At 40.1% G+C, this 118,547-nt stretch overlaps 2 protein-coding genes across 2 annotated transcripts; both read right to left on the reverse strand.

Moving 5' to 3' along the window:
- Window positions 1–1,027: 1,027 nt before the first annotated feature.
- Window positions 1,028–30,600, reverse strand: PUM3 (pumilio RNA binding family member 3; the record flags this gene model as incomplete). Its single annotated transcript, XM_082013287.1, has 17 exons — window positions 1,028–1,720; window positions 6,354–6,444; window positions 8,371–8,458; window positions 9,520–9,742; window positions 10,525–10,667; window positions 15,395–15,475; window positions 17,297–17,350; window positions 18,486–18,584; window positions 21,462–21,540; window positions 22,032–22,135; window positions 23,865–24,039; window positions 24,595–24,661; window positions 24,880–24,973; window positions 25,770–25,845; window positions 26,580–26,715; window positions 28,559–28,690; window positions 30,510–30,600. 17 exons carry the CDS (start codon window positions 30,598–30,600, stop codon window positions 1,591–1,593), a joined length of 1,863 nt encoding a protein of 620 aa, XP_081869413.1. The 3' UTR covers window positions 1,028–1,590.
- A 13,252-nt stretch (window positions 30,601–43,852) lies between these two features.
- On the reverse strand, window positions 43,853–114,914 carry LOC309416055 (histone-arginine methyltransferase CARM1-like; the record flags this gene model as incomplete). Its single annotated transcript, XM_082013792.1, has 12 exons — window positions 114,710–114,914; window positions 93,069–93,194; window positions 79,481–79,584; window positions 78,576–78,680; window positions 69,851–69,961; window positions 57,534–57,711; window positions 55,058–55,148; window positions 50,648–50,729; window positions 48,815–48,900; window positions 47,334–47,423; window positions 45,668–45,805; window positions 43,853–43,946 (listed from the first exon to the last, which is right to left on the reverse strand). The coding sequence occupies exons 1-12, from the start codon at window positions 114,876–114,878 to the stop codon at window positions 43,853–43,855; spliced, it is 1,374 nt and encodes a 457-aa protein (XP_081869918.1). The 5' UTR covers window positions 114,879–114,914.
- Between the last annotated feature and the right edge of the window lie 3,633 nt (window positions 114,915–118,547).

Genomic DNA, 118,547 nt, shown 5'->3' on the forward strand with positions numbered 1-118,547 from the left:
TGTATCAGCATGAACACTTAATGCCAGTGCCAGTCAGGTCTAATTGGGATTAACCTTTCTGTATTTACTACTACTCATAAACCTAGATGGAATTAGAGGGAAGTGCAGTCAGCAAAGTATCAGTAAATCAACAAACAGAAATAATGTTAGAAACACTTCTCCTAACTATAACATTCATGTAATGCTTAAATTAACCTAAGTAAACTATGAATTACAATTGGGTTTGTGATTTTTTTTTTTTTTAATTGCCTATTCAGGTATCTTGTCATTTTTTTGTACTAAAAAATGTTCCCCCTAGACAGGACCACTGAGAAGCAAGAGACTATTTATGAAGATGAAACAATGCAATTCACCACTTTGGATAAACTATGCTCAAATATACACAACTAGAGAATCCACCTAACAATTCCAGCACCTGTAGGTGCTCCCTAGAAAACCAGAGCATTTTACCTCATGCTAAGCATGCAAGTCTGAGTCTCAAACTGGGTAACCTGATTTTCACAAGTGCTAAGCACTGCAGTTCCCAACAGACTGTAGTAGTAGTTGTGGATCATCATGACCTCTCACAATACAGTCAGTTAATTCAGGAGACTGATTTGAAGTACATAAAGTATGGAAACTTAAGCAAGTTTACTTAACCACTGGAAACTTCCAATTAGTTGCATTGTACTTTATGTTGAGGAAGCTGTATCTTAGTAGAAATAATGGCTATTAGAAATGTAGCCTGATAGGATGTGTCTCAGCAACAGTAAAGAGTGACTCCCACAGTTGGAGATTTAATTAATTTGGTCCTGTTTGGATCAGCTGTATGAGTGCTTTACTGAGGAAGTTTGGTGTCTTTTTTTTCTTTGCTTGAAATTAGAAAAAAAATAGGGTACAGTAGAAATCAATAAGATACTCATTTGATATCATGCAGAAATAAATTCACCCCTCCCTGATTACAAGGAAGTCAGAAAAAAATCCAAACCCCTCTGGTTTATTTGGGCTTAAAAGTCTGTACTTTTCAGAAGACTTAAGGAAAATGAAACGAAGCTGTGGCCCATTGAAATAGTCATGGTTTCCTTCAGGACCTTCTTTGAAAAAAAGTCAGACACACTATTTTCATTCTATTCTTTTTAGTTCCTAAAGAATGAGATCCTCCATAATTCCTTTACAGGGTAAGAATGGGGCTCCAGTTGTTTTTGTCCTTTTTTTTTTTTTTTGAAAGTCAGGAGGGAAGGGGATTAAGAACAAGTATATTTGCCCAGTACACAAAATATCTCCAGAACAGATGCATCTGTTTCTATGGTAACTATGACAACATACACCCAAATTTTAAGAACACTCAAAACATTTTTGTGCAAGTTATCAGAAAGATTTAACTTCTTTATTACATGTTCAGAAATTTCCACTAGCTCTTAAGTCATCTTGAGATTTCAGCCTCTGAGAACAACCATTATACTGCACACAACAGAAAGAGTACAACAGACAGGTTGTTTAGAAATTAATTTACAAATGCATGCCCTGCTGCTTAGAACAACCATGGCGCAAAACCTTACCAACTCTCAGTTGGCTGCACTGATATGAGTTGACTTTTTGACTTCATTTACACTATGAAGTCAATTTCTCCAGTAATGCTTCTATTCCTTTTACATTTTTATTCAGCTTCAACTTTGGGACAAGCTTTTGCAGTCCTTTTTTGACTGTATTTGCCACTTCTTGATCAGTGCTCCGGAGAAGGCTACAAGAAACAGGAAAAAAACACAAGGATGTCAAAGGTCAGCATGTAGGTCATGGGAAAAGAAGCTGTCCATGTAAGGAAACAATAACTATTTAGGAATAATACAGTTCAGGGCAGATTTTACTACCTGCTATTAGAAACAGATGTAAAAGTTTCCAGAAAGCATGAAACCCCAGGTGAGAACAAAACCAACACAGAGTAAATCAGACTGGAAGGAACTGCAGACTCCTACTCAAAGCAGGTTCAAACATTGGATCAGACCGGGCTGCTCAGGGCTTGAAACATCCCAATGCAAGAGACAGCCCAACCTCCCGGGACCTCAGCCCCACCGTTCGGTTGTCCTCACAAGGAGAAGCATTTTCCTTGTCTCCAGCCTGAGCCTCTCCTGTTTCAGCTTGTGCCGCTGCCTCTTGCCCTCCTGCCATGCATGCACTGCTGTGAAGAGCTCAGCTCTCTTCCAGCCCCTCCAGTGCTGGGGATGCTGTTAGGTGCCCCCAAAGCCACCCCTCCCTCAGCCTCTCCTCCCAGGCCAAGGGATCCAGCCCACAACTATGTGGGTCACACTCCATTAAAATCAGTCCAGTTGTTATCTACCTTTCTTGTAAAGGGAGTCCTAAAACTGGATGCAGTGAAGTACATCTAATACACATCAAGTACTTCCACTATCATAATTCCATGCTTCGTTTAGTGCAGGACTACAGTGCGTTACCTGTTCTATGCTTTTTCAGACATTACTTTTGGAAAACAAATCAGCTTTCGCAGATAATTTTTCTCCCCCAGGAACAAGGATGTTCATTGTAAACTGTAAAATACTATTAGGAAAGAAAAAGCTTCTGCACTATCCAGATTAACCTAGGCTGTGATTGTCCTTCTCCACCTCCTTTGGGTAACAGAGAGATATTCTTGGATTAAAAAAAACCCCAACAGTAGAGGTAATGGCACACCTAATTTGCTGCTTCAATATGAGTGAACACCACCTAAAAAACTTCGTGTCTTCTATAGCCAATGTGTGCAATCCAGAACAGAATTACAGGTTGCACTGGCATACAAATAAACTAAGATCAGAAACAAACTGTAACATCATGTACTGGTACCAAGCAGGCTGCTGCATGATACTACAAGTCTTTCCAATCCCTAGGATTCTTCCAAACAGTTCCCAAATTTGCAGCTACCTAAAAGCTTGTTTCTTGTCTGCTTTTTAAACAAGGATTAGACATGGCAAGATGAATTGAGTAAGACAGAAAAAGAACTGATGTAGCTTAAGGTGAGATTTAAATTTTGCCTCCTTAGGACTCCAAATCCTGTGCAGGATGGCAACACTACAGGTAGTAAAGCATGGAATGCCCATCTGAAACAACCACTATTTTCAGCTACGTTATTGCTAGATTTCTATGATTAGCAACTTCTAGCAGCAACTTCTGTTACACTTTTAGCTATGACAATACTACTTAATCAAGAGGCCTTCTTTAAAACTGAATTCAACACAGATGAGGGTGACACTTTTTCAGCTTTTCTGTGAGTCATGTACCCCTGACAACAGCAAGAAATTCAACATTACTGACAAAGGATGCGGTGAACATATTGGTACTTAACACGGAGAGATTCACATGGTCCACCACCAGAGACAAAGAACATACAAAGCAGCAAGACACCCTGAACTGCATTTTATATATTTCTAAAAACACATTTCATCTGCCAACAGCAATACATGTAAAGCTGCTTTCAAACTCTTGGTATCCATAGATATTTCAATATACCATATGTTTAATGTAGAACTTCTACAAGTCTGATAATACAGCCAGAAGACCAACATAGTTTTGTGTGTTTTGTTTTTGTTTTTTTTTTTTTTTAATTATTATTCTGAAAGTTCTTCTAAGATCTGGTAAGCAGGCACCTATAAATTTTGTGAATATAAAAATACAACTTCTACGGGTTACAAAAGTGACATGAAAATCAGTAAGTTATTTGGCGATGTATTTTTTTATCAATTTTCTACCCCGGTGTAACACTTAATTGACAAATTCAAAAATACTGAGGAGAGGTCAGATGTATAAACATAAATAGACCAGCATCCATGACATTCAAGTACTTACAACACTTGATTTACATTAAGCTGGATTGTAGTATCTGCAAAGAGCCCTCATTACCTTAGGACTCTTCATGCTTGTACTAGGTCAGAATCAGGCCCCAGATCTTTTAATAAAAATCAAGTTAAAAGCAGGTAGGCCAATGAAAGGAGAAGATCCGGAGGATACCACGCAACTAAGCAATCCAGCACATACAATGAACTGCTTATAACTGGTGAATAAGCTTATATGACTAGAAAGACAAAAATCTTCAAATGGACTGACTAGGTAATTCTTAGTTTCAGATCTGCACATAAGAGACAGATGGCTTCTGAAAGCCAACAACAAAACAAAAATCAATAATAGCTTCAGGAAGAACTGGTAGCATCTAAAAATTACCTCTAAGGGATCTGAGCTCCTTTATGACAAAATAAGTACCTCAATATTTGTTTTTAAATGAAAAGTTTTAAAAAAACTCAACAATTATTTTATGTAAAAAAATTTTCAGCTATTATCTATATACTAGACTAGACTAACTTACCATTGCTGTATTATTTAGGTAACATCTCCAGTGTATGCAGTTAAACAGAGATTAACTACTATGTGTTAGTGAGGTAAGCAGGCGTCACATGAAATGGAACAAAAGCAGCTGGTCATGTTTGTGTGTTCTCAGCTGCCCAAACAAAAGGGCATCATGCCTAAAGAGTCATCAAGAGAAGTTAAATCTGCATCCTTTGTAGTTTGAATTAAAAAAAAAAACAAACTAAACACAAAATTCCAGCAAACACTCCTCTCCCATACTTTTATGTCTCTTTCCAGTTAGGTGAGTATCAGTATTGGTGAAAAATGTTCAAATGACAATCTTGGAGATAAGCTCCCCTCTTTAGTAACAAAGCACACTTGTCAACTTATCAAAGCCTCACTCAGTAGTGCCACAAGTAATAGCAGAGACAGGGAAAGATTGACATTCCTCACAGACTTTCCCATAAAATACACTGCTCCGGTACTGTATTTTGCTAATAAGCAATTACTAGTTTCCTGTTTTTTCTGTAAGACTTCAAAAGGTATAAAGATACTGTTGTCATGGTGACAGCCAAACAGTTATTAAAGTGTTATACATGGAAAAAATTCCACTAATGTACTTTGCAACTTTATTTGGACAATCAAAATAGCTCAGTACATAAACCAGCAATGCCACAAGTTAAATGAATCTCCTCAGCCTTAAGTTAGGGGAAAAAAAGTCCAAGCATTAATGCACTGTCACTGAACAAGCCTTCATAACAAATCTCTACTGAACATCTGTGCACAGCATCAGATAACTTAAAGGCATTAGGTGCATTTATTGAATTCTAGAGGAGGCAAAGAAGTGTTATCATTTTAGCAGCTGAACAATCTTAGCAGCCAGATCCATATGACTATTATGAAGTTGCATAAACTGGTTTTCTATCTGGATTGCAACTACTCTTCTACTACCAATTCCTCCCACTAGTGCTGTGAATGATAGTGACTAAACAAAGAATTGAACTCAAATTAACTAACAGAAGTCCTGTTGGTGAAAACAGCTTTTGATTCGCCTTGAAAAGGAGCATGAATGTCAAAGTAGCCTCACTCTAAAGTCATAAAGAGCACAGATGGAAAGCAAACAGCAAAAGGAGTCTAAAGTAACTTTAGGAGAGCAAGAAGTGGGCTGGAAAAAGGAGAAGAGGTTTTTATTTCTCAAAATTATGTTGTCCGAGTTGTTCGCTGATTTTGGCTCAGTTCAAGCCTTTACGAGGAGTCAGCAGCACAATGGTGACCCAGCAGTTCCAGAACACAGACCACACACTTCGGGCTAAAGACAAAACCTTGGGTTTCTATGACCTGACACTGACAGGTGGTTACAAAGTGAAAACAGTGATGATTAACGCTATTTGCATCTGATAAAACAAAATGTTAACATTAGTCAGATTCCTGTTGGGTCTCTTGATCCCACTAGTTGCACAGTTCATAGCTTTGAAGTTGTGAGCCAGTTAGCTCATCATAAGGCTTCACATGATCTATTATTTTGTACCATCTACTCCAAACACTTCTACTTTGGTATGAAGCATGCTTAGATTCCATAATTAAGGCATCAACACAAAGCAGTAAGTTACAAAAAAAATATTCGGGATTCTTGTATGCTGCCACCAGTCACAAGTACTTCAGAGTTAATTATTTTAATGTAGCTATTTGTGGAGTGCTTTTTTGAGAATTTGGTGCTTGTAAAACACGACAAGACATGGTATGGTAGGCACAATTCTAAAAATAAATTTGATTTTTAATCTTAAGATTTTCCAACGCTGAGCTACTTCCTAGTACTGCGAAAGCCTGAGCTCAATGAACAACCTATGGAAACTCTGGTTTGAATTTTTCCAGCACCCTGTTCCATTGCAGACTTACTAGTGGCATGAAAGACAGTACACATTGAAGGGGAAAAAAAAAAAAAAAAAAGAAGGCATTTTGCTGGTAGAATTTCAACTAATGTTCTCTTAGCTGTTCAAGTAATTAACACTGGAACCTAATCAGAAATAGCCATGTGCATTACATACCAACAAAGAATAATGGCACCTCGATTTACTTCTGCCCAGGTCTTCATATTCTCAATACCAACACGCTCCACCAATGTTCTTCCAAAGCAAACTGTAAAACGTGGGAAAGGGGTAGGGAGAAGAAAAAAGTTAGACAGTATCTTTATCCAAAGAAGCCTGTTAAAAGTTCTCTGCAGATGTGACTTAATCAAATAGTTTTTAGCCACCAAGTATTCACAAAGTTTTGTTGTTACAAAATAATTGATTATTCTAAGCAATTAATACCTTTATAGATGTTTGACTACTTCCAAGCATTGCTTAAAATTAGTTAGACAATAGCAGCACTGTATGACAATTTACTAGTAGGCAATTTGAGTATTAATTGTCATACTAGTATAACAATTTACTAGCAGGTAAACTTGCTGTTTCTTTTTTAAAAGGGTGTCAAAGACTATTCATGACTTGAAGGCATTCACTCCCAAGAAAAACTTGGTAAGAACACCACCAAACACAAGAAATAACTATATGCAATACACTTATACATACACACCTCTACTGAGAAATGCTAGGTTTTAAAATACCTGACTCTACAACTGAAGAAACAGAATTTGCACAAAGTTAATTAAAACTTCAGAGCCAATCATTTATTAATGCACGAAAACCATTAGGAACCTTGTTTCTTTCAGCTGTACTGATGCTACAGGGCTCTGTTTCTTCAGTAGCTTTGAAAGCCTAAGGTGACTTGCAGATTCATTACACTAATGGCATAAGCAAAATAAAGCACCTAGGCTGACCTCAAGTTCGCAGCTGATTTTGAAGAACTGAACTTTAGGAAAACTGCTCTTACAACTTGTATGCTGAACAAACTTCAGTAAGCAACCCCAAAAAACCCCAACAAACACCAACCTCCAACCAAAGACTGAAGCTATTTTTCACTGTCCCTTTAGATCGTTATTCCATCTGAAGAACAGGTCAGTTTTTATTCAACTTGTTCCCTATGTGATAACAATTTACTTGTTTTTTAATGCCAATTCCATAAACTCAGAGTAACAGTTCTGAATGGTGCACTCTTTGGAGGAAAACAAAGAAATCAAAGGGAACAGCTTGCATTTAAAATGGGAATTGCACAGGGTTAGCAGAGATAACTATCATCATCTCAGTTAGGCTAGTCGCTGAAAGACAATCATACAAAACTTTCCCTTTGCACGCTTTTAATCATCCACTCAAGAGGCAGAAAAACAGCCTCCTTTCAGAAACATGAAACTCTTATTTTTAAAGGAAACAGTAGATACCTGAATGTAGTAAGAAGGAAAAAAAATTCAACAAGGTCTGATAACTCTAATTTCTAAAAGAAACAAGCTCCCTACACAGAGAAATTCCTTCCAGATTATACTATGTCATCCCCACCTGCTTTCATTTTTTGAGGTTTTTTTTGTATGAGAAAAAGCAATCTCTGTTAGGATATGGTGATTCACACAAGATTTTACAGTTATGTAATAAAGTAAGTTTAAAAGCTAAATTAAAATGAGAACATCTGCACCAAATCTCTGCCTTCTGGGATTTAAAATAGCAAAGACGTCCTATTTTTGTATATGAATTATTGTCATAACAGTTATAAAGCATTAAGCCAGCACCACTAACGAAAACAATAAAGACGACAGTTAGGCTCACAAGCACTAATAAAAAAGTTTTCCTGTTAAGAATTTACTTTTTCTATTATCCTTTAAATTGCTGTGTAATTTAGCAAAACTATCAAGACATTTTAAGCACAGAAATGAACCCTGTCCCAAATACACGATAAACCCGAGGAAAAAAACAGGCCAGTACTTGCTCTACAGAAAAAGCAAATATATCCTTGGCATTCTGTTCATATAACAGTTCACAACAGCAAAGAGACAGCAGCAATAGTATTAGAGAAGATGTTAAATCTTCCATATATTATATTCAAAGAAATAAATGCAGCAAACTTATTTTAGGTCAGATAACCGATTACTCTGAAGTAATGATTTGATCAAATAAAGCTGAATTCCCAACATACCTGCTTTTCCACTCTCTCTCATCTTTTCGTCTTGCTCTATTAACCACTTCAAAACTAGATGGCCTGCTGGATGTTCTGCAATGTGAAGCTTTAAGGGGAAAAAACAAACCCAAACCAAACCAAATTATTTAATGATGATGTTTCAAAATGCAGTTACATGTCTGTCCACGAATATTCCTCCTTGATTTATACACTCTGCCCTGGAACACCACATCACACTGCTCCATTTAGTCATCATCTATGCAAATACCAACAAGCTTGATGCAAGTATCTGAATACTTACTTAAACTGACCAGTTTATTTTTTACCACATTCCCTGTAACACCTGACTTCCAGTAATATAAACCATTATCAACCAATGTTTCACCCACCCTGAAAAGAATTTCATGCTTACTGAGCAGAATCTCTTGGTCTGGCTGCCTCTATAAGAACTTCCAGTTTCCACATTTGCACTGAAAATTCACTACAGTATGGTTCACATAAAATCACAGAACATGTAAGTAGTTCATGTGAAATTCTGCAAAATGCCTATCTTAAAGAAGGGGAAAGACAGAGCAAATTCAGCACAACTACAAAAATCTGGAGGGCATCCATCTTAGAAGTAATGTGCACAGCATTTTTCATTTTCTAGCCTACGGACACATAGCTGACAGAGCTAAACTCAAGGAAATAGGGGAGTGGCACACTTTGAAGGGAAGGTCATACTGTAAAGACAAACAGCTATTATCCAAGATCTTTCCTTGCATAGAGATATGCATACCTGAAAGCTAGAAGACCCTATCATTCTCAGTGTAAACAATAAAATGAAGTATAAAAATTTACTAGCTGCTTGATGGCATAGTGATGACATTAAAAGACAGCCTGGGTAACATGATTGTCAGCTACCTTCCCACAAAGTGTTTAAAGCAGTTCTGAAGATTCAAGGACTACAACTCAGATGAAATACATCTGGAGTGATGAAGGCTTGAGCATGCAATAATAATAAAAAAAACTATGACAGGAAAATGTCAGAAAACAGAGACCATGTCTAATGTATCAGGGCAGTACGCTGATGTCTTACGTGAAGGGAAGTCAGCAGACTTCATTTTAGTAACACAAAATAAGCAAAGACTCTGCAAGATCTCAGCATCTTCCTCTCAGTTACACTACCTGCCCATCAAGGCCACCTGGAACCAGCTCTTCTGCTGCTAAATTAGCAATTGCATCTAGTGCAGGCTGGATGTCACCAAAAGCTGTTCTTAAGATGTCAGCAACCAAGACAAAGGTAGCTTTGTCTGTCACTACTTCTTGGGTATGTTCTTGCAAATATTCAAGTAAAGGTGAAGAAATGGCTTCTAGGAGCTCATGGCGGCGGAGTTCAGTATTCTTCTTACTGATGAAAGACACAGCACATTACTGTAGAAGACTTGCTCCATATGCACATCAAGCAACAAGAAATTCAGAACATATATGCTATTTGAGACAGCTATAAATTATTGGAGGATCAAAATAAAGCATTATTCTTCTCTCTATTTCACATACACTTAAACACACATTGCACACACATTTTAAGAACACATGGAGCGAGAAAGCATATAGTGTGTAAAGCTGACTGCCAGTAAGCCTCAGAGTTTATTGTTAACAATAACTTAAGCTCTTATTTATTCCCTATTCATTCTGTTATCTCAACTACTGAGATTATTTAACAGCTCACTAATCATCTAAAATTGCTCCTTCATCAAATGCAGATAAGCAATCTCAATACCAGAGACTGAATTCAAATTAACAATTTCCATTTTTATCACTAGATTTTGAGATACACTTTTATGCAACTCAAAACACCAATAATGCGTATTAAAAATTTTCTGCTATGTCGAATTTGATATATGATTTTAAACAAAGAACACATCACAATTTTTGCCTTTTACAGAGGGGGTAAACCACTGATCACCAATACATTGCTAGTCACCAATCATATATAAACTTTAAAACAAAAACGTAAAACCAAGGACTACAGATTAACGTATCTAGTAATACTTCTGTATCATTTTTATATATTTACATTACTTAAGAGTCCAGAAGAGTTCATGCAACTTTCTGTCATGATCGGTTTGATTTCAGCTTTTCTTCATAATGTATCTACAGAAAACAACTTAACCTTCATATTTAAGTTACCTATAGGCATTTCCATCTCCCTGTTGCAGCAGTGTGATGATTTCTGGAACAAAATGTGCAGGGTCTCTAGGACTTAGCAAATACAACAAGACCTTCTTTCCGTATTTGTTGTTTATTATATTGGGCAAAGAAGCATTTATTTCCTGTAAAAGTAAACAAACAGCAACAAAACACTAATGAAATAATAGTTTTGAGCCATCAGTAATTATTGATAGCCTTTCAAACGCAAAGCTTAGGAAAGGAAAACTGCAGACTATTAATAAGATTCATATCTGCTTGTAAAATTAAATAAAAACACTCTAATCAGAATGAAAGTTTGGAGAAGCGAAAGAAATAAAAAAATATTACAGATGCATCAATGGCACTGATTAGAAAACACTACAAAAGGACAGGATTTGTTTTCAATGATACATGCAAATACAAAGAACACCACATATTCTGGTATGTCATATGTTATACAAATACAACCTCAGTAAAAGTCATAACCTCAGCAGATCAGACAAAGAATCACCTACCACATCACCTAAGAGTCATCACTGACAGCATGCTGACTTTCAAGAGTGTGTATGTAAATACCTAGACAGCAGTGACAGTCCATGGAAAGGAAAAGTCCATCTTAAACTGATGACAGAATGTTCACCAAGAAAAATTAAGTTTTGATAATAGAATAAAGCTGACTTCTGCTGGGCATATTATTTGCTGTTTTATTTGAGCTTTAATAGAGAACACCAGGCATTCCCCAGATGTCAGTTGTTGGCTACGAGTAACCACTTTGTAAACTACAGAGTGGACAGCTCATACACTTGTGCACTAATATGGCTGAGGAAGAAACGCCTTAATATGCAGAGGAGCTTTCTCACTTACAGAAGCATGCTGCTATATTCAGATGAAAGCATCTGTATTAGCCCATTTGTTTGTACTCAAATCTTTGTCAGCCTCTCAACAAATGCCCTTTCATACAGCAACATGCATTTTATGCAACTTCCAAGTTAACACTGGAGAATCCTGAACACGATCCAGGTCCTCACCAAGGCAGCAGACAGCAGTCTGTTGTTGCGGTCTTCACTACAATTGCCTTAATACAAAGTCCAGATCCGATTACAGCTAATATACCCAAGAAACAAAAGCCATCTCCACACTGGGATGCTTTCATTTCTTCCACACCCAAAGATGCACAGACTTGGGGCCATGTCTTGATGCTAGGGTACAAACACTATACAAAGTTGCTCATACTTTTTAAAGCAAACCTCATCATAACCACTTTCTTGTCATATTCCTCCTCCACATGCAAAGTGTTTGCCTCATCTTTACCTCCCTGCCACTGTCTCTCAACCTGTCAAACCTAAAAGCTATAGCATGAGTACAACTATAAGTACACTACAACATACACATCAATGTTAATTATCCTCTTTGCATGAAAACTAATTGTGCACTATGAAATTTTTCATCAGTGTGAAAATACAACTTCATGGTAATTTACAGATTAAAACATCTTAGAGAGCATAAAATTTGTATGTAAACATAATCTTAAGTATTTAATAGGGTTTCATAAAGTGTTTATAATTTTTGGAAGGAAGGTGCAGATGCATTCCAAAAGGAAGCAGATGGAGACTAGATCATACTATCACACACACACACACACACAGAATCACTAGGTTGGAAAGGACCTTTAAGATCATCAAGTCCAACCATTAATCCAGAACCACCATGTCCCCTAAACCATGTCCTGAAGCGCCACATCCACACGTTTTTTGAACACTTCCAGGGATGGCGACTCCACCACCTCCCTGGGCAGCCTGTTCCAATGCCTGACCACCCTCTCAGTGAAGAAATTTTTCCTAATATCCAATCTAAACCTCCCCTGGCGCAACTTGAGGCCATTTCCTCTTGTCCTATCACTAGTTACTTGGGAGAAGAGACCAACACCCTCATCGCCACAACCCCCTTTCAGGTAGTTGTAGAGAGCGATAAGGTCTCCCCTCAGCCTCCTCTTCTCCAGACTAAACAACCCCAGTTCCCTCAGCCGCTCCTCATAAGACATGTGCTCCAGACCCCTCACCAGCTTCGTTGCCCTTCTCTGGACACGCTCCAGCACCTCAACATCCTTCTTGTAGTGAGGGGCCCAAAACTGAACACAGTATTCAAGCTGCGGCCTCACCAGTGCCGAGTACAGGGGCACAATCACTTCCCTACTCCTGCTGGCCACACTATTCCTGATACAGGCCAGGACGCTGTTGGCCTTCTTGGCCACCTGGGCACACTGCCGGCTCATATTCAGCCGGCTGTCAACCAGCACCCCCAGGTCCCTTTCCGCCGGGCTGCTCTCCAGCCACTCCTCCCCAAGCCTGTAGCATTGCATGGGGTTGTTGTGGCCAAAGTGCAGGACCCTGCACTTGGCCTTATTAAACCTCATACAGTTGACCTCTGCCCATTGATCCAGCCTGTCCAGATCCCTCTGCAGAGCCCTCCTACCCTCCAGCAGATCAACACTCCCACTCAGCTTGGTGTCATCTGCAAACTTACTGAGGGAGCACTCGATTCCCTCATCCAGATCATCTATAAAGATATTGAATAAGACCGGTCCCAGAACCGAGCCCTGGGGCACACCACTCGTGACCGGCCGCCAGCCGGATTTAACGCCATTCACCACAACTCTCTGGGCTCGGCCATCCAGCCAGTTCCTCACCCAGCGAAGAGTAAACCCGTCTAAGCCACGAGCCGCCAGTTTCTCCAAGAGAATGCTGTGGGAGACACTGTCAAAGGCTTTACTAAAGTCCAGGTAGACAATGTCCACTGCCTTTCCCTCATCCACTAGGCGGGTCACCTGGTCATAGAAGGAGATCAGGTTGGTCAAGCAGGACCTGCCTTTCATGAACCCATGCTGGCTGGGCCTGATCCTTTGGCTGTTCTGCAGATGCCCTGTGAGCACTCTCAAAACCAACCGCTCCATAATCTTCCCTGGAACAGAGGTCAGGCTGACAGGCCTGTAGTTCCCAGGATCCTCCTTCCGGCCTTTCTTGTAGACGGGCGTCACATTGGCAAGCCTCCAGTCTTCTGGGACCTCCCCTGTTAACCAGGACTGCTGATAAACGATGGAGAGTGGCTTGGCAAGCTCCTCCGCCAGCTCTCTCAGTACTCTTGGGTGGATCCCATCAGGCCCCATAGACTTGTGGGTGTCCAGGTGGCTTAGCATGTCCTTGACTGCTTCCTCCTGGATTATGAGGAGTACATTGTGCTCTCCATCCCCGTCTTCCAGCTCAGGGGGCTGAATATCCTGTGGATACCTGGAGTGGCTATTAAAGACTGAGGCGAAGAAGGCATTAAGTACCTCAGCCTTGTCCTCGTCCTTGGAGACAATGTTCCCCGCCATATCCAGTAGGGGATGGAGATTCTCCTTGCCTCTCTTTTTGTTGTTAATATATTTGTAAAAACATTTTTTATTATCTTTCACAACTGTGGCCAGACTGAGCTCTATCTGGGCTTTTGCCTTTCTAATTTTGTCCCTGCTTGACCTAACGAGATCCTTGTACTCTTCATGAGTTGCCTTCCCCTTCTTCCAGAGGTGATAAACTCTCCTCTTTTCCCTGAGTCCCAGCAAAATCTCCCTGTTCAGCCAGGCCGGTCGCCTTCCCCACCAACTCGTCTTACGACACATGGGGACCGCCTGCTCCTGCGCCTTTAAGATTTCCTTCTTGAAGACTGTCCAGCCTTCCTGGACCCCTTTGTCCTTCAGGACTGTCTCCCAAGGGACTCTCTCAACCAGTGACCTGAAGAGGCCAAAGTCTGCCCTCCGGAAGTCCATGATAGCAGTTTTGCTGACCCCTCTCCTTACTTCGCTCACAACTGAGAATTCTATCATGTTGTGGTCGCTAAGCCCAAGACGGCCTCCGACCACCACATCTCTCACCAGTCCTTCTCTGTTTGTAAACAGCAGGACCAGCAAGGCACCTCCCCTGGTGGGCTCACTCACCAGCTGCATCAGGAAGTTATCCTCCACACACTCCAGGAACCTCCTAGACTGTTTCCTTACTGTCCATTCTACAATTCCATGTAGGTGAAGACAGACAGCTAGAGTGTTCTCACGTTTCAGTCATCTATCTGTACCCATTTTTGAACAAAGATAAAATTATTACATGGATTTGATCCAGAATGTTGGCTGTCATTTAATTATCAAAATATTGAGTGAAAATGATGAGTTTTGAGAATTAATGCACTTTAATGGTTTCAGCATGCAACCAAAAGTCTCCAAGTACTTTTTCTTGTTTGAAGTCATGGTGTAATACATTCAGGCCTGTTGCCATATTCCTGAAAGTTTACCTTGAAGTATCACTTTGAGATGCGACTTCTGCATAAGAAAGGAGCTAAATGTGCTAAACCATCTTTTTAGAATAAAAAAAATTTGCAAAATAAGGACATTCTAGGCACAGATATTCTTGACATTTTAGGTTTGGCTGCCAAATGTGTAAGGTGACATCCTCGTTCTGAAGTTTTCCACCAATTTAATCTCTTGAAATAGTAGCAGAGATCAAACTTCTATGACAAAAGACATTGACTTTAAAGAGATTCCAGTCATCCATTAGCCAGAATGCATATGTACATAAAAGGTAATTTTCAGCAAGCACCGAATCTAGCTAAAAACCCAGTTCAAATAAATAACTAAAGAGAACATATGAACGTGCCGAGGTCTTCTATGAGAAAAGAAAAATAATGATACACAAATATAATGGAACAGAAAAGGTGGAAAGGAATTAAATGGTTTGGAAAAAAGCTGAGGGATTCCTACTCTCATCCTCCTATCCACTGACAAACACACTGACACTCACACTAAAACTATTTAGGACACTATTTTAGGAAAAATTCAATTACTTACAGATATAATTAACTGTTTCACAAGTTTAGTGTCATCGATGCAATCAAATGCTGCCAGCAAGACCAGATGAGAAAATTCACCCTGCAAAAAGGAAACATCAGAAACGACACACAGTCAAGTTCTATGAACATACTAATTGACTTAGAATTTGCTTGTGGTTCATACTGTGTTCTGGTTGAGACACTCTCAGAAATGTTGATTCTATTTTCATAGAATGAGAGAAGCCCAAGATTTAGTCCTTCTCTGAAAGCAAGGCTTGTTAAAAGCAGCATGTTGCTAAAACAAAGGTAGATTAAGTTGATCTGCCATTATAAATTGATACACTGCTTTATCACATCCAAGCTATTAACCTAATCCTATTGTTTAATCACCATTTGAAATCATAGGATTTGCCTCGCAGGAATATTTACATACAGATTTTATTTCTATAGTGGATTTGCTTAAAACGGAGATAAATCAGATACCACACTTTTGGAGATCATGTCTCTGCAGTGAGCCATACTGTCTCTACTACATTGTTGGAGAGCAACAATGGATGTTGGAGAGCATACTCAAAAGGGCACAGCCCAATTCACTGATATGTCAGTGAAACTATGTCAAAGGAAGACAGACCTTCAGTGCTCCAGTGCTGTTTTAGCTATTATTTACCCACTCTCTCATATTTCTATGTAATATATATTTTATAAAATAGAACAACTAATTTATTCTGGTACTAGAAAATTATGGAAACATTACTTAGACCAGTGACCTCCAAAGTGAGATGCACAAGACAATCCATTGTGGTGCCATTAATAAATATATAAAAATAACCACTAGTTATCTTTATCTTATCCTTATAAAACATACACAGAAATATAAATTTTTAAATGTATACTAGTACATGTATATAATTTATACATATATTGGGGATGCATGCTCAGGGTTCTGTCATCAAAAAAGTTTGGAGACCACCTATTAGTAAACAGAACAATAGAGCAACCAGGAAGGGAAGAAGTTTAGAAAGTTGGGAGTGTTGAACTGCTGGAGGGCAGGAGGGCTCTGCAGAGGGATCTGGACAGGCTGGATCAATGGACCAAGATCAACTGTATGAGGTTTAATAAGGCCAAGTGCTGGGTCCTGCACTTCGGTCACAACAACCCCATGCAACACTACAGGCTTGGGGAGGAGTGGCTGGAGAGATGCCTGGTGGAAAGGGACCTGGGGGTGCTAGTTGACAGCCGGCTGAATATGAGCCGGCAGTGTGCCCAGGTGGCCAAGAAGGTCAATAGCATCCTGGCCTGTATCAGAAATACCGTGGCCAGCAGGAGTAGGGAAGTGATTGTGCCCCTGTACTCGGCACTGGTGAGGCTGCACCTCGGATACTGTGTTCAGTTTTGGGCCCTTCACTACAAGAAGGACATTGAGGTGCTTGAGGGTGTCCAAAGGGCAACAAGCTGGTGAGGTGTCTGGAGCACAAGTCCTATGAGGAGCAACTGAGGGAACTCAGGTTATTCAGTCTGGAGAAGAGAAGGTTGAGGACAACCTTATCGCTCTCTACAACTACCTGAAAGGGGGCTGTGGTGAGGTGGGTGTTGGTCTCTTCTCCCAACTAACTAGTGATAGGACAAGAGGAAATGGCCTCAAGTTGCGCCATTGGAGGTTTAGATTGGATATTAGGAAAAATTTCTTCACCGAGAGAGTGGTCAAGCATTGGAACAGGCTGCCCAGGGAGGTGGTGGAGTCACCATCTCTGGAAATATTAGAAAAACGTGTGGATGTGGCGCTTCAGGACATGGTTTAGGGGGCATGGTGGTGTTGCATTGATGGTTGGACGTGATGACCTTGAAGGTCCTTTCCAACCTTAATGATTCTGTGAAATCACTTGTTTCAGACACTACAAAATAATGGTTGATGAACACTTACCGTTGCTATTTTTTCAATGTATGTCTTCATAGTTTTCACAATAACTTTTCTGTCCTATCCAAAAGGAAACAGAAAACATGAATAAGCCAATAATGCTAGTGATTCTGAATAACTAAATTTTTATTTGCACCTTCAAAAGGATAACCTTCAATTTGCTTACTAAAGGAAAGGCTATCTACCGAAGTCTCACATTTGTAAACACTTAGAAACAATATAAAGAGTTAAACCTGAACTGTGAAAAAGATTCAATCCCAGGGAGGGTCTGTGATATGTTTACAAGCCCAGCCCACCAATGGGAGATGTCAAAAAAGGTAACTTGGGAAAACAACAAAAAAACCCAAACAACAACAACAAACACCACAAAACCACCACATATGTTCACCTATATCTTGTTCATTACTTACAGAAGAATGCACTTCAACTCCTCATTTGGAAAGAAAATTACTCAAAAGGACCTGAAACTTTAAAATAGCAAGGACTCTAGCCTGTTGCAAAACCCCTTTACTAGGCAAGATTTTTTTGGCAGAAAGTTTGCCCAGTGCTTGTACTTTTGGCTCTTACAATCAGTGCTCAGTCTTTAGACCCACTACTACCCCTAGATCCAAGCAACTTCATATTTTTCTACACTTCCACAAGCAGACAATTTTTAAGTTGTTATTTTGTTTAACAGAAAAAGCTTTGAGGCATTAGAGGATTTCCAAGAGATGATGGCATAAGCTATACCTGAAGTATTTCAGCGTACTGTATCAGCAGAAAAAACTAAAATACAGTTCCTATAATATTTTCTAAGTCTTGGCATTCCAAAGCCAAACACCATCCCACATTGAGTTCCTTACTGTCTTCTCCCTAGTGCCAGTTTCACCTGCATTAAGAAATCTGTGGGCTGAATGAATGGCCAATAATCTTAAAATGGAAAAGCTTTGTGTCACCTCCAAGAACTCTAAAAGAACCGCTAAAAATAAAGGGAGATACTTTCACTATAGAAGTGCTAATGACAGCATTTGATTTGTGAAAAAATACTGCTTATGTTTGCCAATAGGTAAAGCAGGGCCACTTTTTAACCTTGCTCTCAAATGCTTAACTGCATCAAAATGTGCACTGGCAGAAGGACCCATGTGAGCAATCATACTTACAGGCTCAGACTAGACTATTATTAAAAAGGACTGGGTAGACAGAAAGCACACAATACCTTGGGAGTACCATGCCATAAGCAGTGCATCGCTACTCGGGCTCCATCATGAGTGTGTGCCAGGTAGATGACAGCCTCTCTGATAGCTTCTATCATTTCCTGGGGAAGAAATGGTGATAAAGCAAACAGGTGAAAGAAGAGGCCTGAGAAATCTCAAGGTGAGTGGGGGAGGACATGGAAAGATTTTTCTTCTACTCACGACACTACAGAAAGCATCACTGGTTCTACAGAACCACTCTCATTGCCTTGATCCATGAAAAAAAGCCTCAAAAGGAGTCCAGACAACTGTAAATGACATATGCTTTCTCCCCTCAAAACTACACTGTTCACCATATTCATCCTACAAAATTGGATGAACTGTATTGAAGCTTGTTAGTTGTCCTATTACAGACAATTCAAGGAAGGGTGCTCAGAACTGAGACTAAAGTTAGGAGACAGAGACAACCGTTCATTTAGGAAGAAAATCTTTGAAAGTGGTGCAATTGATTTATACATGCAGGGTATTAGCCAGAAAGCAAGAAGAGCTAAGAGGTCATTTAAGCACAAGGTGATGTTATAAATCAGATATGAAAAGATTCAGACAAAAGTTAGTCACATGAAAGGAATGAGGCTTGGAACCACCTGACAACACCATCAGCCAAAAAAGAAAAAACAAATTAAAAACCCTCCAAGATTACTAGATACTACTTCTGTTACTATCTGACAGATTTCTTTGTTATGGATCTCCCATCTATCTCCCTTTCTCTCCCTAGTTTCTTCTCACTCCCTAGTCACAGCTTCCAAGCATTTACCATTTATTTAGGAACTGCTCAGTCACAACATGATAGGTGTCACTAGCTATAAGCACAGGCAGGAACAGATCTACAAACAGGGTTTCCAAACCCCAAAGAGGATATCCATGTGTATTGGGTTAGCATGGGAAGGCTGGGTGGGGGCCAGGCAGGCTTGAGGGGTGGCTTCTGTGACAAGCTGCTAGAAGTTTTCCCTGTGTATGGTATAGTCAATGCCAGCCAGCTCCAGGACAAACCCACTGCTGGCCAAGGCTGAGCCCATCAGGAACGGTGGTAGTACCTCTGAGATGACATAGTCAAGAAGGGGAGAAAAAAAAAAAAAATGGCACACAGCAATCACAGCCAGGGGAGGAGTAAGAATACGTGAAACAACTCTGCAGATACCAAGGTCAGTGAAGAAGGAGGAAGAGGAGGTGCTATAGGTGCTGGAGCAGAGATTCCCCTACAGCCCAAGGTAAAGGCCATGGTGAGGCAGGCTGTCCCCCTGCAGCCCGTGGAGGTCCATGGTGGAGCAGATACCTGCATGCAGCCCCTGGAAAACCCCATGCTGGAGCAGGTGGATGCCTGAAGGAGGCTGTGACTCCATGGGAAGTCTGCACCAGAGAAAGCTCCTGGCAGGACCCGTGGCCCCATGGAGAGAGGGGCTCATGTTGGAGCAGGTTTCCTGGACGGACTTGCAACCCCATGGGGGACCCACACTGGAGCAAGGCTGCTCCTGAAGGATTGCACGCCATGGAAGGGACCCAGGCTGGAGCAGTTCATGAAGAACTGCAGCCTGGGGGAAGGACTCATGTTGGAGAAGTTTGTGGAGGATTGTCTCCCGTGAGAGGGACCCCATGCTGGAGCAGGGGAAGAGTGTGAGGAGTCCTCCCCCTGAGGAGGAAGGAGCTGCAGAGACAATGTGTGATGAACTGACTGCAATGCCCATTCCCTGTCCCCCATACTGCTCAGGGGAAGGCGGCAGAGAAATCAGGAGTGAAGCTGAGCCTGGGAAGAAGGCAGTAGCTGGGGGGAAGGGGTTTTAAGATTTTGTTTTAATTCTCCTTACCCTACTCTGATTTGATTGGCAATATATTAATTTTCTCAAGTAGAGTCTGTTTTGCCCATGACAACAATTGCTGAATGATCTCTCCTTGTCCTTATCTCGACCCACAAGCTTTTTGTTACATTTCCTCTCCCCTGTCCAGCTGAGAAGGGGAGTGATTACAGCAGCTTTGGTGAGCACCTGGCGTCTAGCCAGGGTCAACTCACCACAACATCCTACCATTTCTACACAAAAAGCCAAGCAAGGAGGAAGAGAGATGCTCTTACTCTCCAGATTCACACAAGACTGTGGATCCAGAAGCATTCTCTGGCAAAGCATTACATGGAAGCATGCACAGGAACCTTTAATTAGGTAAGATCTGAACTCAGAATAGTCCACGAAGAGCCCACCCCACTACACTTAGCTCTGGGTTTGTTTACATTAAAATAAAGAGTTCAGGAGTCCAGTCCAGCAAGAGTAGGTAAGAAACAGCAAGTCTAGAAGGCTCCACCTGGCCTGGAGTGAGATGGTCCTGAACTGCAAAACCAGGGCAAGGCTAAAGGGCACAGCTTGAGACAGGTGAAGTCAAGCAGAATACCAGCTTACACAATGTCATATCACACAGATGGATTTAGGCCTTGTTTTTGCAAGAATGGCTGAAAACTGGAATTAAATACAGACATATGATACAGGCATATGGCTTGGTTCAGGAGGAGGCAGAAAACAAAGTTTTCACTGCTTACAGAAGGGCTCAATCTGACTGTATGTTGGTCGAGAATTTTTTGGACAATGTCTAGAAGTGGTTAAGAAACTATACACTGGAAAGCTAAACTACTGGAAGCAATGTCCCTGGCTTTAATTATTCTCCAGCTATCCAGAAGGACCATTTAGCATGGGGAGAGAAAAAAAAGTAATTCCATTAGATTTTTTTAAAATTTAAATTCAAATATCACAAGCACTATTGCTTTAGTGTGAAAGTTCACTGACTGTGAACCTCCATGCAACACTACCCCCCCACCATCTAACTGGAATTAGCATTTACAGTTTTACACGTCTGTCAAGATGTGTATTTTTATCTAGTTACCTTACAACATTTTAATGACAAGATTAAAAACATTCCACTTAGAAGTCTAAACACGACAAGAAACAAAACATACTTACGGATCTTTGTTTTGGAAGAGCGTAAATGAAAAAGTCCAAAAATACTTTATGTACCAGTGAGTGCTTTATCACAGCCTCTCTGTATTTGGGAAGAGGAAAGTCAGCAACAAGTCCCCCACAAGTAATGGTTTTAACATAAGCTGGCAACACTTCATTTGTATTTAAAAAAAAGAAAAAGTTCAGCAGTGTGTTGTACAGAAAACATATAGTCATTATGAATTAGATGTTTAGCATTTACAGTATGTGGAAAATTCCACCAAAACGTAGAAATTCTAAAACCTAGCAAAATACTTTCTCCTAGAGACCACTGGAGAAGCTTATCCAATAATGGATCACAGAAGCACACCACACTGGGATTTCTACCAATTGTTTGATTGGGGCAGGGGACACTTTAGTTTATGGAAATGAAGTTCAAAATTAAGGTATTTGTTATGACACTTCAGACAAAACCAGAGTTACTTACACACAGCAATGTTACAATTTAAGAGAGTATCAGTATCACTATCTGTACGTCAGAAACAAACTGGTTCATGTTAGATTGTCACACCTTCAATCAGTTTTTGTCCTTACTTTTGTGCCATTGGTGTAAGAATCTGTTTCATTTCATCCAAAATGGCCTCTCTCTTTCCAGGCTGAGCTTCTAACACTTTATCTAGTGTTGGGACAACTGGTGTCTGAAATGAGTGCACAATCAAGTGTTTAATCATATCCGGTAGAGTATTGAGTTCATAGAAAATTATGATTTTTTAGTCCTTTTTCAACAAAAATGCATTAACAGTATCAGAAACAAAAGGAATTTTCTGCAAAACTAACAGTTTTTACAATTTTAAAAGTAAAATGCTTATCTATTTTGAGTATGTCAGAAGCTGTTTACTTAAGCTGCTATAAATTGAATACTCATCATTAGCAAACAAAAGCTACTTATATGGTCTGAGCAGTTTTTTGCCAATTATGGTCAGCTTTTCATGAGACTGTCAAAATACAAGGTAAAATACACAAAATTGGCATTGTGTGAAGGGACTCCTGAGCTAAGCAGAAATCCTGCATGTCAGTATGCATATGTCAGAGGGCAACACAAAAACACATCAATGAACTGAGAAGTTAACCAAGGCCCAGGAAATTCCAGTTCAAGAACAGCAGAGAGGAGGAATATACACCATATACCAGGAAATACTTCTGTATTTAAGGTATGTCATCTGAACAGTTACACCAGTAACTCATGTAAAAGAACCTGTTGTTAGAAGAACAGACTGACTAGACAGAAAATTAGAAGAAATGTATTTTTAACTGTCCCCTGCTGGGGGGGAGATGAGGGGTGGAGAGTTGGAGGCAGGAAGAGGAAGTGAATAACATTTCAAAATTCCAGGAAATTCCACATCTCATTAAGGATTACATCATAATTTCTTATAAATCCACAGGTTTGCACTGCGATGTAAGACTACTTGAAGCACTCATGTCAAGAATGATAGAATGATGGAAGCTAACCCTGCACTTTATTTCAGAAGCTGTTTTACTCCCAGTACAAATTACAGCCCACAAACACAGCAAACATACCTTTCTATCAGTGTTGCAAAACACTTTACTAAAACTTACAATAACCTATAAAGAAAAAAAGCAGTACAGTTCAAAAGTGAGGTGTTAATTTCTTATAAAATTTTAATAGAAAGCTTGGGTAGAAGTGTGCTGTGTTGTACATTGGGGTACAAAAGTCACTTTAGTGTAGTTAATAACTGCATAAAAAAGTTTTGTACTTTGTAGCAAACAAAACTATTTGCACCTCTAATGGAAACCAACCTTCAGCGAGCAAGAAAGAAAAACAGAAGTTAAAAGAAATGAGGTTGTACTTTTAAAAGAGGTTCTCACTGCCTGGTGAGGATCTACATCTAAATGGTTTCAAGAGAGTTCAGACTCAAGTCCTATAGTCTCCATGGGAAAAGAAAACAAAGCCAAAAATTAAGCCTAAAAAGCATACTGTATACAGATACAGGTACATTCTGCCCACAGTCAGTTCTCACGAGACTTAAGGCAGTTCTGACACAAAAGGCATCTACAGCATTAATGGAGAATTAAGCCTAAATCTTAGCTCAGCACAGATGACCACTTCAGGATAGACACTATGACAGTACAATAACTGCAACTATATGATACTAGACCATCTTCGATGAGCAGAGCAAGCTCATACACGAATATTGTGTATTTTTCATAGTTCAAACTGAAAAACCACAACAATTTAATCTAGAATAGAAATGTGCCAGTAATCATAACATTTAAACATACTAGACTACATTTGGACAGCTGACAAAGAAATTTAACAAAAGAAATATCGGTAAGATAGGCAAGGTATTACTAACACAACACATTAGATGCTAAAACACCTTAGACTAGAAAGTATTGAAACGTCACCTTGTAAACCTGGAAAGTGTTCCCATATAGTTCTTCTGTTAGCATACTCCTCTGCTCCAGAATGGCTTTGTCATTATATGCATATTCCACTACAGCAGATGCTTCAGCATGACGGAGCATTTTTTTCACATTGCCTTTAAAACTTTTTATTATTTCTGCAATTTGTGATTTTGTCCTGTTTCACAAGGAAAGAGAGATGGCAAGAAGTAAAACATTAGGGACAAGCTGACCTACCAACAGTTTCATTTTTGGAAGCACATTTAGATGAAAAGTTTCAGCACAGAAACCAGGAAATATATGCATCTGTATCAGCCTTATGGCATTTATGAAAATGTGGTGAGAAAGCCAGGGATACGAAGAAATCATAAGGCATTTTGAGGGGAAAAAAAAAGAAACCAGTGGACAAATTCTACAGAATAAGGGACGCCTTCCTAAAACACTAATCAGAGAAAATTTTTTAAACCCAGTTTTTTGCATAAGGCAAAGATCAACTTCGAGCATATATTTGAGCGCTTTTTTGGGCATATGTTTTCCTCCATGTGTACAGCTTTACTTTCTTGCAAAAGGAAAATTGCTGTCAGCAATACCAGACACTCTGTCTCTTCACTATTATAAAGATGTTTCCAGAGACATTTTGTTATTCATCATTGATGCACTAGAGATTAAGAGCAGCATTCACACTGGAAATGAAACAATGCAACACACCTAAGCAAATTCACTTCATACTCACCCATACATAAGAAACTTCTTCACAATATTTTTGGAATATTTTGACTTGCTCAACTCTACTAGGCTATCTAGAAGAAGGGAAAAACATTCAGCTGGTTTGATTTTTCACTACATTAACTCTACAAAAAACTTATTTAAATACTGGCATCTTGTTAAGAGCTCACTAGGAACCATGCATCACTTCAGCAGAAAGTTAAAAATATTCAAGAGAAAACAATATGGCTTGTTTTAATGCATCCTAACAATACAGAAGCATATAGGTAAAATGTAAATGGGCAGAAAGTACCTTTCAGTTCCTCAAACGTCTCTTGCCTTTGCTTCTCATTACCATACTGAATAAAGCACTGGATCACACGAGTTGAATCATGTGCAAATGCCAGCTACAGGACAGAGATATTTCATCATCCCAAGGCATTCAAACAGCATTATGTAACAAATTTATTTTAATACACTTGCTCTCTGATATGGTTTTATGCCATATATAGCATGTAATGCCAGTAACAGAAGTAGCTATCTGTTTTTAACAAATTAAGGCTTTTTTACTGCTTTACAAGTACTCTATCATAAACAAAATATAGACAATTCTTGTAGGTACTGACAATTAAGGACATGCATCAAGGTTTTAATACTGAAAGAGAATCACAAAATGGTTCTATCTCGTTTTCTTTCATGTTTTTTGTAATGTCAGAGTGAGTGTGATGATACAGTTCCACTTCGGCGTGGAATTTAATACTTTAAAATCCAAGATGTATTTCACTTCAAATTTATACTTCAAGAATTAAGCAGAAAGACTGTTTAGTGTGGTTAAGTATCAGGACATTAACTTCTCTAAAAGAAAGTTGCAAAGCAACAATTGTAATCAATAAAATCTCTGAGTGGCTGTTTTGGAACTTCAGTTAACACAGAATTTCATGTGACTAAACCTGCTTGGCAAAACAGCTGGCTTATAATAGCCAGCTGATAGACAAAGCATCCTAGGACTACTGTCCTGAAAACCAGGTGCCAAATGCAGCCTTTGAACCCTGTTTTTGTTCTTTTTTTACTCACAGTTTAAAAGAATTCCCTGTAGCTTTGGAAGAACAGGTTAGCATCACATCATTAAAAGTTCATTTACATTTCACCATTCTTTAAAGAAGTTTTTGTGAATTTCTGCACTATGGTATTAGTTTTTCTTACACTTTTTATTTTTCCATGAAGAAGCTTCTGTAGTTCATTCATCAGCTTTTCTCGCTTCTCCTTATCACATTTCTTCCTATGAACAAAAAAAGACACTTTGAGGAAGCAGCTTTTTTGTAGTATGATTCACTTACATTTATAAATTAAGAAGCAAGACAGTACAAAATAAAATTAAGTTAGCTCCTACTAATCCAAATTCACATTGTCACTCATGAAACCTGTCGATAGATGTAATTAAGCAGTTTCAGTTCCTACAAACCAATCCAGATTTACATATTTAAAAATTATTCTTTTCTGAGCAACAATATCATTAAAAAGAACATAAACTCAAATCTGCACTCAGAGTTGTTTACAGACACAAAGATCTGTAAGCATCTTACAGCCAGAATGGCAAAGCACAGAAACTTAAAGCAAGTAAAATTAACTCCTGCTTCTGATGTGGGACCCCAGTTCTAGAATTACACCTGTCCACAGAGAGTGTACAAACCTCCACAGAAGACTCGTGCAGTGGTCCCACTGCAAGATTAGGCTGAATCAGTACATGTTCTTGGCTTCAGGATTCAAGAAGCAAGACAAGTCCTCAAGCATTTACTCACAAATTTTAGCCTAAAATACAAGTGAGCTCAATCCAGACATTTCTGGCACCATGGGTCACCACACTCTACAGAATTGCATGTAATCTTATCATTCACCCATGGAGTCTCACTGTGGAAATATAGTTTTGTATCATACAAGAGGAGAAAGAGAGTTGTCTTGCAACTTCTGACTAAAAGCCAACTGAATGAAAGAAAAAACAAAAAGCATGATTACCTTCTCACACTTTCCCATATTTGCTTGGATTGGACAATTATGTCATAATTACTTTTATCATTAAGTTGTCTGGTTTGCTTTAACTCCTTCCTTTTCTTTTTTAAGTCACTCCACTTCGACTTCTTAGAAGTTGACGCTGAACACAAAACCAAATGTTTTTTACAGTCAATAAAGGAAGAGCAATGGAATCCTTTAGCAGTGTAAACTGTGGCAGCTCTGTGATTGTATGGCTAACAATTCAGGAGCTTTGCCTGCAGTTACCCTGCCAGCTAATACAAAAGCGCAAACATTTAGTAAGAATGGTAAGCTAGTAGTTTCCGTTCCTAGAATACCAGAAGAACAAGACAAACAACGATTTTTTCCTCAAAGCTCTGTCAAAGGATGCATCACAAACTTCTTAATAGCTTGTAAGTTGGCTCAAAATGCACCTAGCAGCCTATGACTGCCCCAAGGTGCTTCTCCCTTTTTAGTTCAGCCTATACTCATACATACCTTCTCCCTCTCTCAAAAGAAGAGCCCTAGCTCAAAGCTACATATCTGACATCACAAAGAAAGGAAAAAACTAAAGCCTTTTCACATATTTACTCTTTTTATTCAGTTAAATTCCTTAAGCATGGGATTTTACTATACAACAGCTATACACTGCCACACAACAAACTCAGTTAAGGGGACTTCATAGAAAGTGCCAGAAATAAGTTATGGAAAAACTTCAAGTATTTGATTTTCATTTTAGTCATACCTTGACAAAAAACGTAATCTTATGTTCCATGGTTTCACAGGAGCAAGTCATGCTAACTATTACTTCTATATGGAACAACAAAGACCCAGCTCTACATTTTTAGACCTTAAAGCACTGCTTGTTGGTATTTAGCAGCACACACTTCGCTGTCTTACCCATCCAAAAACCAAGCTCTCTTTTTACAAAGGGTATTATCAATTTTTTCTATCGCTCTCCTACAAACAAAAAAGGTTAACACTTTGCTTTGAGAGCAGCACCACTGTGCAACACAGCAGCTTTCAGTTATTCTAATAAGCAACATTTCAAGGTTTGGTTGTGGGTTTTGGGTTTTTTCCACCCCCTAAAGCAGCTTAAGATGAACATTCTGTTACTGTTAAATTTCCAGACACTTAGTGCATATTGCATGTGAAGCCCTTCCGCAATCGTGCAACAACAGTAACAATGAAAAAACCTCAACACCTTCTCTTGTCCTTCAAACAACAACCATTTTTCGACAGACCTTCAGAATCCCTCACATAAGACTCCACTTCTCATTTTACAGTGCTGTGTAACTGTCGCAGTAAAGCTTTGCTTCACAGCAATGGAAGGAACAACATGAAGTTCTCATGCACCAGAAACAAAGTTAAAACAGAAATGCATCCAAACAGTGGTGAAACCAGACATTTACTTAACCTCAAAAAATAAGCTGTAAAATGTTACAAGCGGTAATAACACCAATGATGTCTGTTTTTTTTTTTTTAGAGAGGTGTCTAGAGAGTTTAGACCACAGAAAAGAATAATATAAAGGATTATCAACTTTCCCTCATGAACTTTGTGTTCCAAATCTTACAGCCAATATTTTTAGAACAGAGGGTTAAATTTCTAAAATGGTCTATGAAGAATACTGTATTTTCCAAATTTGTGTGAAAACAGCCAGTTTCAAGCCAGCCACTTAATACTGTCATTAGACTAGTCATAGCTTTATCATGGCACTCTCATGATTGAACTTTGCTACTGCATCTTTACTTTTGACTTCCATGAAAATTTGTAGCTGTTGATTCTCTTGAATTTGGCCTCAACCTTAGTCAGGTGAAGTAAACTTGGCCACAGCAAAGACTACACATGAAGTAAACTTGGAGTCATTCAGTCAATTTGGAAAGGTGATAACAAGGCAGGGGAAAAGAGGAAGACCTGGATGAACCATGTGTTGCCGAAAGCCCAGTTACTTTTGACATCCAGGCTTAAAAAAAAATCCGCTCACCTCCCTCTTCACCATCCTGGAGCTTCCTCTTCTTTGCAAGCTTTTCCGATTGCTCTTTGTCCTTGAAAGTGGATGTAGGCTTTCCCTCCTCATCTGCTTTGTTAAGGAGTCTCTTTGGTGGACCCGAAGCTACTAACCAACAGAAGAGAAATTAAAATGTTATCCTAGAGCTAATGTTGCTTCCGAGTAACAAATTATTACTGTAACAAGAATCAAGCTACCATGTAATAACAATTCTATATATAGCAACAATGCTTACATGCTTCTCAAAGCTGGTGTTTTCACTGAAGTCCCTGGGTGTCTCTGTTTCCCCATGGGAAGTTTTGCCAAGGCATTATTTTCCGGGCAGCGGTATAATGGCCCAGGCATAAAAAGAACTATTCTAAATAAAGAATGTCACCACCCCTGAAACCAAAGTCATGAATCCCCAAATCATCTCTTTGCAGTTTATGTCAGAGCTGTTGCGACATCGTCTGTTTTAGGAAGAAGAGAGCAAACACCGAGAGGTATCACCTTGCACACCCCAGCTTCAACTTTCAGCTAAACATCTTCTTAAAGTGGGAAAGCAAAGTCTAGAATCAGAATGTTATCAACCTCAAATTTTTAATTACAAGACTATTGTAGGTCAATCAAAGAGAGCCAAAAGGCTGCCAATGCAATGTTTAAAGCATTTCACCTTTACTTTTTCCAGGTTATTGGATCACAGCCAGTACAGTTTTGAATGCAAGACGTACTCATAGAATGGCTGAGGTTGGAAGGGACCTCTGGAGGTCCTCTGGTCCAACTCTCCTGCTCACACAGGGCCATGTTCGGGCAGCTTTTGACTGTCTCCAAGGTGGGAGACTCCACCATCTCCCTGGGCAACCTGTGGCACTGCTCAGTCACCCTCACAATATAGAGAGGTCTTTCCTGATCCTCACAGGGAACATCCTGGGTTTCACTTGGTGCCCATTGCCTCTGGTTCTGTCACTGGGCCATGTCTTCGCACCCTCCCTTCAGGTATTCATATACACTGACAAGAGCCCCCCCCAGCCTTCTCCAGGCTGAACTGTCCCAGCTCTCTCAGCCTTTCCTCACAGAAGCGGTGCTCCAAACCTTTCATCATGTTCATGGGCCTTCACTGGGCTCTCTCCAGTATGTCCAGGTCTCTCTTATACTGGGCAGCCCAGTACTGGACACAGCACGCCAGGTGAGGCCTCACCAATGCTGAGGAGAGGGCAAGGATCACCGCCATTGACCCGTTGGCTGCACTCCTCCTAATGCAGCCCAGGATCCAGTTAGCTGCCTTTACCACAAGGGCACATTGCTGGTTCACGTTCAACTCTGAGATCACCAGGAGCCCCAAGGGCTTTCTGCAACGCTTCGTTCCCCCAGCATGTACTAGCACATGCATTTGCTCCCCGCTCAGTTGCAGGACTTTGCACGTCTTTTTTCTGAACTTCATGAGGTTTCTGTCAGCCCATTTCTCCTATCTGTTGAGGTTCCTCTGGAGGGCAGCAGGACCCTCTGGTCTATCAGGCAGTCCTCACAGTTCTGTGCCATCAGTATACCTACTGATGGTACACCCTGCTCCATCACCCCGATTGTCTGTGAAGCCCTTGAACAGGGCTACACCCAGAACTGACTCCTGGGGTACACTGCTAGTTACCAGCCTCCAGCTAGATTTTCTGCTGCAGATTACCACACTCTTGGCCCAACCATTCAGCCAGCTGTCAATCTACCTCACCACCTACTCATCCAGCTCATAATTCATCAGCACCTCTGCAAGGACCGTATGGAACACACTGTCAAAAGCCTTACTGGAGTCTATGTAGCCAACAGTCACTGCTCTACACTCACCTACCAAGCTTGTAATTTCATGACATAACTTCACCAAGACACAAAATAAAGTTCGAGCAAGAATCACTCAGCCAGGACTCCTACTAAGGAGCCTTTGCTTTCTTACAATTACCTCTTTTAAACTTCCTCATCCCGCGTGGTACTCTTCCACGAGGTGCTCTTCTACTCTTCCCCACAAACTTCTTCTTACCCCTTGCTTCCATTGTGGCCACACTGCAAACGCACCACGAGACAGCATTACTGGACCACCGTGGCTCCCTCGATCGACTTCAACCCTTCCCAGCGGCGGTCGCCCATCCCGAGGTGGGCGGTGCGGGATCACAACAGGTCGCCCACAGGCCGGCCTGCACAAAGGCTCAGATAGACAAAACCGCGGTTCACCGGGCCTGGGCGGCCGAAGTCCCGGCCCCGCTCCCCAGGGATCTCCAGACCAGCCCCAGTGACAGCACCCGGGAGGACGTGGCACGCCGCCGGCCCGCAGCCGGCCGCGAAGCAGGAGTGCGCCAACGGAAACACCTCGCCGCGGGAAACAATCTCACCACCGCGGGAAACAATCTCACCGCCGCTCGCCCTCACCGCCGCTCTCCTCTCACGTGCGCCCCGCCCGCGCTTTACGGCCTCCTCCGGCGGGCGCCGCTCCCCCATTGGCCCGCCTCGCCGCTGCCACGCGACAGTGCCGAAAGCAGCATGCCGTAAAGCGCCGCCCCAAGGCGAGCTCCACGCTTTTCTCGCAGCGCTCTCTTTCTGGCCGTTGGGGGTGGGTGCCGCACTGTACCGTACCGTGGCGTGGCGAGGCGAGGCGCCGCGCCTCCATCCACCTCGGGCTTCCTCCGTACCAGTTCCCGTTTGTGTGGACTCACCTCGGAGCCCTGGAAAAGGCCCGGTACCCTGCGCCGTGCACCTGTCTTTGCCTTCTGCCTGCCCCTCCGCCGGCCCTGCAGCTAGGCCAGCAGGGCTGCCGGCATCTTCTCAAGCGCGGCTTGCCCGGTGCCCAGCATAAATAAAACCCTTAAAAAAAAGGTGGCGTACCACAGTCCAGATGACCTAGCGATCATGCTGGAGAACACCAGGTGGAGCTGTGACTTCAAAACGATGCAGATGGGACTAGTCGCGTGAAACGTCAGCGCCAAGTGTTTTTCATGTTCGGGTGTTCAATAGAAGTCATCGCTTCCGAATGGAAAGGGGGTCCGTATTCGTAAATGTGGTAATTCCTTCACTTGTGTGACGACAGTAGCTATGACAGGTAGTCGGAGCATACTAAGTGCTTCTGTAATACCACCCACAGTACATTTGACTGAGGTAGTGATACAGAGAGAAATTATTTGGTGGAGTAAAGCTGTTTGTTCAGTACAGCTGCCGATACTACTTTCTTTTATTTGTTTCCTGGGAAGCACTTGGCAGTGACTTGCAAAATAGAGCAGGCCTAGGCAGGATTGTGGTTTTTAGTTTTCCCACACCTTGAGATGTTAACATCATGCCTGTCAAAATTACATGGAAACTGCGTGTTTTAAAGGGGGCAGTGGGTACGTGTGTATGTTGAAGCTTGGCTTAGGTCAAAGGGTATAATACCACAAGTTTGCATGCTCCCACAGCCCAAATGCTTTGCTTCGGTGCTGGGAACACTCTCTGTAGGTATTTGGGAGAAGTCTTGTTCTCCACACGTAACTACGTTTTCCAGTTTTTTGGTGGTTTCTTTTCAAGAATTAAGGCCATGATCAATTAAGATGTTAGAAAATAAATTGCTGTCTTCAGCTTGCTTGGTATAATACAAACATCTCACAGAGAATAAACCGATGAAATATTTGCATGTCAGCCAGCAATTTCAAGTCAGCCACCTTACAGGTTCAAGCATGTATCTTTCGTAAAAAATAATTAAGGGTTCCTTAAACATCTTCAGGTACCTTAAAATGGGCTGTAATTGTAGAAGATAGTTCTTGACCTAATCACATTTCCAGGATATTCCCAAGTTTGTTCAGAGCCATGTATCCACATGGATGTTTTGATGTCTATTGTTTATGTCTGGTTTTGGTCGCTGTTTTGATTCCATGGAAGTAAATATTATTAAAGAAACAGAAAGATAAAAATTCAGAAAAGTGAAGTGGTAATTTGTGAACGAGGTGAATTGCTGAAATTCAGTATTAGCAGTCTGTCTCTCTAGTGAGAGCCTTATCTCAAGATTCAGATTTACACCCAGATTCTTCTAAAATTGTGTCTTTCTCGCACAACTGTGCATTACTTCTTCAGCATGAGGCTTCCAGCTTGGTACCCCAAGCATGTTTTTGGATACCTTTGAAAATGTGGCTCTGACAATGGGTTTTTAAACAAAGAGAAGGATCATGCTCTTTGGACAGAAAAAATGAGCAGTAAGAATTCCAAGAGCAAGAAGCAGTTTCACTGAATAGTCAATAGACTGGGTAAGGTGATCATGAAGTGTCTAGAGCCTTTTCTGCTTTCACACAGTGCATCCACATCCCTTCTGATTTCTCTGTGGAATAAGTTTGCTCTAGTAGTACCAGAAGCAACGCTAGCATACTTGCATTTAGGGCAAGTCCCTGATGTGGCACTTTTCTGGCACTGGCTTCCGGCTCAAGGAGGGCTATGGTGAATTCAGTAGCGCTGAATGCCATGCCACTTTATTTCTTAGCTGACTTTGAAGAAGTAACTTCGCAGACTTTGAAGGAATAAGAGCTGTGCTAAATGTAACATGAAGTTTAAAAGTGGGATGTCTTGCATCTTACATAAAGGTTCACAAAAGTGTGACAATATGCCTGCTTATCTGTCCTAGCCAAAACAAGAATCCTGTAGTGTCTGTAGTACAGAATTCAATGAAATTGAATGCAATTTAAGAAAAAGCTGCTTTTTATTCATGCCTTTGTTAACAGCACATTTAACTGACCATTTTCACATCTAAAAAAATACTTCAGCTCTGTGACACCACAGATCTGGACTTTGTATTAAGGCAATTGTAATGAAGACCCCAACAACAGAGTGCTGTCTGCTGCCTTGGTCAGGACTGCTCTGCTGCAAAGCTGTAAGAAAAACAGAGGGTAACCACAGCTATAAGTGGACTGATCCTACTACCAAGGCAGCAGGAGAATAATGACCACAGAAATGGGGTAAAACAGCATCATTTAATTTTCATTTGTGAACGGCACTGACGGTACTTTTCTCAGTTTCTGAAGATAGCTCCATGCGCCTTGTCCAAGACTATTATTTTATAGCTTACAGTATTTGTGGAGAAGCAGACAGCTCTGATGTCCTTTTAAATGGATTGATCACCATGCCTTTCAGCTGGTGATCCTTTCTGGAGCGAGCACTGCCCTTGCACAGCCTTTCAAGTCATTATCTCCTCCTACACTTCCTACAGAATAGAAAACTTTGGTTTTTTATCTTTCTTGTCATCACAATGCAGACCTCTGACCTACGGACACAGCCAAAGCCACGTGTGTCTCTTCTGCACCACCAGCAGCGTACCAAAGGCCTCGTCTCTGCATTGATTTTTAGGCGCTGCAGGAAAGATAGTCATTAATAAGTTTGTCAGCACACTAGGTGTACTTTGCTCTGACTAACTATATCCAACACTTTCATAATGAAAAAACAAATCCTTTCTTGTCTACCATTAGCTGATGTGTCGGCATAACCGAATTTCACTGGCCAAATGGATCCCCAAAGATCCCAATCTAAAGACGGCCTGGAACTGGCAGCTCCTGAGTGATGAGCAATGGAGAGACCAGTCACTCCTGTTGCCACACTGGAGCTGCGAAGGGTGGTGACAGCACGTAATGTTTTTCTGAGTGACCATCGATGTCCTGGACTACACCATAGTCAAGGAGGCAGCGGAGCCACAGGTATTTCGCTGCCCCCACTGTCTACTCCCTGTTTTGCTTTTGCCTATAGCTGCCTGCAAGCTGCTTGCATCGTGATTTTTAACTTTCAGGGTGACCTGGAGTTCAGTGCAGCATTTGTTAAAAGTCATCTGAATTGGAAAAGATGAGGAGATGCAATTGTAAAGAAATGGTGAGTTCTCAGTCACAACTGGGGCATGTTACTCTGGGAGATTGGAGAACCACAAACTAATTTGCAGTTATGTTGTTTCATTTCCTTACTTAGACTGTGTGAGACAGGACTCAACTTCCAGTCATTTTCCAGAGGATAGACACCTGGTAGAAGTGGCAGAGTGAAAGTAATTTAGCCACCTAATCAGAAAAATAGAGGGCAGGCGTCCTGCGCATCTTGATAGTGCCCACTTGCTGCTGTTTCCAGCTAAATACACCTGCCAAGAGTTTCATCCACGTGAGAAGTCCGAGCAAATTGTATTTTCCTTTTTTCCAAATCTGGTTCGAAACACTCAGCTGCAGAGTTATTTGTTATTTCTCAGCTTGCTCTTTTGAGGGCGGGTGGACAGATCTTTAACATTCATGGCCTGGCATCGGTGTTCCTGGGAGAATTCCTGAGATCCTCTGAAATCCAGCATTATGGCTGAATGTTGTGAGTGGAGCCTGGCCTTTTTCTCTTGTATTATTTTCCATATGCAGACCATTAGTGCTCTTTGACCTACAGGTTCACCTGACCAAGCCCTGCATTCCTAACAGATATTGGGAAGGCGCTCTTTTTTCAGATATGAAAATTCACTTCAAATTCTTTGGACATTCCACCTGAACTTGAGCAAAACTGGACCCATGTTCCTGCTGTCAGTACATGTTTGCCAATTATGTCATGTCTTAACAAAGGAGAACTTGGTATGTTGTGTTTTCAGGTGGTGGTGATTTATTTTAAAGAAAGGACCATATTCAGTTCTGCACTATTTCCTGAGCTCAAGCATGTTTTGTATTCTGTGGTACCATCCACTTTTACTACTGCTTATATGAACGTTACTGAATTAAAATTTCTCATGGTAGTTGTGGCACCTCAGCATAGAAGACCACCCATCAAACTAAAAACAAGTTCCTGCTTCCCCTTCCACCACTGCAGAAGTCTTAGGTAGCAAGGAAGTATTAGACTTGGGACTTCTTCACAGATACTCCAAAATGTTCATTGTAGACCCAATTCAAATGAAAGGCAACGATTTGAAGTGAAAACTCAACACTGGCTGTTGTTCAGAAGCCACTAAACATAAAATAATAAATAGTTAAGTTCCAGTGCTATTGAGCAATACTTTGGTCACAGTAGTTTTAATCATGATCCACCAGGTATCTGCCTCCTGACTGACCAGCTAGCTAAGGGACATCTAAAGCCTCCTGCAAGTTAGGCAGAAGTCTGAACAAAATCAGGCTGAAGTTCCAGTTCAATGTTGCAAGATGACATGCCTGACAACTGGACAACCCAGGGAGGGGCAGCCACTTTGAGAAAGACATTTTTATACTTCCCCCGCCTTTGTCTCTGGTTTCCTTCACTTTACATTAGTTTCTTTTTCTTCTGTAAATATGTGCATCTAAATATCACTAAAATTGGCCTGGGTCAAACCTAGTCATCTGAACCGCAAGTTAGTGTCAGGTATTTGATACCCTCTTGGGTGCTTCCAGCAAGAAATTGTGCCTGCAGTCTCCTGTTGAACTTCTGTCCTCCATTCTACTGATTCTTCAGCTGCATCTTGACAGTGTATCTTTCCCCAGTTTTAGCTATCAGCTTGGATCAGTGCAGAGTTGTGAGTATGTGTGTAATCCAACCAAGAAGAGTGAAAACCTGTATACCACAGGTATAAATATATAATATTTAAATTACATTAATTAGAATATAAAATATTAGGTTATATAATAAAGGCATACTTTCTGGAGACTTGTTTTCCAACCTCTGAATGTGTCCCCCCCCTTCTTTTTTTCTTTTTTGCATCTTGAGAAGAAAGCACAACTTGTAGAAACTTAGTTAAGCAAGGTAACACTAATTCCACTGTAGATCCAGATGCATCAAGATTGCTTTTGGATGTCATAGTTGTCAAAGTATTGTAAAGAATGCTTATCACAAAGATTTCTGTGGCTCTAGTGCACACATTATGCAGTAAATCACTACTCTTCTTGGCAATCACTATAGTAATAATAACCACATTGAATTCCTATGCTATTCCTAAGGACAAAAGAGTCTAAATCATCAGTTCAGATGAGAGAACTCATATAGACAAACATTAAAAAAATGAAAGTCATTACTACGAAAATGCAATTTATCATGAATAACCATGTACATATGACTGCTCAGAAGACCTCAAATGCATCTCTGGGGTGAAGTTAAAAAATGCAGCTGTTGAAAAATAAGCTGTTAAAAGCAGTTCTTACTGCTGTATTTTCTTGAAGATGAACCTTCAAAATGACTGTGGATCCAACAAAGCATGAAAATTTATAACTCCTTAATATGATATTCAGTGTCTTTCCTACTGTGCTTTTTGAGTCTATGGGATGCAAGACAATATGTCATTTTCCAACAGGATTAGTATAGCCTTTAACTATAAATGAGGAAATGCTATGTTTCATAATGTGGTCAAATCTGTTCAAGAGTCCTACACTGTAAAACGACATCATTGCTGTTCTAGCGACCCCATAATTCTGCTTTGGTTTCCCTACATTCTCTAGCATTCATTAGTGTTGCCTTTATAAAGAGTCAAAACACCAGCATTTGTATCAACAAAATGTTTTCATTGACATGTTTTTTCAAAAATATTTGACAAATATATATTTTTTTCATGTTTATGCCCAGAAAGTACCATAAAGTGAAAACAGTACATTGTAGTCCTTGAAGGTAGGCTCCTGGAAAGTCACCAACGCTTCAAAGCAGGAAAGAGGACAAAGTTCAATAAGGAAGTGAAGACAGTCAGAAGACCTTATTTCAAACTGCAAATAGTACAGTATCTGATGTCAATCTTTTCTTTGGTTTTAGCATCTGGAAAAAAGTGAATTCCTGAAGTAGAGAGAAATACAAATACCAGTCCTGGATCATCCAAATCACTTCAAAGTAGCAATTGCTGTGAAATACTCTGTACTTGTTGGTGTGTAAGGAAACACTTGTTTCTATACATACTGAAGGTGCAGCTATTAGATAACATAGAGCTTTTGCTCAGGAATTAAAGAAAGGTACAGAACCTGACACTGCTGTCTGCTGCTGATGTTGTTTTTCTTGTTTCCTTAAAAATAATTGAAGTTGCCACAGGGAATTCACAATATAAGGGTTTTTTTCTGTAGAAACTAGACATCTTTGATATATGGATACTTTTTAGAAGAGGTCTGAGAATGAAATGTGAGATCCAGACAGACATTCCGGTCAACAAGAGACATTCCAAATCTGTAAGATGAATTCAGATTCAAGTTTCATATGCTCCTTTCATAACTGCTGAAGAAAACCTGCCAGACTCTAGAAAACTCTGAACTACAGCTGCCTGGTATGTGGATTTGGATATTCCTCGATTTCTTTCTGTTTCTCATTAACCAGCCACTGTACAGACTGAATTTAGGAAGGATAGATACCCAACCGTCAGACATTGCATCAGAAATCTCATTGCACTGCTTGTACAGGGTAGAGTATAATTTCTGTGATCATTCTGAGGCAGCAACCCACATTAAATACTATTTTAAAAATATATATTATACATTTGTGTAACAAAACAGTCTTCTATTGTGCAAACTACTTTTTTATGCTAGAAGTCTCTCACCTGCTGTATCAAATGCTACTGGAAATAACAAGGCAATCATTTTAAGTTAGCTTCAATGGTTTTGCAGCCCCTGACATGAAGTTCATGTTACTTTTACAAGTTTCACAGTTTTAGGGACTACTTTCCATTATCTCATAAGCTATCTTTAAATAGCTGCAAAAGGCTGTTGGCTTGGAGAAAAACCTCTGAAACTACAGCTGTTTCTCAATGCCTCCCAGCAGGGGTCCTTAGCCAGTCTTTTGACCAAATGCAGCATGGAACTTCCTGAGAGAAGGGTCAGTTCTCATGGGGCTTTTCATTCACACCAGCCTTCCAACAGCGTGTGGAAGGCTAAAGGCTGACTGCATCTTGCTAGAGGTACCACTGCAGTTGTGTTTTTGGTCGTAAAGTGACGAATACGTTTCTGATTTGACTCCAGCTCATTCATTCATTCAGCCTAAAGCATATACCTTAAACGACAGATACACATTCTACAAAAGTCACTATGTGCTCTTTACGGGTAACATTGTCTAGAGGGAGTTCTCATTAAAATCCATACTTTATAGTCTCGCTCATTTGCTAGGTACACAAGCCAAAACCATCTATCAATACTTCTTACAGAGCTACGGAAAAAGTGAGAGAGTCACACATAGCCTATCATACAGCTTTACAACACACTGCTGGCAGTAACTTACAGGTGTGTTCTGTAACACTTCCATAGGCATAGAGAAATCCCAGAACATTTACAAAGTATATGCAAGATGACTTGATGCATTTTGAGACATGGACCCAATTAATGAGTCCATTGAGAGAAAACTGAAGTATTTAACACACTGCCCTGGTGAGCCAGAAGATTAACACCAAACATTGAAATATCTGGAACTAAGTGTTGAATGTTTAAAGCAAGGACACTACACACTGCTTAAAGATCTTTTGATACATAAGCATGAGGTAGGTTTTGTTCAATAACCTAGAATATTGGTAAGAATATTACAAAAAGATCAATGAACCAGTGTGAGCTTACTGTAAACCAGAAATAATAACAACTGCAGAGAAATAGTTCTTGTCCAGTACCACATGAACTTGCTGGAATAAAACTGAGTCTGCCATGATTCAAGTCTGTAAACAGGGATACAGGCTAAATTTCAAAGGGGAAAAAAAAGGGTGGAGCCACAATACTCCCTTCTTACATTACTCACATACAGTTGCAGATACGTACAGTTACCAAGTAATTTTACACAAGCACCAGTAGGCCTACTAAGAACTGAGCTGATCTCAGTCTCACTGGTTATTCAGCTTTGGGAGAATCTCACTTCTGTTTTCGGATGCCATATTACAGTATCTTCTAGGCATACCTAAAAATGGATGAAAGCATAGAATAGTCATAACAAAATATACAATTATTTGATAGCTTACAGCACTAGCTGAACTCAGCAAACTTAATAAATTCTAATATAGCTTTTATTTTACTCTGGAGTAAAACTGTTGACAGCCTTTTGGTATTTAATAAGGACTTTATGAAATTGAAAGTGCTCTAAGTGCAACACTCAGCCAATGTCTGTCAGATAAGTCTCACTGGAATAAAGCTAGGAAATCAGTCCCCTGTGCTGTTACTGGATTTTTTAAAGGCAATGTGATTGCAAAGTTAAATTGTAAGTAATTCCATCCAGATTTGCAGCCATGAAGTAAAATGCTACCAAATCCACCGCAGCTTTTTTTACAAAGGCAGAGGCTTTCTTTTGCTCTGGTGTATAGCAGCTCAGGCCACTGCCTTCACAGAAACGAAAGGCTTCCCAGTCCACTCTTCTGTTTTTACACTATGCTATAGAATTAGTGTGGAGTTGTTCTAAATGACTAAAAAAAAAGGTCTAGAATTGCCCCTGCCCTCTTATCCATCCCTGTGGTACAGAGGTAATTCCATGTATCAGGGACACTATGAAGCAGTGACGTAGGAGAGAGCTGGGCTGCATGTGTCAGCATAATGTCCCACCATGAACAGTAATTTGCGTGTCCTAGTTAAAAATTCAAATATATTCCAGGTTTTAAAAAAACCTGACAAATGCTTTGGAAGTTCTCGTGTTTATAAATAAGCCTTTTGCTTTTGGGAAGTAGTCTTTGCCTTTGTTTTTTTCAACTCTCTCAGAGTTCTTGTAATTGCTGCGGGAGGGCATGGTCAGGATGGAGAAGGATCAATAAACAAAAACAACCCTAATGGAGCTCACAGAGGAAGCCTGTTAAATAGTGTGTTGTGGCAAGATTTCACAACCAAGCACTCTAGGAATTAGTGCATAAAAGAACAGCAGTCTAAATTATTGAACTCAATACATTTAATTGGCTAGCAACCATGACATCACACAGTGACATTTTTACATTCAATTTTCAAACTAGAATACTTAATACTTAATATAACTTCATTACTTAATACTTAATATAACTTAAAGTCCTTCTATATGTAACACACAGTCATTTTCCCCCGATTCTTGCAAGTGAGTGATAGCATTCTGAAAGCGATTTCTACATTTTATGTTAAGTTAAAAAACTCTTTAACAAAAGCTTCTTTTGCTTCTAAATGATTAGACTTATATCATCTTTGAAAAGTCACTCAAAACACAATGGGTGCTGAGAGTAAGTACAGAGATTTTAAAAGACCAGTAACCTTACTCGTAATCATCCTCACAAAAAGCTTTTAGATTTGCAACCAGCATTGACCAAATGAAAAGCATGAGCAAGACAGATACTCTCCATGTCACAAGTCAAATCTGAGGAATTTCATCTTTTCCACTGCATAATTTTATTTATAGGTATTGCAATCTTCCATGAATAACCTTTATTACAAAGCCATTTTAATGAATTTAATCAAAAGGCTCCCTCTCTAAAGTCAAAACAATTGATGTGCCACAGATTTGATGTACAGATGAAAATTAATTAATTTTCATCAACCACATTGGATATTGTTTTATAGGATTACTGTGGAATTGTCATATAGATCCGAGTCAAAAAACCAGGAAACATAATGAATGAGAGAAGAATTTTCCATGTGTATCTCTGGGGAAAAAAAAAAAAAAAATCAATTATACCAGCTGTATTTGCCTATTTTAATGTGAAATACAGCATAAGAATGAGAACAGAACACAACCAGCCTGTTCTCAAAAATCTTTTTTTCTTTTGGAAGAATTAATTCCTTCTGCTTGTTTTGATTTGTAATTGGCAGCTTTTCACAAAATAAAGTGCTGTAGCAACACCTAATGAAGGTCCCTGCTCAGCTGGAAAGGACTGCAGCAGGTAGATTTTTTTTGTCCTCTCATGTTTAATACAGAAAGGGCAGGCCCTTTGTGTCAAACAGCAACAGCAATATGTACATAGAATGTATCTTGGCATATTGATGATTCCTTGAGTTACCATTATACACATCACAAAACAAGAATCAGCAAAAGATTTTTTAGGAAATTTTAGGAAAACTTCAGGAAAGCAAACTTCCATCTCTTCAGGGAGTTAGTCAATAGGATGCCCTGGGAAACTGCCCTCAGGGACAAGGGAGCAGAACAGAGCTGGCAGATCTTTAAGGAGGCTTTCACAGAGCACAAGAGCTCTCAGTCACCAGGTGTAAGAAATGAGGAAAGAAAGGCAAGAGGCCAGCATAGCTGAGTGGAGACCTGCTGGTCAAATTAAAGGGCCAGAATGAAATGCACAGGCAGTGGAAGCAGGGACAGGTATCCTGGGAAGAGTACAGGGATGCTGCCCAGTTGTGTAGGGATGGGGTCAGGAGGACCAAGGTGCAGCTGAACTTGGTAAGGGATCCAAATAATAATAAGAATAGCTTCTACAGGTATGTCAGCCAGAAAAGGAACATCAAAGAAAGCATAACACCCCTGATGAGCAAGACTGGCAGACTGGCAACAATGAAGGAGAAGGCTGAGGTACTCAATGACTTCTTTGCCTCAGTCTTCACTAGCAGTGTCTTTTCCCACACCTCTCAAGCGGATGGACTGCAAGATGGGGACTGGACAGTCTATGGGACCTGATGAGATGCATCCCAGAGTCCTGAGGGAATTGGCCGATGTGGTTGCCAAGCCACTCCCCATAATATTTGAAAAGTCATGTTAGTCAAGTGAAGTCCCCAGCGACTGGAAAAAGGGAACGTTGCACCCCTTTTTTAAAAAGGTAGCAAGGAGGACCCTGGGAACTACCGACCTGCCAGCCTCACCTCTGTGCCTGGGAAGATGATGGGCACATCCCTCTAGAAGCTATGCTATGGAGAACAGGGACGTGATTTGAGACAGCCAGCATGGATTCACCAACAGGAAGTCTTGCCTGAGCAACATAGTGGCTTTCTAAGATGGAGTGACCACATCAGTGGACAAGAGCTACTGATGCCCTTTGTCTGGACTTCCGTAAGGCCTTTGACACAGTCCCCCACAGCATCCTTCTCTCTAAATTGGAGAGAGATGGACTTGATGGGTGGACTGTTGAGTGGATGAGGAATTGGTTGGATGGTCACATCCAGAAGGTAGTGGTCAACAGCTCAATGTCCAGATGGAGATCAGTAACAAGTGATGCCCTTCAAGGGCCTATACTGGGACCAGTACTGTTTATTATCTTCATCAATGACAGACAGTGGGACCGCATGCACCCTCAGCAGATTTTTTTTGATGACACCAAGCTGAGTGGGTGCAGTTGACATGCCAGAGGGATGGGATGCCATCCAGAGGGACCTGGACAAGCTTGAGGAATGGGCCTTTGTGAACCTCATAAGGTTCAACAAGGCCAAATGCAGGGTCCTGCAACTAAGTCAGGGCAACCCCCAGTATCAGTACAGGCTCAATACAGGCTGGGGGATGAAGGGCTTGAGAGCAGCCCTGCCAAGAAGGACTTGGGGCTACTGGTGGATGAAAAGATGGTCATGAGCTGGCAATGTGCGCTTGCAGCCCAGAAGGCCAACCATATCCTGGGCTGCATCCAAAGAAGTGGGGCCAGCAGGTTGAGGGAGGGGATTCTGCACCTCTACTGCACTCTGGTGAGATCCCACCTGCAGTGCTGCATCCAGCTCTGGAGCCCTCAGCACAGGAAAGGCATGGACCTGTTGGAGCGGGTCCAGAGGAGGGCCACAAAAATGACCAGAGTGATGGAACACCTCTCCTGTGAGGACAGGCTGAGAGTGTTGGGGTTGTTCAGCCTGGAGAAGAGAAGGCTGTGGAGAGACCTTATTGCAGCCTTCCAGTTCTTAAAGGGGGCCTATAGAAAAGACATGGACAGAGTTTTTAGCAGGGCCTGTAGCGATAGGACAAGGTGTAATGGTTTTAAACTAAGAGGGCAGATTTAGACTAGATATAAGGAAGGAATTTTTGACAATAAGGGTGATGAAACACTGACACAGTTGCCCAGAGAGGTGGTAGATGCCCCATCCCTGGAAACATTCCACGTCAAGTTGGACGGGGTTTTGAGAAGCCTGGTCTAGTGGAAGATGTCCCTGCCCATGGCTGGGGGGCTTGGACTAGATGACCTTTAAAGGTCCCTTCCAACCCAAAGATTCTATGATTCTATGACTGTAAGTATATTTGAACTAAAGGAACTGAATGTCTACTATTTTGTCACTCACTACCTCGTTACAGATCTTAAATAAAGCTTTTTTCTTTTGTTCTCTGTCACATAAAATGTACTTAAAATAGAATACTGGCTTATGTAAGTAACTACTGCTAGTACAAAACAATGATGCCCTCATACCTGCAGAAATAAAATAAACTGTAAGAGGTCTGAAACTTGTTCTTCCACAGTATATGTGCTTTGCTTCCTGTCATACAATATGTTACCACTCTACAATGGTGTATTTTAGTCAAAAGCATTTCTTACCTAAAAAATGGATTCTTTAAATCAAGAATGTTACCAGATTTAACTCCTGTCTGGTCCACCATAGCCACAATCTGAATATCATAACTTTGCCTGCAGCAGAAAGAAATATAAAAAAGAGGTAATAGAACTAAGACAACTATAACAAGCAAAGGAAATTTATTCGCAGTGGTATCAGTGCAAGGGCATGATTATTCAATAATCTCTGAGGTAGTAAAGTTTACAGGAAGCTTTTGTGATTTTAAGAGTTTGCATCTGAAAAATGTCATAATTTTGTACTGATAGTATTCAATAGTCTTTTCCAAAAGGTCTTTTTCCCCACTCCTTGATAGAAATACTATAAATTTCAACATTAGCAAGTACAATCATAGTATTATTTCATAATCAAAAGTATCTAACTGGCCAAACAGCATTAGGTTCACTCTTGTCATAATCCTGGGTTTCACCAGGAAGCATATTTTTCACAGGACTTTTTGCGAGAAACTGAGTTTACACAGAAAAGTAAAGAGGACCATCTGAGAGCATACCAAAATGCTGAATCTGACCAAAGCTGGTCCTCCTGCATGGAACAGGAACTGCAGAGTTACATAGAGGTGCTATGTTGATCGCGAAAGCAGATCAGCTTTGTGGCAAGACTTTTTAACCATGTGTTAGCATGCAGCTGAAGTGTTTCTCATTCTCAGTCTGGCAAGGTTGCTAGCTCAGGTGTCTGAGCGATGCCCCATTGCAAATATGCCTTATATAGTGACATATTTACAGCAGTGGCTGTGCGATCACTTTGTGGCATACAGTGTTTCTTTTATATATTAAAATATTAATACATTTTATGTTTGAAAGAGACATATCAATATCTGTATTCTTTATTTTCTCCATGAGGTGTTTCTAAGCAGAAGATCTGGAAATCTGACAAGTCCCAAATCAAGTATTTGCTGCTGATGTCATTAAAGAGCCCCAGAAGTATTACTGACAACTTTGATGTCACTGTAATCACCTGGCTGGTCAGCATGTTTCCCAAAAAACCCAAACCCAGCCAACCAACTTCACCTTCCTACTCTGTGGAGACTTTGTTTTCTGTTAAAACTACACATACACATAAGCAAACCAGGCTGCAACTTGTGTGACCCAGTCACTTCAGGATTGTTCAAAGCAAAGTGTAGGAGTGGAGTTACCAAACATCTGACTGACAGCAGAACAGCAGAGAAGTCTGGTGAGGAAATACGCCCTTCCAAAAGCAGCCACCTTCATTAGCCTCAGTGGAAGGACAAACAATACATGAAAAGCACTACTCTTAAACAGGGGTGCACATCCATAAGGAACTTTTTTCAGAATTAAAAGTGTAATGGATGTGGGATCAACCCTGCTTCTCCTTGTCTTTGCACAGGACTTGCTGAGAGACAAGGCATGTTGGGGCTTCAGGCAAACCACCAGGCTGCTGCTGAAGCCATGGCCAGAGGTTACACAAGATGTAGAAAATGACTGGACATCACCCGAGAAAATTGCTGTGTGTGAAAGACAAGAGAGCGGAAAGCTGACAAAAGCTGCAAATAGCACTGTGAGGGAAGGCTGGATATGACAGGTGGTTAAGGAGAAGGTGTGTGGAGCAGGAACATAACAGGTAACTGGGGTGGAACACGGTGACCTTTAGGTGAGCTGAGTCTCACAAGGTCAACAGTATCAGCGATACCCTATAAATTGGTAATGGTACCAGAAATAACACATGTGGGTACAAGCATACTGCAAATTACCTGGTGTCTTTTAGGGTACCCCTGAGAACAGCCACACTACAAAGCTGCTTGGGAAGCTTTTACACTTACCGCTTATTGGCAACAAATAAGACTTTCCCTGAGAGAGTTTCCCCCTCTTTAGCAAACAGTGGCGTCTGAAGAAGGCAGCGTACTTGGTACCAGTGAGTGAGGGGTTCTGTTGGTGCAGTGGACAGCCAAACAGTTACCCTAAAACAAACAAGAAACAGACTTTCTCTCCTGTCTTCTCTTTTCAGAAATAATTTTAAGTTGTTAGACCCTTATGTATATGAGGCCTCAACTGCTTATAATAAACTTTAAACTCCCTTGAAGTAAACTGGGAGAGCAAGTCTACCCTATATTGGGAAATCAGTATGTTATGCCTCATTTTCTTTAAACTGTGCTGTCACCACCAGATCTGTGTGCCTAAGCCAATGACAGAGATTAAAGAAAGAGACTTTTCAGACTCCTCTTTTTCTCTTCTTTCCACACTGCCAGGACAGAAAATACTAGTTTCTCTCTCCTCGTACCACTCAGACAATTTCAACAAATTACAGGAAATGAAGTTTGTCGTGAATGTGGCAATGCAATTCTTCATAATGGTAGTTTAATCCTTAAAAAACACTCCCCAGAAGGTCCTATACCTAATTTTCATTTGCAAGAGGTATTTTGATAATATATTGAAAGGGGCTGTAGGTGCAACGGGTAACGCAGGTAATACTGTGAGCCCGACCCGCTGAGATTTCAAGTGCTAAGACAAAGAACTTCAGGGTTGCAGAAACATGAAAGAGCTGCTGATTACGCAATTGCCTACTCCAAAATGGAGGCCTTCTCAGTGGAGGATTTCAGTCAGTTCCTCCAAGTCTGTAATTCTATCTACTGTTTTAATGTATGTGCAGTTTCTGGTTCCTTTAAGATTTATAAAAATTTTACTATCAGCTGTTAAAGTAAATACAAATGCACATATGTCCATTTTCTTTTAATGGATAAACTATCCTGAATTCTTGACACTCCGTGTTTCAAAAGCTAATAAAAGGCATTTAGCAACACAAATAGAAGTACATTTTACAATTTATTAAAAAAAATCTCATCTAAAACTTGATCAATTTAACTGTGAAATCAGCAAATCTTATCTAAGAGCTAAATACAGATAGCTTTAATCTATGTATTGACTAGACGAACAAGTTTATCTAATTTTCACCTACATACTATACCAGCTGAATATCCCCATTTTGAAATAAATACCTGGTGCTCCAGTAAAAAAGTTTCTCAAGACTGGTGAATTTGTCTCCATTTCCCTTTTGTTAGCTGGAACTTGCAACCTGCTCTCCTTTTTGCCCACAAACAAGACCAACCCAAATAGGAAAATCCAGCTTGTGTTTAAATGCTGCTGCTTTACTTACAATGTAAAACAGAAAGGTACGTAATAATTACAAAGAATCAGTATTGTGTGGAACAGTACATTTTGACCCCCAACAATTCCTGGATGTGGTCTACCATAGGTAACATGCACCCTGATCAATGGGAAGCACGATCACCACCATCTAGTCACACTGCTAACAAGGTTATCACACTTCTTATTACCTCTAGAAGGCATCATTTCTTTAATATGAAAGAATTAACATTGCAAACAAGGTCGCCACCAGATAAAGGTCTAATTCTGGCACACTTTATATGAAAGAAGTAATTTTTTTCCCTGGTAGGTAGTGTTTCATGGGAAGAAGGAAGAAGTGCTTACAGTGATCCTACAAATGCCACATCAAACCAGAAGGCCAGGCCATGGATTAGTCCGGACTGCACCATTTGGAAAACAAAAGGGATTTCCACTCTGCAGGAGAAAAAAAACAGTATGCCGCCAAAGTAATTTCCAAAAAGTACTGAAAATATCACCAGAAACCTATCTTGTACTAATTTATGTATTTCCATTCTTATTGATCAGTTTGTGTCTCAACTTTCCATATATTTAAAAGGATATGCTCTTTTTCTCTGTGTCAATAGAATTAACCAATGGCACTGATTTAGGCATTAGTTTTTTGTGTGCCTTATTCGATAGTAGAATCAAATATACCATTACACAAGTGTTACTGCATCATTTGTGACAACACTACAGACTGTTATAAGTACGGGGGCTCAGTCTTTCCAGTGGAAGATTTCCCATTCCCAGTGAAGGACCTGGATTTAGATTAAATACTATTTTGAAAATGTTCCACCACAAATTTGACAAACAGAACCAGAAGAAAAAAATTGAGCTGCTTGAGCAAGAGCTGGAATATTTTCCCTTCCAAAAGGATTATTACTGGCTATGTAGTTGATCTCAAATCTCACCCACTCTTGCAGAAACATATCATAAAATTAGTATTCATGTATGAACATGTTAGTTCTGAGAACCACTGAAGGAAGTCAATGCTAGCCAGCTGAAAGCTGGAAAACAATTCTCCAGCTATTTCCCCCCTCTTAGAGCAATTCTTCTCTCTCACTAGACCATGTCATTTATACAATTAGTTGTAAGTCATGTTGAAACAACAAGGGTTCAGAGTTTCAAAGACAGACTGTGATATTTTCCACTTGTGACAGTGTCTTGCAAGGACTTGAAGTACTCCTTCAAGTTCTCCCACATGGTAGATTTTATTTCACAGATTAGCTGAGAAAGAGACTTCTCTGCTGTCATTCTGGGACACTAGGGATGTAGGCTGGTTTATATGTAAGACTTTCTAACTAAAGATTTGAAGAATCGCTGGAGGAGAAAGGAAAGAAAAAAAAAAAAAAAGAGGTACAGCTAGGTCCTGTTAGACTGGAAAATGTTTAAAAAAACCCCAGAGATACACAAGAGTTCAGCAAGGCAGCTTGTGATGACACCATCTGACAAGCTCTTTTCAGATGTCCACACATCTGAAAAAAAAATTTGCCTTGTAACTAGATTTAAATGTGTCCTAACATATAATGCTAAGAAGTAGACATTGTCCTCCAGAGCCCACTTTATCCCTTCCAGTAGGAAAATTTTGTGAACCTATTTCTGGGGTTTCACAGTCTGCTAACACAAGACAAATGATCATGCAGATGAATGCTGTGGTCCATTACAAGTGGTGTACTAATCATTTTGGCATGCCACCTTCCCTCCTCCACATCCACCACCAAAGCTTCCTCTGTCTCTGAGCACCAACGATGAACAGCCAGTTACAGAAATGAAAGATTAGGAGTAGGCTGGTGGTGTGTGCTAACCTATGCAAGTCTTCCTCAGCAGCTTCCATGAAGTTAACAGTGTACTTCACTGTCTGGGCCATCAGAATTCTCACATCAAAAGTATCCTATGGGGATAAAAATAATAATAAAAAGAGTTGCAAGTGTTATCATTCTGTCTTGTCAGTGTATAAACTTGTTTTCTGTGGGGAAAAAAAATGGAAAAAAGACAAAAATCAACCTTCATTCCAATAAACTTACTTTAAATGTTTCTTTTTTTATCATCTCTTAGAACACTCTTAGATTTTGCAATATTATCAGGTTTTAGTATATTTGATAGCTTACATACCAATCAAAGACTATTTTATTCAACCTAGAAACAATACAATTTGCCCAGAAATTGATAACTTATAAAAAAAGGCGGGTTTGACTTTTTTGGTTTGTGTGGGGTTTTGTTTGTTTGGTTTTTAAACTACACATATTTTAATGTGCTCTTCTGCACTGCACAGTTGGGTAAGCCAAACTAAGACAGTATAGAAATACTTGAAAATTAAATTATGACGTATAGGAAGCAAAGTAACTTAATACAGATTGCCTTCCAGAAAAAAGTTATGAGTAGCCAGTCAGGAAATGAAAACCTTTCCCTTCCTTTTTCTTTCTTTAATCACATGTACTAATCCTAAACCATCACTGTTCACAAGCTCTTCCATAAGCAAAGCAAACTCTTACCGTAAGGGCTTGTATCACCGCTCCTCCGCCCCCAGTGAGCCCATCAAAGAACTAAATGTCTATCTACAGAGTAAGGGGAAGCCAAGGAGATCTGTGATTTTTCAAAAGAAATAACAATTTAATGTGGCTTTTGTTGGACAATGCACTTCAGATCTTCAAGGGAGACAGACTCTCAGATAAGAAATCGAAGCCAAACAGGTACTTCATACAGGATGTAAGTATGTGCCGCAGTCCTACAGATCACTCCGTTCCCTAACTGAAAGCCAAGGAGTCTGCACTGAGAATGATCATGCTATAGTCAAAGATACGGCTGAAATTTATGAAGACAAATGAGAGTTCTCTCTTATCCATTTCATGCACTAAAAGCAGCTGAGTGCAGAAGTTCACATCAGTAGTCTGATGGTCTTTCCAGATTTTTGGACAGTTTTTAGGGTCTCCATGCAACAGCAGCTACACTGCTGTTGCTACTTAAACTAGTTAGCCTAAAGCTAGCCAAGATTTGTTGCAAATTTCAGAGACCGAACCTTTTCATTGCACCTACACTGGAGTATTATACTGGGGTGGGGGGTAGGGGATGGAGATTGTTTAGGTTTTTTCCCCCCAGAGAGGTGAGAAGGACTTCTCCCACATGCTTTCTAACTAGGTACCACCCAGACTTTTACTAAAAAGAAAGAATGGCAGGTGCTAGATCCACGTTACCAATAAAATAAGGATATTTACATATTAGAGAAAGGTTGTTTCATAATACAGAAACCTGTTTGCTTGGCTGCTTTCTCTTTTCTTTTAAATAGTGAATCAGAGATGGGAAGGAGAAAAATCAAGGTCTAGTCGCTAGTTTAAGAGACCAGAAACACTGAGGGAAGCTAGTTGCATGTTAGGAAGACAGTTATGCACATATTACAAAGCCACAGCATGTGAACATCTCTAGACATCTGTTACTCATAGCAAAACCAGGAATATTACATATAGTAGTCACCCTTTGACGTCAGCTCTGTTCACACTCACAAGAGTTAGTTCCTAGATCCCTCCTCTACAGCCACAGAGCTCTGTTAAACAAGGAGGCTACTGTACCTGTAGGATTTTGTGGAGGGAATGAGATAGGGAGAAGGAAAACCACAAAATACAATGCCTGACATACAAACCTACCACAATAGGTTGTCTGAAATACTCATCCACAGCTGCGCTACGCAGACTGGACAGGTTGACCCCATAAAAGCATTCTTGGTACCTAGAAACAGTAACACATAAAATGTTTAGGGATAAATGTTTTTTCTGAGTTCCAACTAGACCCAGGCACCATAGTTGGAAATGTCAGGTGAAGTGTGGCTAAGCACCTCTTTCCCCTTCTTCTGTCTGCCAAAAGGCCAATCTGCATCCCTCCTTAGCTTGCTTTACCTTCCCCACAGATTTCCTATCCAGCAGCGAGGTGACACGATCCCCCCAAATGGACGTACGTAGACACTTCACACTAGGCTTCTGAAAGAATCCACAAAGCAAGCAGAACAGGGAGAAAGGCTGAGGCACTTAAGCTACTTTTGTAATCTTGAGCTATTCCAGAATTGAGGGTGGACCTTGTATAAATCAAAATAGTGACGAGGACACTGGTATTACAGGTCTGCTCCTTTTTAGTGACATTAAAGTGGGAAATAAAGATCATCCTATACCAACTGAATGGGGTAAAAATAGTACTTTTATCTACCAATTTATGCAAATGTGCATTTAATGTATATTCAGACTATTTCCAGTATGAAATTTTAAATGGAAATACACATGCTTGCAGTAATTTTCCTCCTGCATATAACTCTCTTATCAACTCACTGAAAAGTTTAATAGGTATCTTTACTTCTAGATAACATAAACAAAAGGGGATGGAAAGATGAAATGGTCAGGAAGCTCAATGACTTGTGGTAGAAGTATCACCTAGATACAAATCCATGGTCAAGTCTTCCGAGCCTTCAGAAGCACTTAAAACCTCAAACTTTAAATGCTTGTCCTCATTGTTACAACATCATACAAAACCAGAACTAGCATAACTTTTTTCAAAGTGGATGAGTTAGTCTAAAACAATCTGTCAATATTTTAATTAAAATTAAATATTTTTAAAATAAAATTCAAATTTTTTAAAATTTAAATTTTTAATTTAAAAAGTATTCAAGATTTTAAAATAAAATTTAAATTTAATCAAAATTAACTGATTTTAATTAATTGAATTGATTGTAAAACATCTTAATAACTTTAATACTGATACATTCTGCATTACTAGTTCTAATTGCATAAATGGAAGATGCCCAAATGACTATATGCTTTAAAGATATCCAAGAAGATATCTTTAAGGAAAGAACTCAAATTAACACAACAGAGGAAATCAGCTGACAGCACTATGCAACTGATCTTTTACGCTCTTCCATACGTTTCTGTACTGTATAGTTGAGTTGCTTATTTATCATTGATGAGAAACACTAACAAAATGCGCACTATTTTTAACCACTTGCTATATATTTTTGCTTTCTGTCTTTCTATCATTGCAAGGTTTTCACCAACAAACAGAGCAGTCTGCTCTTCTGTCGTAGGCTATACATTATCACACTTCTAGGAATGATTACTGGTAAATACAAATTAATATGCAACTCTGAAGCACAACAGTAAGCCAGTCTATAGGCCTGAAGAGAAGCAAAATATACTTGTACAGTCTCATAATTATTATTACTGTACAGCTCCAAGACAATCATTCTAAGTGTATGAGAAACATGTAGCCTTTCCTTTGTACAGTAAATAGGCTATGCTAACTGCTGCATCTAACGTTAGAACACAGCATGATTTTTTGAATAGGATTTTTAAGGGTTTTTTTTAAAGTCCTGTTCTCTTTACCAGTGGAAAGTTCGAATTGCAAATCTAGGTATTTCTTTCAGTCTTTTGCTCAAGTACTATCATCCGGCTGGATCCAAAACCATATAAACCATATTCAGTCTCTAAGACACAGAATATAGATTTAGCTATCTGGGAAAGGATTTATTACACATAAAACACAACTTCTCTTCTGTGTAACAAAGCTGTTTCCTGATGCCTGGAATTTGAAGCTTAGTGAATCACAGGCTGTCACCAACTAGTTCCTGATGGTTTACTTCAAACATTCAAGAAAGCCCTGAGAAAGTGCTTTGTCTGAAATAGGACTTTTATAGCTCTAGCTCTATCAGGATATCCAAACCTTTTAATATTAAGAACATGAATGTTCTAGAGTGGTGCAGAAGCGCAACTACTGCACTTAGAACATTTTGATCCCACGTTTGGTTGAAGACACTAGAAGCACTAATTTGTTGGTCTTTAGAGCACTGGGTAACCTCAGGAGCATTTAATCTTCTTGCACAGTCACTGTCCTGGGCATACATCCATGCAAAACTACAACTATGTGGACTGATAGGAGGACTGATACGATGTTCCCTGAGCAGAGGGCTATCTCAAGACAGAAATAAGTTATACTGTAAGCACACAAACTATTTTGTCTAGAAATACGTCGGACAGAATGTGATATACAAGGAGTATCATTGAGAGTGATTGTGTGACATTTCTGTGGTTAGTTTCACTGAAACATTCTCAAAAAATTAAAAGCAGGTAATAAAAAGATCTATCAAAAATGGGAGACATCTTTTGCAGATATGGGTGAGGGAAGAACTGCAGTATGTTGCTATATAGATACCAAGATGATTGCTATCATAACTACAAAGTATTACTACAATCTGTGATAATAATGTCATGTCAAAAACATTGTTGGTGCAAAGAAATTTGTTACTAAAGCACACTTGAATAATCTGGTTTTCCCCTTCATGCAATTCTGAGAGCCTTGCAGTGGTTGACAGGTAATTCAGATTTTTTTTTTTTTTTTTTTTTTTTTTTGGAATGCAGATGGTGTCCTTGTGTTTAACAAACTACAAGAAACTAATCTAGCTGCACTATTCAGTCCCAGCAGCACAATCCTTAAACAACAGAAGGCAGCACATTTTTTCCCCACCATTAACAACATTACCATGTATGTCAGTGTTCGTGGAGATACACACACATATACTGTATCTACCCCACAGGTATTCCATGGAGGTTTTCCATTTATTACAAATTGAGGATGAAGCATCCCAAGCAGTCTGAAATTAAATGTTTTCATATTGGCAGTAACATCCAGTCCTGTAGAGAACTGGGGAAAAAAAAGCTGTATTTCTGCTTCACATTACTAAGTATGTATCTATTTTCTTTATTAAGTGACGAAGAATCTGCATCGTGGTACAACATTGTGCTTCAGTGTTGTAATTTATAGTCTAATGTGTATCACTGACATTTCATGCATATAAGCAAAAACAACAAGGTATTTGGGAAGAGGGAACGGAATGACACTTGAGATGCGAAAACTTATCAGAAGTTACTTCTACCTTCTTTTTTTCAGTCTCTTAACACTAAGAAATAAATTGTAAATGTACAATGCAAACATTTCATAACAGGCTCAACCTACAGTGAGACAGAAGAGCACAAATCAGCTGTATAAACTAACATTGTCAGCAAAGGATTCCGCATGTACATCACTCAATTTTCTCTGACTCCTTTAGTCGCTAGAGAAATAGTAAGATTTTGTTATAGCTTTACTTCAGAGACAGCCAGAAGAAACCTTTTAAGTATGAACAGTTATGCCATAACCTGGGCCTGGAAGAAAATTTTGTCTTTAAGAAAAAAAAAAAAGGTTTGATGAAGACCACTTAATGTTCACACTCCACACTGCAAGCTGAAAGAACAGTTGAAAGACTGCATTTATAATCTTCCAGAAGATTTAAAAACAGTCAACCCTGGAGTTCCACAGTACCTTTTATCCAAAACCTTTAAATAATAATCTATAAATGGCTAATTTATAAATTAACTGATCTGTATAACATGAAGGACTGGAGATGTTTAAAAATAAGCCTGCCCTTTGCTGAAATGGAATCATCTCAGTTTCTGCTCATTAGAATATCGCTCTGTTTCCTCCTATATAGAGCACAGCCACAGCTCAACAGTGGATAGTAGCAGTAGGACACTCCAAAGCAAAAGGAGCACAACTCCTAGGTAAAGCTGCATGAAAAGTTTAGGTGGATAGAGAGTAATTGCCAAATGGGAAACTGTTCAGGGCATGGGAATTAATAATTACTCCCTTTGAAGACTGACAAGGAATCTTTCCTGTGCTCATGCACCTGGGACTTCAGGCGATACAATGATGAGCATCCACAGTGTATTACTCTTTGGGGTAGCAAAGGAAGCACTAGCACCTCATTCACAGTCAACTCTTTCTCACAATGGATACCCCATCAAGTCAATTTCTCTTTCAAAAAGAGACCCAGTCAGCTCTAGCCCTGGGTCTGAGAGATCCTTCAGACTTGCACACTAAACAGTATGACTGTAGGTCAGAGCAGAAGAGAACATGGAAAACGTAAAAGCATTCTCTTCCAATATTGGCAGGTAGTTTATGCTGAATCAAAGCACTGATTTAATTTTTAACCTCTACTGAATCTTTGATAAAAATAAAATAACATAAATAATTATTACCAAAAATTGGCTCTGGAGAAGTGTTCCATGTAGAGCTGCTCATCGGAAAAAGGAGCCAAATGAATGTCACTGTATGTTGGGAACATCATTCCTAGTAAACAAAAGACCATATAAAAAAGAAAGGCAAGTGTTCAAGAAGCATTTGGACAACAGTCTTAAATATACGGTTTAATGTTAAGGTTGCCCTGTGCAGAGTAAGGCGTTGGACTCGTGATCCTTGTGAGTCCCTTACAACTCCAGATATTCTGTGATTCTATAGTCCTACAGGCATATCTACAGGCATGTCTTCACTAGCAAGAAACCACCAGTTCAGAAGCAGCAATTGTCATACACTTCAGATATCTTAACATTTAGTTTCATTAATATAGGAGTTACTCAAATGTGAATATGCTAAAGCAGTTAGTAAAAAACCCAACCTAGAATAACTTACAGAACAGACCAAAATACTTCATAAAGTCCTAATAATTTTATGGTCCTATATAAAATTTTGAATTATTTAGCATCCTTCAAATGAAGTTAAATGCTAGCTATTAAATACCTTCTTAACACTCTCCAGTGGAATTATAGCACCACCTTTGCTTATAGCTAACCTAATACCTATAACATCTGTGTGAAGGATTTGCATTAAAGCTCAGACTTGATCTTGAATTAAACTGCTGGGTATGGTTTTGGTCAAGTTTGGAAGAACTGCAGTTAGTGAATGAAGTAGTTATATGCACGTCCCTCTTAAGACTTTTATCCAGGGAACTCCTAGCACTTCAGAGTAAATACTGAAAATTTTATAAACACAAAAATGTTTATGACATTTTTTACAGGTGCTGAAATTGAGAAACAGAATTTTATTTGCATGAAGTGGCAAATCAGTGACAGAGCAGGGATTGAAATCCTGTTCTTCTAGTTTGCAAGAATACATTTTCATTAGGATCTTGCACTCTAGCGACTCAGGAAACTGGAGGAATTACCTTCCCTTATTTTCTGTGGACAGTGCATCAGACTGCCCAGCTTAAATGAAAGCTCTTGTATTCTATCGTGCATGTGTCAATGGAAGCAGGAAACAAAGCCTGGTCATTTTGAGCAACACTTGAGTGTACTTCACTCTTGTTTAATCTGGTATAAAAAAACAATGCATAGTTGAAGGGGAGGACAGGTCAAGGAGGGCAGGGAAAAGGAAACAGTTTTCCTTTCGTAAAGTACAACATGTACGAAGAATCCACAGGAATTTAAATAAAGAACAACACCCAGTCACAAAATACACATGCTTTTTAAAACTGCATGTGGGGAGAACATGAACAAGTTTGCACAGAATTGGGGACAAAGTTTCCAAACCTAACTGGTACTAAATATTAGCAACTTACTCAAAATGTCACAATTTCAGCTCACTTCTTAGCCAACCATTAAGTTTAATAATCACCACATAAGGTGATTCATCCCCACTATACAAGCGAGCAATCAGAAAGCTAGGCATGTATCTTTAAAATCATTCACTCAAAACTGAAAATAAGCTGCCTCCTCAGCAGTTTTCAGAAGCCCTCCTCTGAAACTGAGCCCTAAGAATCTAAATTGGAGACGTAAGATCAATGGCTGACTTGAAAACTACTACCCAAATGTGCTTTGCAAATTTGAAAGAACTCATTGCAAAGTTATTAGCTCCCTGCACTGAGGCAGATTCAGCCCACGCTTCAAGAATTTCCATGCTGCAGTAATTTTATTTCACAAGGTCTCTTTTAAAGAAGTCTTTAAAAGAGAGACTTCATCGTTCATTTTCAGCAGTTCATGTAGAAAGATTTATCATTCAGCAATTGGATGCTCAGATTTCCCTCTCAAGGAAGATTCTCATGATGCCCTAGAACTTACAGCTTCCCTTCAAAACTCCTCCAGACACAGGAGGGATGAAATACAGAGCACTGAACACTGAAATTCTCACATGTCACTCAAAAGGCAACATCCACGTATTAGAATAAGGTATGTGGGAGAAGCCCAGTGAAAGGATGTCAAAACAATTTGAACTTCACAGTTTTCCCAAACAGTTTTTCCACAAAAAAGCTCATCCTGTTTGTCTGTTCTGTTCTCATCTACAGTAAAAGCTCATCCTATTTGACCATTCTGCTCTCATCTACAGTAGACTGTCTGGCAGGTGAGGCTAGTGTGCTATCATCTATTGTGATATGTTGCAATAGAGATGCAATCATAATGTTTATAGCACCAGGTTAAGATAAAAACACAAGCAGAACTCAACAGCAGCATATGCAAAAGCTACTTCCACTGTGCAACAGGAAGAAGTCACAGCACAATGCAATAGCAATTGTGGCTGTGTCATTATATTAATTCCCCTGGGCCCCCTAGATGTTGGTGGTAGAGCTAGAATGAGGGCATAAAACCAGACAATCCTGGACTACCAACTCAAGTCTTTTTCTTCTTTCAGAAGCTTTTTATTTTCCTTTCTCTATGCAGGGAGTAACTGTGGTGACACACTCACCTTTTGACTTCAACCATTTTTTGGAATGGAGGTAACTTTCCAACATCCTTTCATTGAACAGCATATAACCCATCGGTTCAGAAATTACCACATCAACATGCTCTGGCAGGGAGATCTCCTCAATTTTTCCGGACAGAACTGTGATCTTGTCAGAAAGGTGGTTGTTTCTCACCAACAGCTGGAGGAAAAACAAGAGCACACAGAAAGTGTTGACTCCTTTGATTAGCGGAACTTATATCAGAGATCTTTAATTAGCATTAAGCCACCTACAGTGTAAACCAACTACTTCAGTCTGTTAATTAGACTAAACTAGAAAGGTAACATTTTTCCTCGTTACACCAAAATTTCTGAAGTCTAGGAGCAAACTCAAAGAAATGCATTGTGTGGAATCAGCAGTGACAGGACAGTGACAATTGTCCTGTAACAGATAACTGTAGTTAATAGCTACAAGGAAAAATATCTAGCAGAAAAAGGTGGGTATTTTAATTCAATACAGAAGATTACAAAGAAAAGGTCTTCATAATTGTCCAAATCTAAAAAAATACTGTTGTTGAGTAAGTTACACAGTCATGAAAGGATGAAGAGAAAAATCAAGAGCTGAAAAATCTGTGGTGAGTAATTTCTAAGCGTAAGTGGAGCAAAGCACCATATTCACATAAACGCATTCACATGGGCCAGTACTTAGAGCCAGGATACTGGATGTTTATCCACTTCTACGTGCATAGTGAACCTCAGAGCAAAACATTTAATGAACAGAAGAAATGGACCTAAAATGTTATGTTCAGTACAGCAAGTTATTAAAGAAAAGAACAATCTTTTCAAAGCCTCTCTGTATCTACATAGATGTGTAACCTATTTAGCTGTACTGTACTCAGACATATGGGGAAGTATCTAAACCTCTTATCTTTAAATAATGACTAGAATCTGGGTTCTTCTGGCACAAACTTATAAAGCAGCAATTACTTCCCACTGATCTGAGGTGTCTGCTGGGACATTCTATAGAATGAAGCACCCTTCGCAACAGCACAGTAGGAGATTTGTATTGATGTGCAGAGATACCAGGAAAACCAAGTATCTACAATCCGGGAAGTAATAGAAAACACACCCTTCAGAGACGTTACTTGCACTTGTATAATTGTAACATCAATAGAAAGGCATCATTACTTCAGCAAACCTTTTCCAAAACAGACTGGGCCTTAGGTAACAGTGACGAAATTTATGACACATTCTAACTAGAGAAAGAGACTAATGTTATTATCTAGTTCACTGAAAGGTGAATATGCTAAAGCAGTTTGTAAAAAACCCAACGTAGAACAACTTACAGACAGGCCAGAATACTTCATAAAGTCCTAATAATTTTATGGTCCTATATAAAATTTTGAATTATTTAGCTTCCTTCAAATAAAGTTAAATGCTAGCTATTAAATACCTTCTTAACATTCTTCAGTGGAATTATAGCAAAACCACCTTTGCTTATAGCTGACCTAATACCTATAACATCTGTGTGAAGGATTTGCATTAACACTTGAAGGAGTGATGATTTTCAGCCATAACCTACCAATATAAAATACATTTTAACATGATGATAAAACTACTAAACAAAACAATAATCATTGTACACTAACGTGCTATCAATTAGGTAATAACATTGCTGCTGCTTTTACTGACAGGTGTTTGTATCCGTTTCTAAAAACAGGTTGACAGATTTTGTTTTAAAAATCCTTTAGACCAGAGACTATGTGAGCAGACACATGATGTGATTTCATTTTGGAAATGAAATTACCATTTTGCTCACAGCTGAATACTGACTCTAAAAATAACTGTCAAATAATAGCTTAGCAGCAGCTTGGATGTGACAAAGGCAAGAACCCTCAATCATTTCAGACCCTCACAGGCTGTGACAAATAACTCACATATTTGGCTAGAGGGCAGCAGAATATTACAATATCTCTATCACATGCAGCAGAGATACTTATATTATGAAAATTTTTACTCTTCCTGGAAATAATAGCATGGAGACAAATAAAAAAGGTTATTCATTGCTATTCCATGCTATTATTATTACACAACTTAAAAAAAAAAAAAAAGATCATTAATGTTTGCTTTCCTACCCTTAGATTCAGCAAAAACAAACAGAAAATAAAGAAACACTGTCAATGCTAATCCTCTTCTTTAGAATATAGTTTGACTTGGGAAAGTTGAAGTTCCCTGTACTATTGGCCTTCCGAAGCTTAACACAGATAGAAACTGCATTTTAAAAAGGTGTTTAGCTGATGTCAGATTTTGGCCACAGAGTCTCAGGGAACAGAAATCTCTGACTATTCACACAAGGTTTTTAGTGTCCCACCAGGATGCTCTGACAGTGGTCTGAAGAATCAAGGCAATTCTGCACCTGCCAAAATCTCAGTCTGTGTACCAAGGTTGTCAGGAAGCCAGTGAATGCCAGTTTAAGCCAGTATTTTTACACGCATATCTGAGACAGACTAGATTAAGAAGTTGATTTATTACAGGAAGAAGATCACTTGACTTATGGCAGCTATTTTTGGTGATACTTACAGCTGTTTAGAGTTAATTAACAGCTCATATCTAGCTGCATTGGTGGCAATGAAAAGCTAGTTTTGAAAGTTTTAAACATGTAACTTTTTAAAAATTATTTTTAAAAAAACGTAAGCATGATTTTTCTGTAACGGAAAATGTTACAGATGCATTGTCATGCATTGACAAATTCTGATTGGTGGCTCATTAGCACATGAGCAGAAGCAAAAATCCATTGACATTAAATGCTAGAGAGCTACATTATCCCAAAAATTCCATGCATCTTTTGTACCAGAGGAAAATCCTACAGAAGTAACAGAACTAACTTACAACACATACAGAACATAAGTGCATGATATCAAATGTACATAAAATACTGTTAACTTCTACTCCCAGGCAATATTAGTCCAAACCAGAAATTTAAAAATAAGTAAATCACTTTGAGGAGGCTAGAAGCTAACAGCTATAAATTCTTTGTCCCAACTACATCCATCTTGTTTGAACTTGACCTTATTTTTGACAGGATTAAGTTAATTCACCCTCTGCAGCACATTGAAGAATTGAGGGTTTTAGACATAAAGCATTATTTCTGCCATCACAAGCATGACTTTACCACTCAAGCAGGAATAGTGGCTTTGCCATTTAAAAGATACGCCTTAAACTATTTACCCATCCCTTATACTGAACCCCCTGATGCATATCTTCATCTTGACAGCTTGCTTTTTTCTACTAATTTAAATTGAAGCTTCTTTTTTAAATACTAACAATTTTTGTGCCTTTTAAAAAAATCTTACTGTCAAATGAACAAGGAGCTAAGGGTGATGGCAGTAGAGCTTTTTGACTCCATGCCTTTGGGAATCAATAGCAAATCTGTGGAAAAAGGAGAGAACGTATATCCGAATGGGTGTGTTGACAATGTTTTCACCTCCCACGCAATATTCCATAAACTCCTGCACTCACCAAGTTATGGTCAGCACAATGCGTTTGAAAAGGAGTGAAGTAATTTCAATATTTCATAGCTTTAGTGAAGGGAAAAAACAAAATTCCACTCAGTATCTTATAATTTTGTCAATGACTGACAAGAGCATGTTGTTTTCAACAGCTGTGCTCTCTCATGATTCTCCTGGATTTCAGAAGACTTTGCAAGCAGGGTAAGATGACAGTGATGGAGGAGAAAATCTTTACCTTAAAACAAAATACAAAGTTAAATTTGTATCTGTTATATGCACTCACTTCAAATGAGTTGCATCAGTCTACCACCAAATGTGGCCATACTGGTCATTTGGCTACTTTCTCCTTTACCTTTTTTCATGCAGCATTTATGAAAATTAAATGCTCAGAAGTCTTTTGTAAAACACTAAGGGTTTGTTTGACCAAAAAACCAGATCAAAATTGATCTCTGTAATACACAGAAGTAAGCTGAAGCTTCTCACATACATCTCTCCTCATGAAAGGTCCAGTGTTGTACCGACACACAGCACATCTCTCACCCAGTGAAACAGAGACACAAGAAGAGGCCCAACTGTTCCCTAAGCCTGATAATTGGTGTCATGAATAATACAAAATAATAATACAAACCTATAAATAATTCAAGTCTTTTCCATAAGACTTCCCCCAGAAATATAATTTAATACTATAAAAAGTTTTACATTTTGACACCAGGATCCATCCCTAATGAAAATCAAGAGTCTGTTTTCTCTGGATAACAAGTAAAACACTGCAAAATGCCTCATGGAACAAAAACAAAACTCTGAAGACAAAAAAAATTGACTCCCAAAGTTGGCAGACAGAACAAAGTATTTCACATCGATTTAAAAGATAATCTGTGCAAGCACTGCCATATGAACTCTGCCAAAACAGTAAACAGCATGACAGCATCCTTAATACTGAAATAGAAATAGTCCAGTGGCTTTCCATCTAATTGTGCAACTACATACTTTTTAGAGATGCTTAGGAAGTATGTGTTTGAAAGTTCTGCTGTAATTAAACTTATTAACATACTGAACACTAGGGGACACAGAGGAAAAAGAATAACTTCTTCCAACTACATAGAAGACTCATGTCTTTCATGTAGGTGAAAAAAATGTATATTAACAACATCCCTTTCTGCAAAACTTCAAAAACCCAAACAGAAACACAAAGTTAATTTGACATTACACATTCTCCATGCAGTTTTCAAAAGTCAACAGCAAGACTGACAGATGGCCCACCCAAGCCCCCGAGCAAAATGTGACAGAGCCTTTAATTGGCTGTAATCATCCATTGTCATAGATAAATGTACACTTATTCAGCTGCAAAAGAAAGTCAAATTAGTAAAGCTTTATATAGCCTCGGCTGCTCAGATTTTGCATCTCAGCAGCAGCTGCATTTATCCAAGACTGTAAGTCACTTTTCTGACCTCACCTAACAGGAGCTCTCAGGAGTAATTACACTTAAAATATAAGGCTTGGTCCACACTTTCGAGTTTATCTGAACTGCCAAACCTTTTAAATAGAGGTGAACAATGAATATATGAATGAGATGTTTATTCTACACTAGTTCCAAAGAATAAAAGAAATCATAGAATGGTTTGGGTTGGAAGGGACCTTTATAAAGGTGATCTAGTCCACACCCCACACCCCCCCCCGCAGTGAGCAGAGACATCTTCAACTACAGCAGGTTGTTCAGAGCCCCGTCCAACCTGACCTTGCATGTTTTCAGGGATGGGGCATCTACCACCTCTCTGAGCAACTGGTGCCAGTGTTTCACCACCCTCATCGTAAAAAAATTTCTTCCTTATATCTAGTCTGAATTTACCCTTGTAATTTTTAGTGTGCATTTTCACCATACCATATAAACCCTACTGCACAGCATCTGACATACCAGATGAGACAGCAGAAAACTTACCACATAATTAGAGTTACAGTCTTTTAATCCAAATAACAGAAAACAGGTGCAGTTTGTTTATTGCACAAAAGACAGTAAGGTGCACACAAGTTATCACCTAAACACTACATAGCAAATAAATGCAAACATTATGGTCCTTGAGACAGAGTCTTTGCAAGACTCAGTGCACTTAAGGCTTTTCTAAACTCCTGAATATATCTTGTGAGCAAATTGAGTCCACCCATATGTGAGCACCTTCACAGAGTCATAACACAGTTATGGTTATAACACTCTCAAGGTTAATTGTCATTCATGAAATTAATTCTCTCATGTTTGGCTATTGCAACAGATTAAACAGCAGTCTTAACATTGTAACAACTCACTATTCATGTCCCATATGACAGCACTTCACCAGAAGTAATTATTTTTACTTTTAATGATCCCACCACTAGCTCACCTCCACAACACAACCAAATTTTCCTCACGATCATAGCTCTTTTTTGCTGTTCACCCAAGTGCTCTACATACATGTTTTTTCCAGTCTGTTAATATCAATGTTTCCCCTTGGTCCTAGATAAGCTGCTTAGAATCACATTTCCTGTATAGACAAAACAACTACCAGCACCAGTCACTTTCAGCCTTATTTCTTACACTCCCCATCATCGCTGGCCCTTGTTCTTGTAGGGGACTTCAGCTTACCAGACATCTGCTGGAAGTATAACACAGCAGAGAGGAGACAGTCCAGGAGGTTCCTGGAGTGTGTGGAGGATAACTTCCTGACACAGCTGGTGAGTGAGCCCACCAGGGGAGGTGCCTTGCTGGTCCTGCTGTTTACAAACAGAGAAGGACTGGTGAGGGGTGGTGGTGGTCAGAGGCCATCTTGGTCTTAGCAACCATGACATGATAGAATTCTCAACTGTGAGTGCAGTAGGGAGAGGGGTCAACAAAACTGCTACCATGGACTTCTGCAGGGCAGACTTTGGCCTGTTCAGGTCACTGGCTGAGAAAGTCCCTTGGGAGACTGTGCTGAAGGACAAAAGGGTCCAGGAAGGCTGGACAGTCTTCAGGAAGAAAATCTTAAAGGCGCAGGAGCAGGCGGTCCCCATGTGTCATAAGAAGAGCTGGCGGGGAAGGCGACTGGCCTGGCTGAACAGGGAGATTTTGCTGGGACTCAGGGAAAAGAGGAGAGTTTATCACCTCTGGAAGAAAGGGAAGGCAACTTCAAAAGAGTCAAGCAGGGACAAAATTAGAAAAGCAAAAGCCCAGCTAGAGCTCAATCTGGCCATGGTCATAAAGGATAACAAAAATTGCTTCCACAAATATATTAACAACAAAAAGAGAGGCAAGGAGAATCTCCATCCCTTAGTGGGTGTGGGGGGGAACATTGTCTCCAAGGATGAGGACAAGGCTGAGGTACTTAATCCTTCTTTGCCTCAGTCTTTAATAGCCAGTCCAGGTATCTGCAGGATATTCAGCCCCCTGAGCTGGAAGACAGGGATGGAGAGCACAATAACCCACCCATAATCCAGCAGGAAACAGTTAAGGACCTGTTAAACTACCTGGATACCCACAAGTCTATGGGACCTGATGGGATCCACCCGAGAGTACTGAGGTAGCTGGCAGAGGAGCTTGCCAAGCCACTCTCCATCATTTATCAGCAGTCCTGGTTAACAGGGGAGGTCTCAGATGACTGGAGGCTGCCAGTGTGACGTCCACCTACAAGAAGGCCCAGAAGGAGGATCCCAGGAACTACAGGCCTGTCAGCCTGACCTCCGTACCAGGGAAGATTATGGAGCGGTTAGTCTTGAGGGTGGTCACAGGGCATGTGCAGGGTAACCAAGGGATCAGGCCCAGCCAGCATGGGTTCATGAAAGGCAGGTCTTGCTTGACTAACCTGATTTCCTTCTATGACCAGATGACTCACCTAGTGGATGAAGGAAAGGCTGTGGATGTTGTCTACCTGGACTTTAGGAAAGCCTTTGACAGCATCTCCCACAGCATTCTCCTGGAGAAACTGGTGCCTTGTGGCTTCAACAGGTTTATTCTTCACTGGGTAAAGAATTGGCTGGATGTCTAAGCTCAGAGAGTTGTGGTATGTGGAGTTAAATCCAGCTGGCGGCCGAGCACAAGCGGTGTTCCCCAGGGCTCGGTTCTGGGGCCGCCCTTGTTCAGTATCTTTATTGATGACCTGGATGAGGGGATCGAGTGCTCCCTCAGTAAGTTTGCAGATGACACCAAGCTGGGTGGGAGTGTTGATCTGCTGGAGGGTAGGAGGGCTCTGCAGAGGGATCTGGACAGGCTGGATCGATGGGCCAAGGTCAACTGTATGAGGTTTAATAAGGCCAAGTGCCGGGTCCTGCACTTCGGCCACAATAACCCCATGCAGCGCTACAGGCTTGGGGAGGAGTGGCTGGAGAGCTGCCTGGCGGAAAAGGTCCTGGGAGTGCTGGTTGACAGCTGGCTGAACATGAGCCGGCAGTGTGCCCAAGTGGCCAAGAAGGCCAACAGCGTCCTGGCCTGTATCAGCAGTAGTGTGGCCAGCAGGAGTAGAGAAGTGATCGTGCCCATGTACTCGGCCCTGGTGAGGCCACACCTTGAATATTGTGTTGAGTTTTGGGCCCCTCACTACAAGAAGGATGTTGAGGTGCTGGAGCGTGTCCAGAGAAGGGCAACAAAGCTGGTGAGGGGTCTGGAGCACAAGTCTTATGAGGAGCGGCTGAGGGAACTGGGGCTGTTTAGTCTGGAGGAGGCTGAGGGGAGACCTTATCGCTCTCTACAACTACCTGAATGGGGGTTGTGGCAACGTGGGTGTTGGTCTCTTCTCCCAAGTAACTAGTGATAGGATGAGAGGAAATGGCCTCAAGTTGCGCCATTGGAGGTTTAGATTGGATATTAGGAAAAATTTCTTCGCCGAGAGGGTGGTCAGGCGTTGGAACAGGCTGTCCAGGGAGGTGGTGGAGTCACCATCTCTGGAAGTGTTCAAAAAACGTGTGGATGTGGCACTTCAGGACGTGGTTTAGGGGCATGGTGGCATGGGATTAACAGTTGGACTTGATGATCTTGAAGGTCCTTTCCCACTTTAGTGATTCTTTTTGGCAAAGGATTTACTGCCACAGTGAAATTAGCAGATTGAGAGTGGTTTCATGTCACATCTCATGCACACACCACTAAAGAGCAGTGGCTATCATTCACCCTACACAATTTCCTCCCTACTACAGACTGGTTTGTTAGGCAAGATATGTTGCAAATTTCTTTGTCTACCATGGACAGCATATGGCAGGAGCCAGCTGCTAGCAGTTGTATAATCGAAAACATGGAGCCACAGACAAGCGAAAAACTGGTGCAGAGTCATCATAGAGCTTCACACGGTTCCTCTCTCCTCTGCTGAAGTTTTTGAAACAGGGAAAAAAAGATAGCAGGTAAGCCTTGTATACACAAGCGCCAGGCAGAAACTATTGTCTGTGTTAATAAAAAAACCAATATCCAATAGGTAGACCAGACTGACATGAAAGCAAACAAAAGGTGACAATAATATGCAGAATTCCTTTGAATGCTATTCTTTTCAGTGTAGGGAAACAGGAAAGTACTGGAGGGGGGAATAAATATTATAGTCTTGGGACTGTAATACTGAGTTGCATTTTAAAATTATATATTACAAACTAACCATCTTTTGTAATTTTTAGTTTAAATACAAATAAAACTTGTCTAACGTAAACCTGTATGAGCTTCACTGAAATTACATCAAACAGACAACCGTAACAAAGAGGCTCAGGTCTGTCTAGCTTTTCTGAACACCTTAATGAAGCCATGGAACAAAACAAAAATGCAAGCATATTGCAAAAAGCCATCCTACTACTACACAGAACACAGTGACACAGACATGAGAGATTCTACAGCAAGTATCTAAAATAAATGAGTGGCTAAGCAACAGCCAGTATGTTTCCTAATACAGCAGCTGCTCTGAAGTTTCTCCCCAACTCACTTTTCAGATATTCTGCCATTGCACATCTGTACACAGTTATCATTCTCAATAGACATCTGATTTCTGGTAACTGCATTGTAGTGCTAAATTTTTAATATCATTCTTCCAAAATAAACTTCCAACCATAAAGAGGAATTTACTGTAAACCAAACAAATCTCTCAGTAAAAAGTATTACAGCATTAATTCGCATTGTTGAAACTCCTTTCCCTTCAGTCAGTAGTTCATGGTATTGATTTCAAGTGTTTTGTATTAAAATAGAAAAAATTAAGAAAAAAAGAGTAAGACTTGTTAAATCTCACATCCAACATTATTGCACATATTTGAAAGATGAAAAATATAGTAAATCCATACAGAAATGAGAGAAGAAATGGATGGAGAGTAACGTTCTTCTCATAATCCAGATACTTGATAAACCATACTAATGAAGTCCCACTGTGGAATATTAAGAGATGACAAATAGTATACCTAAGGCTAAGCATATTTATATTAAATAAAATTAAATTCTTAAAACACACTATGTCTTAATAGATCAGCTGATCTGTAATAGTTCATGAGTGAACAAGTTTTCACAAGAAATTATGACTATAGAAATCTATTATAATTTTTACAAAAACTGAGTCCCATTTGGGGAAGTAGGAGAAGGACAAGGGGCAATGGGCACAAACTGCAGCACAGGAAGTTCCACCTCAACATGAGGAAAAACTTCTTTACTGTGAGGGTGATGAAGCACTGGAAGAGGCTGCCCAGAGAGGCTGTGGAGTCTCCTTCTCTGGAGACCTTCAAAACCCAACTGGACACGTTCCTGTGCAACCTGCCCTCGGTGATCCTGCCTTGGCAGGTGGGTTGGACCAGATGATCTTCAGAGGTCCCTTCCAATCCCTACCATTCAGTGATTCTGTGAAGCAAATTATCAAAAAAATCTATGAATTATCCAACTGTGACTGACATTTTTGGCAATATTCCCCAGTATCTACTGCTGCTTAAGCTTCTTCATTTTTCTTTATCAGTCAAAGGTTCTTTACTCCTTTTTATCAATTATAGTTTTAAGAAGTTCAGTATTTCAACCATCCTAGGAGAAAAGCAATTAATTTTTTAAAACCAATGGATTGATGCTATTTCTCTACCAGTAAGTCACTCAGATACATTACTCACATTTACATTGCATCAAAAAATACAAAATACTTGATACACTACAGATGCAGCATGTGCAGTTTCACAACTAGTGATTTTACATACTTCCGATTAGAGTCAAGTTCAAACCTGTGACCATAGAATAGATTCTATTATTTTTAACCAAAAGGTTAAAAAACCCCAACATTATACTCTACTACACATTTTAGTACTACTAGGAAAAGCAAGTTCTCTTTTGCTCTTTTTATTATGCTTTCATAAATAAAACTTCTGTCTATCATGAAACAAAGACATTGTACAAAATTGTATCCGTTTACAAAATCCTGTGTGAAATAAGAACCTCACTCTACCCTTCCCTCTGAGATACCTTCTACATATTAACATTTTTAATGCTTTAATAGGTCTAACAAAATGACAGACATCATAAAAAAATCCCCTTTAATTACAAAGAATCTTTCTAATTATCCAAACTGTAATAAGAAAATAGAAATGTTCTTTCAGTACATATAATGCTAAATTAGGCTAGTACATCCTCACCAATCCCAAGAGTAAACACACACATAATAAGAAAATGTTTGTCAACAGCAATACAAGTAAGGTGGAAGTAAAAAATGACTCTATGAAACAACATTTTTCCTCAATATGTAAGTTAATGCAAAATGTATATGGCGTGATTATGGAGTCCTGTATTTAAGCTGGCATGAAAAATACCAAGATTTTATACACTAATAACTACTTCTATCTGAAGAGAAATAAAAATGTTTAATATCCACATTTTCTTCTTTAAGACCTAAACAGATCACCTCAATTTCCAACAGCAATGCATTTCTTTCACAATATTACAGTTGACAATTGGTGTTTGCCAGCCTTCACCAACAGCAAGGCTAAATTGCTGCAACAGGACATATGGGAGGAATTTTCACTGAATCACTGCATGAACATTTATATTCTAGATCAGTAAAGCAAAAAGAAAAATTAATATCTAGATACTGCAAACATTTTCTAGGTATGGGATGAAACAATCCTCCACTTCACCACTTTTCACCCTCTTCCACATTAAAACCATTTTAAAAACCTCAGCTAGAGGTGATCAGTGTTGACAAAACTTATAACAATAGTGCTTACACTTCTCCCCACATATTCTGATGTTCACCTAAATAAGCAGAGACTGTAAGAAAAAACATGGAGGTTTTTGCTGTTGCTGCTATTTAGAATCAGCACTTTCTAAGAAGTGAACTTCTCCTAAGCCATTTAGTTACCCATACTACTTTCAGTGCTTAATTTTTTTTTTAAGTCACATTAGAATGCTTAGTAAAAACAATGTCTGAAAAATATCTTATAAAATGAATGCATTCTTTGGACACGTCCTTTTTAAACCCTAAGAACAGAGTTTTGTAAAAAGGTTGAAAGACCTAACTAATCACACTTAGCAGGAGCTCAGCTGTCTGATCACACAGATGTCCAAGAGTCTTAGCAGAAAGACACCCAAATATTTTTGCAAAGAACCAATGAAAACAACAACTGATTTTTTTTTCCCCTTCTGAAAGTAAAAAGCTTAATCACAGTTATGACTGTTCACTATTTTTCCACAGAAACAATCATATGGTTTATTTATTTGGCACATTAGAACACTTAGAACACCTTCAAAAATTACCTTCTAAAAGGTGTTGCCCATTTAGAGACCTGACTTCTTAGAAAAATCTCATTGAAGCCTTCACTGAAGCACTAACCTTTCTGAGGCACAGTTCTAGCTCTCAACACTCTACACTGTTCTAACACTTGGCTCAGGTGAAAAACACTTACCTCTGCATATTTTGCCATTGAACTGGCTTCAACTGCATAGACTTTTCTAGCTCCAGCCTGCACTGCAAAAAATGAAAGGATTCCTGATCCACAGCCAACATCTAGGACAACCTTGAAAACAAAAGCAGACCAAGAGAAACAAAATAATCAAAAAGTCACTTCCTGACACCCCTTAAGTAACTGAATTTTCATAGCTGTATCCTGCATTTAGTAAGCCTGGTGTTATGCAAAAATATTACTAGTTCCACTTGAAAAAAGTTAAAAGTCTTGTTAATGAAAAGCTTGAATGCCCTTACTCTTTATTATAGCAGCAACAGCATATTCTTAAAAGACTGGGGGTTATTTTCATGTGTACATACATGGTTAGGGTTTGGAGGAAATAGATTTTTGCATCAACGTTTCTTTAGGAGAAAAACTTGAAAAAACAAGTTAGTCTGAGTACACTGGGGAGGAAGGAAAGACATGACAACAATAATTTTTGAAGGACTACAGAATTGTGTCTTTATGAATGAAAAATCACCCTGATATGGAAGTACCTTGGATAAAACCAAACTATGCATCTTTGTTCATATATTGGTTCTGCTTGCTGATGTTAGTATTAGACCTTTAATTGCACTGCTTGATGTGGTGTCTCTCAAAGGCCCTCAATTAAAAGGTCCTAAAGCCTCATTTTCTCCATCAGTCAGGTGGCTCATTTGTTGCAAGCCAAAACATTGACTGAAATGTTTCAAAGAATCAAAATTTTTGTTTCATTATACAATGTAATGCAAAGCCAGCAACTGCTCCAACAGTACAGACAAGCCTCTAGCTCCTAGCTTCGTTCTGTTGTACGGGTCACTCAACACTGCTGCAGAGATGTAAGTACACAGAAGGACAGGCTAGCTGCCGGAAAAGTCATTAAGAAGATCTGAACTCTAATGGAAAGCCCACTTTCATACTGCCCAACGGAATTAGGCTAATACCAGTACCTTGCTTCCCCAAAATTTTAACATCAGCTTTGAGAAAAATCTCATGGAACAGCTCACCATTTGTGTTCCTCCCATGCGTTTGTGCTTGGCTGAAAACAAGGAGCAAGAGTTTTCTCGTCCCTGTTGCTGAAATTCTCATTAAATTTTGATCCAAGATAGGAAATGCACAAGCCCATTAGGTGATTTAAGCCACTTGGAACTGGAACCTTCTAAGACTTTAAAGCATTTCAACCATGAAACCAAGCTACAGCCCTGATCCAATCTCAGCAGTCAAGAGCAGAGAAGCTTAAATATAATACAGATTCAGAGTAATACTGCAGCTCAGTATACCACCAGCTACCCGTTCTTTATTGCTTCTCTGCCCCAACTTCCCATATGATGCATATTGTGTACCAGCCTTTAAAAGCATAAAGAGGAAATTTTGTGTCTTCAAACAGACTAGTTCTGTCAAAAGTAGTCTCTTAGAATGAAGGGCACATTCCACTCCAGAAGTTACTCTACATGACACTTAGGTTACATATAATAAAGAATGCAGTCTAACACACATGGCCTGAATCTGTTGTACAGAATATGAATCTGTGTTACAGAAGTACTCCACTGCAAAATAAATCAACATAGCTTCTGATATTGCACATAATCTCAAGTTTGGCGTAGAAGCCAGAACCTTGCCTTTAATAGTTTTTTTTCCTAGTGGACGATTTTATTAAGCTCTTTTTATATCACAGATGACAGGCTGTTACAGATCCAGTTTTGTTTCTATGCTTTGGCAGGTGTTAGAACATGCTCCTGTGCCCAGAAAAGCCAGCTCTTCATAACAGAAAGTGACAGTAAGTATTGGTTACATAAGTAGGGGGGGAGACAGTGACAGGTCAGGGCCAATTTCATTGAACCATAGGTCTGACAGAAGGCTTGGTAGGCTATTTCTCAATACCCAATGGAACCACAGATACAATAATGCTTTCTCTCTGCATATGTGGACAGTATAAGGAAGAGTCAACTGCTCAAGTTCAACACAAAAAATCCAAAGTATGGCTTTTTGCACAAGACCTAATTATGATGCCATTTCTTACACTATGTCTACATCAGCAGGTGGTACAGCTATATTGGAAGATTTTTTTCTGGATGATTTACTAAAACTAATTCTAATCTGATTTTCTTCTAGCTTAGTCCAGTCCTGTTTCATCCAAAATTAGTCAGCTTGCTTACTCCGAGACCACTCCACACTGTGAACTGAAGCACCCTCAGTGGCCATGATAGAAATTCACTTCAGAAGCTCACTCCTGACCCACATTAAGACTCTAATGAAGACACAAACACTGCAAACTGAAGCAGCTGATACAGAGGTAGCATATGTCCAGTAATTAGTGAAGCAAAGGAAAAGGTGCTCAGAAATCATGTGCACCACACTGTGGGAATTGCTGAAGATGCACAACAAGGCATAGGCATGCCCTGTAAGACTTGCTAGGTCAACAGCCCTTGACACACCAGAGACCTTGATCCAGGACAGAACTTGTAAGGGAGGATGTTGCTGTGTGGGTGCTGGGCTGCATGGAATGGCTGATGGCTCTCCCTGAGGCTGGGATCAATGGTGACATGTGGGAGAGGTAAGTCTGGCTGGGGAGAGCGACCAGGTATGAAGGAATGGGTGGAGAGGAGCAGACTGTGAACCATTGGGGAAGCTGAACAAGAGACAGTCAGGAAGTTCACGGACATTTTTTAGAGGCAAAAGCCCCGAGTATCAACACATGGCTGTGCAGCTGGTATCAGACATAAATTCCACTTTTATGAACACAGTACCTTCTTGAGCAATGAAGACTGCTGGGGAGAGACAGAACCATTCAAAAAAGTGGGCCAAGTGTATCTTTGCTGTGAGTTTTCCAACTTAACAAAGAGGGCTGAAAAAACTAGGTACATGTTGTTGGAGGTCATCATAGCTTGAGGAGAAGTGAAGGCATGAGGGGAAGTATTCATGAGACAGCACAATAGAGGGTGCCCATGCATCCCTTGTGAAAGCAGCACGACAGGGGAGCCATCTGAGATGCGTGTACGCAGGCACACATAGCATGGGAGACACACATGAGGAATCTGAAGTCCACGCACAGATACAGAGCTTTCATCTCATAGGGATTAGAGACATGGTGAGACAGCTTGCACAGCAAATGCTGCTATGGATGGCTACAGGCACTCAGAAAGGCTAGGCCGGGAAGGTCAGGAGGAGGGGTTGTAGTCTATGCAAAGAATGGCTCAAAATGCATGGAGCTTTGGGAACAGGCAGTGAGCTAGCTGAGAGCTTATGGGTACAGATGAGAAGGCATAGGGTAGGGATACAGATAATATTGAGGTAGCCATCTGTTATAGACCACTTGATCAAGAAGAGGAGGAAAACTATGCCTTCTGGAGGAAGCCTCAGGATCATTGGTCCTATTACTTATCAGGAAATTCAACCACCCCAATTCCTATTGGAAGGGTGGTATGGTAAGGCACATCCAATCCAGGGTATTTCTGGAGCGTCTTGATAATTTCCTCATAGTAGTGATCAGTAAAATGAACAGGGGAGCCATTATACTGAATCTGCTGCTAACAAACATTCCCAGCTTCTAGTGAGGGGTTGACTGCTAGAAAGCAGTTTTGTTAAAAAAAAAAAGACCTAAGTGCCCTCCTGCTGGACAACAAGCTGAATACAAGTCAGTCCTTGCAGCCAAGAAGGCCAACTGTATACTGCGCTGTATTAGCAAGAGTATAACCAGCAGAGGTCAGGGAAAGGCCATTTTTAAGATGACATTTGGGGAACTCAGTCCAGTTTTGATCTCACCAGCACAAGACAGACACTGACATATTGAAGCAAGTCCCATGGAGGTCCACCAACATAATTAGAGGGCTGGAAGACATGACATATGAAGAAAGGCTTGAGAAATGGATTTGTCTAGTTTTAACAAGAGGAGTCAGGCTAAACAGGAGAGCTTACTGCTGTCTTCATCTGCCTAATGGGACTTCAGAGAAAACTGAGACAGACTCTTCTTGAAGACACACTGTGATAGCACAAGAGGTAAAGGACACAAGTTGTTTCACAAGAAATTCCAACAGATATAGTAAAACTTTTTCACCATGAGGGTTGTCAGACACTGGAACAGGTTGCCTACAGAGTGTGTAGCATCTGCATCCCTGGATCATTCAAAATGTAACCCGATAGATCTTAAGAAACCTAGTCTAGTTGGCCCCGCTTTCAGCAGAGGTTTGGACTAGAGATGTCCAGAGGTTCTTTGACCCAAGTTACTTTAATCCAGTGAACTTGCAATAGCACACTCTGCTCCCCAAGTGGCATTACTGTTACTGCTATTATTTCCTAGAGAAAGCTTTGCTCCCTCTAGATAGGAAGAGTGTCCTAACAGAGGTATAAAAACAGTTACTAAGACAAAGTGCTGTGAAATAACAATACATGGTACTCGTATGTTTCTTTTTGCAAAATAGAGTTTTAAAATAATAGAGAGATAGTTGGGTGATGTAGAGCATATTGAGAGGAAAGGTAGTAGGTTGTATGTACTTCAGTATTTACTTTGAAATATGAATGCAGCTACATCAGCAATTATCAGAAATCTGAGTCAGGAATAACCTATACTCTACCTCCCTGACCACAGTCCAGTACTGCTCCTGCTTTCACCTACACAGATGAATAACTCTTCTAATGTGAATTTAATGGGAATTACTCACGTGCAAATATGCTTGTATGCTTAAGTACTTGCACAATTACAGCCCTGAAAAACACTTTTGAATAAGGGGGGGTGTGTGTGGCAGAGGTCAAACAAGGAAGAGCAACAACAGGCAAATACATAAAACAAAAATGTCCTATCTACAATGGCATTCATCATTCAAAATGACTATGTATCAGCAAGATTATATACAGAAAATATTTTTAGCATATGCCTTTGCACAATATGAATGGTTAATTTGTGCGATCCTTCATCCAGGATCATGGGAAATATTCTAATTCTAGTTGCTTTTCTTTTAAGTAAGCTATTCATAAATAGACTACAAGTTAAAAAATTCAAAAGGCTCAGAACTTAAGGCTTATTTTCAAAAGAAGTAGAAATGTCAGACTTCACCCAGTTTGAAACAGCACTATACACTACTACTGTAAAAGTGTGTCATAAGCCTGTTTTTAGTATAACCAATTTAAACACTTTTAATTCCCCCTTTTGGCTTTATAACAATTAAAAATCTAAGACAAAGTTTTACTAAAAAAATTAGGAGTTGCCTTAGAGCTTTTACTAAGAGTAAATATAAAGGAGTATATGTTGGTAAGAATTACCATATTATTGTAAAGAATGTAGCCTCAGATTAATTGGATTCTGAATGAGTTCCCCTTATTCTTTTAAGCTTCAAGACATAAATGGTCAATCCAAGCACTACTCCCAGTTTGTCCTAAAATACTTTATATCTAACAGTGTTTGAATTTATGACCAAGAACCCTCTCAGAGGTTCCAGAATTAATTTTTTCACAACTCGGATAACCTGTTGCATTTTCTCATACACATATTTTTTTAAAAAACAAAGCCTAGAATAAGGAAAAAAATACTTTATCACCAGATAGCCCTTCACTAAGCAAAAACATTTGTATAACAAATCATTACAGAGTTTAGGGAGGGAGGCAGCAAAGGTAAAGAAATATATTGGGGTGATGCAGAATAGGTAGGAAACAATAAGACAAATAGCAATTGAATAAAACTTTTTCCAATAATGGAGGTATTAAAATAACTATGTTCTTTTTGCCTTTATCTCCTCACTGTCATCATTAAATGTTTCTGCCTGCCTTACAGCTTCTGGATGTAGGATAAGTATAGTTGCCATATTTCCAATCAATCAAATCTCAGCATAATGGGTTTGTCAGGTTCTCATGGGAAAGCATTTTGCCACAGTGTAGGTAGTTCAATTTTTTCAGCTACCTTTATTCTGAAAATTGCCATTTCTCAACAGAATCAGGAAAAAAGAAAGATCATTTTCTAGGTGGCCAACAACACCCAGTCTGTAATAGTCTTACTATTAGGTAAGCTGAAGAGAAGCCAAGGCACCTCCAACAGTTGGGAAAATAAACAAATCAAGAGCAAAAGCAAGCAAGCTGTACTACTGCACAGCAGCAAGACTTCATACAGAGGTAGAGAGTATGCAAAACCTGAATTCCTTACTGCAGGCACAAAAATGGAATGGATATGTTACCTACAGAGATAAATCTGCCTTTTGCATTATAACATGGAAGCATCGTTTTTGGCAAGAAGCCATAGCAAATAAAATTCTCCTTCTGCTGTTTCTTCCACCATATATTCAAGTTACATACTCCAGTACCAAATTTAATCCATTAATGATACAGTAGGTCAACTTACCGAGCTGGTATCATCCAATACGACTTGCTTTGGGGTTTGATTCTCATGCCTATAGCAAACTGGAGCAGCCCTGTGCACAACACTAGTTTACAAAACTCATTGAACTAAATAGGACAGGAAGATTGTCTCAGGCATGAAAGAAATTACAGACACTGAAACCTATTTGTTTCATTTCTATAAAGGTTTGATTAATTTCTATGAAAGTAAATAATTAAGTGTAGTTTTTAAAGAAGCACAGTCTGCCTAAGGTGCATGGCAAAGATATGTTATCAGCTGCACTTGAATTTATTACTAAACTTAATTAAAAGTTAAAACATAATGATCTTAAAACAGTACAGATAAATTTCATGCTTACAACTCTCCTCATTTTGGCCATAAATATGCTACACATTTAAAGGGAAATGTTTTGTTCGCTATTTGCTTATATGTTATTAAAGACTCTCTTCTGTGATGTAGTAAAGCCATTTGTGCTGGTGTGAGTTGAAGTCAGAGGCTCCTTTTAAAAGAAAGCACACACATAAAGATGAGAGAAAGGAAGGGAAGAGGAGGTAAGGCAAAAAAATTACAACAAAGTAAAAAAAATTGTAGCTTCATTTTCTCCATCATTTTTGTTTTCAGTGTGATGCCCAAACATCATGAACAGAGTTCACATGGTCTCAGCTGACATTTGGAGACCTAGAAAACATTCCTGCTAGGCTGCTGCTTACAAACTGCCTATCTGCTTACAGAAGGTCACATGTAGTCTAATATTTTTTGCTTGTTTTTATTAATTCATTAAGAGACATGAGCAGTGTCATAGCAAGATATGCAGATCACAACATCCCATGATTAAAGAACAGAGCGAGCTAGCAAAGGTAGGCCACTGGACAATGAACAGATAAATTAAACACAGTGCTGATTAATATAACTTTGTGGAAAATATGAACTGTTCATGTACCATCCAAGTTCTAAATGAATGATCATCAACAAAGAGCCTAGGCACCATTATGAACTGTTTGATAAAGATCAATGCTCAATGGACAGATGTAGTCTCAGGAAAAAAGATTTATGAGAAGTACAGTAAAGAATTCTATAATATAAATCAATTGTATGGTATTGGCCACACTACCATGCATAACTCCTGCCAATCCTTCTCAAAACACATGCTGAAGAGTTAATGGTGACACTGAGAAAGATGGCAAGAATGGTAACAGGGCATATGCAATTTCTTCGTATAGAAAAAGACTGAGAGGACTGAACAGTGACTCAAAACAGTGACTGAACAGAAGCAAGACGACATAAGAAGAGACCATAAAAATTGACACAATGGAGGAACGATACAAAGAAAATTAGAACTTCAATCCTCTTTTGTCTCACAACTTAGAGCAAAATGACAGAATTAGAAAGCTGATAAATTAAAAATCTTAAAGGAGATGCTTTTCCACATAATATGTGATTATACTATGGAATTTGTTGCTGCACTAAGGGTGAAATCAGAGAAGAACATGGATAGGGGTTGGTCCTGAGAAGGGTCAGAAAGTCTCTAGTTAGTGTGACTAATTGCAATAAAAAAATTTTAAAAATTGGTAAAATGTACGAATCCTATGCTTTGCATTTCAAGGAGCCTAAAAACTTATATTAGAAAACAACCTGTGGCTGGGAGGCAGATTGTCCTACATCTCCTCACTGTAAGTTTTCTTTTGTCTTTTGCTGAAGTACTTTGTTTGGAAAATGTGAGGGGCAGAGGACTAGATAAAGTAATAATCATCGCTATATTCATTAAAGTCTTCCAAGATCTATGTACATATTTTAGAGATGAGTTTGGCATCTGAAGTTGTAAGTTCTGGCATTGTTTCCAATCTTTGCCAGGTACAAACGGAGTCACAGCAGCCACTTATGTGCTTGCTCAGTTTGTAACGACTGTTGGGTGCAAAAACATTCAGTGTAGACCTCCATGAAAGAGACAAACTAGGATAACTTTGCAGGTATTTGCAAGAGACTATAGAGCGCAATACCAAATACATAGTCAACGAGTTAAGATAAGGAAGCTAATATTGTATATGAGCTCTAAGAAGCCAAATAGGAATGATAACAGCCCAAAATGTCAAGAACCGTATATGTAGGTTCCCAGATTGTCCACAGAAGGCAGCAGAGGAATTCATAGCTCATGTTTGGATCCATGTTTGGCACCATTCATCCAGAGGATGTACCATCGCCATCATGCACTGTAATCCATGTACTTGACAGTAACGTTAATATAAAGCACATGTGAATTGGTATGTTCATGCACAAAGTCCCAGGTGAGAAAAGGCTCCAGTCTGACCAGTGTTGCTCTACAAGGCAAGTTGAAGTTTAGAGCCTAAGCAGCATACTGGAATATTTAAGACTCTTAAGAGAACATACCTTGTTTAGAAAATCTGTGTGGTTCTGTAGGATAGCTCTGTGATAAGTGGCCGTCCTCACAAAATCCTGCATCATATTCTGTTGTTGAGACAGCCAGCTATAAAACTAAAAGGAAAGGAGAAGAAACAGAAAGAAAAATTAAGCACATCTTCCATCAATCTCACCTTAAATTACTTGGTACTTAGATTACCAAGGTCCTGACCACCCTCTGAATAAACCTAAGCTATCTTTCTAAAGGACCTGGTGACTAAGGTCAAGCAAAAAACAGTAACTTAGATTTTACAAGCTGGGACTGTGTGCTGGTTTTGGCTGGGATAGAGTTAATTTTCTTCATAGTAGCTAGTATGAGGCTGTGTTTTGGATTTCTGCTGAAAACAGTGTTGATAACACAGGGATGTTTTCGTTACTGCTGAGCAGTGCTTAGACAGAGCCAAGGCCTTTTCTGCTGCTCACACCACCCCACCAGCGAGTAGGCTGGGGATGCACAAGAAGTTGAGAGGTGACACAGCTGGGACAGCTGACCCCAGCTGACCAAAGGGATAGTCCATGCCATAAGACATCATGCTCAGCATAGAAAGCTGGAGGAAGAAGGAAGGGGAGGACGTTCAGGGTGATGATGTTTGTCTTCTCAAGTAACTGCTCTGCATGATGGAGCCCTGCTTCCCTGGAGATGCCTGAACACCTGCCTGCCCATGGGAAGTGGTGAGTGAATTCCCTGGTTTGCTTCACTTGTGCTCATGGCTTTTGCTTTACCTATTAAACTGTCTTTATTTCAACCCACGAGTTTTCTCACTTTTACTCTTCTGATTCTCTCCCCCATCCCACCAGGTGGGGAGAGAGTGAGCAGCTGTGTGGTGCTTAGTTGCTGTCTGGGATTAAACCACACCACACTGAAGTTCCTATACCTGAAAATACTGAGCAGCGGATGTTTCATCTGTTCGCTGACTGAACACAGAGTTCTCCTTTCGGCTATGGTATCTCTTCAAAGCATGTGAAAATGTGTTGCATTCTGGAAAAGAAAAACAGAAAAAACAAAGGTAGCAAAAAACACAAGGTTGGTAAATCAAGATAAACATCCAATGACAAGATAACACAGTCACACTTGAGAGAAATGCTTCATTTGGCTTATGGTGTTCATAAATAAACCGCAAACAGTTTCATTAAACAGACAAGAGAAAGATCTGGCCAGCATCACAAGATTTTTGAGAAGCACCTGGATGCATGCAACAGTTTTGTCAAGGATTCTCCACTCGGGTTAGCTAACTCCTGCAAACATCTCTGATGGTGAACTCTAACAGAGGAGGGGCTGAATATAAGCCTCAACCTGCTATTTCGCGTTAATTTACACTAACCCAAGCTTCACACAGAGAACCACCCAGAGTTATTGTGAAATGCATGGATTTGCGTGAGGAGGTTTACAACCTGGAGTAACACACTCAAATTTAATTGGCCTAACAAGTCAGGCTGAGGACCACGTATCTCCTTTAGAAGCAGTCTAGCTAAAAAGCTCAGGTTTATAGCCCCTTGGACGAGATCATTTCTGACATTAGGTAAGTAACAGGAAAAATCATGTGGACCAAAAAAACCAAACCACCAGTTCACACAATGGCTTTTGTCCCCATTTTTATGATCAAACTCCCCAAGCAAAGTAATTTCTAGATGTCCAAAAGAAAGGCACATGCCAGTAAGTGGAGAAAGTATCTAGAAAAATCACTGCAAGGAAAAATTCCCAAGGGGGAAGCATAGGTGACAACAATAAAATCAAGGATGCAAGTCTTGCATTTTCTGTTCATACAAAGACAAGAGAAAATAGAGAAATCAGACCACACCACATCCATAATTTGCTAAACCAGAGAGACAGGAAACTCCTACAACAGCTCACAGATTTTCAAATAAAAATAGCAGTTGCCTGAAACACATAACTGTGCACTGGGAAGTGATTATTGCTCTAATAATTTGAAGATAATTCAATAATTCAATACTTTGAATAGCCTTTGAAAGAAAAGAGTCTGATGATAACAAACAAATAGTTAATAAACTTCTTAATACAGTAATCAAGGAGAATTTTCCTCATCATTTCAGGAAATTTTGAAATCCTCAAAATAGCAATTTGGTTGCGCTGATCCTTTTCCACTGCAGAACACTGGCATATCCAAACGGTAAGATGTAAAAGATAGCAAGTGACTTGCCCTTTAGCTTTGGAAATCAGCACAAGCTCCATGTCAGGCTGTTTGCGAAGGAAAACAAAGACCCATGTTTACACACAACCCAACATAAGCATGGTTGCTGCAAAGCTATGTTTAATGGGCCAAAAAAGTATTTTTGAGTACGGTCTTGAGAGAGAGATCCTCAGTAGAAAATTCTAAATTCCTGGAAAAAGTGTATAATAAAGACAGCATAGAATCCAGCAAAAGTGTTAGAAATTGCTATTGTTGTTACCCAGGCTTTCCAGTTTTTATACAACTAGAAAGAACTAATCCTGTAAAACTGGATGGAAAAAGCTCCATTTTTAGGGCGGTCATATATTATTTCACCATTAAGAATTTCACACCAAAAATGTTACAGACAGACATACTTCCTTAGAGAAGTCCAAATCAATTGAGGGCACATCCCCTTGCACCCCTGGACTACCTCACATAACAAAGTCCACCTGTAAGCATCCACAATTCAAGCCATTTTTCTCAATTGAAATTATGAGCAGTCTAATGTGTGCAATGAAATAATTTTGTTGAAAGTCTGGAACAATAGCTCTAAGAGGCATCACAGAATTAGTTTGCTGTGAATGAACAGATCAGTTTAACCTACTTACTCTAGTAGAAGACTGTAAGGGTGGCAAAAATTGTAAAAACACAACTCACCAGCTTATTCAAATGAGGTAATCTGCTAGAAAGCTGATCTGTTGCCACTCTGCAGAATACTCCCATGCAATTTCCAGGTGGGAGAAAGTCCCACTTTGTTACTTCTGGCCTGTCAGCTCCAGTAGGAAGAAGATGCCACATTCAACGTCTGAATTTGGGGTGATATGGGGGTCTCAAAATAATTAAACGGTTTCAGAATTAACTGCAAATTACCATGAAAATGTACAAATGCCATCAACATGCCCTTTTCACTCCCACTCTGGGTTGACAGTCAGAATGCAACAGTAAGTGACTGGATCATGAAAATGAAGTGGCCCAAATTACAGACAATGCCAAATTTCTGCTGGAAGATGCAGAAGTCAACTTAATACAGCTCAGTCTTTCTGTTCTTTCTCTGCATGAAGAGACAACACGAGAAAAGAGCCTGACACTGGACAGTGGAGATTTTTTTCCAGGCAATTGCCCATTGTCTTAAAACTTCTCCCAGTTTGTTTTCTTTTTTTTCCTATGTGAAGGTAAAAGATGATGCTACAGATTTAGTAACGTGCTTCACTCCTTTTTTTTCTAGTCACTCTTCGCACATTATTTTCATACCTCTGCAGAGACTTGTTGGTAGCTCAGAGCATCATCTTTGGTGTCTTTGGAGTCCAGGAATGAGAATAGATGTCAAAACCAAAACACTGTAAGACAAACTGAAAAAGCTTGCCTAGAGAGGTTATGCCATACAAATTTTTATCTCTGGAAGTTTCGAAACATAACTGTACGAAGTTCTGAGCAACCTGGGTCTGAACCTGCTTTGCAAAGGAGGCTTGACCAGATGACCATAAGAGCTCTTTTCCAATTGAATCATTCTCTTATTCTATTAAAAAAAGGAAAGTAGTATAATTTCCTTGTGATACAGTACTTTTTTATACACAAATAAGACATTTGCTGCTGGAGCTCTCCAGAGTGCTGGCAAATTACAAAACTAGTACTTACTGAGTTGAAGGGTACATCAAAATAGGAAGAAAGAACAAGAGGTTGACGGAGTTCCTCCACAGTCTTTCATAATGGACCTCAGATGCCCTTAAAGTTTTCCTAACAGAGTACCTGGCAAGATCACAAGAGGCTCTGGCAGACTATAGAGGAGAAAAAGTGTCTCATTCCATTCATCAACCTCAGAAAAATACAGAATTAAAATCTTCTGTTAGATGGCAGTAAAGATGCAGCAATAACAACAGGAACAGCATTAGATCTAACACATCTAAGAGTGTTTTCATGAACTTTAAATCCTAATTCCACATTCTACACAGAGAAAAACACATCTGAGGAGAAAAACAGAAATACACATTTAGTTGCTGTTGTTGGATGGGAAGTGAAAAATGCACTCTAGTGGAAAAAAGCAACAGCAGCCAAGAGCACCGATTTACAACTTATCCATGAAAACTTAATGATTCCACCTTTGAGAAATCCTCATAGCCTTGTCTGATCCTGCACTGACTGAATAAATATACTGCAGAAAGTCCCCTTACAGCACGAATTTCCTTCTCTTTTCTTCTTCTCATCTGTTTGGTGGATGTTTATCTTCAACATTTATAAATAAAACATTCACCACAAATCTTTTAGTTGCTTCTATTTATTATTTGAGGGAAATTATAGCTAAGTAGCTACAAGCTAAAGATCAAGTTGTGAGGAAGTAACAACTGTTGCAGATGTGAGTCTGGGATTTTGTTTTTCTTTTGAATGCAAACAGTCAAAGGATTCTAAAAGGGAAATCTCTTAGAGAATGCAAACTGCCTCGGAATTATTCATAACAGGTACTACCAGTTTCACATATTGCCTGAGAATTCTGATACACATTCATTTATGTGACAAGGCAAAGTGCCAAATAACAAATCTTTAGCACCTAATATACAAAAATGGAATTATTGTGAACACTCTGCACATGACACAGACACAAGAAATACAGCTTCAACATGTCTTACTTCTGAATTTAAGAAATGCTCCCAAATAGAGGGCCCCACTACTATAGAGAAGAGAAGCAGGTTTGTCTTCCTTGAACACAGACAAGGAACACCATGTTTCTTCCTTTTCCAGGCTGTCCCAGAAGAAAAGAATTTCTCAAGTCCGTTTTCTATATCCAGCGAGTCTATTTTCTATATCCAACAACAATTTACAATAGCCTGTCTTCTCTCCATTTGTTTCTGCATGCAAATACAGTAAACTGTTTTCTTCCTATATTTTCTGTAAAGGAACTTCTCTTATTAGCCAATACTTCATCCTGCTTGGGATAGACCAAATTTTTTCAGAGCTCAGGAGTTTTAGATGTTGCACGTCTTGGGAGAAATTATTATAATTTGTATCTAATTAAACTGATGATGGTATTGTTTGATCTTTTAAAAGTAACACACTATTTTCTTCCTTTTTTTGTGGTATGAATGCATTTGAAACTGTTATTAGACAACCATGTTTATGAAACATCTCTCAGTGAATACATTTTGTTAAGTAAGTATATTAAGCCTCAAGTTGTGCCAAGGGAGGTATAGATTGGCTATTAGGAAAAAATTATTTACTGAAAGAGTGGTCAAGCATTGGAACAAGCTGCCCAGGAAAATGGTGGAGTCACCATCACTGGAGGTGTTCAAAAAATGTGTAGACATGGCACTTTGGGACATGGTTTTAGTGGGCGTGGTGGTATTGGGTTGATGGTTGGGCTTGATGATCTTAAAGGTCTTTTCCAACCTTAATGATTCTGTGATTCTGTGATTCTGCTTGGGATATGAAATATGGCTTTATCTGCATATTGATCAAGGTCCTTAAAATTAATTTTAATTTTGATATTCCTAATAATCTGGGAACTTAATCTGTCATATGTAGAAATATAGCTAGAACTGATTTTGGTTTTAAATAAAGAAGAAAGTCTGGTTTTCATAAAGTAAGGGGACCAGAAAAGGATCTACACCAGGAACAGTTTAGCTTAACAACCAGTTGGAATACTGGTGGGTCACATACATTGGAACTCTTTATTTTGCAACTGGGACTCAACCATACAGAACTGAAAGTCAGTAAAATACTTTTCAAAAGCAGCCAAAAAATATTTTTTGTTAATCCTCAGCCCTATATTCTTCATCAAGGTTGTAGCATTCTATATATCTTTTCCTTTGATGCTCTACGGAATTGATTTTCTCATCTCGGTGAACAATCAGGTAGGCTGTTCAGATCTTCTATCATCTTTTCAAAAGCAAACTCAAGTATAATGCTTTGTTACTGAAGGGTGTTGCCTAGTAATCCAAGTGTAGTGTTTCAAATGCCACCCCTTCAAGAGTGTTCTATCCAGTCCTGAGAGACTCCTTCTGTTACCTTGAACAAATCATGCAGGCTTTTTGCCCGATTGTTCATCTATAAAGGAAAAGGTCCTGCTCGCTTACAAAATTTTCTGGGTTATTAGGGGTCATATTTAAACAAAAAGTTAATCTATCCTGTAAAATCCAAAATTTATATGCTTGTTGGGAGGGAGGGCACCAGAGCTTCTTCATAAAAGTGCTTCATTATTCTATGCACAGATATCTTCTTTCACTCTCAAAATTCTTTCTTTTGCTTTATTCTCTGAAAAACTGCAAATTGGGAAGATGGCTGTGACACTTCTTGAATGGTTTTGGCTGTTTTCAGGGAAATAATTTACAGTTCTCATTGAAAAACAAATCCTTGTGCCCCCACCATCCCAATCACTTAAATCAATCTAAAGTTTTCCACTAGCATGTTGAAGAAACCCTCAAAGCTTTGTGAGTGTTATAGCCATGTTCCAAGAGTGGCAAATTAATGAACCAAGGCTTTAAAGTGTAACTCTTGCAGTGCATTTACTCTTTGCCATGCATTGTAAGACCCCCAATAACTACTCCAACAAGAATGACCCAATGTTCTTCAGGACAGAATTATGTAGACACATTTATTGCCTTTTCATCTACACCTTTCAGTATCTCAAACCCCTGCCCAACTCTAAACTCCCCCAGAAGCTACAAATGTCTCTTTCAAGAGGCCTTATCCAGATGTTGTTCTGAAAATAATGGGAAATACTGGACTGAAGACCACTATGAATATGCAGACTAATCTAGTTTGTATTAGATAATCTGGACACTAGTTTATTTCCAGCACAGTGGAATAGGCTGTAAAACTTGCCCAACTGCTGGGTGCACCTACAGACCGGCAGTCACTGCAGGAAGCACAACACAGCACTTAAATCTATGCATTTCACCAGCCGAAAAGAAACCTGTTTTTACAACACCTATATTTTAACTGGATCAAAAGTCCTCCTTAAACTCTTTGATGTGAATTGAAGCTTGTGTTCTATGGTCCATAACACAAAAAAAAAAAAAAAATCCAGCAAGCCAAAACTGTCTGTTTTAAAATTCAAAAAGAAACTTGGAAAATTATTTAAAATTCATTAGGCATTTTTCAGTAACTGAAAAAGCTCTTAGAAAAAAACTCTAAGAAGCTTTTACTTCACAACAACTAAGTCTCCTTCCAGTAAGGAGTACGCTTCCACACATTATTGTACATCATGTGATAAAAACATTCATGCAAGCAGCTACCAGGAAGCAGCAAAAAATGCCTAGTTCAGACTCTAGTGCACCCTATAACAAACAATTCTTTGGAGCAAAACTCATCTTACAGAATGAGTTATTAGCTTTCAGAAGAAAAGTGTCAGTTTCTCCTTTTTTCTTAGCCCTTGAGAAGGAAAGGAAAACTCCCACTCTCATGGGATGAAGTGTTTGCTTTCACAAGGATCTTACTGAGGAAATAAAAAAGATCCCCTTGCAAATAATTTCAAAGAACATAAAAAATGTAACTCTTAGACATTTTCTTTGAAAGCCAAACTTGTTAGGATTTTTATTTATTTCTCATTCCACCCCCCCCTTTATTTTTCTAATCAAAATCTGAAAACAGAAATTCATCTGCAAACTTTTGCCTTGACAGAAAGCTGTATCTTGCTGAAAAATTGAGGCATTTGGCTGTCAAGTTTTGACAAGCTTTGCATCTCAGCTAACTAACATTTGCTGTTGGACATTAAACCCATGCTAATCAATTACACAGTTTGATAACTTGTCAGAGATATTCTGCAGCTATCACTGCACAGATAACCTAAAAACTGAACTGTGTAGACACTGAATAAAGGCCAGCTAAAACATACTCCTGTGATCAAAGATAACAAGAACATCCTCCCAAAGAGCCCAGCTTCTGGCGTCACGTTCACACTACTCCCTTCCCAAAAAGGAGAGCAGAAGCCCCTGGCCTCTGTAGCACTTCCTGCAGGCACGTTCATACCCTATTACTGGCAAACTGTCACTCAAATGGATGCACTCTGTACAAGCAGAACTGCTGTACTGATTTCTCTTTAAAAAATGCTTATCCTCACAGCAGAGGACAGATACACAAATACAAGCTATTAACATAGCGCACCTCATCCATCTGCTCAAAACAGATGGAGCCTCTCACTACTCCAAAGGGGAAGAGGGTGGAGAAGGAACTGAAAAAAGGCTCCAGCAATAAGCCTGGATGGTTGTTGGGGGAGAAAGGGGAAAAAACCCCAACATACACAGAATAAGGGAAAGAAAACTCAGTGGGGAATAAAACCCCACGAACTCCATGCAGCAGCATTCCAAAACAATGCTACTTGCAATAAATTGTTAAGTATTTTACTAACAGCGCTAATAGCTGTTAAATTTTCTGATCTAAGGAGATTAGGGTAACAGCCACGGTGCATCATCTGCCGCAGGCTACTATTAAAATGCAGCACCAAGTAAGTAAACTTGGCCTATAACTGATGAGATGTCTACAGGCATAACTTTGACCACATCTGAAAAAAAAAAAAAAATTAATGGAAGTAAGTCCATAACTTACCCCAGGACTATGTCAAATGATCAGACAGGTCAGGCTGTCTCCTAATTAACAAGTGGCACACAGTCTTCCATTTGGAACCACAGAATCACAAAACACCAGGAAAAAAAAATGCCTGCTTTTCAAAAATTGAAACGTGCAGTAAAAATAGTAAGCTTATCAAGGCCAGATTACTATATAAGATGTCTGAGGTTATTTCCAGTATTATTTCCAAATGAGGAAGATATTTTTGCTTCTATTCAGTTGTGAATATTAGACTTCAGAAATTAATGGTGACACGTGTTACAAGTACCCTAGTAAAATTCCAACAGCATTCACCGCACAGACAGACTCAGAAGAAAAAGCTTGCAGAAATCCTTGAGTTTACAGCAATTTAACAATATTTATCCAAAATATTTTTCTCTTTATGCTATACAGCTTTTCATTGCCATAAATACAGCCGATTAGACTAATGGGATTCTGTTCATTTCAACAACTCATTTACTAATATTTCAAATCGGCACTAGATCATTTTGTTGTGAACATTACTGAATATTAAACTACAACTTGCAGACGAGGTCACTTACCACAATGCTTACTTCATAAAGCAAATTTCCACATCCTTCTTTCAAACTTTTTTTGAGTCTGGATTTCTGCAACAGGTATGATTTTTGTCCCAAACACACTAGTGGGTGAATTATTTCAAATTGCAGTACAGGAGAACTAGATGCTTAGAAATTCAGTCAGAAAGCCCTTCATCAGAACACAGGGGACTCAATCAATTGTGCATTTTTACAGGAAACATGACTGATGGCCTTATGGCACCAAGTTCCTGATGTAGAATGACACATGTTCCAGATTTCATTAAATTTTCCTAAGTCATACTTTTCCCAAAGCAAAAACCTCTTCTATTTTTAGCACCAGTAATATATGCTTTCTTTGGTAAGCAGAAAGCAAAACACTGTGCCACCTCCAAGCTGAACATTCTAACTAAAATCGATTTTCTTCTAATCGAACATTCCACCCACTAGTAAGTGATCCACATTAATATAAAACAAAAATGAAGGCAAATTAATAAAGCAGTCAGTTCTCACCAAGAACATTAAAGGTGTACCTTTAATTCCATGCTGCAACCACACCCCAAAGCAACATGAACTAGCATATGTGAAAACTTCCCCCACTGTGTCAATCTCACACTAAAAACATTACAAAAGAGTAGTCATGATTTGTAAAATGGCATTATAGAGTATCTAAACAGAAATGTTTCACTTTCTTTAGAACAGCCATTAGAGTTGTACTAGACAGAGAGAAATGGGTTTTTAGGTTGTAGTCAAATTTATATAAAGGTTGTAGGAATTATTATCAGACATTGAATTCCACTGAAGCTGAACAGGTCAACTGATTGCTGCATACTCCCAAAGCCCACCCAGGGTTTGGGACAGCCGTGTAAATTAACTGAGGGAAAGTATCTACAAAGCTTAGAGCACTTTGACAGTGGAGTAATTCAGAAACTGGAGTATGACACAGAATCAAAGTTTCTGCCATAGAGGTGAGAAGTTAGGGATTACAATTGTGCACATAGTATGGCTTAAAAGTAAAAACCTTTCTGTTGTGTTTTTTGTTTTTTTTTTTTTTTTTAAAGTCATTCCACTAGCAGAACCTCCTACTGCTCTTTTGAGACTAGCAAATGCTGGTCTTCATAATCATTGTGAATTGCAGAGGTGCAGTTACAGTCTATGCATTGAATAAGTTCTCCTCTCAACAAGTCACACCTCGTTGTTTATGCAATAAAACTCTGCGAGACTTTCAAACTGCAAGATTAAAGACATTTGTGAATTTAACTAGTTTCTAAATTAACTCAAATAAAAAATGATTCAGGTAACCAAACTCTTACTTTTTGCTTTTTTGAAAAACAGAATCAGTACTTTAAACAGCAACTAGCAAACAACCACAGAGTAATTTGGTCCTTTACTTCATAAAATATATTATTTGACACAAATTCCTAAACTGCTGAACAGCTTCCTTGCCACCTGTGGGTCTTGAGGCATATCGATTAGTTGTCCTCACTTACAGTGCTTTGGTTTGCATGACTGAGTGGTCTCAGTACACACTAACTGGAATCCATCTGGGTGACATTAACCCAAAATATGCACTCCAGGAATAAATTTCAACAGTCAGTGGTCATTCAATCTATGTGACCAGACTAGATCAGTTCAAAGTAAACATACCCTCCATTCTTTCCTCCTTCCCAAATGAATATAGTTTGCATACCAGGGGCCCAGCATGAATTGTTCTGTTCTACAAACTTGTTCCTTCTGGACTGTGTGACTTGCTAATGGCATCATAGGTCATTAGATCCATATGCCGTTACATGGAATAATAATTTGGGGGAAAAAAAAGAATCACCATAAAACATACCATATTCCTTTGCTTGAATTGTACCACAATAACAGCATGAGTGGTTACACACATAAAATTCAATGTATGCCTTCAATATATTTCACATACATGTATGTACCTATAGACACACACACTCCTATGTCTCTAACTCAGTTCTGTATGTGGACATCCACAAGCTCTATATGCTATAAATAACTGAAAACAGTAAATAGAACTTTTTCCACCTATATTGTGCTTCTATGTAAGTGGCACAATTGTTAGAGCTGACAGACAACTTTCAAGGTGAGTTGTGCTAGTAAAACAACATCTACAGACACCAACTATTGGAATGTCCAATGCTTGGAGGCACTGTGAAAGTGGCTGAAGACCAGGGTTATGAGGCTTGAAAGAGAAGAACGGAACCTGCATTCTGCCACAATCCCCAAAGAACAATTCATCCTATGCTCATGAACTAATCAAGTGCTAAATTAAGCAGGCCACCAAGGAATAGAGAGCTACATACCAAGCCTTCCACAGATGAGTTACAGACTGGTTGGTTGGTCTGTTACAGATAAATGATCTTTGTTTTTGAAAGAAAAGCCTGTAAGCTACTAACGTTCATTTTTATTGCCTGCTTGATCCTACTCAGATGTTTAACATATGTTCAGCAGGAAATGAAAGATACAGTCCATGATTTAAGACTGTCTAGATGCTGGAACCAGAACAGCAATTCTCTGTGTGGGCACAAGCAGGGCACGAATTTCCCTCTCCCCCAACTCCTCACTCATCTTCCTCTATCGTTCTAAAAGACAGAGCACTTAAACCTAAGACTTTTACAGTGTGTTTTCATAACTAACACTTAACATATGAAAAAGGATTTTTCAGTTCATTTTTTTTTAACAGCAGCATTATTTTTGTTATATACACATACCCATCTGCAAATACGTAAAACTGAGAGTAACACCTACACTTGTAGCAAACAACAAAAGGTTATCTTCTGCTCTATAGCCTTGACTTCTTTGTAAAAAGATGTAACTTTCTCAAGACCAGCTGCTATTTGATATATTCAACATGTAGAAGAAGGTACCAGTAAGCTATTCCTATGGCATGGGGAAATAATTTCCTACAAGTAACTTTCAGCTTAACACACCATCCAACACATTCTGCTTGATATCAACAGGTTTGTCATCTAATCTGAACAGACTTATTTTGACCAATCCATTATATTCCTGGCATTTTATCAATGAGTTGTTGCATGGACTAGCAGGCCATTTCAATTTTACCCTGAGTTTCAAAGATAGAAAAAGAAACAGAAAACACTCAATTTTGTTATGTTAACAAGCAGTCAGAACTAATAAATCAAGCTACTTATCTATACTCTTCTTATCTATTTCACAATACATAGCTATATAAATAAACTACACACAAATCACCAAGGAATATAGCTAAAGAGAGGACTGAATTTACCAGTTAATCTTCAAGTCACTCTTCTCAGAAAAAATACCAAGCTGTACAGAAATTACCTGGATTTTTTTCAAATATTTGTTTGTAAAGGTGGTGAAAAGCACTATGAGAAACTTCTTTTGCCTTGGGATTACAAACTATCAGTGCCTTTTGGAATCAGAACCTTCCTAGATACGCAAGACATGGTAGAGATTGCAGATCAAACAGTACTGAAAAGCTTGCCTGACTCCTTACTTTTTAGTTATTGATTATCTCAGCAGTGAGCTAACACATCACTAAACAACCTCACCTCAGGCATTGCTTCAGTTACAATGTGGGTCTATGTAGGAGAAAATATTATATTGCAGTCTCCAGAGAAATAACTTAATGGAAGCATAATACTGAATTGTAACACTCAGGTACATGGATATTAACACAACAGACACTTGTAGTCATTCTTAGGTTACATTCATATTGTTTTAGTAAGGTAAGAGGTTGAAAAATGTGAAAGGTTCTTCTTGATGGATACAGATGAAAGGCTGCAACCTGCAACTTCAAAGGCCACCAAGATTTGGCACCCAACTAAAAAAAAATATCAGGATAGACTAAAAACTGTATTTTCTAGTAGAGTGGGGGTCAAGAGTTCATGTATTGTGTCGACATAACACAGGACTACCAACTCATTGGAAAAACAAACCTATCTACATCCAAATTCTGAGTCCTTGATGCTTTGAAACATGTATCTGTCTTTAAATAAGCTTCCAAAAAATCAAACTTAATTCTCTGTGCCTCAGTTCCACACAATATAAAATGGAAATAACTATAATGGCCTCCTGGAAATCACCAGGCCTACTGATGTAGGCAGCTATATAAGAACACCTGGTTATTGCTGAAGAGAAAGCTGTATCTTATCTATAGTTACACAATTTGAAAGTTACTTGTGGCCATGCTGCACACTACTCACAATAGGCAACCTTCTGAATTCCCTTGCATAAAAACTAAGAATGCTTTTCCAAAGGCCAGTATGAGGACATGAGGATAGCATATATTAAAAAGTCTCAGCTGTTGTAAATACAAAAACAGGAGTCAGGTGGAAGTATAAAAATACAGATCTCGACATTCTACTAAAATACAGTCATGCTTCTACAACAGTGTGATTTTCCTTTTCAACATCACTACACACAAAATATCTGTCCTAAGAACTGCAGGTGTATGTTTAACTACCTCAGTTAACAGACAAACAGATCTGCAAGACAATTTCTGAATGGAGAGCAACAAGTGGCAGACTGCCCACACAAAGCATTACATTTACCAGTTATAAGAGTTTATGAAGTTAAGTCATATAAATGTGTTATCTGCATTGGCTTTCTTCAGAAAATTAATCCGCAGAAAAACTGCAGGCGTTAATCTGCAGTTGTTTTGCAAAAGTGTTATGTCCACTAAGCAAATGGTCCATAACTCCACAAAAGGCAGCTGGAGTGGGTTAGAGGTAAATGAAGTTGCACAAATCAGGACAGACTTCAAACAGGGACAGACTTTTTAGCAGGGCCTGTAGTGATAGGACAAGGGGTAATGGTTTTGAACTAAAAGAGGGTAGATTCAGACTAGACATAAGGAAGAAATTTTTTATGATGAGAAAGTAGTGAAACACTGGCACAAGTTGCCCAGAGAGGTGGTAGATGCCTCATCCCTGGAAACCTTCAAGGTCAGGTTGGACGGGGCTCTGAGCAACCTGATCTAGTAGAAGATGTCCCTGGTTATTGCAGGGGGGTTGGACTAGATGACCTTTAAAGGTTCCTTCCAACCCAAACTATTCTATGATTCTATGATCATAAAAAATGTGATATTCAAATAGCCAGACTGAAACAGAGGTAGAAGACAATATATTTTAAAGCAAACTTTGCCAATACAGTAGCAGGGCAGGAAGAAGAAGATACTCACAAATGCAAGATGTACTTACCGGCTTGTGACTTGAACTGGAGGAAGGCACTGCTGTATCCCAATGTAATTAACACAGACTGTCTTCCCACACGACAGTATTCAGTGTCTCTGTTAAGGAAGCACTTGAACACCCAGACTCCATCAGCTGAAAGAAAAAAAACAACCTTTAGAAAACTTCTAGCAGTTAAAAACAAAATCATATAAAGAACTAGATGTCCCTTTTGATTAACAATATACATGTATCTGAAGTACATAACTCAGCGAAAATATACTTTCTCTAACATGTCATTTCTTAAGTAAATTTTCCAGTGACCTACAGTTTCCATCCCACTCATCATCCATAGTTTCTTGAAGTTGCCCTGTCCCTAGAAGAAAAAAAGCTGACAATTATTATCTGGATCCTAATAAGGTCTTAAATGAATGATTTTTCTACTTCTTTTGCTTCTGTAATCCAATGTCTTAACTTCTAGAAATGCTGCTCTGGCAAATGAGATGGCAGGGTAAAGACTCAGGGATCAGTGACATTGACTAAACAAGGAGAAGTAAACTAGCTTTTTTCCAGTAAACACACACAACGTACCACACCATGTACGGCAGCTATCAATAAACCTACCATGGGAGAAAAAAGAATGCAATTTTTCAGACAAACGAAGAACACTTAGTAATTCAGGGCTAGGAATAGGAGCAGCAGAGGGCAAGCCTGTGTACTGTGCTCCTTGAGGAGGGAGATCCGATATCAGAGGCTTAAGTGGTGCAGTACCTCAGCACACACTATCTTACTACCAGCCTCACAGCTGTCCGGAGGCAACTGGGTGAGCACATCAAGCAAGATGCACATTATCACTGTCAGAAACCTGAAAGAGGTTTGAAAGGGAACTTCGTGCAAATGGCAGCTGTCAACATGGGTTACAATACAAAAAGCTTTTAAATTATGGGGGTTTTGTGTTATATCTATCTTCATCAGGCAAGCTGGAAAGCTCCAGGACTTAATAACCCTGGACCATTCTTTCATGCATTTTAGTCCACTGCGCTAACAACAAGTGGTTATTATGCTTCTCCCATGCATGTTCTCCTTCTGGAGAAAAACGATAAAACAATACAAAAAACCCACCAGAACCAGAAAAACTAAAAGGTTTAAGGCCAAACAGAAACAAAAAGAAATCTAAAAGCAAAAGTACACAAATCAGCAGTAACACAGAAAAGTGGTACACTGCAATATACTACGAAGTGTGCAAGAGAAAATACTGAAGGAAAGCCAGAATGAAGGGGAAGAAAACACATATTTTGAAAACAAAGAGACATAATAAATAAATAATTATTAAAAGCTCAGTAGGAAGGTAATTATACACTGCTGAGCTGTGTTATTCTGCCAGCAACATTTGAAGGACCAGCGCGAGAAGGCATACATAGACACATACCATATGAGCACCCAGTACATTTTTTTAAAGCCTTACACTTCACAGCATCTGTTGTGACGAGAAGCGAACAGAACAGAGTGAAAGACCGTTATATGATGTTTCATATGTCAAACAAAAGTTTAATCAGGCAAAAAACGTTGTCAAGAACGGGGATATGTCCCACCTCGGCTGGAAGAGTTTTACATCTGCCCACTCGTGTGTTTAGAGCCTCTTCTGTAATTTAGGCTTGTGAACAAACCGAAGGTAGACAACTGGGCTTGCTACAATCTGTCACCATCGTCTCTTTAACTGAAGGCACACTCAGCCTTCTATTCCCTGGGCTGAACAGAGCCAGCTACTCTGGTCTACTCTTTTTGTACACCATGTGCTGCAGTTCCCTAACTATCTGGGCTTAATACGTTTTGCCAAAGTATTTCATAGATTTGCAAAGTGGTCAGCACATGGACTTCCGGTGTTCCAGAAGTCCCAGCTGAAGCACACATTTTTCTACACTTCCCAAAATGCAAGCTTTTTTCCCACTCATAACCATTAATGCCATCTTCCACACAAACTTTTAAAAACATGTATATACTGCATCAGCTAGTTAGAACAATCAGTACTAAGAAAAAACTCAAGCTAGTTGTAAAAGCAAAAGACTCTCAGTGTACAGCGATACAGGAGTGAATCAACCCATTTCTAGCTCACATTGTCTCTCAGCACACACATGAAATTGTCTTTTTACCTGTGTCCTGGTTCATTCACAGTGATCTGCAACTGGATTGGGGCAACCCCAAACACAGACACAAGCTGAACGATGAGTGGATGGAGAGCAGCCCTGCAGAGAAGGACCTGGGAATATTGGTGGATGAAAACCTGAGTATGAACCGGCAATGTGCGCTTGCAGTGCAGAAAACCAACCATTTCCTGGGCTGCATCAAAAGAAGCATGGCCAGCAGGTCGAGGGAGGTGATTGTGCCCCTCTACTCTGGTGAGACCCCACCTGGAGTACTGCATCCAGCTCTGGAGCCCCTAGCATTAGAAAGACATTGCCCTCTCGAGCAGGTCCATGAAGATGATCAGGGGCCTGGAGCACCTCCCCTAAGAGGACAGGCTGAGAGAGTTGGGGTTGTTTGGCCTGGGGAAGAGAAGGCTCCAGGGAGCTCTTACAGCAGCCTTCCAAGTACTTAGAAGGGGGCCTACAGGAAAGATGAGACTGGACTCTTTATCAGGGAGTGTAGTGATAGGATGCGGGATAACGGTTTTAAACTAACAGAGGGTAGATTTAGATTAGGTATTAGGAAGAAATTCTTTACTGTGAGGGTAGTGAGATACTGGAACAAGTTGCCCAGAGAAGCTATGGATGTCCCGTCTCTGGAAGTGTTCAAGGCCAGGTTGGATGGATCCATTTACTTACTTAAATAGATTCAGTCCTGGCTTTCCTAGACAGTCCCTATTCCAGTCCCAGTTCTGGGGAAGCATGGTTTATTCAGCTGTGCTGATCAGCAATCCCATCTCCCCTAATTTTTCAGCTCTTCAGCTGATGAAAATCAAGTTTGGCTGACATGCCAAAACCATGGTGTTCCTGCAAGTTGAATAAACATGAGAGGCCCAGTATGTCATTCTTGCTAAAGAAAATGAAGAGAGTTGCTTAATAGCTACATTTTCTTCTCAGCTCATGCACGAGTCAGCTCCAGGGTCAACCACAGCTGGTGGAACATGAGCAGAAGATGGAAGATTCATAACCATGCATAGCATTGGAGTAGCTTCAAGCAATCACTGAAAGGGCTGGAACAGACAGAAGGAGAAAGCTCTGAAGTGACAGTGGGAAAGGATAAGGAAGACATTAGATTAGATGTGAACAGAGTAAATTAGTTGAAAGAAAACCAGGCTTCATTAGTTCTGCCATTCATGGAATAATTTGTTTTATTTAGAGATGCTAGCCAAGACAGCCTCTCAACAGGCTTTATACTAATGCATGAACTAAGTCTCATAGTGCTCCCCTGCATACATTGCAGCGGGTGATGTGCCATGAAGAGAGCCTGAAACCTTCCTGCCCTGTGCCACCGCCCTCCCAAATTCTGCAACAGGACAAAGCCAACCCAGTGTCTGCTAATCCTGTACTTCAATAACAAGATCTCTGAATCAAATCCAACTTCAAATCAAACAAATCAAAACTTCATCACAAGAGAAAGCTATTCACACTACATCAACTTTAGTTTACTTTAAGCTCACTTGCTTTACTGATTCTGTGTCAAACAAAAGTCATGTATGTTTACATGTTTAGGTCCCTAAACTTTCTCAAATAATGGCAAAAGTCTCCTCCAGAAATCCCCATATTGCATAATCTATTAGGCATTAGGAGAGCATACTTTGAATCATAAAACCTGCCTCCTTCTGGATAAAAATACTTGCCTCCAGGGCATCTCATTACCACTGCTAAAGCAGTCAACTCCCAGTTTGTTCACAGGGAGTGATTAGTCTACAGTAATTACAGGCTGGCCTTGCCAGAAACTTACACTGACATACAACTAGCTTGCTGTAATTTGGTCTTACTTCCATTTTACTTTCAGTGTAGATTGATAAATGCAACTAGGCTTGAACAGCCATTTATCGGCTACTCTGAAAGTAAACATACCATTCCAGAGTATCATAGAATCACAGAATGGTTTGGGTTGGAAGGGACCTTTAAAGGTCATGTAGTCCAACCCCCCCAGCCATGGGCAGGGACACCTTCCACTAGACCAGGTTTCTAAAAACCCCGTCCAACCTGACATGGAATGTTTCCAGGGATGGGGCATCTATCACCTCTCTGGGCAACTGTGTCAGTGTTTCACCACCCTCAGTATGAAAAATTTCTTCCTTATGTCTAGTATAAATCTACCTTCTTTTAGTTTAAAACCATTACCCCTTTTCCTATCACTAAAGGCCACTAGAGACTGGTAAAAAGTCTCTCTCCACCTTTCTTCTAAGTCCCCTTTAAGTCCTGGAAGGCTGCAATAAGGTGTCCCCAGAGCCTTCTCTTTTTCCAGGCTGAACAACTCCAAGTGTCTCAGCCTGTCCTCATAGGAGAGATGTTCCATTCTGCTGATCATATTCATGGCCCTCCTTGGGACCCATTCTAACAGGTCCATGCCTTTCTTGTGCTTTTTTCTTGAACTTTCATATGGAGCTGCTGTGTACTTATGTGGTGGTGCATTCCCCCTGCCCCTGCCCTACCCCTTGCTTGATAAGCCTTGGCAGAGAGAGTTTGTCAGTTAAGGGCCCCTTGACTGTACCAAGCACTCTTGCTTAGATGGGAGTAACTCACCATCCCCAGACAGTCTTGGAGCATGTCTTACCTCGCTATGATTCAGGTGGATCAGTACCAGCATCACTGGGATGTCAAGAATTCTAGCAATTACCACAAATTATTTGTGGCAAGGATGGAAATTTACTGATGCCTAAAGTCAATCATTTCCCAGGCCTATAAACAGTGGTCCCAAGTGAGACCCTTTGAGCAGTCCTGGACTGCAGCAGGCTGCGACCAGCATCTCCCTCTGAGTGGGACCCCTCTGCGAGCCTGTGAACCCTCAAGTTCACGATCAACTCAGAGGCTTGGCTGATCACCTGTTCAGCAATGCAAAGTATTCCACATGAATATTCAGTTGAATTGGGGTGGGGGGTGGGAGTGAAGGGGCTGAGGGTTTGGCATTTAAAGGTACCTTTGTACATGTTTATCTTTCCTCTATCTCTCTTTAATCTGATCTTAGTATGTTGCTATGATTTAATACTCTGATTTGTCTGAACATCATTAATCTTAGTAATGTAATTAACCTAAAACTTACTAAGTTATATATATGATTTGATATTGTGATTTATCTCAATAGTGTTAGTGAATTTGATTGCTGTCATTTTAAAGTTACACCAAGCACTACATCAGAATCCCCGACTCCTCATCCGTTTAGTCATAAACCATTGACCAAGTCTGGGACAAGGAGTGGATTCAGCTGCACCTAGACTCCTCTCCGAGAAGCAGCTTAAAAAGCAAGGGGGTCCACTCTGAACCTCATGACTCAAAGGGAAGGTGTCCCCTACTATATCTCCTCAATATACATATAAGCCACATTAGCCCAGTTTGATCCACGAGCAAATCATGCCAACCGTAACTTGGTTTCTGTTTGTACACCTTTTCATGTTAAGTGAGTAATAGAGCGAACCTTGCCATCAAATTCTGTTAAGTTGTACCCTTTTACAAATCTGTGTTAAAATAATTTGCTTTCTGATGTTTTTGGTGGTAACTCTTTAAGCATCCCTACCACTAGTTCCTGACAACTTCCAGCAGCCCATTCCCCTTGGAAGTGTTGTGGGAAGGGGTCACTGAAGTCACTAGTAAGTTTTTGTTACAACTTCTGGAGGCTATTCTACCATTTGAAAGACTAGGCCTTCACTTAATTACCTGGTTTTGTTGGTTGGGTGGGTTTTTTGTTTTTTTTTGTTGTTGGTTTTTGTTGGGGGTTTTATGATTTTTTTGTGGGTTTTGTTTTTTTTTTTTTTTTTTTTTTTTACTGTGAGCCATAGTTCAGCTACTATATAGCAAACGTTTTGTCAAAAAGTTAAAGTATTATTTTTCCACATCAATTTATCCCAATTTTAGGATAAACATTCACATTTTTCTCAAATACATCACTGAGTGTAACTAGATAGGCAGAGTCAAATCCTGACTAATAAGTGACTGTGTTATGGAAATACAATGGTATTGGTCTAAAGTTCAAAGCTATGCATGTCTCAAAGCAGTTACAAAAACATGTCTGTACTTTTAACACTAATTAATCTTAAAGTACTAAAAGCAGTGTTAGGCAAAAAAAAAAATATTAGTCCTATTTTAGGTGCATGTTAAGATAATGGAATATGGCACTCAAATTTTCACTTCCAGCTGTCACTTAAGTATTTCTACAACCCACATTTACACTGACTGAGCTAATGGTCATTTTGGAATCAATTCAATGACCAGTTCATTCCAAAGTTTCTCACTCATCATGTCTTCTGCCATGTATTAGTTGTCAATTACAGTTAATACATCATAGTTAAGCCCAAAGTATAGTGAAATCAATTGCCTTCTGACTTGGAATATTATACGTGTTCACTGGAGCTCCTGTGGATGTTCCCCACACTTTCTGACCTGTATGGAACAGGTCTAGGTGCTGGGATCACCTGTCTAGGTGCGGGGATCTTTCCTCCTGGCAGCCTGGAAACTACATAGTACAACAGCATCAGTGAAAATGCATTTGCCATGTACAGACCTTTCTTCACCTTGACAGACAGGTGGCATAATGCTGTGTTATTTCAGGACAACGAAATGCAGAAGAGCATCAGACACTGTGCTCTGGTATCAATACTCAAGGCAATAAATGTGGCGGCCAATCAATACCATTTCAATTTGTTGCTTCTGCATCACACTGAATATGATGTGATTCATATTCAACAATTACAGAAGGCTAGTAGGCTATTATTGCGCTGAGGTGGACAGGACATTACTGATAGCACTGCTTTTCTACTCACAGATGCCAGAGATACTCTGTAATTAACCGCCATTTCCTCAGCCTGACTTTTAAAATATTTCATATCCATTTTGGTTGGAGCACATCCCCAAGGTCTATGCACCACTGAAAAAATTAAGCCTACTTACCCCATGGGGCCTATATTCACTCTCTCATGAATATACATTTCAGGATACTCTTAGGACACACTTCACTATATTAAAAAACCAGTTTGTAAAAGGCTTTATAATTATATTGTAAACTAGAGAAACCATTGAAGAAAACCTCTTGATTTGCACCTACTGGAAGATCTACAGAATAGCACAGTAACTTTAAGTTAAGCTTCAGGGGGAAAGTCAGCATTTCAGAACAGCATGTCTTTTTCTTTTAATGGACTGGCAAAACTTACATGGTTTAAAAGCACCATAACAACTCTCTCAAATGCTAAACAGTACTCCAAGGAACTAGAAGGAATCCCCTGGAGAGAGCCCATTACTCCCACCCAGTCTTAAGAGAGTTGACTTTTCTCTGCTTTTTGCTCTGACTTCATTGCGCTTACATACATAGTCATTTTTAGGTTTTGTGCCTTTTTCATTTTAAGTCATTCAGTGCATTAGCGTAAGGTGTGGCTTAGCACCGGGTGGGATGCTGCCCACCACTGGGCGCGGTGCATGACAGAGGGGAATGTCATGGCAAGAAGGTCATGTGAACACTGCCTTGGAGATCGGCTTGTCTGCGGGATCCCCAGTGCCAGGATGACGTGTTTTCACCCAGACTCTTCCACTTTGTTTACAGAAAGAGAGAACAGTCTAGCAGGGCAAGAGGTGTAAGAACTTCTTATTAGGTCAGATTTTGATGACAAGAGTTTTCTCCTTTCCAGTGGCATCCACTCCTCCTCAGGCATCTCTCTCACCAGCCTAGATTTTACGGTTGAAAATAAATACGAGACACCTAGATTTCCAAGCAAGCTCAATAACGATATAGTAAATCAGATAGCATTATTATATGATCTTTTTCTCACAAAGGTGTGCAAAGATCCTTCTCTCCTCTAGATGGAAAGAAACTCCTTTTTTATGTGTGATTTATGGTATTTACTGTATTAACTTTGAAGTACTATACTTCTGATTAAAAGCTTAATTGGGTTCACATCAGGAAAACCACCCCACACTATGGAATTCCTTTTTTCAGACTACTATTATTTCAATGGCAAAAATCCTTCAAGTCTCGGACCTATGCTTGTTTAAATCAAGTTACAACAGCTGAAAGAATGCTCCATACAAGTTATAACCAATTTCTTAAATTTATGAAACAGTGAGTAAACACAGTAAAGGCTCCAGAATAAGAGGACATTCAATTAGGAAGAAAGAGGAACAAAGAGATTCTACGATTCACATGATAATCTTACACATGCACTTGAAACTAGTTCTTCTCTCCATAACTTTCCTTGATGTTGTTAGATGATTGTACACAGTGGCTGTAGGATAGCAACATGGTAGTGTGGCAGAATGTGACTAGTCATCAGGCAGTTTAAAGTACAACTATTGCACTATACCTGCTCTTCTAATAAAAAAGGAGAAGTGTTCTACCTCCTTTATCTGTATCAGGAACAACCACACTCAAAATGTCTAAAAAAAATTTGCTCTTTCAGATAAGGCAAATAAGAAAAAAGAAAAAGGTCTTCTGAGATTTAAGGCTTGGAGTCTTGCCCAGTTAGCCATTATAATATTATCTCAACACCTCACTTGTTCAGAGCCTTAACATTACTATCACTGTAGACAAAATTCCCAGCATACTGTTCTGATGGCAACAGCATAAAACTATTGTCAGTTTTATGCATATGAACTGGCTGCAACCTCAATGAGGAGTACAAGCCTGAATTCTGTGTAATTTAAGCACAGGTGTGGTGGTACATGGAGGCATAGATTCTTTCAAGCTCGGAATAAACTGCTGCCTTGTTAGGTAACAAAAAAGTACCACTTGCTTACAAAAGCAGAGAAAATCCCCACAACCACAATTCTTTTAAAAATAAAAAGAATAAATGCAAATTTCAAGAGGAACTACATATTTCACAGCATTATCGTCTACCTACTTCACAAACAAGCCAGCCAAGTTATTAGTGTAGTAAGCTGATCCAATTAAATATATTCCTCTAAAATCAATACTTCCTAATGATTTGTAGACAGTAAAGTAACAACAACTGATTATTAATTTTAAAAAAAATTAATTTAAATATGTTAAATAAGGAAAAGCTAGCAGTAATCTTTTTGAAAGTACCAATATCTTCCTCCTTTGCTCCTCTTCAAAAGAGATTTTAGTAAGGTTTTCCATGGCAGAAAACCCCACTATTGAGGGTCTGAAAAGAAATGTGACAAAGCCTGGGAATGGGGCAGAGGGGCTTGGATGAACATAGATAAAAAGAAAACAAAGGAAAAAGCTCTGCAAAATTTCATTTTCAGAGCTCACTGCTCAATGACAGCTGAAATGAAACCCCCTTATCTTCTTGCTGGAAATATGTCTAAGCAGTAGCTGTTTACCTGGAAAGTAAATTTACTTTGCAGATACCTGTACTTACCCATAGATGCCTTCTACAGAATTGAGCACTGAATATTTACTATTGTACTGCTCTTTCTCCAATTAAGATGCTAGATGAACTATTTAGAACTATTTAAAAAACAAAGTGTTTTTTAAATACTTCCCAGGTACACGGTTCTTTAACTGTTACTTGCCTAAAACATTTAATGACCAGAAAAGGCATTTGCCTCACAGAATTACTTTTTGTAAGTGTAAGAACTCTTTCAGGGAATGTAAGATGTAACAGCTGCTGGTGCTTCCCTGCCAGTTCTCATCCTGTCCCCCATGACAAAATATCTTTCCTTTAAAATTTTTCTGACCTTTGTGGTCAAGAAGAATGTTTACATTATTTTAATAATTACTGCTAATCTGCTTTAGAACAAGGATAACCTGACACAGTTATCTACTCCTATATGCCTTTCAGGGTTGGGGTTTTTTTGTTCCCTATACCTGTATTCCATTTCGAAAACAGATCTGCACCTACTGCATGCAGAAAGATAATGCCAAAAGCAAATTTCCAAGCAATTCACATCCTTCAACATCATCTTGTCTTTTGCCATTGATGCAAATGCAAAATGAAAGAAATACAGCCCCACCAATAGCTGGCTCCAAATACGCCTGCTTACTGATTACCTGGTTACACCACTGGTTCCTTTGGCTGATTCATGACACCTTTTCAAACACCAAACACAGCAAAGAACGTTCACCCCACACAGTGAAGCGCCATGTAAATATCCCTCAGCAACAGTCAACCAAAGCTGGTACACTTACACAGCAAGAGATGTCTTCCAAAGACACTGACTGAAGTCTGGAAGTTATCTGCAGGTGACACAGTCTTGAGCTAAGATGTACCCTGACCTTTAAGGCATAGCTGGTTCTTACGGTGCACCTGCCAGCGTGCTGGTCTGTCAACCTCAAAACAGGGCTCTGCCTTTGTCTGCAGTTATGCAGCTTAACGACTAAAACATGTAACCACAAGCAGATCAGGAGTCACTGATTGCAAGCAGTGTAAAAAGAATACTGTGTCACAGAACAATTAATGCCAGTTTTTTTAAAAGAGTATTCCCACTTAGCCTCAAGAAGACTTAAGTGTCATGTTGCAATAACAAGAAGAGATTAGAACAAGTTACCTCTCCTAATTACTGACATGTCCAAGTTTCAAAAGCATAACTCAGTTTACAAAAAAGCTTGAGACAGGAGGACAAATTAGTATTCAGCATCATGGGCTCTAATATTTTTGATATGCAAGCCACCTCACCTAAACACACACCTCTGCCTGTAATCTCACTAGTGATACCTCCTCTAAGTAGTAACTGCACCATTTAAAGCCTCATGTGTGACTAACACTGGCACCCAGAAGGTGTAAAGAGTCTCTGTGACACAGATTCACAACAGTGATGATTTAGGACAACGGCCCTCTTGGTATCCTGACTGTCTTGGATCAAGTTTGTAAGGCAGTCAGAGCCCAAGAAATATTCTTAAATAACCACCATGGAAAGTGGCACAGAAAAGGAGATCTACTTTAGTTGTACTACAGCAACCTTTTAGAGAAATCATGTACTTTTAAAAACCCAAATATTTATTTAGATAGATATTAAAACAGAAGTTTTCTGAGTCTGAGAAATTTATTTCTCAGCTATACACTAGTATCTCTAAAAGTATTAAAGACTCTTTTCTACTATAAACAGGCACCATTTCATTAACTTGAAATCCGCCAAGTATTAATCTCAGACTACTACAGTAAATCACTGCAGCAATAAATCACTGGGCTTTTGAGTAAGATAGGATACAAAGAATACAATGGCAGTGTATAAGCTACTTCCTTGTACTAATAAAGGACTTAGCAGAAGAAAATCAAGAATAGCATTTCATAATACCTCATACTGCTAGTCATAAATTCATTTCACACTGCTAGTGTCTACTCAGCTTGACGTTTAATGAGTCAGTGCATTCCCTTCTTTATACAAAAAGTCCTTGGAGGGGAAGGGCCTGATGTAAAGTTACCAGATTTGCAGAAAGAGAAGGCTACACTTGTATTCTCACTCTCCAACAGCTTTTCTAGTTACAATATATGTTTACTTTTACCTTATTATTTGATAATTTTGCATCCACACATTTCTGAGAACACCATTACATTTCAACTATAGTTTTACATAAATAAGACTTAAAAAGACTAAGCTACCATAAAACTACCAAGGAAAAGTGATATGACTTCTGACCATTTGTATTTAAATTATAACAAAAAAAATTGATTGAAAAGCACAATATCCTTTGGATTGAAAAGTCCAATATACTTAGCAGCAGTATTTTTTAAAGAATTGGTGAGTGCAGCACAGGAAGAAATGCCAGTAGCAATTAATCTGTATCACTTTGATATAAGCTTCTTTCATTTTGTACTGAGGACTAAATTAACATGTTAAATCTAATGTCTAAATATTTAGCGGCTAATGCAAAGCAAACATAAATTTAAAGTTTGTTTCCTGAAAACTTCATCTTTTAATAATGAGGAAAAAAAAGGAGAGCAGTAAATTGAGAATCTCTTAACCACGGATATCTGAAGAAACTAGCCTTCTGATTACAAGTGATAATTTTAAAATAGGGAAATTAAGAAATTGTAGTCACTGACCAATACATATATAAGAATTGTTACATTTTAATCAACAAGTCAGATATATTTTATCTTTAAGAGTGATGAGAGGAAGCAGGGAAGAAAGAAACAAAAAGATGCGGTCAAATCTTCAGTCATCGCTAATCTTTACTGCCTTACCTCAGTACACTATAATTAGCCACATAGCCTGTAGTTTTCAGCCATCTCCTTCTGCTGCTTCCAAAACAGCTGAAATACCTTATTTTATTACTTTATCATATTTTAATAATACACGATATATTTGAAGTAGTTTTCCCACTTCAAGAATGATCTCTTTGCTTCACAAATGATTTTAACATATCATTTGCCAAACATTTAGTCAGACAATGGAGTCTTACTTCCTTTCTACTCAGAAATACTCCCATTGTGCATGGGAGAGTGCCAAAGTATTAAAACCAGAACATGGTAAGAAATAATAAATACTGAAGAATTCTAGATTTGGTCAAAAGAATTGGAATGTATTTTCATTAAATATTCTCTGCATATGCTTGCACCTATTATCACTCTGTCTGCACCAACACTGCCTTGCACTCATTTTATTATCATACTACTTTGGAAATCAAATAAGCAGACCTGCCTTTAGGAAAACTAAGTTCCTAATACAGCATTTCTGCTACAGTTTTGGAAGCCACTGTAGGGTCCAGGGCATATTTGGAACATTCCATATGTGTGACAGAGTGAAATGAATGGAAAGGCTCTCTCTAGTGCACACTTTTTAGCTGCCAGAAGAGCCTGGCATACAAGCAGCTGGCACTGAAATGATCAGGCCATCATGACCTCAGCGCAGACAAATTGCTTTCCAGATGTCTATTCTTAAACAGTTGCAATTTGTTTTCTGGATAAAAAGAACCTGATCCTATGGACACATGCAGACATAATGCCACCCATGCTACTTCCAGGAATACTGCCAACTGAAGTCAATGGCAATAAATCACAGAGGCAAAGTTACTAGTACACATTTCTGCAGGATAAGGATTTGTGCCTGACTCACGCAAAATTAAATAGCTAAACATATACGGATGCAAAATTTTCAAGTTACACTTTCAGATGCAGAGATCTTAGTTCATAGACAGCATGTAAGATTATTGACAAGAGAAAATAGTTTACATTTAGATTTGCTTACCTCAAGATCCAGATATATTTACACATAGCTTTCATTTCCCTTGAAGATTAAAGACATTAAAATTCAACACAGAAAACTCAAGATAGAACAAGAAAAGATCATAAAACCAAAGCTAGCAATGGGACTCTTACTACACTAGCATAAACACGTGCAAGCGTCCTGTGAGAGTAGGATTATGACACTACCACTATATAGAAATCCTTCCATGTATTAAAAGCTAATGCAGTCACCTGTAGTACACAGAACAAAACAGTAGTGGCTTTTGGGGTGCAAGAGACAGAAGTGCAAGTCCACTGCACTAAATGCATTGCTGAGTACAACTTGTGCCAGCTATGAAAACATCTCAGTGGTCCCTGTTTTCAGTGGCCATTTTGTTGCCTTTACAATACACTGATCCCTTTGGCTGGAGAAAAGGGAGGCAGGAGCTGATCCAGACCCCCTTTAAGTCAATAAGAAGCATTCTACTAATATCAGTGGCCTTTAAATAAAATCCTGTTGGCATCTATCCACCTATTTTCTCTGTGCATGCAATTTAGGTAATCTGGCAAAATAATCCCATGCCCCTACAAACCTGAATAACCTCCCCTCTCCACCCCAAAATAAAGCCAGAAAAATAAAACTATTATTTCAGAGGGCTGTATTTCAGTACTGTCTCCTCCCTCGACTAAAACCATATCCTAAACTAAATCTAAATATTTACTGTGGCACTTACTGTCTGACTCCTAGATTTAAAACACTTTCTGGTACTGTCTTCTTCCTCAGGTTTGTGATCTAAAAACCAAAGATGATTCTTCTTTCTTTCTTCTCTCATATATGTCTGTCCTCTAGCTGGGCTGGGAACTCCTTAATAAACAACTGCTTTTATTAAAAATATCTGGGGAGCATTGCAAAACAATTAAAAGCAAACATGTACAAGCTTTACCAGGTATTTTCATTTGAGGTATGTTGCCTACCAAGAAAGTGAACGGAAAAAAAAAGGAAACATAATAAAATGGAAAGTCATGCATTGTTTTATGTTATACCAATTTCCATCCACACCATCTCTTCTTCACATAAGCACTGGATGTTCAAAGTCCTAATTTAGTTCAGATGAAGCTACAGCGGAAGTATCAAAATGCAAAGTACTGTTATTCACCAGGGCATTTAATGTTTTCTGGTTCATTAGGATTCTTAATTTGTTATCATGAAAAGAAAATTCCCAGCAGGTTCGTTTCACTAGCACCTATTTAGGCTTCAGAAATTTTACACTCTTTCATCAAGGCCCTTATTCAAAGTTTAAGTTCAGAAAGAGCTGGAGTCATCAACTCACTCAAGAATTCTTTAAACCTTTGCAAACCAGCCAAAGAAAATTGTCTGAAATTCCTCCTTGAAAGCTGTATTACCAGTAATAGTATGAGGATCATCAAACTACACCTTAAAAATACAAGTTAATTAGTACTAGAGAAGGAATTGGTTCAGAAGACAGACACAAGGAAAGCGTGATAAGCCCAGGTAAATAACAGAATCATAGAATGGTTTGGGTTGGAAAGGCTCTTTAAAGGTCAGCTAGTCCAACCCCCCCGCAATGAGCAGGGACATCTTCAACTATATCACATTGCTCAGAGCCCCGTCCAACCTGATGTTGAAGAATGTTTCCAGGGATGGGGCATCTATCACCTCTCTGGGCAACCTGTGCCAGTGTTGCACCACCCTCTTTCATGTATCTAGTTGAAATTTGACCTCTTAGTTTAAAATGATGACACCTCGTCCTATCACTACAGGCCTTGCTAAAAAGTCTGTCCCCATCTTCCTTAGCAGCCCCTTTAATTCCTGGAAGGCTGCAATAACATCTCCCCAGGTTCTCCTCTTCCCCAGGATGAACCATGCCAACTCTCTCAGCCTGCCCTCATAGGAGAGGTGTTCCATCCCTCTGATCATTTCTGTGGCCCTCCTCTGGACCTGCTCCAACAGGTCCATGTCTTTCCTGTGCTTAGAGCTGGACACAGGACTCCAGGTGAGGTCTCAGAGTTGAGTTAGAGGGGCAGAATCACCTCCCTCGACTTGCTGGTCACACTTCTTTGGATGCAGCCCAGGGTATGGTTGGCCTTCTGGGCTATGAGTGCACATTGCCAGCTCGTGTCCAGGTTTTCATCCACTAGTACCCTCAAGTCCTTCTCAGCAGGGCTGCTCAAGCCCTTCATCCCCCAGCCTGTATTGAGCCTGTACTGATACTGGGGGGTGCCCTGAGGCAACCAAGTGCAGGACTCTGCACTTGGCCTTGTTGAACCTCAGGAGATTCACACAGGCCTACTTCTCAAGCTTGTCCAGGTCCCTCCGGATGGCATCCCATCCCTCAGGCATGTCAACTGCACCCACTCAGCTTGGTGTCATCAAAAAAAATCTGCTGAGGGTGCATGGGATCCCACTGTCTATGTGATTGATGAAGGCATTAAACAGTACTGGTCCCAGTATAGGCCCTTGAAGGGCACCACTTGTTACTGATCTCCATCTGGACATTGAGCTGTTGACCACTACCTTCTGGATGTGACCATCCAACCAATTCCTCATCCACTCAACAGTCCACCCATCAAGTCCACCTCTCTCCAACTGAGAGAGAAGGATATTGTGGGGCACTGTGTCAAAGGCCTTACAGAAGTCCAGACAAAGGACATCAGTAGCTCTTGTCCACTGATGTGGTCACTCCATCCTAGAAAGCCATTACGTTGCTCAGGCAGGACCTGCCCATGGTGAATCCATGCTGGCTGCCTCAAATCACCTCCCTGTCCTCCATAGCATAGCTTCTAGAGGGATGTGCTCCATCATTTTCCCAGGCACAGAGGTGAGGCTGGCAGGTCGGTAGTTCCCAGGGTCCTCCTTGCTACCTTTTTTAAAAAAAGGGGTGCAATGTCTCCCTTTTTCCAATCACTGGGGACTTCATTTGACTGACAACTTTTCAGATATCGTGGAGAGTGGTTTGGCAACTACATCAGCCAGTTTTCTCAGGACTCTGGGATGCATCTCATCAGGTGCCACATGCATATTCAGGTACCTCAGAGAGTCAAAAACCTGATCTTGTCTGACAGTGGGAGGGACTTTGCTCCTCCAGTCCCCATCTTGCAGTCCGTACCCTTGAGAGGTGTGGGAAAAGATACTCCCAATGAAGACTGAGGCAAAGAAGTCACCAAGTACCTCAGCCTTCTCATCCATTGTTACTAGTCTGCCAGTCTTGCTCACCAGGGGGAATGCGCTTTCTTTGATGTTCCTTTTCTGGCTGACATAACTGTAGAAGCTCTTATTATTATTCTTTGCATCCCTTGCCAAGTTCAGCTCCAGCTGCACCTTGGTCCTCCTGACCCCATCCCTACACAACTGGGCAGCATCCCTGTACTCATCCCAGGATACCTGTCCCTGCATCCGCTGCCTGTGCATTTCCTTATGGCCCTTTAGTTTGACAAACAGGCCTCTTGCCTTCCTTTCCTGATTTCTTACACTTGGGGATCAAGAGTTCTTGTGCTCTGTGAAAGCCTCCTTAGAGATCTGCCAGCTCTGTTCTGCTCCCTTGTCCCTGAGGACAGTTTCCCAGGGGGTCCTATTGACTGACTCCCTGAAGAGCTGCAAGTTTGGTTTCCTGAAATTCAGGGTCCTGACTTGACTCTTCACCTGCCCCACATCTCTCAGGACTGCGAACTCCACCGCTGCATGATCACTGCAGACCAGGCTGCCTCCAATCTCAATGTCGCTGATTAGCTCACTTGCCTTGGTGACCAAGAGGTCCAGCATGGCATCCCCCAGTAGGGCTGTCTATTACCTGGCTTAAGAAGTTATCCTCCATGCACTCCAGGAGTCTCCTGCAATGCCTACAGCTTGCCATGCTACTTTTCCAGCAGATACTGGGATGGCTTTTCAGCATAAGGCATTACAGGCAACACTACTTACTGTAACCTCATCTCTAATGCTTCCAGTACCAGCCACTATAAAGCTACTTTAATCCATCTATATATGATCTCATCACCGTTTCCAAGCACCTCACAACTTTAAAACATTTAGCTTTACCATATGGCTGATGGGTCAAGAAGTGGTATCACTGCATTTTACAGAAAAATTAGCTGTATTATTGTTGCAGACATTTTATAGATAGAGAACACAGAAGTAAATCCAGGTCTCAAATCCTGTACTTGCATCCATTGCCAGAGCACCACATTTGTTACACAGTACATGCGATGTGATGGTACAATATAAGAGCACAAGGAGAGTTAGATACAATGCAAGAAAGCAGAAGCAAAACCAGCCAAGGAACAACACCCACAAACCACCATCACCACCACCAAAACCAAATCAAGCTATCTAGTACACGCTGTAGTCTTTCAGGCTAGTTATTGAACTTCTGGATTCAGTCTTTAATTTATTATCTCTCTATATATAATCTACCTATCTATATAAACACACATATATGTGGATATATATTTACACATCTATACGGATGCAAATGTAAGAAATGAATGCTGATTAACAAACAATAAAGGTGAAGCATGCTCCTACTGCAAAGCTTGCACTTCTTGCTTTACTTACTTGCTCTTCCAGGGTAAAAAAAAAAGGGCCATGACTGATTAGCAAACTATTTGCATATTTTGCAAGAGTTCTGTACTGAAGAAAAAACCTAGCACTTGAGATATAATAAAAGAGACCCTTGTGAAACATAAGTTTAAGACTTTATCTACTTAACTTAGTACTATGACATGAAACAATGAACAGAATTTCAGGATTACTGTTTCTAATCATACCTGCTACAACTGCATTACTATTCCTTCATACAAAATATTCTGCTTCAAGAGTTGTCTGACCTGCAATTTTGCCTCAGAATAAAAAAAAAAATAGAAAAATTAAAGTGCTTTGTTTATTCCCCCTGAAATCCTTTGTGCTGCCCTAAAGATGTAGAAAGAAGTGGGAAAGGACAACTAAAAGGCTTCATGTCACCTGCATGTCATAGGCCAGATGAATTATATGGATAAAATATTATCTATGTTGTCTGCTCAAATTTCTTCTAGCAACTGATTTTTCTCCACTAGGAAAGTGAAGATTTTCATGGTGGAAAAGGAAATAACAAACGACATCTGTTCCGCTGTTTAGAACTATTGGCAGTGATTGCTCTCTACCAGCACACTGAGGCTGCTGATGCTAATAGTATCTGTGAATGCACACTATTAGAACATAAGCATTCATACTGTTAATACATTTTCCACTATATCCAAACCTGATACTTCTGAATTTCAGCTAGTAAATGATTTTACTTTTTTAACATCCTATTGTTTTAGGATTTAAAACTGGTCTTAATAAGGGATAGGAAAAAATTTACATAATATATTCAATTACAAGGTACTACATGGGGAGGGGAACTAAGCAAGAGCCAAGTAAAAGAATGTGGAGTTTATCTCTTTTGGTTAATGCTTTGTATCCAGTCCAGCTCAGTGTCTGAAACTCACTACCATCAATGTTGGTTACTACTGACTGTTCACTCATTTTTCAGAAGAAAAAAAGCACCACTCTTCCAGTGTCATCTAGCTCCTATCCAGGTCTTCTGAAGAAAAAGACATTTTGCAGAACAGCCTACTTGAGTATCGCTGAGTTTATTCTGCCTATAACAAGAGAGAAGAATTATGTATTTGCTAGGCTGTTGAATTTTGTCAAATTATCTGCTCAATCAGAAAAAATACTCCTCCCCCCCAAAGCTTGTACCCTCAAGCAAAACAAATAATGAGTGAAGTGCTGGTATAATATGTGCTTCTGCTGAACTTGTACTTTAATGCAGAAATACATGGATGCTGCAGCTGCTAGCTGACGGGCTCCTGTTCTCAGCTTCAATAGCTCTAAACCTTTGTTCATATTAACATTGTGCTCAGTCATGGTGCTTTTATCTACTTCTGCTAGGTAAGGGAGACATGTTTTGTTCTTTGGAAGATCAAATCCTGTCTGTGTTTATATCCTTGATACTTGTAAGGGACAAAAAAGTGCAGTAATCCATCAACAGCAGGAACTAAAATTAATACAAGATTCCAAGGATTTTACAGTATGTTTTAAAAAGTATTCAGGGAAGCTTCTCTTAATTATTTAAAGAGCTGTCAGATGAAGAGGCGGGGCAGAAAATTCAGAGAAACAGTAGCTAATGGTCTTTCAGAACAACTAAAGAAGAATATAAGAGAACCAAAGTAGATCTGCTGTGGCTAGGAGAAACGTCCAGACGTTGCCAAATTTTGAAGCCTTCAGTTAGGGCTTCACTGGCCTCAGTTTAAGGTCACCAGCTGTTTACATACCAATTATCACATGAATGAGAATCCAAAAGGTCTCACAGCCCTGGAAGAAGCCACCACACTGCTACAATTGCACCTTATGACACTCAGCCATGTGCTCTTAAGCTTCCTTTGATCCAAGTATGTTACAGCCCTGGATTTTCTCTTGGTCTCCTGGGAACGCTTCCTGGACACCATTTTTCTGCTGTCTTCCCAGAAGTGCTCACTATTTATACCAGAACTTTTGAAATTCTGTTACAGCTGGTTTATGAAGAGCATAAATTCTATACATTTTTAATATCCCATCCTCCTTAAGCAATCCACTGTATCAGTCAATAGGATTTCTTTCATTCCATACCCTCAAAAATATTTTGACTCAAGGTCAGAATTTCTCAACAGCTGTGGGCTACCTGTCAAGGGTAGTTTTTCAGACTACATTTTCATTTCCAAATCAGCAGTATCACAGAAAACCAGGAGGACCAGGTGATCATCTATCTTATTGACAACACCTTTGCTCCACAAGAGGCATCAGCCTCCAGCTCTCCTTGGGTTCACAGCTCACCAGAAAATACCTTCTCCCTGATGGACACCTCTCTCAAAATACTTTAAAATACACATAAAAAGTACATGCTTCATTCTCCACAAAAATCTTTCCTGACAAATATTCCCTTATCAGTGAAGAAAGTAGATGATATCCTAAACTACAACTGTGGGGGTTTTTTTTCTTTTTTTTTTAATAATCAGAAAAGTAGCAGCAATGTCCCTTCAACTTATGTTTAAGGAATCACAGTTAACTACAACGAAATAAAATAGCTCTGGAAGATGTGTTCAGGTAGAAAGTTTGAGAAGAAAGTTACTGAGATAACTTTTGAAAAAAATCAGAGCCACAACAGGTATTGTGTGTCTAGACCTGCTCAGGATTGGTCTCATATCCACCCACCTCACTGGGAGCATTTCTACTCAGTTTCTATATAAACAGCAACTCCAGTTTTTTCCACAGTCTTCCTGCCACCAAGATTCAAGAAGTTTTATTTTTTAAAGTGTCAGCTCTGCTTCTACTCTGTAAAGACACAAATCTGAAAGAATGATGGCTTTTCAGAAAGTCAATAAAGCATGGGCATGCAGGCCTCACCTGTGCATCTTAAGACAGCCTATCTGCAAGTAGCAGAGCCAGAGAGAATTACTTCAAGGCTAAACGCTGCCCTTCTGGACCTGTTTGGATTTTCCCAGCACAGCCTGTCCCGAGATGCAGCTGTGCTCCGCTGTCCCCTCGGCACAGCTGCCCAGCTAGCAGCAGCTAGAGAAAAACAAACGTAGTTCTGTTTATATAACTACAGAGCGGCTTCTTTACCTCTTTCTCTTTCCAGTTCTGTTATTTTGTCTCTTCCCTTTGACTCCGTAGGAAGAAATCAAGACCTCGTCCTTCAGATAAGGGGGAAGGACCTCTTCTGACCATCCCTGGCTAAAGTTAGAAACCCAACAACGCTCGAGAACAGAGAGGAAAACCGACCCTAACAGGTCAGTTTGTACCTTTGCCCAATAAAGCAACTTGTTGCCGAGTGGCAGCTTGACATGGACAAGCTTGTAACAACACGCAGGGAAAGCTGTACACGGGGCAGCGCTTTGCTGGGCCGTGCAGGCGAGACCAGCCCCCGCTACCTGCCTGCCTAACACCTGCCTGGAGTTCAGGCTGGCTCCTCACCGTGACTTTATTGCTATTTCATTCCCACGTCCACCCCAGAGCCCGGCAACAACATCTAAAACCGCTACTTGCTCCAAGCGCTGAATCGACCCCGACGGGGCCAGGGCTAGCGCTGCCGCGCCCGCCGCCCATCGGAGCGGGTGCCGAGCCCGGGCTCCCGCGCCGGCCGGGTCGCCGCCGCCCCCGCCACGGCCGGTACCTGGCCGCGGGCGCCGGCGGCGCTGAGGGAAGACGGCGGCAGCCCTCAGCCCCGCGGCGAGGTTACCTTCGGCGCTGACAGCCTAACAGGCCACGGGGCCTCTTCCCCCGCGAGCCGTCAACGAGAATCAGTGCCCGGTCGCCCCGAGGGCCAGCCGCTTCCCGGCGGAGGGGGAAAGCGGGAGCCGCCCTACGCGGCGAAGTCGGTGACCCCCCACGAGAAGGAAACCGAAGGTACTTAACTGTCTGTCACAGTCACGTCCGCGCCATCCTCTCCCGGCTGCATCTCCAGCTGCAGGGCTTTCTGGCTGGGGCTGACCAGCTGCAGACCCGCCGGCCGTTCCTCCCTGGCGAGGAGCAGCTTCACGCTGCAGCGCATCGGCTCCCGTGTGTCGGGAGACTCAGCGGCCATGATCGCGCCGGTCCCCTCTGCCAACAGCGGCTGCCTCCCAACGAGTAGGGCTGCTACTCTCTCCTGCCTCTCCCTGACAGCCCAGGCGAGTGCTGCTGTGGCGAAGAACGACCCGCCGAGGAGGCTTCACCAACAACCCGTTTCCGCCTCCCGGAGCATCCACGCCACCACCTCGCCCCCCGCCCTTAAATACCCCCTCAGGCGCTTGGCCGCGCCCCAGCACGTCGGGCGGGGAGGGCGGGCTGGTGGCGGCGGGCAGCGGCACCTGCCGGCCGCAGCTGCGCCTCCCTGGCGGCGGCCGTGGCGCGGCCCCGCTGCCGGGCGTGCACGGGGCGCCCTCCGGCGTCCCTGTCGCTGCCGCGCTGGGAAGGCAGCGGGTCACGCATGGCGGGGCGGCGCTGTCACCGTGACACCCTCCCCGCCCACCGCCCGCGGCGGCTGGCGGAGCGCCCGCGGCCCCGAGACAGCTGGTGGGGAAGGGCCGTGCCCGTGTGCTTACCGGCAGCTCTCGTGTGGGCACGGGGCCTAGAAGTCTGCAGCAGTGATTTCAGGAGAAGGTCCGCTAAACGCCAGATAGTTTGGCTTTTCTCCCCCTGGTGGTCTCCCCTCTGCTTGATTTTCGAAGAGCACGAGGGTGTAACTGTAATATTAAGCAGTGAGTGTTGCTATTTTGCTATAAAAGGTTTCCCCGGTGGTTTTCACTGGTCGGTTGTTTTTTTGTTGGGGTCGGTTTGTTGCGGGGTTTTGGTGTTTTGTTTTTTTCTGGTTTTTTTTTTTGTTGTTGAAAAGAAATCAAGACCTCGTCATTCAGATAAGGGGGAAGAACCTCTTCTGACCATCCCTGGCTAAAGTTAGAAACCCAACAACGCTCAAGAACAGAGAGGAAAACCGACCCTAACAGGTCAGTTTGTACCTTTGCCCAATAAAGCAACTTGTTGCCGAGTGGCAGCTTGACATGGACAAGCTTGTAACAACACGCAGGGAAAGCTGTACACGGGGCAGCGCTTTGCTGGGCCGTGCAGGCGAGACCAGCCCCCGCTACCTGCCTGCCTAACACCTGCCTGGAGTTCAGGCTGGCTCCTCACCATGACTTTATTGCTATTTCATTGTTTGTTTGTTTGTTTTTGGTTTTGGGTTTTTTTTGTGCCCCCCACCTCCTATCCTGGTAAAAGGTAAAGAACGCCCCGCCGCTTACTTTTGTTTGTATGCCTCTCTGTCAAGGAAACACTGTGGAGGTTAATTAATGAATATTTGAGAAGCGCTCCGAGTTTAAAAGTACTGCATGAAGTTTAAATGGGCCTCAGCTCATTGAGTTTCCAGTCGTTATTGTAATATGTATGTCAGCAGTGTTCTCTGGAACCAAATGGTGACTATGTGTAGCTGGCTGGAAAGGAAGCGCATGTGCCCACCCCAACTGTGTTAAAAGGGCTGTCTTCTTGTATAGAGACATGATGTCCCAACGACACAGAGCCTTGCTCCTCTGAGACACTTAAGCCACAAAATGTACTGAAGTGGCACGCAAGTTGCTGAACCTATGTTCACGCTAATGACTGGGATGGTTTGTCTATACACACAACAGAATTTGTCACTGCAATAGCACAGTTGTCTGGCTGGATTTAATCACCCCTTCTAAGAATGAAAATGAGGTATCACCTCTTGATTCTTCCGTGGAGGAATTTGGTATTATTTACCATTTTATAAAGGAGGAATACGATAGTCTGTGTATGCCATCAGGTGTTTTTGCAGTTTACTGCACACAGGGAGTGCTTTCGCACTCAGCTAGATTACTTATACCCAAAGCCAACTTCCACAGCCACTTAACTAACCTCTAGGGTAAAGAATGGGGATTTCTGGGCTGTCAAATTAATCACTGCAGTGACAGGCTGGATAGATACAAGTAAGGCAAGACTGTGTTGGGCCCGGAAGAAAACACCTATAGGTAGCTGAAATACAGGGCAAATGCCAGACTAAGAGTTGTAGAAGTCCAGTGGATAAGCAGGCCAAGCATCATGCAGACAGATTTTGCTTCTCCTAGATGTGAGAGCCTGATGATGCAACAGTAATAAAATGAGCAACAGGCAGGATGTTGCTGTTGTTCACAATGCTCTGAAAAAGAAGCTGGCAAGGGTAGTTTGGAGGGGTGATTTTTTTTTTCATGGCTACCAGGGGACAGACGAGTATCTTTTTTTATACCACTATCTATACTGGATGACTACCTCACCTCAGTAGAGGTGTGCCACTGACCACCTAGTCGTCAGCAGGTGAGGTCCTTATGGATGTGAGAAGCAGTGTTGTCTTTCACTGGCTATCAGTAAAGGCAGCAGTATCAGCAGGTATGAAATTAATGCTACCAATTAGTTCTTTGCTAATGGTATAAACACTATGCTTTCACTGTCTCTTGCTAAAGCAAGAATTTTATGCTTAGAAATCTGAACCAAGTTGAAGTCTAGTGGTGCAACAACGTATTCTATTAAATATTATTGTTAAGCTTCTCCTTTGACATTGAAGGCTAGAACAGATCAACCAGCATTTGTTCCGCAGGCATACACTGTCCATTTGCCAGCTATGTGCCTCGGAATGTGACAAGTGCTGTAAAACAGAACAACGTTTGAATTCCACTGTCTTTTCCAGTTGGACTGCTGTGTGTGCAGAGGCCCATTGCTTTTAAAGTAAAAAGCAACTACAGTTATGATCCTGCTCAGTGGGTTTAAAGGTATAGGATCTGGTGGTGTTAAATGAGAAAAGTTCTTTCTCTTCCAGACATCACAATAAGCATTGTCTATAATGGATTAGCTATTTCACCATTTTTTTATTGTTTAAAAAAAGAAAAGTCCACCCAAACTTTCAGAAATTTTAAATCAATTAAAATCCCTTTAATACGAAAATGATAAAAAAGCTTAATTGTTGTACACTATTCAGCACAGATATTGTCAGGTATTTTGGCAATTTTGTCAGCACAAACATCCTACAACAAGACATTTTCTTGTCTACCTGTAATGCGGGTGCTGTAGTAGAAGCACTACATTTGGATGTGCCAAGATTAATGGATGGAGGTAAAGTGTACAGATAGAAGGATCGTGCTTTCCAAAGACACAAAAAATGGACCCTCCACCGCAAGTCCACAGGAAGGGAATGATATCTTTTATGTGGTGATCATTAGTCATATTTATGGATAAAACTTTTTTGTACTCCACACATACAGCCAAAGTAACTTCAGAACTATTCAGTGTTTCCTTCCTGTGGAAAACATGCACCCTTGAAAGCTTTGAGGACAAGTATGGTTGCAAAAGCTATTGTGTGTCCCTAATAGCTCACACGCTCTCGAAGTCCTTTCAGAGAACTCTGCCTTGACCCGATAGCAAGGAGACAGCTGCACCTAACAAATGTGGGAGAAAGCATCAGGCAGCTCTGTCCAAGCTGCATTTGGGGACATGTCTTTCATGCAGAGATGAGAGTTAGGTGGGAGCATTATTCCAACAGTTGAGCAACATCAAAGTGACAGCTTTCCTACTTGCGATGTTATGCTATCAACCTGAAATGACTTTGATATCATGCTGGTCACTGGTGGATCCCAGATAGAAGTCTTTCTCCTGTGACTCTGAAACCAGTGAGAAGATCCATCAAGAGCCTGGGAAGCATGCATGCTACTTTAGCTCCAAGCCTCCCTTT

Source organism: Phaethon aethereus, assembly GCF_964289735.1.
Source record: "Phaethon aethereus genome assembly, chromosome: Z".
In the NCBI taxonomy this organism is placed as follows: Eukaryota; Metazoa; Chordata; class Aves; order Phaethontiformes; family Phaethontidae; genus Phaethon; species Phaethon aethereus.